This window comes from Grampus griseus (assembly GCF_964374135.1).
Source record: "Grampus griseus genome assembly, chromosome: 7".
Taxonomy (NCBI): domain Eukaryota; kingdom Metazoa; phylum Chordata; class Mammalia; order Artiodactyla; family Delphinidae; genus Grampus; species Grampus griseus.
In genome coordinates this window covers 47,829,756-47,973,934 of record NC_139001.1, presented here as the reverse complement: position 1 = coordinate 47,973,934, position 144,179 = coordinate 47,829,756, and the positions used below count along the sequence as shown (strand labels likewise).

At 33.9% G+C, this 144,179-nt stretch overlaps 1 protein-coding gene across 1 annotated transcript; it reads right to left on the bottom strand.

Moving 5' to 3' along the window:
- Nucleotides 1-87,579: 87,579 nt before the first annotated feature.
- LOC309824671 (cysteine-rich protein 1-like) lies at nt 87,580-87,969 on the bottom strand. Its single transcript, XM_082657718.1, has one exon. The coding sequence runs from the start codon at nt 87,930-87,932 to the stop codon at nt 87,699-87,701; it is 234 nt and encodes a 77-aa protein (XP_082513844.1). The 5' UTR covers nt 87,933-87,969; the 3' UTR covers nt 87,580-87,698.
- Between the last annotated feature and the right edge of the window lie 56,210 nt (nt 87,970-144,179).

The window sequence follows — 144,179 nt, the reverse complement described above, 5'->3', positions numbered from 1 at the left end:
CGTCCATTCTAGTTTTGGATCATTTTCAAATATTTTCATATTTTTGTTTTCAATATTATTAAATATCTTCAAGATTTCCTTTAAATGAAGTTTTCTGCCAGAGTTTCTTCCTGTGGGAACTCTTTATCTTTTTGGTTGCAATCACTTTCTTCCTTATGTCTCTAAATGTGCCTTTACTGAGATCTTCTGGCTGTATATATAGTCTCAAGAATGGTGGCGGTATCAACATTCTTATGGTCAGTTATTTTTTCAAAATATGCATTTAAATTTGATTCAGATTTCACTTTTTTTCAGCATTATCTCTTTTCATTTCTTGCTGAACTTTCATCTTTGTTGGCCAGTGGCTTCATTTTAATATCCAACTTTGCAAATGCCACCTGGCCTGTCTCTGTGAGACAAGGAGTCAGCACAGCTACAGGCCTTGCTGTCTGTGCATGAACTGAATGACAGTGGCACAATGACCAATCACTGACAGACTTTGAAAGAAGTAACATAATTGTCACTGATCATGATGTGCATCTGTTATTTACATAATGATTTGTGGACTGAAGAGCTACCAGTGAAGTTATACTTTATGCAACTACTCAGACTTAATGTAGTGTGGTAACTAAACTTTGAATTGCATTGTTGGGACACTGGTATTTTACTAGAATATGGTAACTGAAATTTGTGTGTATTAGAAACATACAAAATGAGGACTGCTTGTATTAGAAATCAGTAACTGCAGCAACTGTTTAGAACTTAGGTCATCAATTATTTTTCAGGGGAAAATGGTTTATAATTGCTTTATTTAGAATTGCCAAAGCAGGCATTTTATTTGGATTTTTAAATTGTTTTTAAATTCTTTGCAGAAAATGCGTTCCTTTATTGGCTGCATCAGGAACTGACTGTTCTCATCTCCCCACCATTGGTAAGCCACTTAGGCATATCATCACGACTGGGAGTCCATGGGAAATTCGAGCATTCACTCCTACCATTTGGCCACAGGGGGGAAATAAAAGGCTGGAGGTGAGCTTAAGGAGCAAGTTGTAAGTAAAGCCCCTTGAAGGTTCTCTTAGACCAACTACAGAAAAGAGCACAAAAGAATTACTGGAGTTTTGGGAACAACTGGACAGAAGTAACAGATGTCTCAGTGTTAACCTTGTCTTTTTCACACAGCTGAATATCTCACCAAAAACTCTGGGCAAAATTCTCAGTCTTTTGTTTTCTTTACATTTATTAGAGAGCAATCTCAGCTAAATTAAATTTCTTAATATAGCATATTGCTTACTAAGACACACAGAATTTTAACTATACTTTCTCTGACCAGAGTGAATTCTGTTGTTAAAACCTTATTTAATAGAAATTTATTTAATTTTTTCAAGTATTTTATTAAATCTGTAATTGGTACACTTATTATTGGATTGATTTTGCTCCAATGTCCAAGTATTTTCCTTAATGTATACTTAACAAGTGTTTTCCCCTCACTCTGAGGGTGGAAGTGGGGAGCTCAATTTAAAATCTCCAGTGTTCAAATGTTCTTCCTTTTTTTCCCCCCAGAAAATTCTTTCTTTATACAGTGATTCTTCCTCTGCCGCCAATGTCTTTTCTTTCTTCTCATGCATAAGCTATCCGTTTCCTCTTCTTTCTGCTCATCTCTGAAACATGGTCCATTCTTTCACCCTGTTCATATCTATATTTTAACATTTCCCTCCTTAAATTTCAAACACTTCACAAATCTAAATATCTACTTTCCCTACCCATAATAAAACTGTTGAATGTTTCGGATAAAATCACCCAGAAGTCTGTAGTGACACTACATGAAATTACTGTCAGAAATCTCATCTGGTGACTAAAATATGCCCAGAAATCTTTTACTATTGTCCCACTCAAGCATTTTCCAATTTTCATAGTAATCGTTTTAAAATATTTTCCCTTTCTGAAAACTTCTGCAAAGCCCCAATACTCCCAATCGTTTTTAGCAAAAGACCTTGCCTTTCACTTCACAGAAAAAATGCCATCAGATGTTTACTGAAACAACTTCCTTACATCAAATCTAAAAAGATTATATCTGCACCTAGACACACAAACGCATTACACACACGTTTTATTTATATATGAATACTATATATATATGTTTTATACATGCTGCTTTTTCCCTCATTTTATAAGGAAAATCCTATCATAGTCTACATGCTGATATTCTAACTGTACACTCTATCTCAACCTCTGTTTCTTCCCAAAGGAAATTTCATTATCAATTATTCTCCTACTCATTTATATTTTCACCTCCTCCCTCTCATATTGTTAATTTTATTTCGTATTTCAAGACATTTTGTTCTACTCATCTTCCCCATCATTTACTGCCTTTTTTCCCTCTTCTTCACAGCCAAAGGTCATGCTTGAATTGTTTACACACATTTCCTATATCTCCCTACCTTCTAGTTACCTCTCAACCAACTGTAATGTGGGATTTGCCCAAATCTGCTAACTAATTTAATGACAAAGGGCCAACATATTACATCATCCTATAAGGTCTTTTCCAAACCAAGATTATATTTGAAACTATTGGCAGCTATCTCTTCAAAGCACACACTTGCCTTAAAATCTTTTGTTATCACGGAATATCAAAGCCAACTCCTGAGAAATAATAATATACAGAAAAATAAATACAGAAATTTCATTATATATTTTGGATATAAGTCCTTTATCAGATAAAAGTTCTTTATTAGGTATTATCTCCCAGTCATTCTCTTAGTAGTGTCTTTCAAAGAGAAGTTCTTAAACCAGCCTTCCACCTATTTTCAGAAACAAGGCTTTGCTTTATTAGAATAAAGCCACACTCATGTTACATATTACCCATAACTGTTTTTGTGCTACAATGGAAGGCTTACTTATTGCAACAGAGACCATATGACTAAAATATTTACTATCTGGTCTGTTAGAAATAAAGTTTATAACTCCCTGCCTAAATATACAGTACATTATTATTAATTTTGCTGTAAACAGTTACCTTTTAGAGTTATTAAAAATTTAGAAGTTCATTTATTTTCATTTATTCCATTTTAAATGTTCTTCATTATACTTTAAAGATCCAAGATTTTTATTATCATATCCCTTCTGCCTGAAGAACTTCTTTAACATTGTTTGTAGATTAGTTCTGCAGGCAATGGATTACTCAGTTTTTGTTTGCTTCTTAGAGTCTTTAATTCTCATTTACTGTTGAGGATGATTTCTACTATTATTTATATTTGAGTTGACAATATTTTTCTTTCAGTTGTTTAAAAATATCATCCATTTTGTTCTTACTTGCATTTTTTCTTGAGAAAAATCTACTGTAATTCTTATCCTTTTTCTCTGTAGGTAACACGCAATTTTCTCTGGCTTAAGATTTTCCTTTGTCTTTGGTGTCAGCAATTTGAATATAATATATCTAAGGAGTGTGTGAGTATGTGTCTGTGTGCTGACACACTTTGTTTTGGTATGAATTATGAATGATGTTTTCAGAGGTACTTGGATCTATGGACAATCATTTGATTTATTATCATTCTTTTTTCTTATGTAAATAATTAATGACATTTTTCTTAAATTTTCATTTGTACTACATTCCACATATTTTGATATGGGATATTTTAATACCCAGTTGCATTATTAAAATACCATTATTATTGATTTGACTCAAGTGTGAAAAGTAATAGTTTTCTTAAAATTTCAAAATGAATGAATATCTATTTTTATTATCAGCATTTAAATTAACATTGTATAGGACATATGATATCAATTATTTAAATTTTGTTATAAAATTTGAAAATTTGCAGTGAAAAAATAAATGTGAATATATTTTTGACATACATGGAGGAAATAATTTCTTAAACTAGACCCAGAAGTACCACCTCTAAAAACTTTTGTTAATTTTGGATAAAAAATTTTAAATTAAAATTTCTGTTAATATATTTACAACACACATAACAGACAAAAGGTATAATATGAAGAATAGCATCTATACACACATACACATATGTACACATACACACACACACACGCGCACATTCTGAAATCAATTTACAAAGACAACCCAATAGAAATATGGACAAATTCAAACCAAAATTAAACCATACTTTTCAAGCATTTGATTAAAACACGTTAGAGTTCTGATGATACCAAATGTTGCAGATGTATATCAATAGCTGTTCTCATAATTCACTGGTTGGGATATAAATTAGTACAACCAAATTTGAAAAATACCTTAGTATAATTTTTTATTGATGATAATCTCAATCTCAACCTCTCTTTCTCTCTCTTCCCCTCTTTCTTATTTGTCCTTCTATATGGAGAGGAGCACTGGGATCAGGGGTGCATATAGGTAAATTATTTTCAGTATTCTACTTATATTGGCAGTTGTATTCACAGATATTTATGTATTTTTAAACGTAGTGTGTAATGAATCAAAATTCTATCTAATCCATTTCTACTATTTTTCTGTTCTTTACATTGAACCAAGGAGAAATTTCTAATGTTTTCTAAACTCCGTTTTAACAAAGGAAAAATAGGTCTTAAGTTCAAAGCTTTGGCAGACAGCAATATCTAAGGAGAAGTTAATAACATAATTTTTCCACTATGCTTTTTTAGAATTAGCTTTTATACACTGTAAGTGACATTGTATTTTTAACCATAGTGATAACTGTTACCTTTTAAGCTAAAATGGTACATAGAATAGTGAGTTGATATAAGAAAATAAATTAAAGCAAAGCTGGTATGATGTGTGAACAATTGTGGAAGTGCTAGGCATATGACTCATAGTTGGGAACAAAGAAATCAAGAGTAGGTTTAAAGCAGATTCCCATACCAAAACATAGACAGTACTAAATTGTACCAGATTTCAGGAAAATAAGAGTGCTTTACTAACCACAAAGGTAGGAAAAAAAGAATTTTTAATGAGGATATTTGGGTGGAATATTCATTAATTTTGCTTAGATACTTAGATCAGTAATATAAATTTTTGCAGTATTTAGACCTATAAGCCATATTTATTCTCTTACAGGTATGTATTCATTTCACATCATCATGTTCTTAACTATGTGTGTACTATTTTTAACTAATCTAGAAATTTGTTTTACAATAATTCTGGTGTGGGATTTATACCTATAAATATAGAATTAAAATTTTCAGTATTAATAATACAGCATGCATTTTCAGACTTATAATAGTTGTACTTTTTTTTTTTTGCGGTACGCGGGCCTCTCACTGTTGTGGCCTCTCCCTTTGTGGAGCACAGGCTCCGGACACGCAGGCTCAGCGGCCATGGCTCACGGGTCTAGCCACTCCACGGCATGTGGGATCTTCCTGGACCGGAGCACGAACCCGTGTCCCCTGCATCGGCAGGCGGACTCTCAACCACTGTACCACCAGGGAAGCCCTAGTTGTACTTTTCTTGACACAAGTCTTTAATTTGATAAGGGGATATGTAGTCCAATGCTACAAGCTACATGGTTCACTATCTTGCCCATTAGTGAAATTCAAATTTTCACTCTTTAGGGCAGACTCCTGTTGCATGCTGAGTGCAACTTGAATTAAAGGTTCCTTTGCCACAGCTGGGGTTTATATAACTTAAGTTGTATCTTAATTTTAAAATTCAATCTTTAGAAAATCCCAACCAAGTAAATTTGGATCTCCAGTGACAGAAGACTTTGGCATCTGTGAGTAGCAGAATTAGACTCATTTAGTTGTCTTATCTGTAATCATCAGTTTGAATTAAAAGCTAATACTACTGGTGGGGAGTTCATGAACAGAAGAAATTCATATATTACATAGACTCATCCTGAATAGAATCTGTTTCCTTTTTCTCACCATTTTGATTTTTAGGGACCCCTAAATAGTTAGAGATAAATGATACTGTGAGGAAGAGAATTTATTATTTTTACATGTACTTAATTACTGTGATAATGACCTATGACTTCTATTTAACCTCCTTATTGTATTCACTAAATCACAGATGTTTATAGTACATGAAGTAATATATTTAAGCAGCATAAACAATATTTATTTATCAAACTTTTGTTTGAGATTCATATACAGGATATATCAAATATAGGATATATCAAGTACATTATTTCATTAAGCAACTATAGTAAGAAAATCATTCCAAATTGGTACACATGTATCTTTAAGTTAATCAAAATAAATGTTATACTTGTAATCCAGGCGGACCAGTCAGTACAGTTCTATGTGGCATCTTTGCAAGTCTCCCCATTTCACTGGTGACTAAGCTCCTTACCTGAGTCTCCTGTCAGTCCTTCCAACACAGCAGACCATTTTTCATCTCACAACCTTCATGTTTTCTCTTCTACAATTGAAACAAAGGTTTCTCAAATATTTAATTATCTAAATCATTCTGTAATCTAAATGGTATTTTAACTTTTATTGTTTTACACAGCATTAAGGTATTGAGTTTATTTTTGTTCTCCATAATAACAGCCTCTATTGTTTTTAGTTATTTGTTATATTTTATGTTTATTTATCTTCAATAATAATATATGGTTCATGAAGACAGGAACTTGCCTGTTTTGTTCTCTGTTCTTGCTCTCTTGTTCAGGTCAGAGAGCCAAACCCAGAACAGGGTTAATTTTCAGTGATATTTGTTGAATGAATGACTATATTACTATAACTTTTAATAGTATTTATATTTCTAATCACATTAAACCTCATGAGTTCTCACTGTTTTTTGAGAAAAAGTAATCTGACTTGATCTGATGTTGAACTTTATATCAGTCTACAGACCTTTGAAAATTTCCAAGTTTAACATTCTACTCTTATTTTCTTTTCTCCATTACATTTTGAACATTGTTTCTTAGGTCAAAAATTACTATTTCCCAAATCCTGGGTATTTTTGGAAATTGGTTTTATTTATATCTTCAAATGATAATCAATGGGGTATTGCTTGACCCTAAAATTGTCTGACATATTATTTTAAATATACAAAGGTAAATTATATCCTATTCAAAGACAAATTAAATTTACAACTTTTAAATATCTCACCTTATCCTGGATCTAAATGTCTAAATGTAGTCATGACACAAAGAGTGTATAATTTTCTGCCAGGTCCAATTATTTACCATGCTTTTGAGGTACTTTTTTGTTGTTTATTAGTTTTTCACTATCAGAAAATGTTTTTATAAGCTACTGTTCTCTTCTTGAGGAACTGAGTAATTGAGGTTGAAATTAGAAACATGTGGGTTCTTACTATGACATGTAATATGAAGGTTTTTTAAATCCATTTTAGGCCAAATTTCTGTCACAACTAAAGCAGATGGTGTTTTTCATTTTTGCACTAATAAATTAAATCTAAAGAAATGTTTTTATATGTAATAAAACTTAATACTGAGGAATACCCAAGATACATGCTATTTACATAATTGATTACACATCAAAATCTTAAAAGCCTAAATATTTTAAGAGCTTCAGTATGATTCATTAGGGCATTGGGCTACTTGTTTGGATTATTTTTGAAAAACAATTAGATTGCTCTGTGAGGATTATAATATTAATAAAATACTGTTTAATGAAGAATAATTTTAGGAAAAAGTATTAACTTTAGTAGTAGAAACACTCGCTGTATAGCTATTAGAGAAGCCCAATAATTGTTCTGAGAAATTTCTTCTTACTGAATGATACATCTCAATAGAAATAAGCCCTAAATAAATTTCCATTCAAGTAATAGCTTAATTCAAAACACAGCACTGAATTTTGCCATTTGTGACAATAGGCATGGACACAGAGGGTATTATGTTAAGTAAAATAAGTCAGAAAGAGAAAGACAAATACTGTATCATTTCACTTAGATGTGGAATCTAAAAAACAAAACAAATGAACTAAAACAGCCTCACTGATACAGAGCACAAACAGGTGGTTGCCAGGGGTAATGGGGTGGGTTTGGGAGTGGAATGAATGAAATAGGTGAGAGAAATTACGAGGTACAAACTTCCAGTTAAAAAATAAATGAATCATGGGAATGAAGTGTACATCATGGGGAATATAGTCAACAATACTGTAATACCTTTGTATGGTGACAGATGGTAACTAGACTTATGTTGGTAATCATTTTGTAATGTATAAAAATACTGAATCACTATGTTGTGCACCTGAAACTAACATAGTGGTGTGGGTCAATTATATTTTAAAAAGGAAGAAAATGTGTAGGAAAAAGAAATTACTTTTCATTTCTATTTTTTAATCTGATAAACTTAAATTTTAGCATAATTTTAGTGTATGTTTTAAAATTAAAAATATATTAGTATAAAAGAGATGTAAAATGCAAAAATATTCAAAAAAGCAATAACTACATTGACCACATCAACAGGGTAAAGTGAGAAAGTCATATAATCATATCAATAGACACAGAGAAAGCATTTTACAAAACCCAACACCAATTCATGTTTAAAAAAAAAAACAACTCTCCAAATTGGAAATAAAGAATAACTTCCTCAACTTGATAGGGAACATCTACAAAATCCTACTTACTGGCTAATGTCATACTTAATGGTGAGAAACAAATCATTCCCCCTTAGAATGGGAAGTAGGCAAGGATGTCCCCTCCACCGCTTTTATTGAACATCATACTGGAAGTATAATGTAATAAGAAAATAAAACATATTAATTGAGATGGAATAAATGAAACTGTCTTTGTTTCCAGATTGCATGATTATATATGTAGAAAATTCCAAAGAACAATAAAAAAATTCCTGGAACTAATAAGGAAGTTTAGCAAGATCACAGGATGCAAAGTTAATGTACAAAATTTAATTGATTTCCTATATGCCAGCAATGAACAACTGACATTTTAAATTAAAGCCATATACATTAACACCTCCAAAATTAAATACTTAGGTATAACTCTAACATAAAATGTATTAGAACTGTATGAGGAAACCTAGAAACCTCTGATAAAAGAAATAAAAGATCTAAATGGAAAGATATTCCATATTCGTGGATAGGGACTCTCAATATTAAAAGGTCAATTTTTCTTGTTATAAAGATCCAACGCAATTCCAATCAAAATCCCAACAAGTTACTTTCTGGTCATTGAATAACTGATTTTGAAGTTTAAATGGAAAAGCAAAAATCTCAGAAAAGTCAAAACAAAATTGAAAAAGAACAAAGAGGACTGACAACTTCAAAACTTACTATAAAGCCATAGTAATCAAGACAGCATGGTACCGGCAAAAGAACAGACAGATACATCCTTGTAACAGGATTGAGTGCCTAGAAATAGACACACACAATACAGACCCACATGATAACTGACTTTACCAAAAGAACAAAAGGCATTTTGATATAGAAAGAATATTCTTTTCAACAAATGGTAATAGGACACCTGGTTATCCACATGCCAAAAAAAAAAAAGGGTATCTCAACACATACTTCACATCTTTCACTCAATAGGGATCATATACCTAAAAGTAAAACACAAAACTATAAAATTTCTAGAAGATAACATAAGAGAAAACCTAGGCGGCCTAGGGTTTTGTAATGACTTCTTTTTTCCCAAATAGGCTTATTTTTGGTAAAGTTGTAGATTCACAGTAAAATTGGATGTAAAATATAGAGAGATCCTACATAACCTCTGATTCCACACATGAACAGCCTCCACCACTGTCAACATCCTATATCAAACCGGTACATTTGTTACAATTAATGAACCTATATACACGTCATCACTCAAAGTCCAAAGTTTACATTAAGGTTAACTCTTGGTGTTATACATTCTATGGATTTGGACAAATATATAATAATATGTATCCACTTTATAATAAGTATCATACAGAATAGTTTCATTGCCCTAAACGTCTCTGTGCTCTGTCCATTCAACTCTCCCTTCACCCAACCCCCTGTAACCACTGATCTTTTTACTGGTCTATTTTTTTTTTCAGAATGTCATAGAGTTGGAATCATACACTATGTAGTCTTTTAAGATTGACATCTTTCACTTACTAATATGCATTTAAGGTTCTTCCATGTCTTTTCATGATTTAATAGCTCATTTCCATGTTAGCACTGAATAATATTCTATTTTATAGATGTACTACAGTTTATTTATACATTAACCTACTGAAAGGTATCTTGGTTGCTTCCACATTTTTGCAATTATGAATAAAGCCACTTAAACATTCAAGTGCAGGTTTTAAAAGCTCATTTGGGTAAATACCAAGGGGAGTGACAGCTGGCTCATTATAGTAAGAGTATGTTTAGTTTTGTAAGAAACAGCCAAACAGTCTTCCAAAGTGGCTGTACCATTTTGCACTCCCCCAGCAATGAATGAGAGTTCCTGTTGCTCCACATCTTCACCAGCATTTGCTGTTGTCAGTGTTTTTGATTTTTACCAATCTAATAGTTGTGCAATGATATCTCATTGTTGTTTTAATTTGGATTCCCTAATGATGGTGGTGAATTTTAGATACAACAACAAAAGCATGATCCATTAAAGAAAAAAGTTGATAAGTAGAACCTCCGTAAAAAACAAAACTTCTGCTCTGAGAAAGTCACTATTGAAAGAATGAGAAAACTGGGGAAAATATTTGCAAAATATATATCTCACAAAGAACTTGTATCCAAAATATACAAAGAACTCTTAAAATTCAATAATAATAATATTAAAAATTTAAAAGTGGGCAAAAGATTAGAACAGACACCTCACCATAGAAGATGTATAGATGGTAAATAAGCATATGAAAAAATGCTCAACGTCATATGTATTGGAGAATTGCAAGTTAAAATGAGATAATACCACACTGAATAGTCAGATTCTTATACATACAGTCTTATATGTTACTCAGCAATCACGCTACTAGGTGTTTATACAAATTAGTTGAAAACTCATGCCCACACAAAATGTGCAGGTGATTGTTTATATCACACTAATGCACAACTTTTATTTTATGATAGATATTAAGGCAGAATTCCTTCACCTGTGGGAAAATTCAGTTTTTACTATTAAGGCCATCAACTGATTGGATAAGTCCCACACACATTATAGAGGGTAATCTACTTTACTCAGAGTAAAGTCAACTGACTGTACATGTTAATCACATCTACCTAATGCCTTCATAGCAACATCTAGACTAATGTTTGACCAAACAACTAGACACCATGGACTAGTCAAATTGACACATAAAATTAACCATTACAATAGGTGAGGAATGTACAGAAACTGTCTATAGTGTCTGGAATTTTTTTGTAAGTCTAAATCATTCCAGAATGTAAAGTGTTGTTTTTTCTTTTTTTCAAGGATAAACATAACATGTATCTTAGTATAAAAAAGCAAATTAAAACAGCTTATTATTGAATATCTGAATAACAAAAATTAATACATGGAATAATTATTTTGGGTATATTCGGAGGTAATTCAGTTTGTTTATTAGCCATCTTTCTCTGATACAAAGCTATTTTTTTCTTAGAAGAAGGTACTTTTAAAAATACAGTTTTTTATTTTTATTATTTTCAAAAAATTGGTGCAATTCTTCAAAGGTAAATTTAATAACTAATTAATTTGAAATTGTAGGCATTTTCAGTTGACTCTTCTCTGTTAACCATGTTATCACATTTTAAACCTATAGGACACTACTACATGCAAATTATTTTAAGTTTCTTTTTCTTCCATTTCTTGAGATAGAAATATTCATGGGGATATGATATAAAATTTCTTTTTTTGGTGGCTTTATTTCCACTTTCCGAAGATTTCTCTCATATTCCCTCCTTCATTTCCAGATGTCTTCTTTTATTTTCACCTTAGTTCCCTGCCCTTCACTTTCCACCCACCAAAGAAGCAAAGGATAAAAGGAGATTAAATTCAACAAAAAGATATTCTGTTATTTTATTTTTCTAACCCTCAAACTGTACTTAAAAAATCTTTTACTCGTGTTATATCCTTGTTTCCTCACCTAACAGGTGACACCTGTTAGGTGTCACCTCCAACTGACACCTAACAGATCAAATACAAAAAGGAAAGCTAACTGAATGGCCTATTTTTGGACACAACTTTTTATTGTTAATATTAAGAACAATGAACAAAGATTTGTTTTAATAGCTTAGAATTAAGATTTTCCAAAGACTTTGCAAAAAATAATAAAAATATGAGTTAAATGTAATCTCCGAATTAGAATGTATAGTGAATTCTAGCAGCAGTGTTTTTTGACAAATTCTTTTTACTTGAAAATGAAACAATTAAGAAAAAATGTTCACATAAGTCCATTATATTTCGGTCTTGGTCTATTGATCTACATTGAGCAACCCAGTCTTTATACAAATTACAGTGTCTTAAATAAAATAGAGTACCATCTTACATAAGATTTAAAATCATTATAATGCTAATCTCATAGTTATGGGATTGAAAATGTAAATATTCTTAAAATTCAAATCAATTTATTAGAGAGGTAATATTTTTTCAGAGATTTAAGCAGATTTCCAGTGTTTTTGTCTCTAAAAGTAAGGTGATTTGGATGAGTCTTAGAATAATTACCAGATATTTCAGAACATACAAAACTCATTCTTCATGTTTTAAGATGAAGTGCAATGTGAAAAGGTAAGGAGACTAAAAGATAGGGCAAACCTAGGTGAATAAGTATAAAACTTACAGTTTACACATACATAATAGCACTTATTGCTTTGTTATATGTTACTAATTATTGGAATTTTCATTAAGTACATGTAATGTGAATGATACTACTAGGTGCTGAAATTAATTTATTCTAGAATAAAAAAATTTTAAACTAACACTTATGGCTAATCTCAATAAAGAAAAGGCATTTATATTCACCCCCTTAGGGAAGATGTTAGGAAAGCAACTCCAGAGGTGTATAATATGGAAATTTATGCAGATGTATTGAATATGTGAAGAGCGCACTACTAATTTTAGGCAATGAAAAGACAGGTAAAAGTTACAATTCTCAATGATTTGTGCACTGGGAATTGTACACCTTCCTGATTACATTAATTGAAGACTAGATGAGGTAGCAATTGTGAAGATGTCACTATGAATGCTGCACAGATATGCACAGCTGTCAGCAGCAGGTATGCCACTTTTGTGTTCAATTTTTATATTATATGCATGTGACAGCTTCAGAAATGAGGTACTAGTGTGAGGTGGACAAGTAATAAAAACTACTCTTGTCCTAGAGAACTTAAATGGGTTCCAATACCTAGAAGAAGCCCATAGAAAATAATTTTACTTGTGCAACATGGAATTACAGTAAAGAAGAATTTGCCAGATTAGAAAAGGAAGAGATTAATTCTCATATTTAAAAAGAAATGCTAAACCAGATGGTTGGTATTTAAAAGTCATATCATACTTACACTTCATTAGATTGATAAGAATAATGGGTAATATGGTAGCTTGGGACATTTAAAACAGCTGAGAATTTTGAGAGAAACTTTAATTTAAAAACTAGTAGTACTTACTAGTAGTAAAAATTAGCACCCTTTTGAGGGCTTGAAATCGTTCAATGACACATATTCTCTTTGTGCTTCTGTTATTCCCTAATATCTCTTAGAAGATCAGTAGGGAAAGTTATTTTTAATGTTACAGTTTGATACTATTCTTATCTTTAGATCTAATTCTTGAGTGACTTTTAAATATCAATTTTCAATGATTATAGCAAAACTTGACATTTAAATGTTAGCATTTTGTTACCAAGAAATAACATTAAATGACAAAGAAAACTTGGGAACACAGTTGTGAAATATTTCTGACCTTGTTACAAAATTTTTATTATTTGAACTTATGACTTTTATCAAGTTTTAATGATAACATGAGAATTCTATGACTATATAAGGACTATAAAGTAACTTTCTTGTAAGAAAAAATTATAGCATTTTTATTCACTCAATAAAGTATATACTTTAATATATTTTTTCCAAAGATTACAGTGGACTTCTATTAATTAATTTGTATTATCTTTTCCAGTTTTTATTGTGCAGGCTATTTCACATTTGTAAGATATTGTGGAGTTTTAGTGATGTCATCTGTGGATAAGGATGAAAAGGAAATTCCCTGGCCAATATTACCCTCAAATCTCAAGTTTACTATTTATTGTTTATATCAGTTATTTAAAAAATATCATGAGTTCTAAGCAAGGAAACATACTGAACATAGAACAAATAATTCTATACAAATCCAATATAGGATTTATGACCTGCATTACAGCAGGATTGCATAGAGTATTTAGATAGTCTTATGAAAATTATCCATATGATGACAACAAATACTTTTTGATCTCTACTCTTTTAAACTTTAAAAGACTGAATAGACAGTGAAACAAAAATATTACATCATTGGTTTGTCTGATTCAGCTGTTCATGCTATTTGAATGTGATAGGTAGATAATTATACATAGATATCAACAGATAGATAGACTGACAAACTTTCAATGAATAAATATCAATATGTAAGTTGCAAGAATAAATGGATTTATATATGGTTTCATTCAAGGACATCAAACATATACACTCACATTATAATTTCTTTAGAAAGTATTCATATTTCAGATCTTTTTACATTATTAATATATGATGTTAACTTACACTATTGTAAATATAAGCTAACTGTTAGGTTTGAATACTTATGGAATTTGGGGATTGGTATCTCAATTTAGTGTGTTTTGAAGGGGAAATAGTTGTTAGACAATTTTTTTCCTAAATCACAGACACTTGACAAACTTTTTTTAGGAAACATTTTAAGGTGCTGTCCAAAGACAAGACAAGTTAAAACCACCAGCTCAAGAGAGATAAAAATTGTGAGTTCATAAAAGCACAGAAGAAAATGATGAGTCATCGAATGGTCCTATATCAAGGTTCTCTGTTTACTTTTTCTTTTTTGTATTTTTCATTGATTTGCTTTGTTTTATGGAAACTCTAATATTGCTATCTAGATAAGAATGATAAAAAAAGAGTTCAACATCCCAAAATATAGCATCTAGAGGAAATCCTCATTGGAAAATGAACTTTCAGTGGTTTGTAAAATCTTGAACTAAATATTCCAGTATTTTTCTACAAAATTTAAAGAAAAACTTTTTAAAAATAAAGCTCTCTTAACATGAGGATCACTTAGGGAGGCTGTTTGTCAGGAGATCTCAAAAACTGAAATTCATTGTTTTACTGAATTACCATAACTTTGATTTTTGTTGTTCCAGCTTGCACACTCAGAAGCCTGACATTGTTAAGAACTGTTGGCATAGATTAACATAACTAAAATTCATGAAGTTGCTTAATTACTAGACTTATTATTATAAATGTAACCAAAATCGATCAGTATATTCTTCTCACCATAGGCAGTTCAATCACTTCCCATAGCTGATTACATGAAAAGACAGTTCCTACTCCTAAAGTTTTAAGTGGGCATAGGATAAAAGTAAATAAAACTAAGTAGATCAATATATGTCTGATGGTATCCATACAATGATACTCTTTGGTTTTGGAATATTGGACTAGCATAATTAAAAACTATTGGCAAAGACTTCATATCCCCTGATTAAGGCTTGGATGGATACTGTTTCTGTGGGTGAAGCTACTTTTGAAATTACCATTTATATCTGATTAGAACACTATGTCTCTAGCTATGCAAATACATTCAATCAGCCTATCATCAAATACAGCAAATTGCACCTTTATGGTGGCCTTCCAGTTCTCCTTACTCGAAACTTTTGGAAAGTTTTCATTGCAACATCCAAGTACTGATAATGCTCACATATTTATGCAAATGTATTCATGTATCCCATATAGTTCCTTGAACATAGATATACCACTTTCCTTAATCTAGCTATGCAAAAAACAAAGGTAATAGGGATATTGGAACACTTAATGAAGAATTTCTCCCTCAAATAGAAATTTTCAGGCTGATAAAGTCTTGATAACTGTTTACAAAGTAGAATATTAGGTCTGCACTATAGTTTTGCTACTTTAAAGGCAGAAAAACTGCATTTTCACAAGATAATCTTATTTATTTACAGTTCATCAGTACTAATCTTTTGGTTAGTGATTTCTACTATATATTCATAAGTAATGTGTGTAATCTCAGGATCCTCTGTTTAAATAATATTGGATTTAAACTGACATATTGCAAAAATACATATTTAAAGAATTCTGATATTTCCTCAGTAAATAATAAAGACAATTTAATTTATACCCCCAAACAATACTTCTGCTTCCTCTTCTACAATTCTCTAGCAGTTATTTTCTGCTTCAGGATCTTTTTTAAAATCTTAACCCCCCACAACAGAACACACTTCTTCCTTACCCACTTTTTTCACTGGCATTTATCACCATAAATTAGAACCATCCAACAAGGAAACATTCTATTCCCTTACATCACTTTCTCCAACCTGTTCATTTCTAAGAGATACAGTTAACCAAGAGGTGGCACATCTCCCCACTAGGGCACCTGCTGGACACTGGTGCGGACCCCAACGACCAAGGAGATGGGAAGAACCCCCAAGCAAATCAGTAGGACGTGGGGATACTGAGGGGATGTGGGCCCAGCATTTCCACTGCCCAATTGGCCAAGGAAGTCTACCCGGCTCTCAGACTGGGTCCTACACCTTCAGAGGTCGCCTCCAGGCTGGGTTGGTCCTGGGGACGTAGGAGGGAAGCTGGGAGAGAACAGGAGAGGCAGGTGAGAGGGCACCTCAAGGACTGGAGGAGCAGGAGAGGAGTGGAGGGCATTTGCTCCACCCACTTGAACCCAGGAAGTCTGCTGGGTTCCCAGGTGGGGTCCCCCACCCTCTCAGACCAGAGGCACGCCTGGGCCCCTTCTGTTCTGTTGAGCCTAAGCCCCACCCCCCCACCCCCTCCACAGTATTTTCCAGCCCTGTGGGTCCTAAGCATAGAGCCTAAGCCCCACCCCCCCACCCCCTCCACAGTATTTTCCAGCCCTGTGGGTCCTAAGCATATAAGCATAGGCATAGGGTCCTAAGCATAGGCCCTGCCCACCACCAAACTTCGCCCCTGCTTAGGTCCTGCCCTCCACAGGCAAGGCTTTTTCCACCTTTTTTTTTTCTCCTCTTTTTTTTTTACTATTATGGTCCTGTTTATGTTCCAGTTGTTGTTTCATCTATATTTTATGTTATATTTTTTCTAACATATCTGTTAGTTTGCTAGTCTAATTTTATTTTTTACTTTCTTATTGTTCTCCTTTTTTCTTTTTTTTTTCCTCCTCATCTTTTTTATTATTGTGGTTCTGTTTTACCTTCCGATTGCTGTTTCATCTATATTTTTATTTTTGTATTTTTTCTAACATAGCTGGTAGTTTCCAAGTCTAATTTTATTTTTTACTTTGTTATTGTTCTCCTTTCTTCTTTTTTTTTTCTTGACACTCTACATGGCTTGTGGGATCTTGATTCATGAGCTGGGGGTCAGGCCGAGGCTCCTGTGGTGGGAGCTCCAAGTCCAAATCACTGGACTAACAGAGAACCTCAGACCCCAGGGAATATTCATCAGAATGAGTTCTCATGGAGTTCCTCATCTCACCACCAAGACCCAGCTCAACCCAACAGCCTACAAACTCCAGTGTTGGAAGGCTCAGGCCAAACAACCAGTAAGACAGGAAAACAATCCCACTCATAAAAAAAAAAGAGATGGCAAAAAAATGTCACAGATGAAGGAGCAAGGTAAACACCTACAAGACCAAATAAATGAAGAGGAAATAGGCAATCTACCTAAAAAAGAATTCAGAATAATGATAATAAAGATGATCCAGAATCTCAGAAATAGAATGGACACACAGATTGAGAAAATACAAGAAATGTTTAACAAAGATCTAGAAGAAATAAAGAACAAACAAACAGAAATTAACAACAGAATAACTGAAATGAAAAATACACTGGAAGGAATCAATAACAGAATGACTGAGGCAAAAGAACGAATAAGTGATCTGGAAGACAAAATGGTGGAAATAACTGCTGAGGAGCAGGATAAAGAAAAAAGAATGAAAAGAACTGAAGAGAATCTCAGAGACCTTTTCTGACAACACTAAACATACCAACATTTGAATTATAGGGGTCCCAGAAGAAGAGAAAAAGAAAGGGTCTGAGAAAATATTTGAAGAGATTATAGTGGAAGACTTCCCTAACATGGGAAGGAAATAGTCACCAAAGTCCAGGAAGCACAGAGAGTCCCATACAGAATAAACCCTAGGAAAAACACACCAAGACACGTATTAATCAAACTAACAAAAATTAAACTCAAAGAAAATATATTAAAAGCAGCAAGGGAAAAACAAAAAATAGCATATAAAGGAATCTCCATAAGGTTATCAGCTGATTTTTCAGGGGAAACTCTGCAGGCCAGAAGGGAGTGGCAGGATATACTTAAAGAGATGAAAGAGTAAAACCTACAACCAAGATTACTTTACCCAGCAAGGATCTCATTGAGATTGGATGGAGAAGTCAAAAGTTTTTCAGACAAGCAAAAGCTAAGAGAATTCAGCACCACCAAACCAGCTTTACAACAAATGGTAAAGAAACTTCTCTAGGTGGGAATCACAAGAGAAGAAAAAGACCCACAAAACCAAACCCAGAAGAACTAAGAAAATGGTAATGGAACATACATGTTGATAATAACCTTGAATGTAAATGAATTAAATGCCCCAACCAAGAGACACAGACTGGCTGAATGGATACAGAAACAAGACCCATATGCATGCTGTCTACAAGAGGCCCATTTCACACATAGGGACACATAGAGACTGAAAGTGAAGAGATGGAAAAAGATATTCCATGCAAATGGAAACCAAAAGAAAGCTGGAGTAGCAATACTCAAATCAGATAAAATAGACTTTAAAATAAAGACTGTTACAAGAGATAAGGAAGGACACTACATAATGATCAAGGGATCAATCCAAGAAGAAGATATAACAATTATAAATATTTATGCACCCAACATAGGAGCACCTCAATACATAAGGCAAATTCTAACAAGCATGAAAGGGGAAATCGACAGTAACAAAATACTGTGGGACTTTAACACCCCACATACATAAATGAACAGGTCATCCAAACAGGAAATAAATACAGAAACACAAGCTTTAAATGACGCAATAGACTACAGAGATTTAATTGATATTTATTGAACATTCCACCCGAAAGTGGAGGAATACACTTTCTTCTTAAGTGCACATGGAACATTCTCCAGTACAGATCACATCTTGGGTCATAAATAAAGCCTTGGAAAATTTAAGAATATTGTAATCATATCAAGCATCTTTTCTGACCACAACGCAATGAGATTGGAAATCAATTACAGGAAAAAAATTGTAAGAACCACAAATACATGGAGTCCAAACAGTGTGCTACTAAATAACCAAGAGATCATTGAAGAAATCAAAGAAGAAATTAAAAAATTCATAGAAACAAGTGACAATGAAAACACATTTACCCAAAACCCAAAACACGTTTGCCCAAAACAGCAAAAGCAGTTCTAAGAGGGAAGTTTATAGCTATTTAATCTCGCCTCAAGAAACAAGAAAAATCTCAAATAAACAATCTAATCCTACACCTAAAGCAACTGGAGAAAGAAAAACAAAGAAAACCTAAAGTCAGTTGAAAGAAAGAAACCATAAAGATCAGAGCCGAAATAAGTGAAATAGAAATGAAGAAAATAGCAAAGATCAATAAAACTAAAAGCTGGTTCTTTTAGAAGATAAACAGAAGTGATAAAACCTTAGTCAGACTCTCCAAGAAAAAAAGAGTGGACACAAATCAATAAAATTAGAAATGAAAACAGAGAAATTGCAACTGACACCACAGAAATACAAAGGATTAAGAGAGACTACTACAAACAACTATATGCCAATAAAATGGACTACCACAAAGAAATGGGCAAATTCTTGGAAAGGTCCAATTTTCCAAGACTGAACCAGGAAGAATTAGAATATATAAACAGACCTATCACAAGTAATGAAATTGAAACCGTAATTTAAAATATTCCAACAAACAAAAGTCCAAGAACAGATGGCTTCACAGGCAAATTGTATCAAACATTTAGAGAAGAGCTAACACTGATCCTTCTCAAATTCTTCCAAAAAATTGCAGAGGGAGGAACACTCCCAAATTCATTCTATGAAGCCACCATCACCCTGATACCAAACCAGAAAAAGATACCACAAGAAAAGAAAATTGTAGACCAATATCACTGATGAACATAGATGCAAAAATCCTGAACAAAATACTAGCAAACAGAATCCAAGAGCACATTAGAAGGATCATACACCATGATCAAGTGGGTTTTATCCCAGGGATGTAAGAATTCTTCAATATACACAAATCAATCAATGTTAAACACCATATTAACAAATTAAGGAATAAAAACTATATAATCATCTCAATAGATGCAGAAAAAGCTTTTGACAAAATTCAACACCCATTTATGATAATAACTCTCCAGAAAATGGGCACAGAGGGAACCTACCTCAACATAATAAAGGCTATATATGACAAACCCACAGCAAACATCATACTCAATGGTGCAAAACTGAAAGCATTTCCACTAAGATCAGGAACAAGAAAAGGATGTCCACTCTTGACGCTCTTATTCAACATAGTTGTGGAAGCCCTAGCCACAGCAGTCAGAGAAGAAAAAGAAACAAAAGGAATCCAAATCAGAAAGGAAGAAGTAAAGCTGTCACTGTTTGCAGATGGCATGATACTATACATAGAAAATCCTAAAGATGCCACCAGAAAACTACTAGAACTAATCAATGAATTTGGTAAGTTTGCAGGATACAAAATTAATGCACAGAAATCTCTGGCATTCCTATACATTAAAAACGAAAAATCAGAAAGAAAATTTAAGGAAACAATCCCATTTACCATCACAACAAAAAGAATAAAATACCTTGGGATAAACTTATCTAAGGAGGTGAAGGACTTAGAAAACTATAAAACACAGATGAAAGAAATTAAAGATGATACAAACAGATGGAGAGATATACCATGTTCTTGGATTGGAAGAATCAATATTGTGAAAATGACTATACTACCCAAAGCAATCTACAGATTCAATGCAATCCCTATCAAACTACCAATGGCATTCTTTACAGAATTAGGACAAAAAATTTTACAATTCGTATGGAAATACAAAAGACCCTGAATAGTCAAAGCAATCTTTAGAAAGAAAAACGGAGCTGGAGGCATTAGGCTCCCTGACTTCAAACTATACTACAAAGCTACAGTGATCAATACAGTATGGTACTGGCACAAAAAGAGAAATATAGTTCAATGGTAACGGATAGGAAGCCCAGAGATGTGCTTGAATGAATATATGGGAAACTAATTTATGACAAATGAGGCAAGAACATACAATGGAGAAAAGACAGCTCTTCAATAAGTGGTGCTGGGAAAACTGGTCAGCTACCTGTAAAAGAATGAGGTTAGAACATTACCTAACACCATACACAAAAATAAACTCCAAATGGATTAAAGACCTAAGTGTAAGGCCAGACACTGTAAAATTCTTAGAGGACAACATAGGAAAACCACTCTTTGACATAAACCACTGCAAGATTCTTTTTGACCCACTTCCTACAGTAATGGAAATAAAAACAAAATAAACAAATAGACCTAATTAAATTTAAAAGCTTTTGCACAGCAAAGGAAACCATAATCAAGACGAAAAGACAACCCTCAGAATGGGAGAAAATATTTGCAAATGAAACAACTGACAATGGATTAATCTTCAAAATCTACAAACAGCTCATGGAGCTCAATATCAAAAAAAACAAACAATTCAATTAAAAAATGGGCAGAAGACCTAAATAGATATTTCACCAAAGAAGACATACTGATGGCCAGGAGGCACATGAAAAGATGTTCAACACTACTAATTATTAGAGAAATGCAAATCAAAACTACAATGAGGTATCACCTCACACTGGTCAGAATGGCCATTATCAAAAAATCTAGAAACAATAAATGCTGGAAAGGGTGTGGTGAAAAAGGTACCCTCCTGCACTGTTGGTGGGAATGTAAATTGATACAACCACTATGGAGAACAGTATGCAGTATTTACTCCTAAAAAACTAAAAATAGAACTACCATATGACTCAGCAATCCCACTACTGGGCATATACTCTGAGAAAACCATAATTCAAAAAGAGACATGTACCACAATGTTCATTGCAGCATTATTTACAATAACCAGGATATGGAACCAACCTAAATGCCCATCAACAGATGAATGGCTAAAGAAGACGTGGTACATATATACAATGGAATATTACTCAGCCATAAGAAGAAACGAAATTGAGTTATTTGTAGTGAGGTGGATGGACCTAGAGTCTGCTATACAGAGTCACGTAAGTCAGAAAGAGAAAATCAAATACTGTATTCTAACACACATATATGGAATCTAAAAAAAAAAAAAAAAGGTACTGATTAACCTAGTGGCAGGGCAGGAATGAAGACGTAGACATAGAGAATGGACGTGAGGACACAGGGGGAGGGGAAGGGGAAGCTGGGGCAAAGTGAGAGTAGCATTGACATACATACACTACTGAATGTAAAATAGTTAGCTAGTAGGTAGCAGCAGCACAGCACAGGGAAATTAGCTTGGTACTTTGTGATGACCTAGAGACGAGGGATAGGGAGGTTGGGAGGAAGGCTCAAAAGGGAGGGGATATGGGGACATGTGTATGCATATGGCTGATTTGCTTTGTTGTGCCACAGAAACTAACACAGTATTGTGAAGCAATTATACTCCAATAAGGATCTATTAAAAAATTAATTAATTAATTTATTTACTAAAAAGTTAACCAAGAGGCAGTTGGTTCTCAAGAGTTACTGGAAATTATAAATATTAAAAATTCTTCTGCCAAATTGCTTTGAGTAACCAGAGTAATCTTTTTTTTCTTGTTCTTCCAGAATTGAAAATCCTAATTCTGCCAGGTAAATATTTACCCCTAAGTAAACAAATATGTATTTCCAAATCTAAACACTTCTGTGAAAATATCATAAAATAAAATTTTAATTGCAAAGTAAATTTTTGACTTAGAGGACATACCTGAAAAGTAGACATGACCATAGAGTAAAGCATTGGATTTTGAATATTGCTTCCCAAATTATGCAAAGATTACTGAAAAAAATAGAATAATTTCCAGGATAATCAACTTTATATCTAAGATACTAAATGATGCTATGCTCTTTTGTCACTTGGATTTATCAAAATAAGAGTTTTAATTTAACATTTTAGTCTGTAAACACAGATTAATGCTGTTGGTTTTTTTTTTGTGCACTATAGTGATTCACAATTTTTAAAGGTTATACTCCATTTATAGTTATTATAAAATATTAGCTATATTCTCCATGTTGTACAATATACCCTTTTAGCTTATTTTATACCTGATATTGTGTACCTCTTGATCCCCTACCCTTATCTTGCTCCTCTCCCCTTTCCTCTCCCCACTGGCAACCACAAGTTTTTCTTTTTTAGAATTTCATTTATTTATTTATACAGCAGGTTCTTATTAGTTTTAACTTATACTGCAGGTACTGAAATTCATTTAGTCATCATCTATTATGAAAAGCAGGGTAATGTTTTGGGGTCAAAGTAAAAGATAGGGAAAATTGACACTTTATAGAAAAAAAAATACTAGGACCAAAGAAAGGTATACAAAACAGATCAGTAAATAGTTTTTATTCAGCATTAATTTTATGTGACTGTCAATTAAATTGAATGATTTTTAAAAAACAATAAAACATGGAATTTAAAAAAGGATTTTAAGTCTAGTATTGAGTCAAGCTTGCTATTCTTAAAAGAATTGAGAGCAAAGAACAGTATTTAAGATATAAATGACACTATATAGACCAGTTTTAAAATACATAGCTTTTGTTGTAGCATTTTTTCATATTTGGATTGGGAAGTAAAAATAAAATCACTTTTCACTGAAATATAGAGTATTTTACATGATTTCAAAATTATATACATGGTTACTTTAGGATATATCAGAATTTTAAAATAGCAATTATATGCCATCTAATTCTACTTGCTAGACTGTTTTTATTAATACTTTTATATAAATCCTTCCTAATAGCAACTTTAAAATGCCAAATGTTTATTATCAAGTTTCTTTGGTCAGTTTTGACATTATTATTTCATTCTTTATCTCTTACTATAGCATAATTTTATATATTTTATATTTTGGACATATGGATTGGCAAAACTATATTTTGATGAGGCAGAGGAAGAGCACTACTTCTTTATCATCCATGAGAGCTCACGTTTCCTTTATGTAATTATCTTTCCCCATACTGCACCTCCAAAATGCGCTTTATCTACTCTTCAAGTGACTCCTATGGGTTTTGAAATGGTGAGTGTAAAAGATCCTTATCAGTAGGATCAGTACTAAAGGTCATGGCTTAATAGCTGCTAGGTAGATAGAATAAGAAATCTAGAATATCAAATAACTTTGGTTTCTACTATCCTGGGAGTTATAAGAAGCAAGAGTTATGAGTCATGCAACGTGTAAGATTATATACATATCTGAGATAAGAAAAGCAAATGAAAAAGATTTGGAAAGGAGCATGGAAGATGATTGATTCTTTTTTTTACACTGATTTTGAGCAATTGTTGCAACTTCAAATGTGGATATCTAGTACTAGGTTACTGGATATATAAATTTGGTGATATCACTTTGGGAGTGAGAAGCCCATAGATACCACTTCAAACAAAGGTTTGAATTAAGTTAAATAAAATATCTGTTTAGAATGAAAATAGCATGATGCCAAGGAGATAGGGTGAAAACCAATGTAACTGGATGATTGAAAGAAGATAATTTGAGAAGTGAAAGGTAAAAAGAGAAAAGTAGAAGATAGAGGAGAAAAAATTTCAAAAAAGGAGGATCAATAATAACAAATATCAAAGAAAGGTTAAAGTGAGAAGAAAAATAAAAATTTACATTAATTTTGTTCTTTTTTAATGGCTGACTATTCAGAGTAGTTTTGGTGAAACTGTGAGGGTACAAACTAAATGGCAATGAAATGAGGGATAAGAAATGACTTTCAAGAAGCTCAACTGTTAAGAATGACAGAGATGACAGGACAGTGACTAGTGAATAATTAGAGGTTAACAAGCCCCCCAAAATAATAATAACCAAGAAAATATTAAAACGTATGAAGTTTGCAAAGGGAAATTTGCAGATTAAAAAAAAGCAGAGTTGAGTGACGAAAGCAAGGTCACTGTAAAGATGGCTTTCAGTAAGAGTAGGGATGACTGATCATGTACTAGGAAAAGAGAAAAAAATCATATTTTAGGGAACAGATAGGGTTAAATCATTTATTCCTTTATATTTTCTAATCCTCAGTACCTTGGAATATGACCTTATTTGGAACAGGGTCTTTACAGAGGAAATCAAGTTAAAGTGAGCTCATTAGGGTGGTCTTTAATCCAATACGACTGGTGTCCTTATAAAAGGAGGAAATCTGGACACAGAGACATATGCATAGAGGGAAGATGATGTAAAGAGACAAAGGGAGAAGATGGCCATCTACAGGCCAAGGAGAGAGCCCTGGAATGATGCTGCCCTCAATCCTCAGGAGGAACCAACCCTGTCGATTTTGGACTTCTCTCCTCCAGAACTGTGAGAAAAGGATTTTCTACTGTTGAAGTTTATGGTACTTTGTTAAGGCAGTACTAGCAAACTAATACAGAGAAATAATAATACATAGGTAAAAAACAATAAATTAAAAGATTCTGTTTAAGTAACTTATGAAAATATCCAACGTTTTTCCTTCCCCCCCCCAAAAAAAATGGCTAAATTTTTTCCTAGGTATGTGGACAATTGCTTCAAATATTTCATTTTATTTATTTTTTATCCATTTTATGAACATACAACATAATGAATATGTTTTCACTTGAATTTTTACAATGGCAGGGAGCTTAATATGATGTAATCTGAGCTAGACAGAAAAGATTCTGGGTAATAGTCCTAGTTCTACCACTCAACATCTTAAAAATAATAGTGAACGATAAACAAATAAATAAAATTATTTTTCCTCAATACTTAATTGGATATAATTATACCCACCTATCCACTTCATCTGATTGTCATAACAATAATACAAAAATTTTTCAAAACTGTAAAATACAAAGCTGTAACAAATATTAACAATTAACATTTTTAAAAGCATTTTACTAATATAAAACAGAAAAATATAATTTGGCATATTAACAAAAATATAGACTATTAGTGATGTCTGCAACCATTTAAAGTACAATCTAAAAAGGGATCTTTTAATTGGCAAAGTTTTATTTTCATATTAATTTAATTGAAATGGCTATAAACAGAAAGTAAAAGTTATTTAAATTCTATACACTCTTAAAGCAGGGAGCATCTGTCAGCATAATAGACGCCTTAGCCTCCTGTTGGGCAAACCCAGCTAGTAGACATTTTAAAATTGACTGAGTTTGAGAAGAAGCAATTTTTCATACAAAGACTGGCAGCTAAGGAGGAAAATGTTTTTATCCTAATTGGATTGGATTTGGCCACTGGGATCTTTTCTACTCAGCACAATGAATTTAGAAACCTTTTGTAAATTTATACCACTCAGGATTTTCCTAGTTACCTGATAAGTTGCCTAACTCAGCTATTGGTGCTGAGTCTGCTCTTTGCTTCTTTAATCGTTTTCTGCACTCTTTCCTTTGTGGGTTCCTGAAGAATACAAGGAAGAATCTGGGTTTTAGCTGGTTGTCTCCTGCTAATGGCTGATGAATGGGCTGCCCTAGAAGATACTTTTTGCTTTGCTTCTCTCTTAATTCATCCTGCTTATTTGAGGGTGTGTTTTGAACCTGCCAGGAAAATAGCACATGTTTCAAGAGTTACAATTATAATGTTATGCAAATTGTTTATTCTTGGTTTACATTTTTTAAAGCAACTGGAATAATGTGTTGCAAACATTGATTGTGTTTTAGTAATCAAATATTATAGTTGATTAAATTAGTACTAGTCACTAAGCTGCATTCGTTTTTAGGCATGCAATGAAAATGATGATACTTGGATATATAGGTTTAATAGTTATTATTATATTGATTTAATAGTTATTATTAATGATTTTCCCTTAAAGGCTGAAGTTTGGGCAGTGGTTGGGGCCAATGCTCAGGACGCACAGGGCTGGAAAAGGCCCTTGGGGCTGTGAGGTGTGGCACTTAGGCTCAAGGAACAGAAGGGGCCCAGGTGTGCCCCCCACCCCTGGTCTTAGAGGGCAGGGGACCTCACCTGGGAGCTCAGCAAGTTTCCTGGGCTTGAATGAGCGGGGTTAACACCCTGCTCTCCTCTCCTGCTCCTCCAGTCTGGGAGGGCCCCTCTTGCCTGCCTCTCCTGATCTCCTTGGCTTCCCTCCTATGCCCCCTGGACCCACACGGCCTGGATGGGTCTTTGGAGGAGGGTAGAGGCCTGGGAGCTCAGTGGGCTCCCCAGCCCGAGTGGGCCAGGTGATCGCTCTCCTCTCCTCTCCCACTCTTCTCAGAGAGTCTCCCCCGCCTGCCTCTCCTGATCTCCCTGGCCTCAGAGGTGCCAATCCTGTCTGGCCATCTCCTTGGGCATCAGAGTCCCCCACCAGTGGCCAGCAGGTACCCTAGTTGTTGGGAGATGCAAACTCCATGTCTCCCACACCACCATCTTGACTCTACCTCCACATACATTCTTATTTAACTGTTAATTTTCTATAGTACTTGTTAATTCCACATATACCTCCTGGTGAGAAGAAAGGAAGAAACTGTTTAAAAGTAACATTTTTATAATGAAGTTTTGTTCCTCTGGAACCTACTATTCAATTCTACTGAAATTTTGGTATTATTAGAGAGAGAAAAAAACAACTCAAACTGAATAAAAGGAGGTGCATAAAATATGATTTTATATAAACTTTTTCACTTTTACAAGTTGTAAATTCTATTTTGCAATCTTCCAGCACAAACGACCTAAAGGACAGATAAACAAACTGTAGTCAAAATCACTCTGTTTAAATACTTATCAGTATAGTCTTTCCCTTAAATCCTCTAAGGCTTATTGTCTTTACAGTCAGTGAAAATTTGCCTGCTCATCTGTTTCATCTGCCTGCAGTACTAACCTCATGTCAAAATTGTTATTGTTGCATAAATTAATGAGTGTAGGTTATTGTACAAAGTTCTCAAAACCCTATAATTGCACACACTGGGGAAAATTATCACAAAATATGTTTTAGATTGGTTGCTTTTCAAACGTAACCTGAACACCGCTGAATATATTTCTGAAAAAAGCTAAATCTCATACTAAACTTTATTTTGTTACTTTTTTTTATCATGAACAAAATAGCTGTCTCAGTATGGTTAGAAGAATTATTAATCAACTAAATATATCTGTACTACTGATACATAGATTAATATATAAAATATCAACTATTGGTCTCTGCATTTTAACAATATGAGAAAGGAAAGAAAACAAACATCATGTACATTATCATAATATATATTAATATATTAGATAAATTTGATATAAATCTAACTTCTAAAACCAAGGAGGATATTTTCAGGATACAAACTGAGATTAATATTAAAAATTACAAAATGATGATAAATTCATTAGCATGAACATACCCTCAGAAGAAATCAAGAGCTACCCATACCTTCAGTACTCTGACTCCTCCCCACCCCCCAATTAATTATATTGAGATATAATTAATACATAGCACTGTGTAAGTTTAAGGTGTACTGTGTGTTAATTTGATACATTTATAAATTACAAAATGATTATAACATTTAAGATGTACTCTCTTAGCAACATTCAATTATATGATATAGTATTATTAGCTATAATCACCTTGTTAATCATCATGTATACCATGCTGTACATTAGATCCCCAAACTTGTTACTATTTTAGGTGGAAGTTTGTACCTTTGAACCAGTATCTCCCCATTTTCCCCCACACCCTGAACCCCTAGTAATCACCACTCTACTCTCTGTTTCTCTGAGTTTGATATTTTTAGATTCCACATATACGTGATAGAGTGTCTTTCTCTGACTTATTTCATTTAGCATAATGCCCTCAAGGCAGGACCCACTGACTTCCTTTCCATTAACTTTCCTATTCAAGATCATACAATAACTATTCAGTCAGCTCAAGTTAAAAGTATTTTACCTCTCTCATTTACCATATTAAATAAATGTATTCCTTAAAAAAATTATCTCTTTCCATTCCAGGCCATGTTAGATATTCTTAACTTTAAAACTGGGCAATTAAAATTATTTTACAAGTAGTCTCTTGAGTATACTTTGCTATCACTGTAAGTGCTGCCAACTCAGGAGTGAGCATTGTCTTGTCTCTTTCTCTTTCTCCTTTCTCTTTACAGAATTTTGATTAGTTTGAAGATAGAATTTTTCACTCTGTGCTTTCTCTTTACATTTTTCTATACTCTATCAATCACTTTGTGCTGCATTTGGTGAAGTTTCTTAACATCTACTCTCAGTTCACCAATTCCCAATTTAATGTGCTCTTAAATCCATAATTTTTAATATCTATTCTTATGTTTTCCTATTGTGGAGTCTGTTTAGTTATTATACACATATATTATATATATATATTTTATATTATATAGAAATATGATATTTAAATAGATTATATAGTTATAAATATAGCTATTTTTCAGGATCCTGGTTAATTCATTATATCATCTTATTTCTTATTAACTGTACAACCATTTCTTTCATGTTTATTTATTTTTTAAAATATTGAATGCATTAGTTTCTATATCTTAAAATTCTAGCATATAAAATATTTGTAGAGCTATAGTTAAGAATGTTTTTGATGGTTCTTATTCATGTGCCTTATTATTTTTTTGTGTTGTCTTTAATTTATACACTTGTACTGCTCACATACCTTGTAGAATTATTTGAAGAAATTCTTTTAGTCTATCATTATGCTTATTACAATCTTCCTCCAGAAAACATTTGGTTTACTTCTGCCAGAGACTTGAGGAATCTACCACTTCCTACCACCTTTAAACAAAATTCATAGTTTGAGATTTTGGGTGAAAGAGGGGGGTCACTCATGGAATTTGAATTTAGGGTGCATCTCTGTGTTAAGGCTGGCTTCTGATTAAAAATTATCAGGGGTGAGTTAATTTCCCCCTTCCTCTGCTCAGTGAGAAGGTAACTTTCACTGCTTTCTTCTGGGTGGAAAAGGGGCTATTTCTGTTTAACTTTTTCCCTGACTGTTCATTGTGTTCTCAGCTTTATGAATCGTGGGCTTCTATATTACTTTTCCAAGTTGGCCTTAGGCTTGCTTGCAGTTAAAATAAACAAACATCCTTAGGGCAAAATAACTTTATATTTATTACATATATATATTTATATATTTTAAATGTTTTATTTAATCAGTAGTGTAGAATTATAAATGGCAAAGATGTCATTGCTTAAACTGTTTAAATTAACTCCAGGGGTGTCAGTGTTGCCTGAAATTCACCCAGGAAGCTCACTCTGGGTACCTGGACAATAAGCTAACTGGTACAAGAGGCTTCTGACTTCTCCTTGTGAAGGAATTTCATTTGAACTCAGCTTTTCACAAACATCAAATCCTCCACATGGTTAGAGGATGGACAAAATATCAATAGTTGTCTGATATTTTTCAGACAACTACTATAAACAGTTGCTATCTAACCCACATTGTCTGATACCTATGAGGGCACTTCTCTCTCCACTGGTAATATGGTTCTTATGAATGACCTATAGAAATATATGAATGCCCTATAAGAAAGAGAGGAAGAGAGCACAGAATCTGCCACTGGAACACGTCCTCTCACTGCACACCCTCAGCACACTTCTCTGTGAGATGCTGGGAGGACTGAGGGACCTCTACCTTTGTACAAAGTATGAGTGCTTAGACCATTATATCTGATTCATGACTAATATTTATCTATTATGTGTATCTATCATTTTGTGTCACATTCTAGGTATCTGCTCTGACCATATTGTATGATTGATTAAAATAGCAAGAGTAAAGAAAGATCAATTAAAGTACTATTAAATACTTATATCAGAGAGAGGCTAATTTTTTCTCCCTAAACTTTGTCTCTCACGTCTTAGATAATGTCTACTTAATGGTAGACAACTATTTGTAAAAAGATGAATTCTATCTAGGTACCCAGTTATCTTGTCTACAAAGATGCCAAGAATTCTATTCTGTCTTATTTTAGTTTTCCCGTTTCTATTCATCAGCAAGTTCTTTTGACATTGTATAGATATAATTTCAGTTATCATATATACAGAGGTAGTGTGTCTATGTTATAGATGGTAAATATGATAGAAAATATGAAAAAAGGTTTAAATTGCTCCAAAACACACATCTATTTTCTATATTCTAGTCCTTTTTCCCCCAGAAATATACATATACAATCACTCTTATTTCCCAAAATGTTAACCATGGTTTTATTCTGGCATTGTAACAGCAACACACACATTCCACTATTTTCAAGAACTATTATTTATCAAGAATGGAAGTACTACAGTTAAAAATGGAAAACCAGAGAGAGGAAGTCTACTTAAAGATGTAATATATGTATAAAAGCTACAGATTTTTTTTCGCTTGTGACATTCTACTGTAGTCTATTTTTTTTTTTAAGCAGCTGACACAACTTTCAGGTGAATTCACAGTGGTTAAGAATCTGAGAGTACATATTAATTAGTTGGGCTCATACTATTTATAGCTATTTGAGGTGTGCATTATCCTTTTGCCTCCACAGGAATCATTATTGCTTTAAGGGCTGGAGCCTACACGAGGCAGCCAAGAGTGTGACAGAGACAGCAGGGGCCCACTCTATAGCTGCTGAGTCCATCTGTCATAGCAAGGGTTTTAGCATTTACTTTAAAATCAAATTTCCATTCCAAAATGTAATTTTTCCAACCACTAATTCTTGCAACATTATATATATTTACTCGGTTGCTATTTCTGGAGCAACTAGTCATGACTAGCTCCACATTAAATTCGACTAAAGAAGTGTGTAGTAGGTATGCATTTAATCTGTGGGCACATTAAACTTTGTTATTTAAATAGATTGGAGAATACTGTGTTTCAGGGAATTAAGTTAAATATGTAATTGTTACACACATTCCATATAGTGTGAGTGACACATTTCTCCCAAGAAATTTATAAATTTATACAGGTAATTTTCAATGTTCAGAAAGAATATCAGTTATGGACTTAAAAATGTTTAAAATCATCCTTAATAACAATAACATTGTTTATATTTAAATGACAGTTAATAGCAATTTTTAATTGATTAAAAAATAAAAATCTAGTTATTAGTATTTCTGAAAGTGTGTGTGTATAATGTGTGTATAGAGTATGTATGTACATATACACACGTTAATATGAACCATATCTATAAACACACTGATATGCACTATGTATATATACACACATGTATATGGTGCACATATATATATTGTGTACACTATACGTATGTGTGTGTAAATACAGTGATGTGGACTACAGATGTGGATTATACCCATATCTATATGTACATACATGTTCCTATATAAAAATGCATTTGTATATGCATAAATTCCTATATGCATTCGTATTTTTGGATATATTTTAAAACCTGTAATGCTTACTATGTGTCAGTCACTGTGCTGTTAGCTATGCAAATGATTTCAACCGATTATTTTCCTCTCTCAAATATTCATTATTCTTTAACTCATTCCAAAAACAGGACATGGGATAAAGAACTTAAAGTGCTGGTTTGAATGAAATTGTAGTTTTATATATGATTGAGAGGATAAAGCAGGTAATGGAGTTATATATTCAATCACTCTTAGTTGAAGACAGTTCTTTAGAATATTTTCCCACCTTATCGCTCAACAATGTATTATTTCTACTAAGAGTGAAATGAAAAGTGATGCAATCATTTGATGGAATGTTTGTTCACTCTGACAGGTAAATAGTCTATGAAGAGAAAAGTAGTGTTGATTTCATCAAAGAAAACCAGTGTTGAAAATCAATCAGCTCTCATACACAGCTAAGAAAAGTCACTGCTTTTCAAGTCATCAAATGCTTTCAGTAAATGTCTAAAACTACAAGATAATTAAAATTTCTTTTATTGAGCATTTTTTGTGGATTTAAAAAGAGAAATAAGTCACAGCATATTTTCCCTTTTAGATTTATGTACTTGTATTCAAAATTAGGCGTGAGCAAGACATCTCAGAGCTGCATTTCTGCATAGCCAGAAATACCTATATGAGAGCTGACTCAGGTCCTTGCTTCCCTGACACCTCTCAGACCAGTGCTCAATATTAACAAGTGGCTTTGCTAAACCAGCAACAAAATGGTCAGAACCAGAATCTGATATATTCTATCAAAGCATAGGCAAAATTACAATTCTCAAACTGCAAAGGATGTGATTCCAAACTTTAGTTTTACATAACAGAACTAAAAAATGTTGACAGGTCTGTGTAAAGTCACATCTTTCTTCATGCAGTCCAGAGTTCCTCACATCCAACACATGTTGCATATTGTATTTTAGGGTACAAAAATCTGGCCTAGACATAGCGATCTGTTCTTAATTATTTTTATATTGAGGCATAGTTAACATAAAGTAAAATTCACCAGGGTTCTTTTCAATTAAATCTGACAATTCATTATACCTGTGTACCCACCGCTCGTGTCTGCTTAAAAATTTAAATGGTTCTGTCAGGTGGCCCTATAGAAAATGCCGAACTGAGCAAAATTCCTGAAAAAGCTTATATAAGTTGTAATTCGTATTATTTGTAATTGTTTTGTCTGATAGCATCAATTAATTCATGCTACCTGTATTTTTTGGAACTCCAAACATTAAAAGAAACATAGCTAAATGAGAAATAGGTATCTTGAGGATTTAAGTAAAGGTGGCAGATGTGCCCACACTTGTCTTTTTTATTTGCTACAAAAATACTAAGAAGGAAGACCTGAGATATGATAGCTAGCCAGAGGTTATTTCTATTCATTCTCAAGGGTTAATCAGCCTTTTACTTGGTGAAGTTTCTTGAAAGTCCCACGTTTTCACAGGCTTCTATGAGTCTGCATGTATTCCCCCCCACCCCCACTCCACCTTGATTTGGTCCAGTGATTTGATATTGGTTACGGTTTTCTATATTCAATATCATGTCATCTGCAAATAGTGACAATTTATTTCTTCCTTTCCTGAACACGAGATAGTTTGTTTTTAAACACTACTGGGTTCAACTGGCTAATTTTTATATTTATATTCACAAGGTGTGTCTACAATATCCTTTGTGCTTTCCTTGTGAAGAAAATCTTATAATCAACTTTATAATAATTCTATAATATAATGATATTTTATCTTGTCTACTTTCTGAGACAGTTTTAAATGGAGTGATCATCTATTCTGTGAAAGTCTGGTAAAACTTAGCTTGGGTCTAGTGACTTTAATTATCCATTTATTGCAAATTCATCTGCATGAATTTGCTGTAAATCTTTACAAAGAAATTTTGAAAATCTCTACTGTTTTCCAGTATTTTGTTTATAATATTAATTACATTTTTTTCTATTCTTTTAAAATTATCAAACTCTAATGTTTATTACTTTCTATTAGCTTTTCAATGAGTCAATTCTTGGTTTTCTGGATTGCTTATACTGCTTTATTGTGTCTTTGCTCCTTTTAATTAGTGTCTTTACTTACCTTTATTTATTTCCTTCAATATATTCAGATTTACCTGGTTGTTTTTCCTAGATTCTGATGCTGAAAATGTAACTCACTTATTTATTTTTTGGACCTCAAGCACACTGAATTGCAACAATCATATTTTTTTGATGCATGGCACATTCTTGTCAATGGTCCCTACATGGACTATGTAAAATAAAGCCTTGAGCTTCCACTTTAAACCCATCAAATTGCTAAAGGTAGGAAAAGACCCTCATGTTACAGATTGCTGTTAAAATGTAGGAAAAAATCTCACTCTCTATGGTGATGTAAATTTGGTGTGTACATATTAAAGAGCAGTTTAGAAGCATACTATAAATTTTGGAAAAAGTATATATTACAACACACTGATTTTATTTCTAAATATAAATCCTTGAGAAATTCTCACACAATTAAACAGCAAGATATGCATACGAATGTTCACATCAGCATTGTTGTTACTGCAAAAGAATGAAAACAACACAAAGCATTGGAGTCTCAAAAAAATTCTATTAACTGCTCATTCATTATTTCTTTACCCCATAACTACAAGGAATTATAAGTGAAAGTTTCAGTTCTAATTCTTTCCAAGCTATACTTCGTTCCATATATTGCATTTTTAATTTCAGGAACCACTGTTTTCTAAGTCTTACAATTAGCTTCTTTTAATGCTTCAAATATTTTCCACATTTAATTTTTAAAATCTTTTGATCCAGCAATCCCACTTCTGAACATATATCCAAAGGAAATGAAATCAGGACCTCAAAGAGACATCTGCACTCCCATGTTTATTGCAGCATTATTCAGGATAGCCAAGATATGGAAACACCTAAGTATCGGTCGATGGATAAATGGATAAAGACCATCTATTTATACTAAATGGATATAAATAAAGAATATGTGGTATATTATTCAGCCTTGAGACTGAAGGAAATTCTTCAATTTGTGACAACATGGATGAAACCTGAGGGCATTATGGTAAGTGAAATAAGTCAGATAAAGAAAGACAAACACTGCATATTATCACTTACATGTAGAAACTAAAAAAGCCTAACTCATAGACACAGAGAGTTAAATGCTGGTTACCAGGGGCTGTGGGGTAGGGGAAATGGGGAGACGTTGGTCAAAACGTACAAACTTTCAGTTGTAAGATGAATATGTTTTGGGGATCTAGTGTTCAAAATGGTGATTATAGTCACCAATAGTGTATTATATACTCGAAAATTGCTAAGAGTAGATCTTAAATGTTCTTACCACAAAAAAGAAATGGTAATTATGTGAAATGATGGAGGTGTTAACTAACACTGTAGCGGTAATAATTTTGCAATATATAAGTGCATCAAATCGACACAAGGTATACTTAAACTTACACAATGTTATATATCAATTACACCATAAAAATAAAATAAAATCTTTTCAAATGTTATGCAAAGTGTAGTCTCTCTAAGAGAAGTTACTGTTCTAATTGTTGATTTTACTGGCTCAGTATTTATTAGATACATTCCTATATTTTGTATATTTGATTTGCTTATTCGAGTCAAAAGTTCTCTCAACTTTTCGCTCTCACTCCATCTTCCTTTCCCTCATTCTTCATTTTTTACTCATTTTGCCATTGCTACCACCTGTCCTTCTGGACTCTGGATCCAAAATTATGCCTTTATAACAGTTAAGAATTATTCTCCCCTTGTTAAGGGCATGGAGAAACATTCAGGGAGGCAGTGATAATAAGTGGTTTTATTTAATTTATAGTAATGAAGCTGATTATTCCCTCTGCCTTCTGAAGGAAACAATTTTGAATTAAAATGAAATCTCAGTTAGAAAATAACAATAATACTAAAAGGTAATAAATAAACACTTTAATGAGTGGGAGAACCTCAACTATATCCCTAGAATCATCAATGAAGCTTGCTCAGGTTTGCTGTCTAAAAAAATGTTTGTAGTTCTCTTTATCCAGAAGCCTTACTTCTGGCCATGAATAACAGTTTCCTATACAACATCTAGCTAGTTTATTGCATCAATTCTGGTTTAACATTTTATAATTCTTTCATGCTTCAAATCTACAGGTAAATAGTTATGCTTTTCAAACCCAGACATATATATTTAGTTACCTATCACTTTTTATATGTAAACTGACATGGTGTGTACCATTTCTGGTCACACAACAAAAAATGTTCAAAAAATGATTCTTCATGCTCTTTCTACTTCCATGATGTAGATGAGAACAATCACCATGAAAGCCAGATGCAAATTGTGGAGAGAAAAAAATGTAAGGAACTTGGAAGTTCAAATTAGAACCTGGAGAAAAAATGTGTTAATCCAAAACAACTATTTTAATTTTTTTATCTAGGAAAGAAGTTTTATTATATTTCACATTATTATACATTTTGGACTTTTTCTTAATAAAACACAGTTAAAGGACAAATAAAGTGGTAGTTACTACAGTAAAACTAATGACATTAAAGCAATATAAAAGCTTAAAACATGGACTTCCTTGGAGGTCCAGTGGTTAAGCCTTCCCCTTCCAATGCAGGGGGTGTGGCTTCAATCGCTGGTGCAGGAGCTAAGATCCCACCTGCCTTGTGGCCAAAGAACCAAAACATAAAACAGAAGCAATATTGTAACAAATTCAGTAAGGACTTTAAAAATGGTCCACATCAAAAAAAAATTATTTTTAAGCTAAAAACAGAAAATTTTGATTGAATAAAGTGACATATGTCAGTAGAGTCTAGAACAGCAGTTGACACTTGAACAACACGGGTTTGAAGTGTACAGGCCTACTTATACAAAGACAATTTTCGATAGTAAATACTTCAGTACTACAGGGTCTGTGGTTGGTTGAAACTGAGGATTTGGAAGAACTGCAGATATGGATGGCCAACTATAAATTCATGTGGATTAACCCATTAACATTGTTCAAGGGTCAACTGTATTCTGAAATCTGATTTGAGCAATTAGTATTAAAGGACAAAGTACAGTATTAGGGGCATGTAGACCATCAGAACTCTTGTAGGATTAAATGATGAGATAATTTTTTAATAAATAAGTTTTGAATACCCAGTTATATAATTAGATATATTAACAAGAAACTCAAGGCTAGAGAAATAAAATTTGGATCCATCCATACAATACAGATTTTTAAAAATTACCATAAGTCTGGGATGATCAAATAGTCGGTGGAGAGAATTCTTAACTATTAAACATTACAAAAATTAAAAGTGCAATAGAAAAACAAAGTATGAGAATTAGAGTGAATAAAGACCAAACTAGAAACAACTAAGGTAGGTGTCTCAACAAATGGTACAAACAATAAGTAAGAGTAGAATGGGAGACAATTGTGTACCAGAGCCCAGTGTTCTAAACACAGATATACAGTGAAAATTATATAGGTTAGATATCTAAGTAAGATTTCCCATTTTATTCCTAGTTTCAATTTCAGGATCTTTTATATTTCTGATACTCTAAGTGAGCAAACAAATATATATATACACACACACACACATTCCGTGAGCTTCCATAAGTAAATACGAAGGATATGACTTTGTTAAATAAATAGTAAAATACAAAGACACACGCCAGAAGGTAAAGGACTAGGGAAATTATAATGTAAGCATTCTGGGACTATTCCAAGATTTTGCACACAAGCCAATTGAGCAACTTGACTGTCTTATATTTTACATCTTTTTTCTGATTATATGTCTTTGACAAGCCAAGTCAACTTCTGGGTCATTTTCATTGGAGAATTTGATGGTCCCAGTGACTGCTGTTGAAAGCTGTCCAGCACTCTGATATTTGTCCAGAGCTGAATAAATGAGTACCAGAAAATAAAATTCCAGCAAATCCACTCTTGCATCAAAAAAACCCTACAAGCTTCTGGATTCCCATTCATAAGAAAACTCTGTTCATAAAAGGAATAAAACAAAATTGACACTGATCCTAATAAATGGACTTCTGAATGTGAACTTCAATTTCAAGAAGGCTTAATTTGGCCAGAATTATGCACATTACATGTAGACCTCAGTATAGACTCTGAAATTTTTTTTTTTCTTTTTTTTTTTTTGCGGTACGCGGACCTCTCACTACTGTGGCCTCTCCCGCCGCGGAGCACAGGCTCCGGACGCGCAGGCCCAGAGGCCACGGCCCACGGGCCCAGCCACTCCGCGGCACGCAGGATCCTCCCAGACCGGGGCATGAACCCGCGGCCCCTGCATCGGCAGGCAGACTCCCAACCACTGCGCCACCAGGGAAGCCCAAACTCTGAAATTTTAACCAAGTTTTATCATCAGCTTTACCCCGTCTTTCACCATAGCCTTTCCAATGTGTTATATGATCAATGAAGTCTCTCGCCAATGTCTCTCCAAACACTGCCTATCCCATTTTCTCTCCACACCCATCCAGACATATTTCCCTGCCCTTGAAGAGAGTTTACCTAAATTACGCCACAGTATTGTTGCCTCAGCATTCATTTTGTTTGGTCAACTGGCCTGCAGTGACTTTAAACTGACACTAGCTGCTTATGAATGCCCTAGATAGCAACACAGTCACAAGGAAATTTAAGTTCCTGATATGACTTCCCCAACAGTCTTGTGATGAGTAGTCTCCCTGGCCATCAATGCCTTCCCCTCCCCTCATGAGCTCCTTTGATTAAGACACCCATGGGGCTTACCAAAACCTTTGGTAAGTTGACCAAACTGTCCTTAGCCCAGGAACCCCCAAGTACTCCACCCATGGAACCTAATAAAGGCATATACCTGAGGTCCTGTCTGTCTCTCTGTCTGCACTCTGCCTTGACCTCCCTGTGTGAGCCCTCAAGGCATGCCAGGTACTTCCTCCAGGATCTGTAATAAACTTCTCTATTTCAGCTTCTCTTGTGGTCTGTTGTTTAACCGCTGCTCACCATCCAGCGCCTTGTGCTCCACTTAATGAGTGTTAATTTGACAAATTCATAACCTTCTCTTTATCACCTTTTCCTTAGTTCAGACTATTACCATCTCACCCTGAACAGCAACAACAGATTTCAAATCTCTCCCTACTTCTAATCTCTCCTTTCATTTTATCCTTTATACTACAATGAGAGGAAAGTGTTTTTTTTTTAAATTTTGAATACTTTATCCTGCCCTTCCTTTTCTCAAAAACATACAGTAGCTCCCATCATGTGCAGATTCAAACACAACCCCTTAAGCCCTTTTAATTACTCATTTGACCTATTCAGCTATTACAACCCCTAATTCTGTACATTTCAGCAGCACACTGTGTGTGAGGAAATCAGCTTTGAGTCTGTTAGAGAGTGGAGGCTGAGGTATGGTTCAGGAGTCCTGGTCACTGACTATGTCCATATGTCTTCCTATCCTCTCAATCATGAAGATGTTGCTTTGATAAGCCAGCAGAGGTTCATATTGGTAGAGCAAGTCCAAGGAGGAATTTTGTGAAGTATTCCAATAGTGTATAAATTACCCAGAGTCTAAAAGGTCAGGGCAAGGCAAAAAATTAGCTTCCTTCTTAACTCTAGCAGGAAGTGTAATCTGCAGCACAGTAACTTAGATGGAAACGGGTCAAGGGAGTCTCACAAATATAATCTGCAGCAGCCTCTGCTCTGTATAACAACCCAGAGTCTGTACATTCTGTATCTTTGCCATAATTAACCTGAAACTTTATAGCTGGTGTGTGTTGTGAGGGTGGGGGGAGGGTTGTAGAGTAAGGTCTACAATGCCTTAACACATTTTTGTAATTTTACGTATTATTTATCATAGTTATAATTCCTCTCTGAGGAATTATTACTGTATAACATCAAGTCCAAGTGATCTTTCCCCTCTATAAAATCCCTGACCAATTTCTCCACATAAATACCTATGCATACACATATATATCATACACATGTACACATATATATACTTATTGCACTCCTCCCCACTTCTGCAGATTCGTGTGTTCCTTACCCTAACCTCCCACTGCACCTCATAAAGTGCCTATTTTATAGTACTGATGATAGTAGTAATGAGATAATATTTATTGGTACTAAACACTAAGAAGTACTGTCATATAAGGAAAAAGTGAACAGTAAATGACTTATAATATTTATACCATTATTTTGGTATAATTTCTGAACAGGTTTGAAAAGTTTGGAGATACTGACCTGTCACAAAAGTAAATAAGAATATAAATGACAGAAATCTAAAAATATTGTTTTATGACATTGGAAATATTTGCTGTATGAAGTAGACAACCAGTTTTTTTTTTCATGAAAAGTAATTCATCATCTGGGTGTACAGATTTACATTTAATTTCCCAATTTATTTTAGACTCTTCAAAATTTCCCATTCCCTTCACTTTTATTGTCCGTAGCCAATTTTTATAGATGCTTACATATTATCACTTACAATCATAATGATATTTTACTAATGTTTAAATTGCCTTAACACAAATTTAAAATAGTGAGTATTGTGTGCTTTTCGATCTCCTTAAGATGATAGTAATCAGTCTAACTGAAAAATTTTCTTCCCTTTGTATGAAATATTTTACTCTATGATATTTAAAAAATAACTATATAAGGCAAGTATTTTAATTATCCTACTGCCTTTTATAAATTTTGTGATGATTCATGAATTGTAAAATAAGATTAGATAATTATTAAAATGTGGGTTATTCCATAAAACACTCTATTGAATATAATATACATTTACATATGTGTATATCTACATATGTATGCATATTTATGTATGTCCAAATATATGTACGCACATATATCTTTATTTTCAAGCAGGATTCCTCAGATAAAATACACTTGTTTATACTCAAAAGGCTAACTCTAATTTAGAGCAAGACACAACATACCTTGAAGAGTAATTTCTGCGCTACACCTGAGATATTACTCTCTGGATAGAATTATTTTAATTGTTGTCATTAATAACTTTCCTACATATGCAGAGTCTCAAATCCCCTTGCCATATTTTATTTAGTAATCTCTGAAGCCAAACTTACTCAAGTCCATATTTAGAAGGTAAATTTTGCAGGAAGAACTAAAATATCTCACTTCAGAATATGTTCTTTTCTAGAAACATGTATGCTTTTAACTAGCTACAGTGCTCTTGGCTGACACCCCTGTTGATTCCGCTAACAGCAAAGAAGCTAGTGTTGCTCTGAAGTCATCCTAGTTATCTTTTATACTTGGAAAATATGGCACTTTGTACTAATTTTATTCTTGGTATGGAAAATGGTGTCTGTTAATGCCCAGAATAGAACAGTGGTATTTTGGTATTTTGTTAGTGAAGGGCATTTCTTTCCTATCACTTTCTTATTTAGACTAAAATCTTGCAGGCAACTATATTTCAATACTTTACTACAATATGCAATCTAGCTCAGCCCATATGTATGTGTGTATACATACACATATATATATATATACATATAAATATTTCTGCTCATCATCAATTTTGAATATTTCTTGTAATAAGGAGCTTAACAACTCAAGAAAAGGTATATTTGTTAATTTGAGATAATTTTTTGTACAAAAACCCAGTTTCCTTGGACATCTTACCCTAATAAACAAGTCATATTTATTAAATGTTCAAGAATGCAACGAAGCAATTACAGTAAAAGGATTGAATAATTTTAGTCTTCGTGCAGGTATGTTTCATTCCTTGTTTTATTTGAGATAATAAAAAATCAACATCTGACTATTTTGAACATTAAAAAAAGCTGGAACAATTATAAGACATAAAGTTTTTTCAAAAAAATAAGATATAATTCATTAAATAAAGTAGTCCTGGAGGCAAATGTCTGACTATTCCAAGGAGCACATATATTGAAGGATTTTCTATCTTGTTTGTAAAACATCCTAACTCCCTTTTATTCCATATTTAACTTCCTTGTATCTTTCATGATGTGTAGTAAACTCTCCTTTCTATTTTCCTGTATCTTTCAACTTTTCACTTTTAATTCTTTTCTATAATGCATTGTTATTATGCCTATGTTTTTTCTCTCATATATGACCTGGGTTTTTTTCCCCCCTCATACTATTCTCTGTCTCTCTGTCTCTCTCTCTCTGAATCTGTTTGTTTCTCTCTCTGTAGATAAATAGATAGACAGATAGATAGACTGACAGATGATAGGTATTGTACATATATGGATATATATATATTTCTTCTCGGAAAGTCAGAATAAATGGGAATGCATTTAATAGTAGAAACCTAATCAAATATATTAAAACACTGAAAGAAAGACATTAACTGCTATGAAAATTATACATAAGACTGATCTTGACAATTTTTTTAAACATCTTTATTAGAGTATTATTGTTTTACAATGGTGTGTCAGTTTCTGCTTTATAACAAAGTGAATCAGCTATACATATATATATGTCCCAATAACTCTTCCCTCTTGCATCTCCCTCCCTCCCACCCTCCCTATCCCACCCCTCTAGGTGGTCACAAAGCACCAAGCTGATCTCTCTGTGTTATGCGGATGCTTCCCACTAGCTAACTACTTTACGTTTGGTAGTGTATATATGTCCATGCCACTCTATCACTTTGTCCCAGCTAACCCTTCCCCCTCCCCGAATCCTCAAGTCCATTCTCTAGTGGGTCTGCATCTTTATTCCCGTCTGGCCCCTAGGTTCTTCTGACCATTTTCTTTTTTTGTTGTTGTTTTGTTGTTTTTTAGATTCCATATATATGTGTTAACATATGGTATTTGTTTTTCTCTTTCTGACTTACTTCACTCTGTATGACAGTCTCTAGGTCCATCCACCTAACTACAAATAACTCAGTTTCGTTCCTTTTTATGGCTGAGCAATATTCCATTGTATATATGTGCCACATACTCTTTATCCATTCATCTGTTGATGGACACTTAGGTTGCTTCCATGTCCTGGCTATTGTAATTAGAGCTGCAATGAACACTGTGGTACATGACTCTTTTTGAATTATGATTTTCTCAGGGTATATACCCAGTAGTGGGATTAATGGGTCGTATGGTAGTTCTATATTTAGTTTTTTAAGGAACCTCTGTACTATTCTTCATAGTGGCTGTATCAATTTACATTCCCACCAGCAGTGCAAGAGGGTTCCCTTTCCTCCACACCCTCTCCAGCATTTAATGTTTCTAGAATTTTTGATGATGGCCATTCTGACCCGTGTGAGATGATATCTCATTGTACTTTTGATTTGCATTTCTCTAATGATTAATGATGCTGAGTATCCTTTCATGTGTTTGTTGGCAATCTGTATATCTTCTTTGGAGAAATGTCTATTTAGGTCTTCTGCCCATTTTAGGATTGGGTTGCTTGCTTTTTTGATATTGAGCTGCATGAGTTGCTTGTATGTTTTGGAGATTAATCCTTTGTCAGTTGCTTCATTTGCAAATATTTTCTTCCATTCTGAGGGTTGTCTTTTCGTTTTTTTTATGGTTTCCTTTGCTGTGCAAAAGCTTTGAAGTTTCATTAGGTCCAATTTGTTTATTTTTGCTTTTATTTCCATTTCTCTCGGAGGTGGGTCAAAAAGGCTTTTGCTGTGATTTATGTCATAGAGTGTTCTGCCTATGTTTTCCTCTATGAATTTGATGGTGTCTGGCCTTACATTTAGGTCTTTAATCCATTTTGATTTTATTTTTGTGTATGGTGTTAGGAAGTGTTCTAATTTCATACTTTTACGTGTAGCTGGCCAGTTTTCCCAGCACCACTTATTGAAGAGGCTGTCTTTTCTCCACTGTATATTCTTGCCTCCTTTATCAAAGATAAGGTGACCATACATGCATGGGTTTTTCTCTGGGCTTTCTATCCTGTTCCATTGATCTGTATTTCTGTTTTTGTGCCAGTACGATACTGTCTTGATTACTGTAGCTTTGTAGTATAGTCTGAAGTCAGGGAGCCTGATTCCTCCAGCTCTGTTTTTCTTTCTTAAGATTGCTTTGGCTATTCGGGGTCTTTTGTGTTTCCATACAAATTGTGAAATTTTTTGTTCTAGTTCTGTGAAAAATGCCACTGGTAGCTTGATAGGGATTGCATTGAATTTGTAGATTACTTTGGGTAGTAGTCATTTTCACAATGTTGATTATTCCAATCCAAGAACATCGTATATCTCTCCATCTATTTGTATCATCCTTAATTTCTTTCATCAGTGTTATAATTTTTTGCATACAGGTCTTTTGTTTCCTTAGGGAGGTTTATTCCTCTTTTATTCTTTTTGTTACAATGGTAAATGGAAGTGTTTTCTTAATTTCACTTTCAGATTTTTCATCATTAGTGTATACGAATGCAAGGGATTTCTGTGCATTAATTTTGTATTCTGCTACTTTACCAAATTCATTGATTAGCTCTAGTAGTTTTCTGGTAGCATCTTTAGTATTCTCTATGTATAGTATCATGTCATCTGCAAACAGTGACAGCTTTATTTCTTCTTTTCCAATTTGGATTACTTTTATTTCTTTTTCTTCTCTGATTGCTGTGGCTAAAACTTCCAAAACTATGTTGAATAATAGTGGTGAGAGTGGGCAACCTTGTCTTGTTCCTGTTCTTAGTGGAAATGTTTTCAGTTTTTCACCATTGAGGACAATGTTGGCTGTGGGTTTGTCATATATGGCCTTTATTATGTTGAGGAAAGTTCCCTCTATGCCTACTTTCTGGAGGATTTTTATCATAAATCGGTGTTGAATTTTGTCAAAAGCTCTCTCTGCATCCATTGAGATGATCATATGGTTTTGCTCCTTCAATGTGTTAATATGGTGTATCACGTTGATTGATTTGCGTATATTGAAGAAACCTTGCATTCCTGGGATATACCCCACTTGATCATGGTGTATGATCCTTTTAATGTGCTGTTGGATTCTGTTTGCTAGTATTTTGCTGAGGATTTTTGCATCTATATTCATCAGTGATATTGGCCTGTAGGTTTCTTTCTTTGTGACATCTTTGTCTGCTTTTGGTATCAGGGTGATGGTGGCCTCATAGAATGAGTTTGGGAGTGTTCCTCCCTCTGCTATATTTTGGAAGAGTTTGAGAAGGATAGGTGTTAGCTCTTCTTTCAGTGTTTGATATCATTCCCCTGTGAAGCCATCTGTCCTGGCTTTTGTTTGTTGGAAGATTTTTAATCACATTTTCAATTTCAGTGCTTGTGATTGGTCTGTTCATATTTTCTCTTTCTTCATGGTTCAGTCTTGGAAGGTTGTGAATTCCTAAGAATTTGTCCATTTCTTCCAGGTTGTCCATTTTATTGGCATATAGTTGCTTGTAGTAATTTCTCATGATCCTTTGTATTTCTGCAGTGTCAGTTGTTACTTCTTTTTCATTTCTAATTCTATTGATTTGAGTCTTCTCCCTTTTTTTCTAAATAAGTCTGGCTAATGGTTTATCAATTTTGTTTATCTTCTCAGAGAACAAGCTTTTAGTTTTATTTATCTTTGCTATCGTTTCCTTCATTTCTTTTTCATTTATTTCTGATCTGATCTTTATGATTTCTTTCTTTGTGATAACTGGGGTTTTTTTGTTCTTTGTCTAACTGCTTTAGGTGTAAGGTTAGGTTGTTTATTTGAGATGTTTCTTGTTTCTTAAGGTAGGCTTGTATAGCTATAAACTTCTCTCTTAGAACTGCTTTTGCTACATCCCATAGGTTTTGGGTCATTGTGTTTTCATTGTCATTTATTTCTAGGTATGTTTTGATTTCCTCTTTGATTTCTTCAGTGATCTCTTGGTTATTAAGTACTGTGTTGTTTAGCCACCATGTGTTTGTATTTCTTACAGGTTTTTTTCCTGTAATTGATATCTAGTCTCATAGTGTTGTGGTCGGAAAAGATACTTGATACGATTTCAATTTTTTAAAATTTACCAAGGCTTGATTTGTGACCCAAGATATGATCTATCCTGGAGAATGTTCCATGAGCACTTGAGAAGAATGTGTATTCTGTTGTTTTTGTATGGAGTATCCTATAAAATCAATTAAGTCCATCTTGTTTAATGTATCATTTAAAGCTTGTGTTTCCTTATTTATTTTCATTTCGGATGATCTGTCCATTGGTGAAAGTGGGGTGTTGAAGTCCCCTACTATGATTGTGTTTCTGTTGATTTCCCTTTTTATGGCTGTTAGTATTTGCCTTATGTATTGAGGTGCTCTTATGCTGGGTACATAAATATTTACAATTGTTATATCTTCTTCTTGGATTTATCCCTTGATCATTATGTAGTGTCCTTCTTTGTCTCTTGTAATAGTCTTTGTTTTAAAGTCTATTTTGTCTGATATGAGAATTGCTACTCCAGCTTTCTTTTGATTTCCATTTGCATGGAATATCTTTTTCCATCCCCTCACTTTCTGTCTGTATGTGTCCCTAGGTCTGAAGTGGGTCTCTTGTAGACAGCATATATATGGGTCTTGTTTTTGTATTCATTCAGCCAGTCTATGTCTTTTGGTGGGAGCGTTTAATTCATTTACATTTAAGGTAATTATCGATATGTATGTTCCTATTATCATTTTCTCTTTTTTTTTGGTTTATTATTGTAGGTCTTTTCCTGATCTTGATAATTTTGAGACAGTTGTTAAAAGTTTTTAGAGAGAAAGAATTTCTATCTCTGCTCTGCTTTCTATGATTTTTTTTTTTTTTTTTTTTTTTTGCGGTACGTGGGCCTCTCACTGTTGTGGCCTCTCCCGTTGTGGAGCACAGGCTCCGGACGCGCAGGCTCAGCGGCCATGGCTCACGGGCCCAGCCGCTCCGTGGCATGTGGGATCTTCCCGGACTGGGGTACGAACCCGTGCCCCCTGCATCGGCTGGCTGACTCTCAACCACTGCACTACCAGGGAAGCCCTGCTTTCTATGATTTTTGACTTTATCTTAATGTTGCCTCAGTCAAGAGGCATATTCTTCTTTCTTATCTGAAAGATAAGTGGTAATATTTCTGGTGTCTTCTGTGCAAATAGTGGGATTCCATTCCTCTCATTGACCTGACTTAGGTCACTTTCCCATAACTGAAATGATTTTTATGGCCAGAGAGTTGAATAATTGATTTTCTTCTCTCAGTTGGGGCTAACCAGTGTAGCTCTGAGTGAGCTCAGCACCAATCCTCACCCCCAACACACTCTCTGAATTTGACACAGTGTAAAAGGATTGACTTTCTCAAAGGGAAGTCAATGGTAATAAATGCTAGGGAAGAACTCAACAAATGCCCATGTTTTATGGCGTTTCTCTTAATTCAAACTTTTTTATGCTACTCTACTATTTCTTTCCATTTCCAAACTGCCAACTTAAATTCTTCCATTTCAATGAGAAACCTGGTTTGTTTTGCTCTGTAACATATGTTTCCTTGTTTGTTCTACCATAGTCTCAGTTATTCTAAAACTTAACAATGTTATCCATGTTTTCTATGAAATCATGGGGCTACACATTCCAAGGTACTACACTTAGTATCAGGTTGGTCTTCCCCAGTTATATAAACTTAAATACACCTAATTATAAGGAAATAAGCCACACATCTCTAAGTTAATTTGTCTTTACCGGGGAGCTCTTCGAAGACTGCTTCTTTTAATGAATACAGGAAAATATGGGAGGAATTTTTCTTATGTAAAAACAAATTCAAAAGAGTAACATATTCTATCACAATAATAAAGTCTAAACTTCAGGCATGCAATTTGTTGACATAAGCAAAGAGAATAATTTAAGGGATTTCTGGAGGAAAAATAAAAGAATGGAGAAATTAAATTTATACTACTGCAACCTGTCTCTACTTATTACTTCCAGGGAATATGTTTTCTGAGAACTCACCCAGGGAAATAAACTTTTAAACTCTAAAACAGCTATTTCTAACATCTATACAATACATATGGAATTACAAGACCCTGTAAATACATAAACATTTTTACATGGATATGCTAGCTTCCATATTCTTATTTAATATGTAAGATCTTACTGTTTTATGTTCATATTATTAATAGTGTTTAGATTTATATATGAATTTTATGGCTCAAAAATTTGAAATACATATATAAAATACTGTTAAGATAAATTTCTCATTGTTTTTCATTTATACGCAGTTTACTACATAAATGTTATGTTCAACTATTTCTTCAAGTAAAAATACATGTTAATTTGTTCAGTTATTTTGGCATTTAGTTTTAATTTTTCCATTTTTAATTCTCATACATAAGTTATGGAATAAACTACTTTTAGATATGAGTCTTCCAGTTTAAAGGGTTAATCTAGTTTCAGACAGGACTGTTGTGAAAAGTTTTAGAACTAACCATATCCTGATAAAATTCATGAACTTCGAAAAAAAGCTAAAATCTCAGGAGCTTTCATCCAAGAGAACAAATTATCTCTAAAACTAAAATACAATAGTCTCTCAGTTCCAGTATCTTCAACTCTGGAATTCAGAAGACAATGGAATAATGGTGACAGACTACTAAAATGAAAGAACTACAAGAGTCCTGTATTCTTTTAAGTAAATGGCATCATGATCCACAACCACATAGTTTTTCAAGTCCCAAACGTAGGAATTAGTGTTGAATTTTCTTTTTCCTCATTACCTGTATCTAAACTACTTGTTCATTTAATATTTATAAACGAGGTATTTTCACTTTTATGGAGTTTATATATTTTGTGTATGGGTAGATTTCAGTGACTCTATGACGAAAATTACAACTCATTCCCTCATGGAGCTATCATTCCACTTAAGTTACAATTTTCTTTTGTTCAGATAACTACAAGAGACTACTAAATGCTTTTCCTTTCCCATTCTTATTCTTCTATAAAAATGTCATCATACCACTTCTGGATTATGACACTCAACTGTTCAAAGTACTTTAATAACTTTCCATTTTACTTAAAATCCAAGCTTCTTACCTTGCTCCTCAATGCCCTTTGTGGTCTCACCCTTCCAAATAAATTTCCCATCTACCACCCTCAACTTTAGTCAGTGACCTGAAACGTTATAGGTTTTACTGTTTCTAGAACATTGTGAGTTATTTTTTCTTTCTGCCTTGGGGCCTTTGCACTTGCACTTCCCTTTGCAAACAAAGCTTTGCTATGGCCTGGTTCCTTCCTGTGTTTCAGGTCTAAGCTCAAACATTGTTAATTCAGTGAAAACTTCCTTGACCAATTATTAGGCCTTCCAGACTCTCATATTTACTTTTTTTTTTTTTGCATAAACTTACTTTTTAATTGAATTATAGTTAACTTACAATGTTTTGTTAATTTCTGCTGTACAGCAAAATGATTTAGTTTTATACACACACACACACACACACACACACACACACATTCTTTTCCAGATTCTTTTCCATTCTAGATTATTACAAGATACTGAATATAGCTCCCTGTGCTACGTAGAATAATTTACATCTGCCTTAACCCCAACCTCCCACTCTATCCCTCACCCAACCCTCTCCCCACTGGCAACCACCAGTCTGTTCTCTATGTCCATGAGACTGTTTGTTTCATAGTTAGGTTCATTTGTTTCATATTTTAGATTCCACATGTAAGTGATATCATATAGTATTTGTCTTTCTCTTTCTGACTTACTTCTAAACTTAATTTTTTAAATTATATTTTTATTTGTTAAATGTCTCTCCATCTCCATCTCCTATGATGTACACTAAATTATAAGTCTCACGAGATCAGAAACCTTTTTTTCTTGTTCCCTGATGTGTAGCTGAAACCTAGAAAAGTGTCTGACAGAATTATTGGAAGAGGAAACATGATTTAAATTTTTGGAATGTATATTAAATTGACCCCATTTAGAAGTTATGAGTTACAAGAATAATTTCAAGAGTACCTGAACAGTACTATTCTCTTTTCAATCTGAGCTGAAGCAGAGAAGGATTCTAAAAAGAATCTAACTTCATAAATTTCATAGTAGTGGGTATTTTTTAAACACATGAGACTCATTAGCTGATGTCCTTTTTCACCTGATTCTTCGTCTCTGAGCTTTCTTGTAATTTCATCTCCCTTAAGGTCACTAGAAGGCTTCAAGCTAGGATATTAAGCTAATCCCAACCAAAACCCCACAATTTCAAGTGGAAGTATCCAACCCAGTAATAAAATATAGAGGTAGAAAAAGACAAGGTTGAATTTACTGTTAGATGATCTTATTTATTCTGGTCTGGGGAAGCAGTTGTTTTTTTTGTTTGTTTTTAATGAGTTAAAGTTACCACTTACATATCAAAGTCAATGATTTTTCTTCTCAACCCAAATTATTGGTCATTCATTCGAGTTGATTTAAAGAAAGATACCTAGTAAATCATGTATGATTCTAAGATGGTAAAATCTGTGATAGTGTCCCTAATGTATAAAACATTACAACTGTATGTTTGTTTCACAAATGCTAGAGAGAAAGTGAACAAATTTAAATAAGTGAATAGGTGAAATGAGTAAAGAGACCTAACATCAGAGAGGTTAAAAAAAAAAAGTGGGCATACAGTAAGAATAAAATATTTCGTGAGGCTTTATTGCTAAATGAATAGACAATTGAGAGATTTGATCACTTTTTTGTTTAGATCATATTAAATAATGATCTAATAATTAAATATGAAATCACTTTTTTTTCCTCACTGACCATGATGGGTAAATTTACATCCTTTTAATTTCCACTAAAACCATTTATTTTAGAATAAAGTATAGCAGGATAGAATCTGATTTACATTAAAATACTGAACCCCACTGTGAAATTAAATTCAGAAATAATATAACACACATAATTACATCTGTGTGTGTAAGCGTGGGTGTGAAAATCTATGATTCCTTGTCTATAATATAAAAAAATAAAACAAGAACCATTTAAAACAATACTACATTAGAAGTAACAATGAAATAGATTTCTGCTCCTATAAAAAATAATGAATGTGATAGTTATAAATGCAGACTGATAAAAGTACACTGTATTTGTAATTCAATTTCTATATGCAGGGTTTCTGATTAACAATTTTTAGTAATGACCCCCAATAACAGCACCAAAAATGTATTATCCTCCTTTTTTTAATATACTAGTTTTATTCTTAAAATTTTTAGTAACTATTAAAATCTTACAAATACAGTTTGTGTTCATTTGTAAGATGAAGCTAGGTTTTAGACCCAGGTCACTGTGATCAAGTATTTCACCTATATGACTGATAGGATATTTAGAAATCTTATTGGACACACAGAACTAATTTTCACTTTTTCAGACTGTTCTGCTATATGTCTGACATATTTGACGTTTTGTCAAAAAGTGCCCCAGTCCTTATTATGACAACCAAACAACCTCTAAGGATACCACCGACCTGGAACAGGGGTTGGGAAAGTATGGCCTGCTGTGCCAAATATGACCTACTGGCCCCTTCTGCATGGCCCATGAGCTAAGAATGGTTTTACATTTGTAAAGAGATTAAAGAAGACAAACAAAACAAAGAAGATTGTTCAGCAGGGATACTTACTAACTGGCCCTAATAGAAAATGCTTATCGATCCCTGCACTTGTTCCACAATGACACATACTCTGTCTCGTTCACCACTATAATAGGACTACAAATGTTTCCAAAACATTGAAGGGACATAAGTAATATGTGTGTAAAGGCAGGAAAAGAGAAACTATGATTAGAGTTAGAAGAGTATAAAAATATAACTCTGAAAGGAATATAGAGATCAAAGCAAAGATGGCAAAGAGGATCAGAATGGTTAAATTAATTCATCAAAGAACTCAGCTAGGAGTGAAAAGCCATTACTTATTTTATCTATGACTTCCAGCACATTATGTATGCTGCATAGGTTTGTATATACGTGTATACAAAATAACACAATTTTATATGCTACTGTACACAAAATGTTATGTGCTGTTTGTTTTTTTTTTCTCCTAGCATTTTTGGTAAAGATTTTCCTTTATCATTAAATTACTTTTAGGAATATATATATATATATATAATATTTACTTCTACAAAATACAATGGCTTGTAACATGATTTTTCTTCTATTTCTATTTTCTTACTATAAAAATATTACAATATTAATTAGAATACAATTCTACCAGTATTTGTATATCTCTATATCTACATATAGTCAACAAACCAAGATACAAGACACATTGAAGTGAACTGAGGAAGAAATGTAAGGAAAAATAAAATCTGGACTTAAATGATAAAACTTATGGTATTGAAAAACATGAAATTAAAAACACTATAGAAGGAACCACTGCCAGACAAAAATTTATTAATTCATTTCCCCTTGGTGAAGCTCTGCCAGAATTGCATTATATTGATTAATGGATGGTTAAAGCTAGTTGAGTCTGGTTCACTGAATTACATACAAATATAACATATTTTACAGATTGGTTTTAATAGTCATAACACTATACTTAATGAGTATTGGTCTTGGCATAACACTTTTAAGAATAGAAATCTCCACGACACTGTGAGTGTAATGTCTGTTAGAACTAGTGATAAAAGTTTGAAATTAAAAAAACAAGATATACTGAAGTTTATCCAGATTCTAATTAATTCTATCTGTTATAAGAACCAGTCAGTTGGTGAAGTTTGCCGTATCTTACATCTTATTAAGGCTGTTTAGCTACACAGAAACTGCACAAAAGACGTTATTACTTCTAAATTGCTTTGGTGCCCTGAGCTAAAACACAAATTTCCCAGACTAGGTATTACACTATTATTTACTCAATATACTTTCTCTCTTACTTAATTTTATTGCATATGTAACACTGCCTATGTAATTAGGCACATCTCCATTTCGTTTTGCATTTCCTATTTGTCCAAGTGAAACCCTGAGATGCAATCTAAGTAAAAAATTATGTGAGCAAATGGAAAGTGAATTCACATTGAAATATTCATGCATTTAAAATTGGTAAACTCTTTACCGATGGCAATACAACTAACATATCCTTACTAATCTTGCCTTTAGTGAACTAATTGCATCCCCTTATGATTAGTGTTTGTCTACAAGATGAACATTAGTCAATAAATATTCAAAAACATGTTTAAAGGTAATGTGCAGGAAGGGTGCATTGTGTGTGCATGGACGTGTGTATTTGTATTTGTCTATCTATGTATTTAGCATCTTTGGATTTGGTGTGCCTTTGATTAAGACAAATGTGTTTTAAATAAACTTTCAACTATAACTTGCTTGTTTTGATTTTACTGCGCTCCATCATGACTGCATATACAACTCAGCATAGTAATTCTGTATGCAACTTTTAGTAACTCCCACATATTACGTGTACTGCAAAGTGTATAGTGAGTTTATTAGGTGGATTTATAATATTTCCATTCTCTGGAAGAGGGGAATGCTTGACCCTCTAGAATTATGAATTTATTTAGACACAATTGAGTATCAAAGCAAAGGTATTCTTGAAATCATTTTTTTTCTCAGTGAATGCCAAAGCATCCATTTAATTCTTTCAAAAATGTAGTAAAATCTTTGGTGCCTAGCTGCAGCATAAGAAAAGCCATATGAAAAAAAAATTGCGGTGGCTATTTGTCATTTAATATTTTTAAAAGAGGACATTGATAACTAAAATAGGTAAAATATATATAGAATAAAAAGCAAAAGATTCTACAAATGTAAGTCTGATAATTATATAAATATATATTTAACTATTTAAATGTTCTTTATGTTCAGATATATTTAAGTATATATAACTTAGTATATTATATTATTTTTAATTCTCTCTAGTATCTTTGTTAAAATGAATTACTATTTCCCATGGAGCAATTTTAACTTAAAATTAGTTTATAAATAAATAATAAATGGAATCATGGGAGAAGGGGATAATAGAGCCAGCTGTTTTGTTTAATGATTCTTCCAAAGGATATGGTTTTGTGCTTCCTTGACCTTCTGCAGAGCAATTTTTTCAAGCATTTCAAATATTGAAATAATTAATTAACGTGTCTTACGGTTAGCAACTGAAATACTTAAACTATGAGGACATATTATTTAGATGGTAAAAGAATTCATTTGACAACGATTTGACTTCCAAAGGGTATTATTTTAAGAAGCATGTCATTCATTCGATAACTGGGAGTCACACTTAAAGGAATAGGCCCCTACCATGAAGAACTGTCAAATTGTTTAAAACAAAATGCACCTAAAGAAAAGGTGCAATCTTACTAAACAGAATATAAAACAAATAACTTAAGCAAATCATTGAATGTTTCTAATGAAAATTTAGCAACCAAACCGATATAACAGATCACCTTCCGCACATTCTCACCTGACCCATATACAAACCAATGTACAGACCTAATTATCAAGTTAAAATATCCACTACTGGGAATACTGGATGGTATATTGGGGTTTTGGAAAGGACTTATGTACAGTTATTAAAAAATATTTTTGTATGTATGATGTATGGCATATTATATCATAGTCATTACATATGTCATTTCAAAATGAAGCCTTCCTGTTTCTCTTCTTAGTCAAGTTAATTGATTTTTCTGCTTCACTATAGCACTCTGTTCACAGCTGTTATACAGCATTAACCAAAGACTTCCATACATTAGAGTCATTTATGTATATATCACTCTCCTTTTACACTGGTAATTTCCCAGGTGTACCGAAAATACCTCCCCAAATATGGATCTCAGTTCGTAACAGAGAACTCAGTATCTAGCAGATCCACCATAAATGTGAATTTGCTTGGACTCAATCTAACTGGACTGAACTGAAATCACAAAGGGGTCCTAAGTGCAGTGAATAGCAAATATCTTTGAGAAGATTGTGTTGGAACTCATATTTCAGTAAAAAGCATAAAAGACATTTATAATATCAGGTGGAAATAAGAAGTTATCACAAAAGAGATACTGAAGCACAGAGAAAAAAATATTGAACTATAAATGAGAATAATTGCTTCCTGGCTCTACTTGTGAAAACAACAGCTTCAGGATTATGAACAAATGAAACTTTTTTTACTCTTTTAAAATGGTAATATTTATCTTGTAAACTTAATAGAATTCTGATGTAAAAGTTAATATATATGGACATATTTTCTATTATATAAACAACATTACAATGTAAAGTGTTACTATTGTTGCATTTATTATTATAATGTATAATTATGAATAGTTATAATGATATTATATTGGAAAAGACAGTCAATAAATAAAAATTATATGCAAAGGACTGTTTTAGGTGATGAACATTCAGGAGGAGAAGAAATAAAATATCATTTCCCTCATGAATTTTGATTTAGTAAATTATGTTATACAGTATTTTTGCCAATTTTCGAATAGATAAAAAATTTCAACTTTAGCTCTACAACAGTTTAATTTTATGCAGCTATTGAGAGAGATTCCTTAGAGATATTGCTGTAATAATGAACAGAAAGGAGGTTCACATTAATTATTTTTAAAGATCTACTTGAAAAGACTTCTCTGTAGGCTAACTCACCTTGAGGTTTCTCATTTCTGAGTTATTAAACATTCTATTTGATCTTTCTCTAAATGACTCTTCATATTCTTTGTTTAAAAAGGAACCAATCCTAACCAAGGCAAACATGGTCTTCACAGTGCTATTTGATCATGCATATGTGGCATACAGAAGAACATGTATACTGAATATACAAAAGCATTCATATTTGTAGAAAAATTAAAAGTGGTGAAATGAAGTCATACTTAAAAAAACAATTAAGAAGTAAAGTACTGAATGAATGCTGAAGTAAAATACAACTGAAAGACAATTTAAGATAGCCAAATATTGCAAGACAATTCAACATCTAAAGTAAATTACTTATTGAATGAGCACTGTAAAATAATTTTAAACACTTATGTTAAATAGATTTTGATAATATAAAAAATATGTTCATAGGACATGCCTAAAAGATGTCTACATATATCTACTCGCAATTTTAATTTGCTTCTAAAAAATCATTTGAAAAGTGCAAAGTTTATGTAAATAATAGACAATTTGACATTTTATATATATATATATATATATATATATGTTTAAACATAAAATTTACTGTAACAAAGATTTATCATATTCTCCAAAAGAAGAAAAGAGGGCAGTTGCTGGTAGGGGAGGTTTGCCAGGATGTGAGACTTTGGAAGGACATTCTTATTCTATCACATTTTCTTTAGTAACATTTCAAAACTTTGGTTACTCACCATTATCTTTTTTTTTTTTTACATCTTTATTGGAGTATAATTGTTTTACGATGGTGTGGTTAGTTTCTGCTTTATAACAAAGTGAATCAGTTATACATATACATATGTTCCCATATCTCCTCCCTCTTGCGTCTCCCTCCCTCCCACCCTCCCTATCCCACCCATGCAGGTGGTCACAAAGCACCAAGCTGATTTCCCTGTGCTATGCAGCTGCTTCCCAATAGCTATCTATTTTACGTTTGGTAGTGTATATATGTCCATGCCACTCTCTCACTTTGTCACAGCTTACCCTTCCCCCTCCCCATATCCTCAAGTCCATTCTCTAGTAGGTCTGTGTCTTTATTCCCGTCTTACCCCTAGGTTCTTCATGATATTTTTCTTAGATTCCATATATATGTGTTAGCATACGGTATTTGTCTTTCTCTTTCTGACTTACTTCACTCTGTATGACAGACTATTGTAATTTTAAAAGTTATGGCACAGAAAATTACCCTTTGAATAAAACAAAATCTAAAGATAAATGTGCTTCAAGCCACGTGGAATTAGCATATGTATTAAAAATAGACTTTGGGGTCATAAAAGATGGATATGCACAGCTTGTAGGTGTCCACAAAGCAACAAGTTGCACAATTCAAATTTATTTCCTATGACATATTACGACTAAAAAACACTGTTGAGTGAAGTGGTGAGGGTATCTTGCCCAAAAACATAATGTCAAAATACTGCATACTTATTTAATGTTTTCTATTAAAATACATTATACAAAAAATAGCAGTCATTAATGGAAGGTGGCAGAACTTTTCATGAGCTGTCATGGTGCAAAGTCATAATGGAGCAGTCTGTGTGAGGTAAATCTGCAGGATACTACCTTTAAGAAGAGCAGCTTGTTTGGCCAGCAGACCAGCAAGAAGTTAGAAAAAAAGTCAAATTTTCAGGATATTTCTTAGAATCACTTTCACCTTGGAGTTCTGAGACCATGGACACTCATTAACTTTAGGAATTTGATTATACCATGCATAAGGTAACTTCTAGGCACATTAAGAGGTAATTTTCTATTAAATAATTCATATCTTCTACAAAAGGGAACAGCCCTTCATTAGGTAGCTATAGCACTAATACACTTCCCACGGGCTGCTTACTGGCTCAGCTGACCAAATCCACAGATAGAGAAAAAGGATAAAGTAAATTTTAGAAATAAGTTTTTGAATTTTTATTTACTTTAATAAAAAATAGAATGTTAAAGTGCTTTATAAGAATATATTAAGCAGCCATGAATGAGAAAAAAACTATCATAAAAATGATTCAGAATTCTTCCTAAAAAAGGAATTCTCTCTAAATACAATACTTAACACCAAAATTTTTTCTTAACATCTTTATTGGAGTATAATTGCTTTACATTGTTGTGTTAGTTGCTGCCGTATAACAAACTGAATCAGCAATCAGGATATATATAACACCATATCCCCTCTCACTTGCATCTCCCTCCAACCCTCCTTATTCCACCCTTCTAGGTGGTCACAAAGCACCGAGCTGATCTCCCTGTGCTATGCGGCTGCTTCCCACTAACTATCTACCTTACGTTTGGTAGTGTATATATGCCCATGCCACTCTCTCACTTCGTTTCGGCTTACCCTTCCCCCTCCCTGTGTCCTCAAGTCCATTCTCTACGTCTGCGTCTTTATTCCTGTCCTGCCATTAGGTTCTTAAGAACTATTTTTTTCTTTTTTTTTTTTAGATTCCATATATATGTGTTAGAATACGGTATTTGTTTTTCTCTTTCTGACTTACTTCACTCTGTATGGCCTACTCTAGATCCATCTACCTCACTACAAATAACTCAATTTCGTTTCTTTTTATGGCTGAGCAATATTCCATTGTATATATGTGCCATATCTTCTTTAACCATTTATCTGTCGATGGACACTTAGGTTGCTTCTGTGTCCTGGTGATTGTAAATACTGCTGCAATGAACATTGTGGTACATATTCTTTCTGACTTATGGTTTTCTCAGGGTATACGCCCAGTAGTGCGAATGGTGGGTCATATGGTAGTTCTATTTTTAGTTTTTTAAGGAACCTCCATACTGTTCTCCATAGTGGCTGTATCAGTTTACCTTCCTAATAATAGTGCAAGAGGGTTCCCTTTTCTCCACACCCTCTCCAGAATTTATTGTTTGTAGATTTTTTCATGATTGCCATTCCGACCGGTGTGAGGTGATACCTCATTGTAGTTTTGATTTGCATTTCTCTAATGATTAGTAATGTTGAGCATCCTTTCATGTGTTTGTTGGCAATTTGTATATCTTCTCTGGAGAAATGTCGGTTTAAGTCTTCTGCCCATTTTTGGATTGGGTTGTTTGTATTTTTTGATATTGAGTTCCATAAGCTGCTTGTATAGTTTGGAGATTAATCCTTTGTCAGTTGCTTCGTTTGCAAATATTTTCTCCCATTCTGAGGGTATTCTTTTTGCCTTGTTTATGGCTTCCTTTGCTGTGCAAAAGCATTTAAGTCTCATTAGGTCCCAACTGTTTATTTTTGTTTTTACTTCCATTTCTGTAGGAGGTGGGTCAAAAAGGATCTTGCTGTGACTAATGTCATAGAGTGTTCTGCCTATGTTTTTCTCTAAGAGTTTTATAGTGTCTGGCCTTACATTCAGGTCTTTAATCCATTTTGAGTTTATTTTTGTGTATGGTGTTAGGGAGTATTCTAATTTCATTCTTTTACATGTAGCTGGCCAGTTTTCCTAGCACCACTTATTGAAGAGGCTGCCTTTTCTCCATGGTATATTCTTGCCTCCTTTATCAAAAGTAAGGTGACCATAGGTGTATGGGCTTATCTCTGGGCTTTCTATCCTGTTCCATTGATCTATGTTTCTGATTTTTTTGTGTGTGTGTGCCAGTACCATACTGTCTTGATTGCCGTAGCTTTGTAGTCTAGTTGGAAATCCGGGAGCCTGATTCCTCCAGCTCTGTTTTTCTTTCTTATGACTGCTTTCGCTATTCGGGGTCTTTCATGTTTCCATACAAATTGTGAAATTTTTTGTTCTACTTCTGTGAAAAATGCGATTGGTAGTTTGATAGGGATTGCATTGAATCTGTAGATTGCTTTGGATAGTAGAATCATTTTCACAATGTTGATTCTTCCAATCCAGGAACATGGTATATCTCTCCATCTGTTGGTATCACCTTTAATTTCTTTCATCAGTGTCTTATAGTTTTCTGCATACAGGTCTTTTGTCTCCTTAGGTAGGGTTATTCCTAGGTGTTTTATTCTTTTTGTTGCAATGGTAAACGGGAGTGTTTCCTTAACTTCTCTTTCAGATTTTTCATCATTAGTGTATAGGAATGCAAGAGATTTCTGTGCATTAATTTTGTATCCTGCTACTCTACCAAATTCATTGATTAGCTCCAGCAGTTTTCTGGTAGTATCTTTAGGATTTCCTCTATATACTATCATGTCATCTGCAAACAGTGACAGTTTTACTTCATCTTTTCTGATGTGGATTCCTGTTATTTCTTTTTCTTCTGATTGCTGTGGCTGAAACTTCCAAAACTATGTGGAATAATAGTGGTGAGAGTGGGCAACCTTGTTTTGTTCGTGATGTTAGTGGAAATGGTTTTCACCACTGAGAACAATGTTGGCTGTGGGTTTCTCATATATGGCCTTTATTATGTTGAGGAAAGTTTCCTCTATGCCTACTTTCCAGAGGGTTTTTATCATAAAAGGGTGCTAAATTTCGTCAAAAGCTTTTTCTGCATCTATTGAGATGATCATATGGTTTTTGTTTTTGTTTTCTTTTCCTGTACATGGGCCTCTCACTGTTGTGGCCTCTCCCGTTGTGGAGCACAGGCTCTGGACATGCAGGCTCAGCGGCCATGGCTCACGGGCCAAGCCACTCCACGGCATGTGGGATCTTCCTGGACCAGGGCACGAACCCGTGTTCCCTGCATCGGCAGGCATATTCTCAACCACTGCGCCACCAGGGAAGCCCCGATCATATGGTTTTTATCCTTCAATTTTTTAATATGGTTTATAACATTGATTGATTTGCATATACTGAAGAATCATTGCATTCCTGGGATAAACCTCACTTGATTATAATGTATGATCCTTTTAATGTGCTGTTGGATTCTGTTTGCTAGTATTTTGTTGAGGACTTTTGCATCTATGTTCATCAGTGATACTGGCCTGTAGTTTTCTTTCTTTGTGACATCTTTGTCTGGTTTTGGTATCCACGTGATGGTGACCTCATAGAATGAGGTTGGCAGTGTTACTCCCTCTGCTATATTTTGGAAGAGTTTGAGAAGGATAGGTGTTAGCTCTTCTCTAAGTGTTTGATAGAATTTGCTTGTGAAGCCATCTGGTCCTGGTCTTTTCTTTGTTGGAAGATTTTTAATCACAGTCTCCATTTCAGTGCTTGTGATGGGTCTGTTTATAATTCTCCCTTGTTCAGTCTCAGAAGATTGTGCTTTTCTAACAATTTGTCCATTTCTTCCAGGTTGTCCATTTTATTAGCATATAGTTGCTTGTAGTAATCTCTCATGATCCTTTGTATTTTTGCAGTGTCAGTTGTTACTTTTCCTTTTTCATTTCTAATTCTATTGATTTGAGCCTTCTCCCTTTTTTTCTTGATGAGTCCGGCTAATGGTTTATAAATTTTGTTTATCTTCTCAAAGAACCATCTTTTCATTTTATTGATCTTTACTATTGTTTCCTTTTCTTTTTCATTTATTTCTGATCTGATCTTTATGATTTCTTTCCTTCTATTAACTTTGGGTTCTTTTTTTTTCTTTCTCTAATTGTTCTAGGTGTAAGGTTAGATTGTTTATTTGAGATGTTTCTTGTTTATTGAGGAAGGATTGTATTGCTATAAACTTCCCTCTTAGAACTGCTTTTGCTGCTTCCCAAATGTTTTGGGCCTTCGTGTTTTCATTGTCACTTGTTTTCGTGTATTTTTGATTTCGTCTTTGACTTCTTCAGTTATCTCTTGGTTAATTACTAGTGTATTGTTTAGGCTGTATGTGTTTGTATTTTTTACAGTTTTTTTTTTCCTGTAATTGATATCTAGTCTAATAACATTGTGGTCGGAAAAGATACTTGATATGATTTCGATTTTCTTAAATTTACCAAGGTTTGATTTGTGACCCAAGATATGGGTCACAAAACCCAGGTGAATGTTCCATGATCACTTGAGAAGAAAGTGTGTTCTGTTGCTTTCGCATGGAACGTCCTATAAATATCAATTAAATACATCTTGTTTAATGTTTCATTTAAAGCATGTGTTTCCTAATTTATTTTCACTTTTGTTTATCTGTCCATTGGTGAAATATCAGTGAGTCCCCTACTATGATTGTTACTGTTGATTTCCCTCTTTATGTCTGTTACCATTTGCCTTATGTATTGAGGTGCTCCTAGGATGGGTGCATAAATATTTATAATTGTTATATCTTCTTCTTGGATTGATCTGTTGATCATTATGTAGTGTCCTTCTTTGTCTCTTGTAATAGTCTTTATTTTAAAGTCTATTTTTTTCTGATATGAGTACTGCTACTCCAGCTTTCTTTTGATTTCTATTTGCATGGAATATCTTTTTCCATCCCCTCACTTTCAGTCTGTGTGTGTCCATAGATCTGAAGTGGGCCTCTTGTAGACAGCATATATATAGGTCTTGTTTTTGCATCCATTCAGCCAGTCTATGTCTTTTTGTTGGAGCATTTAATCCACTTACATTAAGGTAATTATCAACATGTATGTTCATATTACCATTTAATTGTTTTGGGTTTGTTACTGTAGCTCTTTTCCTTCTCTTGTGTGTCCTGCCTAGAGAAGTTCCTTTAGCATTTGTTGTAAAGTTGAATTGTTGGTGCTGAATTCTCTTAACTTTTGCTCCTCTGTAAAGGTTTTAATTTCTCTATTGACTCGGAATGAGATCCTTGTGGGGTAGAGTAATCTTGGTTGTAAGTTTTTCGCTTTCATCACTTTAAATATGTCCTGCCACTCCCTTCTGGCTTGCAGAATTTTTGTTGAAAGATCAGCTGTTAACCCTGTGGTGATCCCCTTGTATGTTATTTGTTGCATTTCCTTTGCTGCTTTTAATATTTTTTCTTTGTGTTTAATTTTTGATAGTTTTATAATATTTGTCTTGGCGTGTTTCTCCTTGGATTTATCCTGTATGGGACTCTCTGCACTTCCTGGACTTGATTGACTATTTCCTTTCCCATGTTAGGGAAGTTTTCAACGATAATCCCTTGAAATATTTTCTCAGTCCCTTTCTTTCTCTCTTCTTCTTCTGGGGCCCCCTATAATTCGAATGTTAGTGTGTTTAATGTTGTCCCAGAGGTCTCTGAGACTCTCCTCCATTCTCTTCATTCTTTTTTCTTTATTCTGCTCTCTTGGTAGTTATTCCACTGTTTTATCTTCCAGGTCACTTATCCGTTCTTCTGCCTCAGTTATTCTGCTATTGATTCCTTCTAGAGAATTTTTAGTTTCATTTATTGTGTTGTTCATCATTGTTTGTTTGCTCTTTAGTTCTTCTAGGTCCTTGTTAAACATTTCTTGTATTTTCTCCATTCTATTTCCAAGATTTTGGGTCGTCCTTACTTTCATTACTCCAAATTCTTCTTCAGGTAGACTGCCTATTTCCTCTTTGTTTGGCCTGGTGGGTTTTTACCTTGCTCCTTCATCCTCTGTGTGTTCCTCTGTCTTCTCATTTTGTTTAACTTACTGTGTTTGGGGTCTCCTCTTCTCAGGCTGCAGGTTTGTAGTTCCCATTGTTTTTGGTGTCTACCCCCAGTGGCTAAGGTTGGCTCAGTGGGTTGTGTAGGTTTCCTGGTGGAGGGAACTGGTGACTGGGTTCTGGTGGATGAGGCTTGATCTTGTATTTCTGGTGGGCAGGACCACATCCAGTGGTGTGTTTTGGGGTGTCTGTGAACTTACTATGATTTTAGGCAGCCTCTCTGCTAATGGGTGAGGTTGTGTTCCTGTCTTGCTCATTGTTTGGCATGGGGTGTCCAGCATTGGAGCTTGCTGGTCGTTGAGTGAAGTTGGGTCTTAGCGTTGAGATGGAGATCTCTGGGAGAGCTCTTGCTGTTTGATATTACATGGGAGGTTTCTGGTGGCCCAACGTCCTGAACTCGGCTCTCCCACCTCAGAGGCTCAGGCCTGACACCCGGTCTGGGCACCAAGACCCTGTCAGCCACACGGCTCAAGTCTACAGTTGCTCCCAAAGTCCACTGCCTCAATTTTGTGATGATTCGCTGTCAATTCAAGTATTCCAGAGAGGCAGGGTATATCAAGTTGATTGTGGAGATTTAATCCACTGCTCTTGAGGCTGCTGGGAGAAATTTCCCTTTCTCTTCTTTGTTCACACAGTTCCTGGGGTTCAGCTTTGGATTTGTCCTGATCTCTGCATGCAGGTCACCTGAGGGCGTCTGGTCTTCACTCAGACAGGACAGGGTTAAAGTAGCAGCTGATTAGGGGGCTCTGGTTCACTCAGGCCTTGGGGAGGGAGTGGTAAGGAATGGGGGGTGAGCCTGTGGTGGCAGAGTCCAGCATGACGTAACAACAGCCTGAAGTGTGCTGTGTGTTCTACCTGGGGAGTTGTACCTGGATCATAGGGCCCTGGCAGTGGCAGGCTGCACAGGCTCCTGGGAGGGGAGGTGTGGATAGTGACCTGTGCTTGCACACAAGCTTCTTGGTGGTTACAGCAGCAGCGTTAGCGTTTCATGCAAGTCTCTGGTGTCTGCCTGATAGCCGTGGCTCACGCCCATCTCTGGACCTCAGTTGCTGGTGCTCTGAATCTCCTCTCCTCACCCCGAAACAATGGTCTCTTGCCCTTAGGCAGTTCCAGACTTATTCCCAGACTCCCTCCCGGCTAGCTGTGGTGCACTAGCCCCCTTCAAGCTGTGTTCATGCAGCCAATCCCTGTCCTCTCCCTGTGATCTGACCTCCGAAGCCAGAGCCTCAGCTCCCAGCCCCCACCTGCCCCTGCGGATGAGCAGACAAGCCTCTCATGCTGGTGAGTGCTGGTCGGCACTGATCCTCTGTGCGGGAATCTCTCCAGTCTGCTCTCTGCACCCTTGCTGCGCTCTCTTCTGTGGCTGCAAAGCTTCCTCCCCCACCCCCCATCTCTGCCAGTGAAGAGGTTTCCTAGTGTGTGGAAACTTTTCCTCCTTCACAGCTCCCTCCCAGAGGTGGAGGTCCCATTGCTATTCTTTTGTCTCCGTTTTTTCTTTTTTCTTTTGCCCTGCCCATGTACGTGGGGAGTTTCTTGCCTTTGGGAAGTCTGAGGTCTTCTGCCAGTGTTCAGTAGGTGTTCTGTAGGAATTGTTCCACATGTATTTGATGTATTTGTGGGGAGGAAGGTGATCTCCACGTCCCACTCCTCCTCCATCTTGAATGTCTCTCCCCATAAAGTGCCTAATTGGCCGTTTAGATATAATCTTTTGTGAAGTGCCTTTTCAACTATTTTGTTCATTTTTTAGTTAGTTTGGTTCTTCTGATTTGCAGAATAGTTTTACAGTTTTTTAGAAATAGGTACTGTTAAAGTAGGTTATATGTCTTTTGTTAGATATGGTTAAAAAAACCATGTACACTTGAAAATAATGTATTTCATAGGTTAGGTATAGGTCGTTGATAAATACTGTTGTTCAATTTCCTATATTTTTACTAAGTTTATGTTTGCTGCTTATGTCACTTAATGAGACTATCATATTATCTTCAAATATGATAAGCATTTTTCTATTCTTCCTTCCAGTTTTGTCTGCTTTGCTTTATATATTTTGAAACACTATTGTGCATTTCTGTTTAACTAGTTCATCACCGTGAAATGTCCTCCTTAATGTCCAGTAATATTTCTTGCATTAAATTCTACTTTTTGTGATGTTACTATAACTGCCTTTATTATCCTTACTTTTACTTTTAATGACATATTTTTCTTTTCTTCCATTTATTTACTTTCTGCCTATCTGTGACTTTATTTTTATAATATATTCTCTTTTTAATAGCATACAGTTGGGTTTTGTTATTTTCTGTATTTTTCCCATTCCGGCAGGCAATCTTTATCTTTCGATTAATGAGATCATCACATCTTTATTTACTGTAATGACTGACATAGTTCCCTTTAAATCTACAATCTCACTGTTTTCTATTGTTCCAACTGTTTGTTGTTTTTCCTTTATTCTTCCCTTCTTTCCTTCTTATATAGGACTAATATTTTTAAAAATTCAATTAGTACTTTAATCCATTTTGAGTTTATTTTTGTGTATGGTATTAGGGTCTATTCTAATTTCATTCTTTACATGCAGCTGTCCAGTTTTCCAGCATCACCCATTGAAGAGACTGTCTTTCTCCATTGTATATTCTTGCTTCCTTTGTCATAGATTAGGTGACTATAAGTACGTAGGTTTATTTCTGGCCTTTCTATCATGTTCCATTGATCTATATTTCTGTTTTTGTGCCAGTACCATACTGTTTTGATGACAGTAGCTTTGTATAATAGTATAGTCTGAAGTCAGGGAGCCTGATTCCTCCAGTTCCGTTTTTCTTTCTCAAGATTGCTTTGGCTATTCGTGATCTTTTGTGTGTCCATAAAAAATTGTAAAATGGATTAAAGACCTATATGTAAGGCTGGAGACTATAAAACTCATACAGGAAAATCTAGGCAGAACACTCTCTGACATAAATCACAGCAAGATCTTTTTCGATCTACCTCCTCTCTAGAGTAATGAAAATAAAAACAGAAATAAACAAGTGGGACCTAATTAAATTTAAAACCTTTTGTACAGCAAAGGAAGCCATAAACAAAACATAAAGACAACCCTCAGAATGGGAGAAAATATTTGCAAACGAAGCAACAGACAAGGGATTAATCTCTAAAGTATACAACCAGCCCATGCAGCTCTATGTGAAAAAAACAAACAACCCAATTAAAAAATGGGTGGAAGATAGAAATAGACATTTCTCCAAAGAAGACATACAGATGGTTAAAAAGCACATGAAAATATGCTCAACATCACTAATTATTAGAGAAATGCAAATCAAAACTATAATTAGGTATTACCTAGCACCAGTCAGAATGGCCATCATCAAAAAATCTACAAACAGTAAATGCTGGAGAAGGTGTAGAGAAAAGGCAACCCTCCTACACTGTTGGTGGCAATGTAAACTGGTACAGTCACTATGGAGAAAGTATGGAGGTTCCTTAAAAAGGTAAACATAGAGGTACCATATAATCCAGCAATCCCACTCCTGGGCATATATTTGGAGAAAACCATAACTTGAAAAGATACATGCACTCCAATATTCACTGCAGCACTATTTACAATAGCCAGGACATGGAAGCAACTTAAATGCCCATCAACAGACGAATGGATAAAGAAGATGTGGTACATATATGCAGTGGAATATTACTCAGCCATAAAATGAATGAAACAATGTCATTTGCAGCAACATGGATGGACCTAGAGACTGTCATAGTGAGTGAAGCAAGTAAGACAGAGAAAGACAAATGTCATGTGATTTTGCTTGTATGTGGAATCTAAAAAAAGGGTACAAATGAACTTATCTACAAAACAGAAATAGAGTTACAGATGTAGAAAATAAACTTACAGTTACCAGGGGGTAAGCGGGGGGAGGGATAAATTGGAAGATTGGGATTGACATATATGTACTACTATATATAAAATAGATAACTAATAAGAACCTTTGTATAGACCAGGGAACTCTACTCAATATTTTGTGTTGGTATATATGGGAAAAGAACCTGGGGAGGAGTGGATATATGTATATGTATATGTATAACAGGTTCACTTTGCTGTACACCTGAAACTAGTATAACATTGTAAATCAACTATACCCCAATAAATTTTTTTAAAAAAATAAAATTAAAAAAATTCAATTTGGAGACCTCTGATATCCAGTTCCACATGTAAAGAGCATGGAAGTCACCACTCTGTCCGAACAAAAAGTAAAAAGCTGAACAGAACAAAAAATCAACAACTCTTCTTGGATCCATAAGAGGGGAGAAGACACAGAGCAAAACTGGAGAGACCGTGGAAAAAAGTGAGTAATGGCTCACTGAAGCAGAGACTCAACAGTTAAAGCTGCCGTGGGAACCAGTTCCAGGGTAGGAAATTCTGAACTGTGATTGAGGAATTGCTGAAAGCTCAGTGTGGACAACCATGAGAATTAAGAACTCCAGGGGGACCTGGTCACAGGGAGTCCCCCACAGTAATGTGAGATTTACCTCCAGGAGCTTAACCAGATTCCTACAGTAAATATTAATGAAAATTCCCCTCAAGGCTTTCAGCAAGCGGAGGAGAAAATAAACCATTTTGAAATACACCAGAGCACTCTGTTTATCTTAACAAGGCCGGCCCTCAGGGGAAACTAGTTAAGCAGAGTCTAACCTACTGGAGTATTAGTATAGCCTAACTGATACGGGGATAGGAAATACCCAACTCCAGCTGGTTCTAGCCTTCCACATGGGAGATGGGAACTACTTAGTCCAGCCCTCTCCAGTTATCCTGTCTCACCGAAGTGGGGAGAAAAACTGAGACACACTTGTGAAGTTCATAGTCCAGAGGCATAGGTTCACTAAAAGACTGAGACCTGAGATTTAATCAGAGGACTATAGAACATTTCCCTCCCTCCATACCTCACCAACACATTACTAAAGCCCTATTTACAGCAACTCCTTTTACCTGGTACATCATGTCTGGCTATCAAGAAAGATATTACAAAAGGTAAAAGCACCATTTAAGGAGACACACATGGCAGAGATGTTAGAAGTATCAAATTAGGAATTTAAAATAACTATGATTAATATATTAAAGGTTCTACAGATAAAGTAGACAACATGCAAAATCAGGTGAGCGACATAAACAGAGAGACTGAAATCTTAAGAAAGGATCAAACAGAAATGTTAGACATAAAAGAAAAAAAAAGCTGTAACAGAAATGAAGAATACCTTTGATGGACCTATTAGTGGACTGGACATGACTGAGGAAAGAATCTCTGAGCTAGAACATGTATCAATAGAATTCTAAAAAACAAAAAAGCGAAAAGAAGAAAGACGGAAACAAACAAATAAAACATCCAAGAATTGTAGGGCAACTACAAAAGGTGCAACATATGCAAAATAGGAATACCAGAAGGAAAATAAAAACAAGAACAAAAGAAATATCTGCATCAATAATTACTGAGAATTTGCCCCAATTAATGTCAGACATCAAAGCACACATCCAGAAAGCTTAAAGAACACCAAACAGGATAAATGTCAAACAAACAAATAAAACAAAAAACAACCCTACATATAGGTATATTATCTTCAAACTACAGAAAATCAAAGATAAATTAAAAAGCTTAAAAAAAAAAGAGGAACAAAGGTAAGAATTACATCTGGCTTCTCAGAAACCACATAAACAAAAAGAGTGTGAACTGTTGAGAAAAAACAAAACAATTATAAAAGTTAATATATAAAGGAGCCTAGGGGACCTTCCTGGCAGTCCAGTGGTTAAGACTTTGCCTTCCAATGCAGGGGGTAGAGGTTTGATCCCTGGTCAGAGAGCTAAGATCCCACATGCCTTGTGGCCAAAAAACCAAAAACATAAAACAGAAGCAATATTGTAACAAATTCAATAAAGACTTTAAAAACGGACCATATCAAAAAAAATCTTTAAAAAAATATATGAAGGAGCCTATAAATATATATAGGCTTTGAATATTTGAATATTCAAATAGCTCATAATCTCACTATTGCTTTAGTGAGGGCCTTCCAATTGTTTCTGTTGTTTCCAAAGTACCATTTTTTCTCTTTGTTCTCCCACTGGAACTCTGGAAAGTTTTCCTATTAAGTTAAGAGTCACCAAAACACAACTTCTAAGAGTTGTCTAATATTCCCTTCTCTAGATGCAACCATCTTACTTAATTGATGCCATATTTTAAGACACCTAGGCTGTTTTTATTTTCATTATTTTAGATGCTTCTCTGAATATTCTTTTACAAAAATTTGAATCTGAATTTGTAATTATTCTCTTAGAGATAATTCCTAGATCACAAGTTATGGATTTTTGAGCCTCTGTAAAAGGGCAAATTGCTAATCCAACAGACTATGCAAAATTAAAAGCCACAAATGCACAGAACTTATATTACACTCTAACACTATTAATTATTCTATTAAACTTTGTCAAAATAACACATGAAAATTGTTTCAATTTGTATTTCAGTTATTTCTAGTGTGCTTAAATATGTTAAAAGACATTCTTATTTCTTTTCATATAAATTAACTCTCTGTTCTTCCCCTCCTCTTTTCTCTCTATTGAGGTATCTACTTTTCTCCTAATGTTCTGTAAAGTTTCTTTATATAATAAAGATATCAATGATTTGCCACAAAAAAAACAAAACTAAACAAAACACTAACCTATAATTCTGTACCCTGAAAAATTATCTTACTGAAGTGAGGGAGAAATAGACTTTCTCAACAAACAAAAATTGAGAAAATTTGTTGCCAGCAGACATAACTTGCCAAAAATATTAAAATAATTTCTTAAGAGAGAAGTAAAATAATTTTGGCCAGGTACTCAGATCTACATAAAGAAACAGCATCAAAAAAGGAATAAGTAAAGGTAAAATAAAAACTTTTATTTTTCTCATCCTTAGTTTCATTAACAAACATTTTCAAAATAATGGCAACGATATATTCAATCAAGCTCACAAACTAAAACGTTTTTTAAGAAGTATAACTGATATGCTAAGAGAAAAAATGGAATCATATAAAATGCTCAGTTAAAACCACAAAAGCCAGAAAATGAATGGAAGACAAAAATAGGAACAAAGCAAAATACAACAAATAGAAAACTGTAAGGAATATAGTAGATACTAATCCAAGTATATCAGTAATCGCTTTGAAGGTCAATGGTCTAAATGCACCAAGTAAAGCCTGAGATTTTCAGAGTTGATCAAAAAACATGATCCTAATATACGTTGCCTACAAGAAACCCACTTTCAATATAAAGACACGTATGGATTAAAAGTAAATGAATGGAGGAAAATATATCACCCTAACACTAATCCAAAGAAAGCAGAAGCAGGTAGACTAACTTCTAAAAGAACACACTTCAAATTCAGTAAAATGATCAAAGATTTTTTTAAAAAGCCATCAAATAGGGCTTCCCTGGTGGCACAGTGGTTGAGAGTCTGCCTGCCGATGCAGGGGACATGGGTTCGTGCCCCGGTCCGGGAAGATCCCACGTGCCGCGGAGCGGCTAGGCCTGTAAGCCATGGCCGCAGAGCCTGCACATCCGAAGTCTGTGCTCCGCAACGGGAGAGGCCACAACAGTGAGAGGCCCGCTTACCACACACACACACACAAAGGCATTAAATAATGATAAAGGGGCTGATTTTCCAAGAAAACATAACAATTCCTAATGTGTATGCACCTAGCAACAGAGCATCACACTATGTAAGGCAAAAACTGATAGAACTGCAAGGAGAAACAGATGAATCCACTATCATAACTGGTGACTTCAGCACCCTTCTTTCTGAAATGGAGAGGTTCAGTAGGCAGAAATTCAGTAAGAAAACAGTTAAACCCAACAGCACCACCAATCAACTCTGTGTAACTAAAGTCTATAGAATTCTTCATTCAACATCAGAAAACACATTTTTCTCAAGCTCACATGGAATATTCACAAAGATATACAACACTGTGGGTCAAAAAACACAATTGAGCAAATTTGAAGAAAAGAAATTACATAATATCTGCTCTCAGACCACAATGGTATTAAATCTAGAAATCAATGACATAATGATAACTAGCTAATCCTAAATACATGGAGATTAAACAACACAGTTCTTAATAACACATAAATCAAAGAAAAAATTTCAAGATAAATTAAAAATATTTTAAACTAAATGAAAATGAAAACTCTATTTTGAACTAAATGAAAATGAAAGCTCTATCAGAATTTTTGAGATGAGGAGAAAGCAGGACATAGAAAGATATTTATAGCATTGAATGCCTACCACAGGAAAGAGAAATATTTAAAATCAGTAATCTAAGTTTCTACCTTGAGAAACTACAAAAAGAACAAATGAAATCAAAAGTAACCAGAGGAAGAGAAATAATAAGAATTAGAGCAGAAATCAATAAAACTGAAAATAGAAAATCAATGAGAAAATCAAGAAAAACAAGTTAGTCCTTTGAAATGATAAAAAATCGATAATGCAATAGCGAGGCTAAGAAAAAAAGAGAGGGAATGTATTACTAATACAGTTATAAAAAAATGAAAGAGAGGACATAACTACAAATCCTATGGTCATTACAAGAATAGTAAAGAAATATCATGAACAACTCCATGCCCACAAATTTGATATCCTCTAAGCATTTTAATAAACTTTAAATAATAATAATATTTTAATGATTTTAATATTGCTTATACAAGGAAGTAGTGCAACCTGTTTTTAAATATCACATAAGATTGATGGAAAATGAAAATAACAAGCTTGGAAAAGCAGAGTATCTATAGATTGTTTTGATATTTTCTATGGTTTAATAACAATTATCAATGAAATTATATATTGCATATGTGTGATTTTATTAGAAAATATCTTATTAATTTGATTGACAGTATGTATTGATATTTATCTTCCATCAATATATCAGACCTGGAATCCATTTCTTTTATCAAAAGTTAAATTTAAATATTTATTCACAGGATAACCTGTTAGACTGGCTACTCACATAGCATTGAACATAACTGTTGAAAATACACTCAATGATTCATTTTGGGAAAAAAATGTGAGTATTATTGCTTGATGAAATTGTTATAAATATCTTTGGCATTCCCATCAATATACTTCCATGAGACCAGTTTCTCTATGCTGAATTACTATTGTATACTAAGGAAAAAATTAATAAGTTTCACAGTGATTCTCCATATTAATCATCAATGTGCTGACAAATGCTAATGATGATTTAAATAAAAAGAAATCTGACAATTAAACATTAGATTTAGCAAGAGTAAGCTCATTGGTGACTTTGGCAAGAGCAGTTTAAATGAAGCAGTGGAAGTAAAACCAAACGTTTTAAATTAGTTTTAGGGGAAAAGGGATGAGAAAAATTGGAGACTGCCTAATTGCTCTTTCAAGTATCTTAGCTGTAAAGGGAAGAATAGAAGTTATGTTATTTATAAAGTGAACAAAGTTGCAGGGAAGGAATAACATACTTATACATGGTCAATTGTTATTTTGCTTATAAAACATTCCAAATTCCACAAAACAAACATTAAAATACATCTTAATAAGTAATTAACATTTTCAACATATGCATTTTTTTAGCCTAATATATATTTTTTCCTAGTTGGTGCCGATAACATAGTCACAGAATAAAAGTAGAATAATTTGAAATAACTACAATAAGAGAACACTAGTACTGCCCACATTTAATGAGATGACACTTCTTTTTAACAGAAACTAGAAGTATAGCATATGTCTAATTAGAGAAAAACTGCTGATTCCATTAGAACAAGAATTTCTGCCTCCTAATGAAAATTCATTGTTGCATACAATAATCACTATTTCTATTACGTAGCTATAGATTTTTACCCTCTAGTCAAATATGCTTTCTCAAAAAATATTTCAATTAAAATATATGTATATATAGCATATGTATGTAAATAAAGAGATTTATAATATTCAACTAAATAATACATAGCATCTCACACAAATCAATAAAATATTATAACTCTCACAATTATATCTATGTATAGAAACTATTTTTCTGGACCAAATATATTTTCCTCAAGGTAGGTATATATTGATTAAGCATTTACCATGGTCTTACACAAAAATCACAGCATTGGATATTGGAAGGTCATGTCTGTACTAAGTAAGATGGTGGCATCTACAAACTCCCCTTTCCACTTCCTTTTACACATAGGAGTTCTTGGCTGGTTGCCAAAATGATAAATGAAAACCATTTAAGTAACTATTCTTTTGAAAAGTTTTTTTTTCAGCTGAAAAAATTTAAATAATTATGTACTACATAATAATTTTGGAAATTCAAAAAATTTGTCAGACAGTATAAAAACTTTATTGAAGGCCTCAAGAACATTTATTAATACTATTTATGAAACCCTTAAGAGTACTGTACGAGTACCTCTTACTACAGTGACTAGGGATGAAAGTCTATGTATCTATAGCTGTAATATATATAGATATTCTATCTAGATGCATTAGTCTCTGCATTGGACTAATATAAAACATTAAAGAGAGAAAAAACACCTTTAGAAAATGTATCTAAAGCCATGATTTCAGAATTATATTTCTAAATATGATTTGAATTTGTAATAAATTTTTCTGAAATTTTATTTCTTAGGGTTTTATAGAATTGAAAAATCATACATGTGGTTGCTTTCCTTCTAGAATCTACTTTTCATCCTTTTCCTCTTGCAATCTTCCTAAATTAGTAAATGGTACCAATATTCACCAAATTACTCAGGTCAAAAACATAGAAGACATTCTTGATTCATTCTATTGCCCACTTCTTTGGCAAGCTACATAATTCCTCCTCACCTGGATTATGAAGGGAAAATTATCTTGACTGGGATCTGTTCTTCCATTCTTGACACCTGCAATCTATTTTCCACACACTTAACCAAAGCAATATCTTAAAACTACAAATCTCACTCTATTTAAAACTGCTTTTCATCTACAAAATTCCAATCTGCATATTATGACCTATATTGCTTGCGTCTGATGACTCTTCTTCCACATCTTTAGCCACTCATCCAACTGCTTGTTGTGCTGTAATCATATCAGTCTTCCTTCTGTTACTCTGTGAGGTAAACTAGTTCCACCTTGAGAGTCTTCCTATTTTTGTTCCCTCTGCCTGAAACACACTGTCCTCGTGTTTTCCTTTTGTGACTCAGGTCATAATACAATGTCAGCACTCCAGAGGATTGTTCCCGGCCAAAAGTCATTCCTTGACCACACTCAAACCTGACTGAAAAATCAGAGATCCCTTGTAGAGTTCACCCTTGAATAACATGGGGGATAGGGGGCACCAACCCCCACACAGCTGAAAATCCAAATATAACTTTTGACTCCCCCAGAACTTAACCACTAATAGCCTACTGTCGACTGAAAGCCTTACCAATAACATAAATAGTCAACACATATTTTGTATGTTATATGTATTATATACTGTATTCTTACAATAAAGTAAGCTAGAAAAAAGAAAATGTTATTAAGAAAATTTTAAGGAAATGAATTATAAGGAAAAGCATTTACAGTACTGTACTGTATTTATTGATACTATAAGTTTATGTCATCTGTTTACAAAATGAATTGTCTGTCAGTACCTACATCAATATTGTCTTATATGAATCAAAACATTGTAGATGTTACACGTATTAATAACATTGACATCAGAAATGAAAAGATAATGTGAAAAAGAAATTCATGTTTATTTGCAGGTATAATGATTCATGCATTGATAACAAAGCAGCAGCAATATGATTGCTTTGGGGTAGCTTAGTGTAATCAATACGATTGCCTCATGGTAGCCTAGCCTATACACTAATGAATGAATTGTTATAAAATTTTTATTACATATGGTATTGCAGTCATATTCATTATAAAGTATTAGAAAATTTAATTTCTTAAAAAAAATTACTTACCTGTGATGATAGGTTGATACACAGTTTCTCCAATTATAAGAAAGAGGGGCATACTGTACAATAATCTAATTCTTTAAAAGCAAAGTTACTAAACAGTAAGAAAACTAACACATTGGTCATTTAATATTAAATACCACTCATGCATATATAAGGACAGACTAGTATGTACATCTATTTTATTCATTCATGACATATCAAATTTTTCTTAATTTTTTCAATATTTCTAGACTATGTGGTTAATTTGCAAGATTTTTCAAATTGTTACAAATCTCCAAAAATTTGTCTCATATATTTATTTTAAATAATCTGCATATAAGTAGACCCACACACTTCAAACATTTATGTTCAAGGGTCAACTGTATACTTTTTCATTTCCTCTCAAGCAGGGTTTGCCACAACATAGACACAGAATATCTATCTTATAGATGAATAAATATGATTCACTAATGTATGTAATTCTTAATTTATGGATTTTCTAATTAGTATAAAATTGTGGAAAGGAAAGGAGAATGCTGTAGAGGAAAAGGCATAGACTCTCCTATCAAATACTGGAACTCAAATCACATCTTTTCCATTTATTCACTGTATGGGAAAATATATATAACACTACTAGACTTTTTCTACAAAAAAAGCTTTCTAAAATGAAATAAAATTGCACTTTATATGTATGGCACTACTTAGAGCTGAATAAATATTAACTTAATCTCTTCTGTGTGTGTATGATTGCTTAAAAATGTCTTCTTCAGATCTCTACGTTGTCTCATGCAAGGGAAATTATTAGGTAGTGACTATATTCAGAAGGAATAAATATATATTTAACTGCACTGAAGAAGAATAAAGAATTGAAAAGTTTTGCCTAAAATTGGGGTTGTCACTAGATAGTCATGGATATTAATCATACAATACAAATAGGCACAATTTAGAAGCCTTCAAAACACTTGTCACTTGTATTTTTTTCTACATAAAGTCATAAAAACCATTTGTTACTATATGTGTGTTTACAGGTTAACAGCAATTTAATGTATATCACGTTTAATAAGAGATATGAAAATGAATAACTTATTATCTAAATATAGAACAATTTGCTAATTTCCTTCTGAACAATCCAAATTGTTTCCAAAGATACATATATCACAATAGTTCTAATTTTTTAACTTACAGAAAGAAATCTGATTTCTAACAGCAGACTTAGAATCTTCTTTCTGAGGGCATATCCTTCATGTTCTGTATTGAACAATTAATGTCATTAGAGGATAGAGAATTAATTGCTCTCATTAGAAACATCTGGAGAATTTCAGCACCACCATAACTGCTGCTAACTTATTCTGCCCAAGTGGAAATCAAGGTTATATCCTTTATTATTGCTTTTAAATTGCCTTCAACAAGTTTACGATTATCCAAATGAAAACTATTTTGGAGATTCAAATTTGGTTGCTATCAGGAGTAGCAGAAACACTAGATTATTAATTCAGTTTAATACAAATTATTTTGACATAATATCAGTTAGTATAGGAAAACCAATACTGTTTTTATTTTCTGCAGTTAGAATGACAGAATGTTATATCCTTGTTATTGCCATTATTCCTAAGGCCATCAAGAGAAAGTAAGTGATTTTTCACTATCTCTACAGTTGATACAGAACCATGTAGCCTTGGAATTGTTTCCTCATATACAAAATCACATAGTGGTAATCTAATTCATTAAGACAAAAGAGGTAGTATTTAAATATGTCATTTCAATTGATGTTCAGTTCTTAAATTATTAAAAAAGCTATTATAGAAAACAGATAATATTTAAGCAATATATTTAAATTCATACCAACTAATTTGTTAACTTTATTATATATGCTGCCTTAATTCTAAAGGTGCAGAAAAATAGAGTTCATCTAGATTAAAATATTTGATATATTTTAATAAGTCATAGGATAAACTGGAAAACTAAAGGAGGCAAATAAAAAAGTATGTGATATGAAAGTAGTGGAGGTGTAGTTCTGCCAACCTGGTAGTCTGAGAGTTACGAAACTATTAGTAATGTAATAGGATCTTCCATACATTGTGGTGGCCCAAATTGCTTTTATTCTTTAATTATTAATTTGCATTTTCTACTAAAAATCTACATGTTTGATCATCAGTTCTCTTTGGAATTATAATTATTTTTCAACCATTTCACGCAGTTTACCTTCAACTTAGAATTTCGAGTATTTTGGATAATTTTTTCAGAAAATATCACTAATTATATAATTTGTGCCTGATACAAATCTTTTGTTGTTCCAAGGATAAACAAAATTTTTGTAAATTACTACAGTTTAAAAACTATTTTCAGGGCTTCCATAGTGGCACAGTGGTTGAGAATCTGCCTGCCAATGCAGGGGACATGGGTTCGAGCCCTGGTCTGGGAAGATACCACATGCCGCAGAGCAACTAGGCCCGTGAGCCACAACTACTGAGACTGCGCGTCTGGAGCCTGTGCTCAGCAACAAGAGAGGCCGCGATAGTGAGAGGCCCGCACACCGCCATGAAGAGTGGCCCCCGCTTGCTGCAACTAGAGAGGGCCCTCGCACAGAAACGAAGACCCAACACAGCCAAAAATAAATAAATAATTTTTTAAAAAAACAGCTATTTTAAAACACTAACATCCATTGAACCATTTTTATGTGCCATTTTTATGTGTGTGTATATATATGTATATATATATACATATATATACACACACACATATATATACACACACAAATATATATGTATATATATATATACATACATATATATATCAACTTTTGCCTCTGGCCCTGATTCCATTCATTAATTGTGCAAAGAAGTGTTTATTAACACCTACATATTTGGTATTTCATTAAACATATTGGTTGACAACAAAATAAGCATAAGAAAGATTAAAATGCCCTAAAACAGTTTACTATCCATTGAAGGAGATAGAATTTACATATGTGAAATCATTAGACAATTACCAACAGGCAACATCATGGGTTCTGTTCATCAGTTTACCACAGAAGACTTCAGTGTAACCTGATATTTTGAAGAAACTCTTTTTATAAATAACATGCATTCTATCAATGTGATTATTTTCCCAAGGTCATACATTTCTTTTAAAACAGATGTTTATTTTCATAAGTAATATTCAAGCCACAAACTTACAGTATCGGTTTTAATGAGTTGGCACAGTTGCCTCTTTCACAGATTTATAATTAAGATATCCTCTGATTATTTAGCTTCTTTCCTTAAGTAATTTAGTCATGAAGGTTGAGATTGTATACAAGTATTATTTTTGCCATCAGTGTTTGTATGATATTTTATTTCTGAATTAAAAAGTATAATATGCTGAATGTCAAATGGCAGTTTAAAATAGGTAAACCAAAGGGATTTTGGTGGGGTGGGGGCTTGGGATGTCAAACCACTTGAATTGATTCCCAGCTTTGTAAAGTATTAACTGTATGATTCTAATCATAATGTCTTCATTGTCCTTTAGTTTTCTCTTCTATAAATTAGGGGCATTACCTTTCTCACGATATTGTGAAATTAAGTAACTGAATATAAGTAAAAAATAAGGAATCCGTGGGTATATGGAATGCTAGTCATTAATAAAATTATAAATTTAGTGGCATTGACACCAAGCAATAGAAAGCGTTTTCTTAGATTACACACATCCAAATGCATTATATTATTCCAAGGTAAAGAAATGTTACTTTAATCTATGAATCAGGATATTACATGATTGATACAGAAATGTAATCCATCACCTCAGCTATGTTAACCCCATCCTCTTAAGAGAATGTTTCCCAAAATACGCACTGCTAAATGCTAGTTTTAAAAGATGTTCTGGAAAAAGGGTTCTGTACCCAAATAAATTTTGAAAATATTGCATATACATCATTCACTTGGAGAATAACAAGTTATTTACTATATAATAAATTCTGAGTGAAAACTAAATAAATGAAAAGATGTATCATATTTATGAAACAGAAGACAATATTTCTTAAGACATTAATTCTCCCTAAATTTACCCTATAGTATTAATGTACTCTCAAAGTCCTAGCAAGATATTTTTGGAGGATATTGGTAAGATAATTAAAAATGTATTTGGCAATACAAAGACAAAAATAGCAAGTCACTCTTGAGGGAGAATTACAAAATGTGAGTGTGTTAGATATCAAGATTTATTATGAAAACACTATAGCGATTTGGTAGTAAACACAACAAATACAGCAATGGAGCACAATAAAGAGTACAGAAGCAGACACAAAATCACATGTATCCTGAATTATGACAAAATTACCACCAAAATGCAGTGGAGAAAAGATTCTTCAATTAATGGTGTTTGTTTAGTTAGATATCCATATTGGAAAAAAAATTAGCACTTATATACTAAATAAATCTTAGATGGAGCATACAATTAAACAATAAAACTTTTAGAAGATAAATAGTAAAATATCTCTATAGCCTTGAGGAAGCCAATAATTTCTTAAATGAGACACAAAAAGTACTAACAGTAAAATAAATTTGATAAAGTCTTCATTAAAAACGTGTTCATCAAAATTAAATATTAAAAAAGTTTAGTCAAGCCAGGAACCTGAACACATATACATATATGTCAAACAGAGGATTCTTATCCAGAAATCAGTAAAACAAAAACAAAAACAAAAAAAAAACTAATAGGAAAAAAATGGGCTAAAGGGTTAAATGGGAATTTCATAAAATGAGTATATTAATAGTCTATAAGCAAACAGTCATCAGAGAAATGCAAAACAAAATCACAATGAGATAAAACATTATCTACCCACCATAATATTAGGCCAACATTAAAATAAAAAAATAACAAAATATATATACAGATGTGTACTAAGTAGCATTCTCACACACTGCCTGTGGAGGTGTAAATTAATATCATCACTTTTCTTAAAGACATTTAAATACATTTTAATTGCAAATATATAGAAAAAGATCAGAAGACAGATAACATTAAAAATATGTTCTTACATGTAGAATATTTTATTTCAAAAAGCATACTAAATGGATGTTATCCAATGTATGATTTTTATGTGATTAGTAACAGCATTGCTAAATATTTTATTCTTAGGAGTCTCATAAGTGCCATTTTAAAATCGAGAGATAACTGACATATAACATTATATTAGCTTCAGGTGTACAACATGCTGATTCAGTATTTGTATATATTGTAAAATGATGAGCACACTAAGTCTAGTTAACATCCATCACCATTCATAGTTCAAAATTTTCATTGTATGACTTTTTAAAAAGACTACGAACACTAGCTAACATCAATAAAAATTTACTTCTTGTACAAACTTCCAAATGCAGGAAATGTCAAGGTTTATCTATAATTATTTTAATGATGAACTGTTCAAGTTTGTGCAATAAAATTGCTCTGATTTGGATTTTATGTCCCTACATTTTTACTAAAATATTAATACACGAACGAAAATGAAAAAGAAAATCTTGTAAAAACCTGATTTTGTCTTCTATTTTTCCTTTTGCTGTTATACATTAGGTAGTTTCAACACAATGGGGAAAAGTATCTAGTGTTCAGAACTGCCAATAAAAAGATAAAACCTTTTTCAAAAGAAAAGTCCTGTTTCCCATCGAACTGAACCATCAGCACTTACATGGCATGCTACTTAATGTTTCTTGGCATAATATTTTGCATGGATAGAAGCCAGGTAGATATTTTCAAATGGGTTAGACAGTTGGGCTTCACTTATGCCTGCACATATCTAATAGCTTTATTCAGGAAGAACAGCTGTCTTTTGAAGACCTTATAATTTTCCATATCAAATGGTGGAAAAGGAGTTTACAAATAAGGAGTTTGGGGAAATTCTGATAATGTCTGATATCATTGTGTTTGATTGTGCTTTACTATGTATGACAAACTAAGATTTCACCTTTCTGGTAGTGGACAAACTCTTGCAAAGAGCTTTCCTAGCTAACTGTTTTGCAGGCAATTGGCTTGGTCCATGGTAAAGAAGTCCTTTTTAGGCCCCTCCTCATTTGCCATTAGCTCACAGAGGCAGAGGCATTGCTGGTGCTAGAGAGTGTCTACCATCACAGAGGCAACAGCCACAAATTCAGGTACAATCACTTTTAAAACTGATTTGGCATTACAGTCTTAGGTTTATAAACAAACATGGTCTAACAAAACACATGTACAAAATGTCATCTACTTAACAAGAGAATTGACAAATTGCAGTATATTTCTATAAAATATTACACAGTAATGTAAAAGAAGCACACTATTGGTATATGCATCAATGTGGATAAACCTCACAAGTATCAAGTTGGGTGAAAGAAGTCAAACACAAAAGAGCACATCTGTATCATTACATTTAACTACAGGTCAGAAACTGATTGAATTAGTCTCTAATTACTTTTTTTAAAATTTTAAAAACACTCCTTTTTCATTGTCTAATCTAGCATTTTATCTAATTGGTACTAAAATGTTAAGACAACTATTTTGTATGTATGTATAAAACAAAACTGGTCATGTGATCTAAAAGTGTGTTAGGATTTGACGAATTAACTTATCCTGCACCTGTGTCGCCATTAGAACTGCTACACTGTTATCTTTGTAATTTTCCTTTTTTTAAAGTATTACGTAAATAAATCTGAAAATATTAACTCTACAATTTTGTGAAATTAGTGAATAAAAAACATTGTTAAATCTTTTTTAACACTTTAAAACATATATATCAAATAAAAAAATATTAAGGAGTGTATGACTGCCTTAGGAATCAAAATGAGTGGTCTTTTATAATTGTTCTCCAAGCACAAAGCTATTATTTTTCTACAAATTTAAAATGTGCATATTGAAACTTTTGGAAATTTTATTTTGATTTTTTAAAGGATAAGATCCACCCTTAATTTCAAATGACAGCAATCATAAGCACATAAAGTAAAACATCTGTACACAAAATGATGATGAAAAAATGGGTTATCTATACTCATAAGGAGTACCTTAAATCTTGACTATAATTCATTGCTATTGATCTTTCTAAAAGTTTTTCTTAAAAATATCTCTCCAAATTATTTAGAATCTCTTAAAATTTGCCTTATATTATTTTGCCAGATAACTGTGCTTTTTTCATTGCTGAAAGGAGATGGGAGGCAGCAGATAATGTAATTTACATTCTGTTTCATAATAAATCTTCTAAGAAAGCTATCAGGGTATGGAATGTGATTGGTTACTTCTGAAATCTTTCACATTTGCAATACTACCATAGCATAAGAAAGCATATTATATTTTAGAGAAACTGCCTAACACTACTGAGCTTACATAGCACTAATTTTGCAAAATTATTTTTCATTCTTGCTATAACAAATTATTGAGAGATTACAATTTGTAAGGCACTGTGCTAAAGAATGAAAATACAAAGCTGAGACATACTTCCTGATGTTGAAGAATTCTCACTCTAACGACAGGTATAGATGTACTAATAAGCTATCATAATGTAGTCTTGTAAATTTAATCTTACAGAATGTTAATGAAAGTGATAGCACATGATATAATATGGAATTGGAAAGTCTTTCGGGGAAAGAGAGTACACAAGCAGAGATTTAAAAGGTAAACAGGAGCTAGCTAGGTAAATCAGCTGGAAAATAGTAAATTATTCCTGGCATGTGTCACAGAATAAGAAATGCTCTATAAAATATATTATTTGAATAATTTTTGGAGTTTAAAGAAAATTAGGAAGTGACAAGAGATTATGCTAGAAAAATATGTAAAGATCAGATCATGGGGGACTTTATACTTCATACTTACCATTTTGACTTTCATCTTGTAGCTATTTCAGAGGTTGGGCATTTAACCAAGCAAAAGGAAAGACACAGTCAGATTTAAAACTTAAATAGGCTACTTTGCTAATAAAGGACTGATTTCAGGAGAGTATTCCAGAATTGACACCTCTTCTAAAGCAGATTAATTTGTTAATGAGACATATTGTGGAGACCTGGTCTAGAGAAGTAATTTGGGGAAAAGGTGTGCAAAGAATGCAACTAAGAAGTGATTATAAACAATAAATGCTGGAGAGGGTGTGGAGAAAAGGGAATCTTCCTACACTTTTGGTGGGAATGTAAATTGGTACAACCATTATGGAGAACACTATGGAGGGTCCTTAAAAAACGAAATATAGAACTACCATATGATCCAGCAATCCCACTCCTGGGCATATATCCAGAGAAAACCATAATTGAAAAGACACATGCACCCCGATATTCATTGCAGCACTATTTACAATAGCCAAGACATGGTAGCAACCTAAATGTCCATCAACAGAGAAATGGATAAAGAAGATGTAGTACATATATACAATGGAATTTTACTCAGACATAAAAAAGAATGAAATAATGCCATTTGCAGCAACATGGACGGACCTAGAGATTACCATATTAAATGAAGTAAATCAGACAGAGACAAATACCGTATGATATTACTTATATGTGTAATTAATTAAAAATGATATAAATGAACTTACTTACAAAACAGAAACCGACTCACAGATCTCAAAATCAAACTTACGGTTACCAAAGGGGAAACGTGGGGGGAAGTGATAAATTAGGAGACTGGAATTAACACATACACACTACTATATAGAAACTAGATAACTAATAACGACCCATTGTATGCACAGGGAACTCTACTCAATATTCTGTAATAACCTATATGGGAAAAGAATCTGAAAAAGAATGGAAATATACATATGTATAATTGATTCACTTTGCTGTACACCTGAAACTAATACAACATTGTAAGTCAACTATACAATAAAAATTTTTTTAAAAAAGTGGTTACAGAATGAGCTTATAGTGTTTTTGCTTACTTAATTGTGAAAAGGTATTAACAAGTTTTCTAACTTGATAACTAAATGGTTTTGCAATGTTTTATTTCAGTAAAGAACTTTAAGATGGATTAAATTGTAGAGATAGGATATAATCACTAATTCATTTGACAAGATCTAAAGTAATCCAAGTTCTCCTAAAGACACTTTAGATTCTTTCTGAAACTCTTTTCCATTACATATTCTTGAAATCTTCTGCAGGGAGGTGGTGGTCATGATTCAACAATGTGAATGAAATAACTGCAATAAGGCACATCAATAAATTTGTTTCTGTTAAACATGGCAAAAATAAGTACCTATGTTATTATGTAGCCATAAACCAATGATATTCATTTGTTCACTTATTAATAATGATTAATTAATCACCTAATCTAGGCAAGGCATTATAAGTATTGTGTGGAAAACTATGTTCTCACCTATGCTAAAATCTTTAAAAATCTATAAGAATATAAGAATATAAAATCTCTAAGATTATAAAAAGTAAATTGATCAATTAGGCATATAAGATTAGTTTCCATAAAGATGATGCAAAAAACATTGACAAATTTTCACCTTTTCCACATTTTGTAACTGTGCTATGTAAACACAGTCAACTTTTTGAAGAATTTGAGATATTTAATTATATGGTTTTGGTAGAATTTGTACCATATTCCATTTAGTTATTTTATCAGTTTTATTAAAATTGATGATAGATTAAAGAATTTATCATAAACAAAAACTCTCTATATGTTGTACATATTTTAAAGCTCTATTACAAATTGGATATAAATTTTAAATTATTCAATATCCCAAGCTTATTGATACTTTCCTGATTATAAAACATCTTTCTTTAGAAATTTTTTTAAACTTACATTTAATTTTTCTACAATTTTTTGGTTAGGTAATATGACATGAAACTTGTTTTTTTAAATTTTTCTTTGTTCTTATATTTAATGTGCTTTTTTTTTTATATGTGACCTGTAGACATTTCTCCCCTAAATTCAATGTGAGAATCATAATCTTTTAATTGTAGTGTTTAGTTGGTTTACATTTCATATAATTACTGATAATATTTGAGATGTTAGCTAAAATTTTAATTTTTTACTTTGGGTGACACCTAGAGTGGAAAAAGATTATGGGAAACCAATCAAGGATTAAAAGGAGTAAATGATAGCTCTTTGTTAGTCTACTTCTGTTTCTTTGAGTTTTCCCTGAAGCAGAGCCTGAGACAAAGTTTTGAATGCAAGTATTACTTTTGTTTAAGGAGGTGATTCGAAAAAACATCAGTAGGGGAGTGGCATTTTAAGGCTGGGAAGGAAAAGATATGGAATATGATTTTACCAAAACCTTAATAACTCTGCTAGTCTCAGAATTTCTGGCTTGAACTGGTTTGATTTCTCTCTTAATTTTTCTCCTGAATGTATTCTGTCATTTTCATGCTCTGGATCCACACAACACACATTCTATGTACAGAAAATGAGCCAGCAGCTTAGTTGCTTCCTCCACAATATTTTCTTGGCATGCTTAAATAAGAAACTCTTAAATAAGGAGCTTCTATCCCTGCCCCATTGTGGACCACATCTATTATCATTAGTGTCAACAACTCTAAATTAGGCTCTCTCTTTCGTCATCAATAAACTAGTCTAAGGTCTTGTACTTATAGCAGTCCAACCAACCAATTTCAAAGAAGTATCCCATTTGTAGGTGGGGAAGGGTGTGGGAAAGTAACTCTTCTCAAAATAGGTTTGTTACAGCTTGTCCTTAACTCCAAGGAACAAACTAACTCATATTATTGAGAAGCATCTGCTCACAGAAGTTTGTAGCCTCTTAGGCATTTATGGTCCTATTATTTCATTTTCTCAGGTGTACCTGAAATTAGCAATGTACCTTCCTGACAACTGAGCACATATCCATGTCTATACAGACCAGAGTTCTGCTAGCATTTCTCACTGAAAGATTCAAGTTCTTTTACGGAGTATTCTTAGGATTCAGTGGTCACTTGATCTTGTTCTCCAACTGTAAGACTTCCTATAATCGTAGGACTTACTTTAATTTGTGAATGAACAGGAAATAGCTCCAGGTAGCATAAAAGAAAAAGTAGGCCTTCCAATAATAAGAAAAACCAAGTTTGACAGTATTTCTCCTTCTCTTTTAAAGGTGTCATTATCACCACTGCTGCTAGCAACTGCCAGGGTAGAATTTTAGCCTATTAACCTAATCCGCAGGATTGGATAGTCAAATCAGACTCATCAGTACCAAGTTTTACTAAATATTATGAAAGATAAAATCTACCATAAAGCTTAGATTTTCCTCAGGTCCTTCTCACACAAACTCTGCCCCTCCAGGCCAGAAAAGATGAGTTCTCTAACTGGGTTTCAAGGGATCATCTCGTACAGCAGCAGTAGTTAAATTTTGAAAGATGTTTATTTTATACTCCAGAAACTTGTATAGCTCTGACATTATCCAGGGAACCGTGTCATATAGACCCTGAGTTCTATTAGATAATCCTTGGCCAGGGACATTCTCTAGGGCATTTTAGAGATAAACTACCTTCTTCATAGCAAGCATCAGCAGTCTCTTTACCTAGGTCATCTTCTTTTTTTTCTTTTCCTGGGGTGTCCTACAGAAAAGAAGAATGAGTGGACCTTGCAGGTCAGATTTTTTAACTCCTTTCTTCCATTGTTTTTTCCTTCTGGTCATTTCTCCCTATCATTCCACTTAGCAAGTTTCCTCTTGGGTCTAAAAATATTTTCTCCAAATTTCATTGGTGACATTTGTCCTTTATAATTTCCCTTCTTTTTTCTTGCTAAATGTGCCATAGTCAGTGGTTTGTTGGTCCAGTAGACAATATCATTATTACACCAGTATGAGCTAATAAATTAGAGATCTTACCCAGTACCAAGTCTTCCTAATAATTTCAAAGATACAATTGATCAAAAGGTATGGGTAAAGCAGGAAGAGGCCTGGGACATTCCACATGTTTCCTAGGCCTCTGGTTCCTGCATTGGACACTACTGGACACATACGTGCTTAATAGTCTGTATTAAAAGATCAGGACTCTGTTAACTCAGTAGGTCATTATCTCACAAAGCTGGGAGCACTTAAGTTATGAACTATTTTCATTTTATACATCAGAGACATAGCTTAGGTGAAATTCTCCTGGAAGTCATGCTTCATACTCCATAGGTTCTAGGTATGTTTACCACAGGAAATTCTAATCTAAGTGTTCTGGACTATATGTTTGTGTCCTCCCAAAATTTGTATGTTGAGAACCTACCCCTTAGGGTATTAGGAGGTAGGGGATCTGGGAGATAATTTTTTTTTTGTAGGTCTTCCAAGTGGCCGGGTTTCTTGAGGGCTTGAGGGTCTACAGGGGAGCCCCAGATGCCTGTGGGGAGGGCCTGCCATCGCCCTAGAGGGGCAGCGGCCCAGCAAGCAGCCAGGGATGGGGTCTCCAAAACCTGGGTTTACTTGAAAGTGTAGCTCTCTGCCCCACCGTGCCTGAAGCCTTTGGGGCTGAACATGGCCGCGTAGCAGGGGTGGGTGCAATAGGGCTTGCCTTCATGCTCGGCATGACCCCTTGAGGTCAGCGTCTTTCCACGTTTCTCACATTTCAGGCAAGGGTGATGCCAGTCCTTCCCGAGGGAGGTCACCCGCTCAGCAAAGTACACCTCCTTGTTGCACTTGGGGCACTTGGGCATGGTGGCGCCGTGTCCGGGGCGGGTGGCTGAGCGGGAGCAGAGCACAACGCTGGACTCTATGTCAGAGCATTATGAAATAAGGCACTGAATATATTGACCACAGGGTCTCTGGAAACATGCAAGATGCTGAATCATGTTTAATAGGGATGAAGATAGCAAGCCAGGTACAAGGTCCTTAATGAATGTGGAGAGATGAGTGGGAGTAGATAAAATAGGAACTGCTTAAGATTATTAAAAAGAGTTATACATTGCTAAAAAATATTTATGATTTAGAAGAGACAAAAAATACATCCCTTTCTTTCCAATTGAGAGTCAATTTTCAATTAAGGTAAATGACAGAAAATTCAGTAAAATAAAATTGTACTGGGAATTTTTTTTAGGAAATTCCTGAGAAGTATCTTTCTAATTTCTTTTTGTAAAGTTTTGCATACAATTTATTTAGTACAAAGTTTATTTATTTATGTGGATCTACCTGGGATCTAATATCCTGTTATGTAGATGTGTCTACTAATTTTGCGGGTCTGAGAGTATTTCCAGGAAATTCAGCTACGTATATGGTGACAGGTTCGGTAAATCACAAATGTGAATTTATTGCATTATTCTATTCGCTGAGTTTTCTGTTTCCATGTTGTCATACCTGGCCCACTAGCTAAGAAGTGTGATTAATAAGGTGATTCCAAAGGACCATTTAAGGGTTTGAATGACCTTGTAGCTATTTTATGTAAAAACTGCTTAGAATCATCAGGGATGATTAAATTATACCCATAAACTCCCAACATGGATGATTTGTATGTTTACTAGGAGTCATTAACAAACTATATTTCTACTGGAAAAGACAATAACTATATGAAATGTCAGAGAGTGAAGAGCATGATCAAAATAAAATTAGTTTCCCAGCACTATTATTTTTAGTAATCCTGAAAGAACTAATCCAGTATTTGGTTGATGTTTCGTCAGTAACTTAAAAATATTTTTCAGGAAATTTGTGGACCAAGTTATTTCAAAAGCCTATATATAAGACTGGACACTATAAAACTCTTAGAGGAAACATAGGAAGAACACTCTTTGATGTAAATCACAGCAAGATCTTTTCTTGATCCACCTCCTACAGTAATGGGAATAAAAACAAAAATAAACAAATGGGACCTAATGAAACATAAAAGCTTTTGCACAGTAAAGGAAACCATACACAAGAAGGAAAGACAACCTTCAGAATGGGAGAAAATATTTGCAAAGGAAGCAACTGACAAAGGATTAATCTCTAAAATATACAAAGAGCACATGAAGTTCAATATCAAAACAACAAGCAACACAATCAAAAAATGGGCAGAGGACCTAAATAGCCATTTCTTCAAAGAAGACATACAGATGGCCAAAAAACATATGAAAAGATGCTCAACATCACTAATTGTAAGAGAAATGCAAATCAAAACCACAATGAGGTATCACCTCACACCAGTTAGAATGGGCATCATCAAAAAAATCTACAAACAATAAATGCTGGAGAGGGTGTGGAGAAAAGAGAACCCTCTTGCACTTTTGGTGGGAATGTAAATTGATACAGCCACTATGGAGAACAGTATGGAGTTTCCTTAAAAATCTAAAAATAGAAGTACCATATGACCCAGCAATCCCACTACTGGGCATATACCCAGAGAAAACCATAATTCAAAAAGACACATGCACCCCAATGTTTATTGCAGCACTATTTACAATAGCCAGGTCATGGAAGTAACCTAATTGTCCATCGACAGATAAATGAATAAAGAAGATGTGGTACATATATACAATGGAATATTACTCAGCCATATAAAGCAATGAAATTGAGTCATTTGTAGAGACGTGGATGGACCTAGGTACTGTCTTACAGAGTGAAGTAAGTCAGAAAGAGAAAAACAAATATCATATATTAATGCATATATGTGGAATCTGGAAAAAAGGAAGAAATGAACCTGTTTGCAAGGCACAAATAGAAACACAGATACAGAGAACAAATATATGGACACCAAGGGGGCAAAAGGGGAATGGGATGAATTGGGAGATTGGAATAGACATATATACACTAATATGTATAAAATAGATAACAAATGTAAACGGCTGTATGCACAGGGAACTCTACTTCACTTCTCTGTACTGTAGAAACTAACACAACATTGTAAAACAACTATACCCCAATAAAAAAAATCAAAGCCAAAAAAAAAAAATAAAAGCCTATATATATTTGACAACATTTAAAGTTATGATTCATTCAAATCACTTTATATATCTATGGGAACTATATCAGAATTATATCTTAAAGTACCGAGTTGAAACACAATTTTTTAATTTTATTTACCATCTTTATTGGAGTATAACTGCTTTACAATGGTGTGTTAGTTTCTGCTGTATAACATAGTGGATCAGCTACAGATATACATACATCCCCATACCCCCACCCTCTTGCGTCTCCCTCCCACCCTCCCTATCCCACCCCTCTGGGTGGTCACAAAGCACCAAGCTGATTTCACTGTGCTATGTGGCTGCTTCCCACTAGCTATTTTACATTCGGTAGTGTATATAGGTCCAGGCCACTCTCTCATTTCAACCCAGTTTACCCTTCCTCCTCCCCATGTCCTCAAGTCCATTTTCTAAGTCTATATCTTTATTCATGTCCTGCCCTTAGGTTCTTTAGAACCATTTTGTTTTTCTACATTCCATATATATGTGTTACCATACGGTATTTGTTTTACTCTTTCTCACTTACTTCACTCTGTATGACAGACTCTAGGTCCATCCAACTCACTACAAATAATTTAATTTCATTTCTTTTTATGGTGAATAACATTCCATTTTATGTATGTGCCACATCTTCTCTATCCATTCAACTGTCAGTGGACACGTAGGTTGCTTCCATGTCCAGGCTACTGTAAATAGTGCTGCAAAGAACATTGTGGTACATGAATCTTTTTGAATTATGGTTTTCTCAGGGTATATGCCCAGTAGTGGGATTGCTGGGTTGTATGGTAGTTCTATTCTTAGTTTCTTGAGGAACCTCCAAACTGTTTTCCATAGTGGCTGTATCAATTTACATTCCCACCCACAGTGCAAGAGAGCTCCCTTTTCTTCACACCCTCTCCAGCATTTATTATTTTATTTTTTGCGGTACGCGGGCCTCTCACTGTTGTGGCCTCTCCCATTGCAGAGCACAGGCTCCAGACGCGCAGGCTCAGCAGCCATGGCTCACGGGCAAAGCCGCTCCACGGCATGTGGGATCTTCCCTGACCGGGGCACAAACCCGTACTCCCTTTATCGGTAGGTGGACTCTCAACCACTGCACCACCAGGGAAGCCCCTCCAGCATTTATTGTTTGTAGATGATTTGATGATGGCCATTCTGACCAGTGTGAGGTGACAACTCATTGTAGTTTCGATTTGCATTTCTTTAATGATTAGTGATGTTGAGCATCCTTTCATGTGTTTTTGGCAATCAGTATATCTTCTTTGGAGAAATGTCTATTTAGGTCTTCTGCCCATTTTTGGATTGGCTTGTTTGTTTTTTTGATATTGAGCTACAGGAGCTGCTTGTATATTTTGGAGATTAATCCTTTGTCAGTTGCTTCGTTTGCAAATATTTTCTCGCAGTCTGAGGGCTGTCTTTTCATCTTGTTTATGGTTTCCTTTGCTGTGCAAAAGCTTTGAAGTTCATTAGGTCCCATTTGTTTTTGTTTTATTTCCATTTCTCTAGGAGGTGGGTCAAAAAGGATCTTTCTGTGATTTATGTCATGGAGTGTTCTCCCTATGTTTTCCTCTAAAGCTTTATAGTGTCTGGCCTTACATTTAGGTTTTTAATCCATTTTGAGTTTGTGTATGGTGTTAGGGAGTGTTCTAATTTCATTCTTTTACATGTAGCAGTCCAGTTTTCCCAGCACCACTTATTGAAGAGGCTGTTTTTCTCCACTGTATAGTCTTCCTCCTTTATCAAAGATAAGGTGACCATAGGTGTATGGGCTTATCTCTGGGCTTTCTATCCTATTCCATTGATCTATATTTCTGTTTTTGTGCCAGTAGCATACTGCCTTGATTACTGTAGCGCTATAGTATACTCTGAAGTCAGGCAGCCTGATTCTTCCAGTTCCAGTTTTCTTTCTCAAGTTTGCTTTGGCTATTCGGGGTCTTTTGTGTTTCCATATAAATTGCGAAATTTTTTGTTCTACTTCTGTGAAAAATGCGATTGGTAGTTTGATAGGGATTGCATTGAATCTGTAGATTGCTTTGGGTAGTAGAGTCATTCTCACAATGTTGATTCTTCCAATCCAAGAACATGGTATATCTCTCCATCTGTTTGTATCATCTTTAATTTCTTTCATCAGTGTCTTATAGTTTTCTGCATACAGGTCTTCTGTCTCCCTAGGTAGGTTTATTCCTAGGTATTTTATTCTTTCTGTTGCAATGGTATATGGGAGTGTTTCTTTAATTTCTCTTTCAGATGTTTCATCATTAGTGTATAGGAATGCCAGAGATTTCTGTGACTTAACTTTGTGTCCTGCTACTTTACCCAATTCACTGATTAGGTCTACTAGTTTTCTAGTAGCATCTTTAGGATTTTCTATGTATAGTATCATGTCATCTGCAAACAGTGACTTTTTTTCTTAATCTTTTCCGGTTTGGATTCCTTTTATTTCTTTTTCTTCTCTGATGGCTGTGGCTGAAATTTCCAAAACTATGTTGAATAACACTGGTGAGAGTAGGCAACCTTGTCTTGTTCCTAATCTTAGTGGAAATGGTTTCACTTTTTCACCACTGAGAACGATACTGGCTGTGGGTTTGTTATATATGGCCTTTATTATCTTGAGGTAAGTTCCCTCTTTGCCTACTTTCTGGAGACTTTTTATCATAAATGGTATTGAATTTTGTCAAAATCTTTTTCTGCATCTTGAGATGATCATATGGTTTTTCTCCTGCAATTTGTTAGTATGGTTTATCACACTGATTGATTTGCATATATTGAAGAATCCTTGCATTCCTGGGATAAACCCCACTTGATTATAATGTATGATCCTTTTAATGTGCTGTTGGATTCTGTTTGCTAGTATTTTGTTGAGGATTTTTGCATCTATGTTCATCAGTGATATTGGCCTGTAGTTTTCTTTTTCTCTGGCATCTTTGTCTGGTTTTGGTATCAGGGTGATCGTGGCCTCATAGAATGAGTTTGGGAGTGTTCCTGCCTCTGCTAACTCTTTTGGAAGAGTTTGAGAAGGATAGGTGTCAGCACTTCTCTAAATGTTTGATAGAATTTGCCTGTGAAGCCATCTGGTCCTGGGCTTTTGTTTGTTGGAAGATTGTTAGTCACAGTTTGAATTTCAGTGCTTGTGATTGATCTGTTTGTATTTTCTATTTCTTCCTGGTTCAGTCTCAGAAGGTTGTGCTTTTCTAAGAAATTGTCCATTTCTTCCAGGTTGTCTAGTTTATTGGCATATAGTTGCTTGTAGTAATCTCTCATGATCCTTTGTATTTCTACAGTGTCAGTTGTAACTAATCCTTTTTCATTTCTAATTGTATTGATCTGCGTCTTCTTCCTTTTTTTCTTGATGAGTCTGCCTAATGGTTTATCAATTTTGTTTATTTTATCAAAGAACCAGCTTTTAGTTTTATTGATCTTTACTATCATTTCCTTCATTTCTTGTTCATTTATTTCTGATCTGCTCTTTATGAGTTCTTTCTTTCTGCTAACTTTGAGGTTTTTTTTTTCTTTCTTTCTCTAACTGCTTTAGGTGTAAGGTTAGGTTGTTTATTTTAGATATTTCTTGTTTCTTGAGGTAGGATTGTATTATATAAACATCTCTCTTAGAACTGCTTTTGCTGCATCCCATAGGTTTTGGGCTGTTGTGTTTTCATTGTCATATGTTTCTAGGTATTTTTTGATTTCCTCTTTGATTTCTTCAGTGATCTCTTGGTTATTTAGTAGTGTTTTGTTTAGCCTCCATGTATTCGTATTTTTTCAGATATTTCCTGTAATTGACATCAAGTCTCATAGCGTTGTGGTCAGAAAAGATACTTGATATAATTTCAATTTTCTTAAATTTACCAAGATTTGATTTGTGATGCAAGACATGATCTATCCGGGAGAATGTTCCATGAGCACTTGAGAAGAAAGTGTAATCTGCTGTTTTTAGATGGAATGTCCTATAATATCAATTAAGTCCATCTTGTTTAACATAGCATTTAAAGCTTGTGTTTCCTTATTTATTTTAATTTTGGATGATCTGTCCATTGGTGAAAGTGGGGTGCTAAAGTCCCCTATTATGATTGTGTTACTGTTGATTTTCCCTTTCATGGCTGTTAGCATTTGCTTTACGTATTGAGGTGCTCCTATGTTGGGTGCATAAATATATACAATTGTTATAACTTCTTCTTGGATTGATCCCTTGATCATGTAGTGTCCTTCTTTGTCTCTTGTAATAGTGTTTGTTTTAAAGTTGATTTTGTCTGATATGAGAATTGCTACCCCAGCTTTCTTTTGATTTCCGTTTGCATGGAATATCTTTTTCCATCCCCTCACTTTCAATTTGTATGTGTCCCTAGGGCTGAAGTTTGTCTATTGTTGACAGCATATATATGGGTCTTGTTTTTGTATTCATTCAGCCAGTCTATGTCTTTTGGTTGGAGCATTTAATCCATTTACATTTAAGGTAGTTATCGATATGTATGTTCCTATTACCATTTTCTTAATTGTTTTGGGTTTGTTTTCATAGGTCTTTTCCTTCCCTTGTGTTTCCTGCCTAGAGAAGTTCCTTTAGAATTTGTTGTAAAGCTAGTTTGGTGGTGCTGAATTCTCTTAACTTTGGCTTGTCTATAAACGTTTTAATTTCTCCATCGAATCTGAATGAGATCCTTGCTGGGTAGAGTAATCTTGGTTGTAGGTTTTTCCCTTTCATCACTTTAAATATGTCCTGCCACTCCCTTCTGGCTTGCAGAATTTCTGCTGAAAGTGCAGTTGTTAACCTTACGAGGATTCCTTTGTATGTTAATTGTTGCTTTTCCCTTGCTGCTTTTAATATTTTTTCTGGTATTTAATTTTTGGTAGTTTGATTAACATGTGTCTTGGCATGTTTCTCCTTGGATTTATCCTTTATGGGACTCTGAGCTTCCTGGACTTGACTATTTCCTTACCCATATAAGGGAAGTTTTCAACTATAATCTCTTCAAATAGTTTCTCAGCCCCCTTTATTTTTTCTTCTTTTTCTGGGACCCCAATAATTCGAATGTTGATGTATTTATTATTATCCCAGAGGTCTCTGAGCTTTCCTTAATTCTTTTCATTCTTTTTTCTTTATTTTGCTCTCTGGTGGTTATTCCACTGTTTTATCTTCCAGGTCCCTTATCCGTTCTTTTACCTCAGTTATTCTGCTACTAATTCCTTCTAGAGAATTTTTAATTGCATTTATATTGTTGTTCATCCTTGTTTGTTTGCTCTTTATTTCTTGTAGGTCTTTGTTAAACATTTCTTTTATTTTCTCCATTCTATTTCCAAGATTTTGGATCATCTTCACTATCATTACTCTGAATTCTTTTTCAGGTAGACTGCCTATTTCCTCTTCATTTGTTTGGTCTGGTGGGTTTTTACCTTGCTCCTTCATCTGCTGTGTATTTCTCTGTCTTTCACTCTGTTTAACTTACTGCCTTTGGGTGTCCATTTTGCAGGCTGCAGGTTTGTGTTTCCTGTTGTTTTTGGTGTATGCTCCCGGTCAGTAAGGTTGGTTCAGTGGTTTGTGTAGCCTTCCTGGTGGAGGGGACTCGTGCCTGTGTTTTGGTGGTTGAGGCTGCATCTTGTCTTTCTGGAGTACAGGACAACGTCTGGTGGTGTGTTTTGGGGTGTCTGTGAACTTATTATGATTTTAGGCAGCCTCTCTGCTAATGGGTGGATTTGTGTTCCTATCTTGCTAATTGTTTGGCATAGGGTGTCCAGCACTGTATCCTGCTGGTCATTGAGTGGAGCTTGGTCTTAGCGTTGAGATGGAGATCTCTTGGAGATCTTTTACTGTTTGTTATTATGTGGGGCTGGGAGGCCTCTGGTGGTCCAATGTCCTGAACTCGACTCTCCCACCTCAGAGGCTCAGGCCTGACACCTGGCCAGAGCACCAAGACCCTGTCAGCCATGTGGCTGTGTTCATTTGTTGCTGCATGCTGCTTAATTACCAGAGAGTTTCTGTTGAGGATGTTTAGCCCTCTTTGAGTCCAGACCTGTCTGAAGCAAGGTCCTGTAGTAACACCCCACCGTGTGCGGCAGATGGCAGGCAGGACATGGTGGCCACACAATGAATTTTAAATCAGGATTTATGCTAAAAGAATACATGACATTTGAAGAATGATGGTAATTTTTAAATGATGTTTAGAACTTTTACAAAAAGGAACAGAGGAAAATTAGATTATTGTTTTGTGCACAAAACACACTTTTGTTATACTTATTTGAAATATCCTTCAGCACTATACAATAAAATGCATGATATAAATCTTAAATTTACTGAGCAATTTTTTTATATATGATGCTTTTATGTAACCATCACCTGTCAAGATAAAAAATATTTTCAGCATCTCAGAAAGCTGTCACATGCCACTTCCCAGGACTTTCCTCTCCTGCCCAAAGATACCACTATTTTGATATCTATCATGTATCATGAAAGGCACAAGTATTAAATGCTTCTGAACTATGGCTCCTTAGATTAAAATTGATATTAAAAATCTGGGAAAAATTTAAAAGAACATATATAAAATAGAACATTTGCAAATGAAAAATTCCAAGACAACTGAAGTTCAGAAAATGAAGTTTCTAGGCTTCCTTGTTGAGATAGAAGTGAGATTATGAAGGGCATCCACCTTTATTCACTGGTTAAATTCTAGAAGATAATTTTGATCTTTCCCTATTGATGAAGGAAAAGATTTTAGGTCACATTTTAAACTCATTTTAAACACATTTTAAACATTCAAAACAACTGTTTGAATGAGATCAGCAGGATAACATCTTGATGTATGTCTAGTGTGACAGCGTTAAGAGTTATTTAAATGAAGATTTCAAAATTTTTCCTGATCTAGGGTATCCCTAGGTAAGTTTTTTCACGAAAATTCTTATGAAAGCAGCTTATAAAATATAAATGTTGAGTATACATAAATCTGTTAATTAAACAATATAACGTATGCATTTGAAGTTACCCTTATTACATAATATTTTAAAGAGTATTAATCTTAGTATCAAGCAGTGTCTTAGCCCCAAACCTACTTTAACACCTTGGCCAAGTAATTTAATATCACTAAACCTGAGCCTCCTTATCCAGATAAGGGAGATAATAAAAACTACCTTACAGATTAATTGTGTAAATTCAATGAGACCATTCAATAATGCACTTAGCATTTTACCAGAAACTCCATTGCCACTTAGTAATTGCTAACTATCATGAATTCGTCTTAGCTTGCTTTTAACTCTATTAATTAAAATATTATCTCTAATGTAGCAGGTGTGTAATAAACATTTACTTTTAAAGTACATTTAGGAGGGAATTTTACCAGAATTGCATAGTAAGACCTTGAAAAGCCACTCCTCGATAAAAACAATGAACACTCTGCCAAAAATGTCAAAATCAACTTTTTCAGAATGCTGAAAATGAATTACACACTTTAAAAAATCTGAATAGTAGTTACGTAAGAAAAATAGCCAACTCTCAGTACGAAAAACAAGTTTTTAAAATTTATTTACACTATTCTTATTCCCCTTCTCCCTAACTTGATGCATGTGTGGAAACAGTCTTTGCAGACACTGGAGGAGGAAAAACAGATTTGGAGGTCCACAAAAGCCCCATTACCAAGGAACTGTAAACATCTGATGTCCTTGCTCACTAGAAAGCTCCATTCCCAAGGTTTTCATTAGCTGACCTGATTCAGAGCCGCTCTGAACATAACAGACTATCTTCTTGTTATCTGTCAAAATTCATCAAAATAAAAATATTCTGCACAGCAAAGGAAACCAACAAAACAAAAGGTAACCTACTGAATGGGAGAAAATATTTGCAAATCATATATCTCATGAGGGGCTAATATCCAAAATATACAAAGAACTCATACAACTCAACATCAAAAACACAAACAACCTGATTAAAAAAATGTGCAGAGGACCTGAATAAACATTTTTCCAAAGAAGACATACAGATGGACAACACACATATGAAAAGATGTTCAACATCACTAATCATCAGGGAAATGCAAATCAAAACCACATTTGATATCACCTCACACCTGTCAAAATGGTTATTATCAAAAACACAACAAATAGTAAGTGTTGGTGAGGATGTGGGAAAAGGAAACCCTTGTGCCGTGTTGGCAGGAATGTAAATTGATGCAGCCACTATGAAAAACAGTATGGAGATTCCTCAAAAAATTAAAAATAGAACTACCATATAATCCAGCAATCCCATTTCTGGGTGCTTTTCCAAAGAAAACAAAAGCACTAATTTGAAAAGATATATGCACCCCAATGTTCATTGCACCCATAATAGCCAAGTTATGGAAGCAACCTAAGTGTCCATGGTTAGATGAATGGATAAAGAAGATGTGGGGTATGTGTATGTATGTGTACACACACACACACACACACACACACACACAATGGAATATGACTCAGCTATAGAAAAGAATGAAATCTTGCCATCTGTGATAACATGGATCAACCTAGAGTGTATTATGCAAAGTGAAATAAGTCAAACAGAGAAAGACAAATGCCATCTGATTTTACATATATGTGAAATCTAAAAAACAAATGAATAAGAATAACAAAACAAATAGATTCACACATACAGAGAACAAATGGGTGGTTGCAGAGGGGAGCGGGTAGGGGAATGAATGAAATAGGTGACGAAAATTAAGAGGTACAAACATCCAGTTGCAAATGGATGAGTGACAGGGATGAAATGTACAGTGTGGGTAATATAATCAATAACGTTAATAACTTTGTATGGCAAGGGATATTAACTAGATTTTTTTGTGGTGATCATTTTGTAATGTATAGAAATATCAAATCAGCATGTTGTGCACCAAGAACTTGCATAGTGTTGTAGGCAGTAATACTTCAAAAAGCAAGCAAACTCAGAGAAAAAGAGATCAGATTTGTAGTTAGTAGAGGTAAGGGGTAGGGAGGGAGGGGGGAATTGGATAAAGGTGGTCAAACGGTACAAACTTCCAGTTATAAGATAAACAAGTACTAGGGATGTAATGTACAACATGGTTAATATAATTAATACTGTGTACGTTATATAGTAAAGTTGTTAAGATGGTAGATCCTAAGGGCTCTCTACAAAAGGAAAGAGTATTTTTTAATAACTAAATAAAATAAAGTGAGGCCAGCAAAAAAAAAAATAACAAGATGACCAAAAGACAAGCTGGCCAAAAGTAATAATAATAAAGAATGAAGAATGAAAAGTCCATAGGGAATTCTGGCAATTTCTGGCATATTGCTTGGAATCTAGAAGGCAAAAAGATACACTGGGAGATTGACTGGTTCAGGATGGTGGAGTAGAAGGATGTGCGTTCACTCCCTCTTGCGAGAGCACTGGAATAACAACTGCTGAACAATCGTCGACAGGAAGACACTGGAACTCACCAGAAAAGATACTCCACATCCAAAGACAAAGGAGAAGCCACAATGAGATGGTAGGAGGGGTGCAATCACAATAAAGTCAAATCCCATAACTGCTGGGTGGGTGACTCACAAACTGGACAACATTTATATCACAGAAGTCCACCCACTGGAGTGAAGGTTCTGAGCCCCACCTCAGGCTTCCCAACCTGGTGGTCTGGCAACAGGAAGAGGAATTCCTAGAGAATCACACTTTGAAGGCTAGTGGGATTTGAATGTGGGACTTCAACAGGACTGGGGGAAACAGAGACTCCACTCTTGGAGGGCACACACAAAGTAGTGTGCACATTGGGACCCAGGGGAAGGAGCAGTGACACCATAGGAAACTGAACCAGACCTATCTGCTAGTGTTAGAGGATCTCCTGCAGTGGTGGGGGGTGGCTGCAGCTCACCTTGAGGACAAGGACACTGGTAGCAGAAGTTCTAGGAAGTACTCCTTGGCACAGCCCATCCAGAGTCCACCATTAGCCCCACCAAAGAGCCAGGTAGGCTCCAGTGTTGGTCATCTCAGGCCAAACAACAAACAGGGAGGGAAACCAGCCCCATGATCATCAGAGAAGCGGATTAAAATTTTATTGAGCTCTGCTCACCAGAGCAACAACCAGCTCTACCCACCACAAGTCCCTCCCATCAGGAAACTTGCAAAAGCCCCTTAGATAGAATCATCCACCGGAGGGCAGACAACAGAAGCAAGAAGAACTACAATCCTGCAGCCTGTGGAACAAAAACCACATTCATAGAAAGATAGACAAGATGAAAAGGCAGAGGGCTATATACCAGATGAAGGAACAAGATAAAACCCCAGAAAAACAACTAAATCAATGAAGATAGGTAAGCTTCCAGAGAAAGAATTCAGAATAATGATAGTGAAGATGATCCAGGACCTCGGGAAAAGAATGGAGGCAAAGATTGAGAGGATGCAAGAAATGTTTAACAAAGACCTAGAAGAATTAAAGAACAAACAGAGATGAAGAATAAAATAACTGAAATGAAAACACACTAGAAGGAATCAATAGAAGAATAACTAAGGTAGAAGAACGGATAAGTGACCTGGAAGACAGAATGGTGGAATTCACTGTTGTGGAACAGAATAAAGAAAAAAGAATGAAAAGAAATGAAGACAGGCTAAGAAACCTCTGGGATAACATTAAATGCAACAACATTCACATTATATGGGTCCTAGAAGGAGAAGAGAGAGAGAAAGGACCCAAGAAAATATTATAAGAGATTACAGTCGAAAACTTCCCTAACATGGGAAAGGAAATAGCCACCCAAGTCCAGGAAGCACAGAGTCCCATAGAGCATAAACCCAAGGATAAACATGTCGAGGCACATAGTAATCAAACTGGCAAATATTAAAGACAAAAATTATTGAAAGCAACAAGGGAAAAATGACAAATAACATACAAGGGAACTCCCATAAGGTTAACAGCTGATTTCTCAGCAGAAACTCTACAAGCCAGAAGGGAGTGGCATGATATATTTAAAGTGATGAAAGGGAACAACCTACAACCAAGATTACTCTACCTGGCAAGGTTCGCATTCAGATTTGTCAGAGAACTCAAAAGCTTTACAGACAAGCAAAAGCTAAGAGAATTCAGCACTACCAAACCAGCTCTAAAACAAATACTAAAGGAACTTCTCTAAGTGGGAAATACAAGAGAAGAAAAGGACCTACAAATACAAACCCATAACAATTAAGAAAATGGTAAGAGGAACATGCATATTGATATTTACCTTAAACGTGAATGGATTAAATGCTCCAAACAAAAAACACAGGCTCACTGAATGGATACAAAAACAAGACCCATATATATGTTGTCTACAAGAGACCCACTTCAGTCCTAGGGACACATACAGACTGAAAGTGAGGGGATGGAAAAAGATATTCCATGAAAATGGAAACCAAAAGAAAGCTGGAGTAGGAACACTCATATCATATGAAATAGACTTTAAATAAAGAATGTTACAAGAGACAAGGAAGGACACTACATAGTGATCAAGGGATCAATCCAAGAGGAAGATATAACAATTATAAATATATATGCACCCAACATAGGAGCACCTCAATAGATAAGGCAACTGCTAATAGCTATAAAAGAGGAAATCAACAGTAACACAATAATAGTGGGGGACTTTAACACCTCACTAACACCAATGGACAGATTATCCAAACAGAAAATTAATAAGGAAACACAAGCTTTAAATGACACAACAGATCAGAGAGATTTAATTGACATTTATCGAATATTCCATCCAAAAACAGCAAATTACACTTTCTTCTCTAGTGCACACAGAACATTCTCCAGGACAGATCACATCTTGGGTCACAAATCAAGCCTCAGTAAATTTAAGAAAGTTGAAGTCATATCAAACATCTTTTCTGGCCACAATGCTATGAGATTAGAAATCAATTACAGGGTAAAAAACACAAACACATGGAGGCTAAACAATACGTTACTAAATAACCAACAGATCACTGAAGAAATCAAAGAGGAATTCAAAAAATACCTACAGACAAATTATAATGAAAACATGATTATCCAAAACCAATGGGACGCAGCAAAAGCAGTTCTAAAAGGGAAGTTTATAGTAATAGAAGCCTACCTCAAGAAACAAGGAACACCACAAATAAGCAATCTAACCTTACACCTAAAGGAACTAGAGAAAGAAGAATAAACAAAACCCGAAGTTAGTAGAAGGAAAGAAATCATAAAGATCAGAGCAGAAATAAATGAAATAGAAACAAAGAAAACAATAGCAAACATCAATAAAACTAAAACCTGGTTTTTGAGAAGATAAATAAAATTGAAAAACCATTAGTCAGACACATCAAGAAAAAGAGGGAGAGGACTCAAATCAATAAAATTAGAAATGAAAAAGAAGTTACAACAGACAACGCAGACATACAAATCATCCTAAGAGACTACTACAAGCAACTTTATGACAATAAAATGGACAACCTGGAGAAAATGGACGAATTCTTAGAAAGGTATAACCTTTCAATACTGAACCAGGAAGAAATAAAAAATATGAACAGACCAATCACAAGTAATGAAATTGAAACTGTGATTAAAAATCTTCCAACAAACAAAAGTTCAGGACCAGATGGCTTCACAGGTGTATTTTATCAAACATTTAGAGAAGAGTTAACAGCCACCCTACTCAAACTCTTCCAAAAAATTGCACAGGAAGGAACACTCCTAAACTCATTCTATGAGGCCACCATCACCCTGATACCAAAACCAAAGACACTACAAAAAAAAAATTACAGACCTATAAAACTGATGAATATAAATGCAAGAATCCTCAACAAAATACTAGCAATCAGAATCCAACAACATATTAAAAGGATTATACACCATGATCAAGTGGGATTTATCCCGGGGATGCATGATTCTTCAGTATATGCAAATCAATCAATGTGATACAACACATTAACAAATTAAGGAATAAAAACCATATGATCATCTAAATAGGTGCAGAAAAAGCATTTGACAAAATTCAATACCCATTTATGATAAAAACTCTCCATAAAGTGGGCACAGAGGGAACCTATCTCAACATAATAAAGGCCATATATGACAAACCTACAGCAAACTTCCGTCTCAGTGGCGAAAAACTAAAAGAATTTCCTCTAAGATCAGGAACAAGACAAGGATGTCCACTCTCACCACTATTATTCAACATAGTTTTGGAAGTCCTAGCCACGTCAATCAGAGAAGATAAAGAAATAAAAGGAACTTAAAATGGAAAAGAAGAAGTAAAACTGTCACTGTTTACAGGTGACATGATACTATACATAGAGAATCCTAAAGATGCCACCAGAAAATTACTAGAGCTAATCAATGAATTGGTAAAGTTGCAGGATACAAAATTAATGCACAGAAATCTCTTGCATTCCTATACACTAATGATGAAAAATCTGAAAGTGAAATTAAGGAAACACTCCCATTTACCATTGCAACAAAAAGAATAAAATACCTAAGAATAAACCTACCTAGGGAGACAAATACCTGTATGCAGAAAACTATAAGACATTGATGAAAGAAATTAAAGATGATACCAAGAGATGGAGAGATATACCATGTTCTTGGAATGGAAGAATCAATATTGTGACAATGACTCTACTACCCAAAGCAATCTACAGATTCAATGCAATCCATATCAAATTACCAATAGTATTTTTTACAGAACTAGAACAAAAAATCTTAAAATTTTTATGGAGACAAAAAAGACCTGAAATAGCCAAAGCAGTCTTGAGGGAAAAAAATGGAGCTGGAGGAATCAGACTCCCTGGGTTCAGACAATACTACAAAGCTACAGTAATCAAGACACTATGGTACTGGCACAAAAACAGAAATACAGATCAATGAAGCAGGATAGAAAGCCCAGAGATAAACCCACGCACCTATGGTCAACTAATCTATGACAAAGGAGGCAAAGATATAGAATGGAGAAAAGAAAGTCTCTTCAGTAAGTGGTGCTGGGAAAACTGGAGAGCTACATGTGAAAGAATGAAATTAGAACACTCCCTGACACCATACACAAAAGTAAACTCAAAATGGATTACAGAGCTAAATGTAAGACCAGACAGTATAAAACTCTTAGAGGAAAACACAGGAAGAACACTCTTTGACATAAATCACAGCAAGATCTTTTTTGATCCCCCTCCTAGAGTAATAGAAATAAAAACAAAAATAAACAAATGGGACCTAATGAAGCTTAAAGGCTTTTGCACAGCAAAGGAAACTACAAACAAGTCGAAAAGAGAACCCTCAGAATGGGAGAAAATATTTGCAAACAAATCAACGGACAAAGGATTAATCTCCAAAATATATAAACAGCTCATGTAGCTCAATATTAAAAAAACAAACAACCAAATCTAAAAATGGGCAGAAGACCTAAATAGACATTTCTCCAAAGAAGACATACAGATGGCCAAGAAGCACATGAAAAGCTGCTCAACATTACTAATTATTAGAGAAATGCAAATCAAAACTACAATGAGGTATCACCTCACACCAGTTTGAATGGGCATCATCAGAAAATCTTCAAACAACAAATGCTGGAGAGGGTGTGGAGAAAAAGGAACCCTCTTGCACTGTTGGTGGGTATGTAAATTGATACAGCCACTAAGCAGAACAGTATAGAGGTTCTTTGTAAAACTGAAAATAGAATTACCATATGACCCAGCAATCCCACTACTGGGCATATACCCAGAGAAAACCGTAATTCAAAAAGACAGGTGCACCCCATGTTCATTGCAGCACTATTTACAATAGCCAGGTCATGGAAGCAACCTAAATGCCCATCAACAGATGAATAGATAAAGAAGAAGTGGTACATATATACAATGGAATATTACTCAGCCATAAAAAGGAATGAAATTGGGTCATTTGTAGAGATGTGGATGGATTTAGAGACTGTCATACAGAGTAAAGTAAGTCAGAAAGAGAAATATCATATATTAACACATATATGTGGAACCTAGAAAAATGGTACAGATGAACCAGTTTGCAGGGAAGAAATAGAGACACAGATGTAGAAAACAAATGTATGGACACCAAGGGGGGAAAGTGGTGGGAGGGGTGTGTTGTGATGAATTGGGAGATTGGGCTTGACATGTATACACTAATACGTATAAAATGAATAACTAATCAGAACCTACTGTATAAAAAAATAATTGAATTAAAAAAAAGATACACAGGAATATGTATCTGACCATGCAAACCTGAGAAGACTCTAAATTCTAACCTCTGGCTGACTTTGAGCATCTGTGTAAGCAGAAAATGAAGGCTAAAGTCAGCTAAGTAAATGGGTAATAAAAAACATGCCATGTAAATAGTACACAAAAGAGAAAAAGGGTGACTATACTCATATCAGACAAAAAGAGCTTAAGATGAAATTGTTAGAGACAAAGAGGGATATTTTATCATGATAACAGAAGCAAGTATCACGAAAATATAAGAATTATAAACATATATACACCTAAGAACAGAATCCCAAAATACATGGAACAGAAACAGAGAGAATTGAAGGTAGAAAACAGACAATTCTACAATAATAGCTACATAGTTTAATATTTTGCTTTCAATGGTGGACAGAATAATCTGGCAGAAGATCAGTACTATACACCAGTTAAGGTTAACAGAAACTTAAAAAACACTTCATTCAACAACGGCACATACAAACTCCAATCAGATGCACATGAAGCATTCACCAGGGTAGATAGAAGACAGACATCTATAGCACACTCCACTCAATAACAGCAGAATAGACATTCTTCTCAAGTACACATGGAACATTCTCCAGGACTGACCATATTTTAGCCCATAAAACAAACTTCAACACATTTTAAAGGATTTAAATCATACAAAGTATATATTCTTATAACAATGGGATAAAATTAGAGCTCAGTATTTGAAAGTAACAAATATGTGGAAATTAAAAGCACACTCCTAAGTAAACAATGGGTCAAAGAAGAAATCAAAAAAGGCTATTAGGAAATACTTTGAGATAGAAGAAAAGGTAAACTCAGTATACCAAAACTTATAGGCAGGAAAAACAGTGTTTAGAAGAAAAATTATATATATATATATAAATGCTTACATTTAAAAAGTGGAAAATTTCAAATTGGTAACTTAACTTTCCACTTTAAGAGACTAGAAAAAGATCAGATTAAACAGAATGAAAACATAAGGGAGAAAATAATAAAGACTATAGCAGAAATAAATGAAATGGAGATTGGAAAAACAACAGACAAAATCAAAGAAACAAAAGACCTGTTTTTAAATGATCAGTCAAAATTAAAACAAAACTTTAGTAGGACTGATCAAGAAAAAAAGGAATGAAAATCAACATATATATACTGCAATAAAAATTAATTTTTAAAACTCAGGAATGAAAGACATGGCATACTACCAACTTACTGAAATAAAAAAATAATATAAAGGAATATTATGAACAATTGTATGCCAACAAATTAGATAACCTACTGGAATTGGAAAAAGATTTCAAAAGACAGAAAGTACCAAAAATGGTCAAGAGAAAGAGAAAATCTAAATTGGCTAATAATAAATAAAGAGATTAATAATCAAAACACCCTACCAAGAAAAGTTTGGGCCTGCATGGCTTCACAGGTGAATTGTGCCAAAAAGTAAAGAATTAACACCAATTCTCTGAATGCTCTTCAAAAATGTAGAACATTTGAAAACTCATTCTATGTGTATTATGTGTGTTACCCTTATATGAAAATAAGACAAGGCCATCACAAGAAACTTAAACTACAGATCAAGATCCCTTATGAATATAAATACAAAAATCCTCAACAAAATATTAGCAAACATAATCCTCCATGAACTTACGTTTGGTTTAACATATAATAATCAACCAGTGTAATTCAACATATTAATAGCATAAAGGACAAAGACAGCATGATTATCTCAAAAGATGCAGAAAAACTTTTTGATGAAGTCCAATACCCCTTGATGATAAAAAAAAATTCCACACATTAGGAATATATATAAACTTCTGCAACCTGTTAAGGGTCTTCTAAAAAAAACTACAGCTGGTATTAATACTTAATAGTGGAAGACTGAATGTTTAACTGCCAAGATCGGAAATAAGACAAAGATGTACACTCTTGCCAGTTCTATTTAAAATTGTACTGGAGATTCCAGATAGGGCAATTAAGCAAGAAAAAGAAATTCAAGGTATGCAGATGGAAAGGAAGAAGTAAAATAGCCTCTATTTATAGATGTATTGATTTTGTATACAGAAAATTCTAAGCAATCACAAAGAAAAATCCATCAGAAGTAATAAATGAACTCAGCAATGTTCCATGACAAAAAGATCAGTACATAAACATTTGTATCTCTACACACTAGCAATAAACTTTCTGAAAATAAAATCAAGAAAATTCCATTTACAACAGAATCAAAAAGAATATAATACTTAGGAATAAATTTAACAAAAGAAGTACAAGACACATACTGAAAAATACAAAATATTGTTTAAAGAAATTAAGATCTGAAAAAAAAGGAAATATATTTCATGTTTTATGAATGTAGTCTTAATATTTCTAAATTGGCAACACTCATCAAACCCATTTATAGATGCAACACAATCCATATTAAAATCTACTTTTTTGCAGAAATTGGAAAGATGATTCTAAAGTTCATATGGTACCCAAGAAACAGAATAACCAAAATAAGTCTCAAAAAGGAAAACAAACTTGGAAGAGTCACACTTCCCAAATTCAAAACAATGCAAAGGGGCTTCCCTGATGGCACAGTGGTTAAGAATCCGCCTGCTAACACAGAGGACACGGGTTCAAGCCCTGGTCTGGGAAGATCCCACATGCCGTGGAGCAACTAAGCCCGTGTGCCACAACTACTGAGCCTGCTCTCTGGAGCCGACGAGCTACAACTACTGAGCCCACATGCTGCAACTACTGAAGTGCATGCGCCTAGAGCCCGTGCTCCACAACAAGAGAAGCCACTGCAATGAGAAGCTGGCGCACCACAACGAAGAGTAGCCCCCGCTTAACACAACCAGAGAAAGCCCATGTGCAGCAACAAAGAGCCAACACAGCCAAAATAAATAAATAAATAAATTTATTTTAAAAAAAAAACAAAAAAAACAATGCAAAGCTACAGTAATCAAGACAAAGTGGGACTGGCATAAGGATAGAAATATTAATCAATACCATAAAATTGAGAGTTCAGATATAAACCCATACATTGATTACCAACAAGAAAGTGAAAAAACAAACACAATTCAATGAGAAAGAATATTCTTTTTAGCAACTAACACTAGGACAAGTGGGTATCCACATTTTAAAGAATAAAGTTAGACTCATACCTTACACCATATTAAAGTAATTCCAAATGAGTTGTAGATCTATATTTAAGAGCTAAAACTCTGAAATTCTTAGAAGATAGCATAGGAATAAACATTTGTGGCCTTGGATTAAACAATGCTTTCTTAGATACAAAACTAAAAGCACAGCAAAAAATAGCAATAATAATAAATTAGACTATCAAAATTAATGTTTCAAAGGACAGTTATTTTACAGTTGGGTTTCAATTCATTAAACTCTTAGAATAATATTTTCAGATATCAAAAATAAAATTACCTTACTGATCTTAGGGTGAAAGTACTCAGTGTTTCACCATTAAGAATAACATTAGCTTAAGGGAGAGTAAAATTAATAGCATGCCCCGTAGGAATAAGCTAAGGTACTGTTGTAAGAGAAGAGTGCAAGCTATTATAAGGACAGAATGTATTCCTTGTTGTTATTTTTAATTGCATTAAGAGTCTATAGGGGAGTCAAGATGGTGATGGGGGAACACACTGAGTTAGCATCTCCCCACAACTAGGGCAATTGCCGGCCACTGGTGGGGGATCCTGATGCCCAAGGAGATGGGAGGAGCCCCCAAGTGAACCAATAGGATGTGGGGGGACAGAGGGGAGAGGGGGGAGGAGAAGTGGCGGCCAGACAGGGTCAGTGCCCCTGAGGCCAGGGAGATCAGGAGACGCAGGTGGGAGGGGCAATATGGAAGGAGCGGGAAAGGAGCAGAGGGTGTTTGCCCTGACCACTCAGGCCCGGGGAGCCTGCTGAGCTCCCAGATGAGGTCCCACGACCTCTGAGACCTGGGACCCTTCTGCTCCTTAAGCCTAAGCCTCACACCCCAGAGCCCCCAGGGCCTTTTCCAGCCGTGTGGGTCCTAAGCATAGGCCTTGCCCACCGCCCAAATCCTCGCCCATCCTGAGGCTCAGTCCTCCACAGCCAAGGCCTTTCCCCCTCCCCCCTTTTTTAAATCTTTGTTTCTCTTCCCACCTCATCTTTTTTATTAATGTGGTACTGTTGTACCTTCCAGTTGTTGATTCATCTATATTTTTCTTTTTATATTCTTTATAACATAGCTGTTAGTTTCCTAGTATAATTTTATTTTTTACTTTGTTATTGTTCTCTCTTTTATTTTTTTTCCTGGCTAACCCACGTGGCTTGTGGGATCTTGGTTCATGAGCCAGGGGTATGTCTGAAGCTCTTGCAGTGAGAGCTCCATGTCGGAAACACTGGACTAACAGAGAACCTCAGACCCCAGGGAATATGTATCAGAGTGAGGTCTCAGGGAGGTCCTCATATCAGCACCAAGACCCAGCTCTACCCAGAAGCGTACAAACTCCAGTGTTGGAAGCCTCACTCCAGTGTTGGAAGCCAAACAACCACTAAGACAGAAACACAATCCCACTTATTAAAAAAAAAAAAAAATGAGATGGCAAAAATAATATGTCACAGATGAAGGAGCAAGGTAAAAACCTACAAGACCAAATAAACGAAGAGGAAATAGCAAATCAACCTGAAAAAGAATTCAGAGTAATGATAGTATGGATGATCCAGAATTTCGGAGATAGAATGGAACCATGGACTGAGAAAATACAAGAAATGTTTAACAAAGATCTAGAAGAACTAAAGAACAAACAAACAGATGAACAACATACGAATTGAAATGAAAAATACACTAGAAGGAATCAGTAGCAGAATAACAGAGAGAGCAAAACGAATCAGTGAGCTGGAAGACAAAATGGTGGAAATAACTGCCGAGGAGCAGAATAAAGAAAAAACAGTGAAAAGAACTGAAGAGAATCTCAGAGACCTCTGGGACAACACTAAACGCACCAACATTCAAATTATAGGGGTCCCAGAAGAAGAATAGAAAAAGAAAGGGTCTGAGAAAATATTTGAAGAGATTATAGTGGAAAACTTCCCTAACATGGAAAAGGAAATAATCACTATGAATAGTCAACTATGAATAGTCAACTATGAAAGGAGAAATCGAGAGTAACACAATAACAGTAGGGGACTTTAACACCCCACTTACACCAATGGACAGATCATCCAAACAGAAAATAAATAAGGAAACACAAGCTTTAAATGACACAATAAACCAGATAGATTTAATTGATATTTATAGAACATTCCACCCGAAAGTGGCAGAATACACTTTCTTCTCAAGTGCACATGCAACATTCTCTAGGACAGATCACATCTTGCAGCAAAAATCAAGCCTCGGAAAATTTAATAATATTGAAATTATATCAAGCATCTTTTCTAACCACAACGCTATGAGATTGGAAATCAATTTCAGAAAAAAAAAAGACTGTAAAAAACACAAATACATGGAGGCTAAACAGTGCACTACTAAATAACTAAGAGATCACTGAAGACATCAAAAAAGAAATTAAAAATATACATAGAAACAAATGACAATGAAAACACGACGACCCAAAAGCTATGGGACGCAGCAAAAGCAGTTCTAAGAGGGAAGTTTAGAGCAATTCAATCTCACCTCAAGAAACAAGAAAAATCTCAAATGAACAACCTAACCCTACACTTAAAACAACTAGAGAAAGAAGAACAAAGAAAACCCAAAGTCAGTAGAAAGAAAGAAATCATAAAGATCAGAGCAGAAATAAATGAAATAGAAATGAAGAAAACAGTAGCAAAGATCTGTAAAACTTAAAGTTGGTTCTTTGAGAAGATAAACAAAATTGATAAACCCTTAGCCAGACACATCAAGAAAAAAAGGAAGAGGACACAGATCAATATAATTAGAAATGAAAAAGGAGAAATCACAACTGACACCACAGAAATACAAAGGATTATAAGAGACTATTACAAACAACTATATGCCGATAAAATGGACAACCACAAAGAAATGGACACTTTCTTGGAAAGGTACAATTTCCAAGACTGAACCGGGAAGAATTAGAAAATATGAACAGACCTATCACAAGTAATGAAATTGAAACTGTAATTAAAAATCTTCCAACAAACAAAAGTCCAGAACTACATGGCTTCACAGGCGAATTCTATCAAACATTTAGAGAAGACCTAACACTGATCATTCTCAAACTCTTCCAAAAAATTGCAGAGGGAGAAACACTGTCAAATACATTCTATGAAGCCACCAACAACTTGATACCAAAACCAGGAAAAGATACCGCTAAAAAAGATTATAGACGAACATCACTGATGAACATAGATGCAAAAATCCTGAACAAAAGCTAGTAAACAGAATTCAACAACACATGAAAAGGATCATACACCATGATCAAGTGGGATTTATCCTGGGAATGCAAGTATTCTTCAGCATATGCAAATCAATCAATGTGATACACCACATTAACAAATTAAGGAATAAAAACCATACAATCATCTCAATAGATGCGGAAAAAGCTTTTGACAAAATTCAACACTACTTATGATAAAAACTCTCCAGAAAACGGGTATACAGGGAACCTACCTCAAAATAATAAAGGCCGTATATGACAAACCCACAGCAAACATCATACTCAATGGTGAAAAAATGAAAGCATTTCCACTAAGATTGGGAACAAGACATGGATGTCCACTCTCACCACTATTATTCAACATAGTTTTGGAAGTCCTAGCCATGGCAATCAGAGAAGAAAAAGAAATAAAAGGAACACAAATTAAAAAAGAAGAAGTAAAACTGTCACTGTTTGTGGATGACATGATACTATATATAGAAAATCCTAAAGATGCCACCAGACAACTACTAGAACTAATCAATGAATTTGGTAAGGTTGCAGGATACAAAATTGATACACAGAAATCTCTGGCATTCCGATATACCAACAATGAAAAATCAGAAAGAGAAATTAAGGAAACGATCCCATTTACCATCGCAACAAAAAGAATAAAATACCTAGGAATAAACCTGCCTAAGGAGGCAAAAGACTAATACTCAGAAAACTATAAAATACTGATGAAAAAATCAAAGATGACATAAACAGATGGAGAAATATACCATGTTCTTGGATTGGAACAATCAATATTGTGAAAATGACTATACTACCCAAAGCAATCTACAGATTCAAGGTAATCCCTATCAAACTACCAACGGCATTCTTCACAGAATTAGAACCAAAAATTTTACAATTCGTATGGAAACACAAAAGACCCCAAATAGCTGAAGCAATCTTGAGAAATAAAAACGGTGCTGGAGGAATCAGGCTCCCTGTCTTCACACTATACCACAAAGCTACAGTAATCAAGACAGTATGGTACTGGCACAAAAGAGAAATATAGATCAATGGTACAGGATAGAATGCCCAGAGATAAGCCCACACACATATGGTCACCTAATTTATGACAAAGGAGGCAAGAACATACAATGCAGAAAAGACAGCCTCTTCAATAAATGGTGCTGGGAAAACTGGACAACTACATGTGAAAGAATGAAATTAGAATACTACCTAACACCATACACAAAAATAAACTCCAAATGGATTAAAGACTTGAATGTAATACCAGACACTATAAAACTCTTAGAGGAAAACACAGGGAAAACACTCTTTGACATAAACCACAGCAAGTTCTTTTTTGACCCACCTCCTAGAGTAACGGAAATAAAAACAAAAATAAACAAATGGTGCCTAATGAAACTTAAAAGCTTTTGCACAGCAAAGGAAACCATAAAAAAGACAAAAAGACAACCCTCAGAGTGGGAGAGAATATTTGCAAATGAAACACAAAGGATTAATATCCAAAATATACAATCAACTCATGGAGCTCAATACCATAAAAACAAACAATCCAATTAAAAATGGGCAGAAGATCTAAATAGACATTTCACCAAGGAAGACATACAGATGGCCAAGAGGCACATGGAAAGCTGCTCAACATCACTAATTATTAGAGAAATGTAAATCAAAACTACAATGAGGTATCACCTCATACCAGGTAGAATGGGTATTATCAAAAAATCTAGCAACAATAAAATCAGGAAAGGGTGTGGTGAAAACAGAACCCTCCTGCACTGTTGGTGGGAATGTAAATTGATACAGCCACTATGGAAAACAGTATGGAGGTTCCTTAAAAAACTAAAAATAGAACTGCCATATGACCTAGCAATCCAACTACTGGGCATATACCCTGAGAAAACCATAATTCAAAAAGAGACATGTACCACAATGTTCATTTCAGCACTATTTACAATGGCCAGGACATGGAACCAACCTAAATGTCCATCCACAGATGAATGGATGAAGAAGATGTGACACATATATATAATGGAGTATTACTTAGCCATAAAAAGAAACGAAATTGAGTTATTTGTAGTGAGGCAGATGGACCTAGAGTCTGTCATACAGAGTAAAGTAAGTCAGAAAGAGAAAAACAAATACCATATGCTAATGCATATATATGGAATCTAAAAAAAAAAATGGTACTGATGAACCTAGTTGTAGGGCAGTAATAAAGATGTAGACATAGAGAATGGGCTTGAGGACACGGGGTGGGATGGGGAAGCTGGGGTGAAGTGTTAGTAACATCGACATATATACACTACCGAATGTAAAATAGGTAGTGTGAAGCAGCACCATAGCACAGGGAGATCAGCTCGGTGCTTTGCAATGACCTAGAGGGGTGGGATAGGGAGGATGGGAAGGAGGCTCAAGAGGGAGGGGATATGGGGACATATGTATGCATACAGCTGATTCATTTTGGTGTACAACAGAAACTAACACAGTATTGTGAAGTAATTATACTCCAATAAAGATTTTTTTTTAAAAAAGAGTCAATAGGTATGCATATCTTAAACACCTGGCATATCTTGGGCTGAGTGTTAGGGGGAAAGAATGAAAACCCTAATGGAAAGGAAATATGTGTGTTATATATATTTGACCAGAAAGCTTCCTTCTCTAATTTTCTCAAAATTTTCCTAGGCTCAGCATTATTTAATATTTAAAGAGCATCCAAGATTTTGAGTTCAATTTATTGGCAGTTATAGAACGTGAAAATAAATCACAATCCTGAGCAATCAGATTAATACACTGTATTTACAAACTATTGAGAATCTGTACATTTGGTACTCATCTTGTAAAGAATAAAATAAATAACCTATTTCCTTAAATTCTCTATCAACGTACAAATGCCTAAACAAATTAATACAAGACACAATAAAAATTGTCACTCAGGATATTGCTGTTGTGCAATGTCAAGTATAGTATATTACTAATGTTAACTTAAAGTCACTCAATTTTTTGATATATTATTCTATTCCTTAATATACAATAAGAAATTTGCAGAGAGTACACAGTGGTAGAAAGGGTATATTGATTCTCTGTGATTTACAGCCAGATAAGCAAGGCTTCTAGTTGTTCTCAACCATAAATACAACAGCTGCAATGGCTTTGATAAACTACCCTGACTTGTGTTTGAAAATGAACATCAGTCAACTTGATGTCACTTTGGCTGGTTCATTAGCTGACAATGAATTTCTGTAGGGAAAATTTTTATGTATAGTTTACTATTAGTTAACTTGACAAAGCTATGTTTGTCAAGCAGAAAGTCACAACGATTCAAAACAACTAAAGAAAATTTAACTAGAAAAATATTGGGAAGAGACCAGAGATTCAATGCACTTTAGGATAACACTCAAAGTGATATTAAAACAAAATTAATAATTTGATTCATAACAATTCCTTTTTTTCATCTGAGGTGGTTGTAAACCAGGAACAAATGGAGCCTTCTTGTGGAGAATTATGTACTCTACATGTAGTATATTCTTATTCTTCTTGGAACTTAATTTTTTGAAAAATAATTATAAAATGTTTTATTTTGAAATAATTTTAAACTTGGATAAAGGTTGCAGAGAGAACACAGAGTTCCCTTTCATCCTGCACACAGCATCTGCTAATTTTTAGGGATACTATAAGTAAGATGATTCTTCTTTTATACAATATTTGAGGATGAATAGACCATGGTTTTTCAAGGCTCAGTACAAAGAGTTTTGACAACTGTGGTGACTAGAGGAAATGTTGAATCAACAGCAGGGTTACTTTAATTTTGGTGGAGATTGTGGTTGATTCTATGTCTGATTTCTTTAGGGCAGGGCTACACAAAGTGTGGTGCAGGTTTATTACTTCAGGTCTGTGAACTGTTACCAGGGCATCCCAGCACACAATTACTGGAACCATCTTGGTGAACAGGATATAGACCAATTCAGGTGTAGAAAAACTCACAAGGTATACTGCATATGATGCAAGCTGCATCCCAGTCACAGGTAGAAAAACTGTTATAATGTATGATATTTTAAGGTTTATCAATTTGACTCCAAAATTGCATTAAAAAATAACATAAAATGCATAAACATTTATTTTAATAAATTATAATCTTAACCATCCAAGTTAGGAAAATCCACAGACCACTCAAAACACAGTATCATAACATGTAACAAAACAGTCACCTCTGATATCACCTATTTCATCAAAGATCAGCCAAGTTGCTTCATATCTTAAAAGGTCTTCAGTGTTGCTCTTATGCTGTCTACAGTCAGGAAAAGATATATTTGTTCCTTCAATAACAAATTACAATTGAGCAGTTCCTTTTGAAAGAAAAATCCCCTTTTCCCGCTGTTCTGTAGAATGGCATTATTGTCAAGTAATGATATAAACCATGAAACTGGAAAGGACAGAAATGGACTTCTTTTCACAGGGGAATTTAAACAATCTTATATAAATCCTTTGTATAGGTACTGATTTAAAATTATTTCGTAAGATCAATACTTCTTTAGAAGTCTATAGAAATACTCCATAAATCTATTTTTAAAGAGGTATTTTCTTATCAATGTAGTCATTAAAAAATATTCTGTGTGCTCAATATATACTCAACATCACAATAGCCACTTGTCTTATAAAGATAAATAAAGCATACTTATTTTAAAGTATATTAAAAATTGTAGGAGAAAGTCTAGTCTCAATTTTCATGCATGTGGTTTATTGGAGATAGTTCTCAGGAACCAGACCATAGAGAAGTGAGTAATGCAGGGTTATGTTTGGAACTCCTGTACTTGCCCATTTCATATCAAAACTGTTTACAAGGGAGTGACACAATATGTGATTAAACACATTTGCGTTTCACCTCTCCCCCCCCACACATATATTTTTCCTGCACACTCAAAGATCCTGATAAATATATATATATATTTGCTATGCACACACACACACGTGTGTGTGCGTGTGTGTGTGTGTGTGTGTGTGTGTATATATATATATTCACTTCCAAGAAAAAAATATTTATATATACATTTGAACCTTGAACAGCATGGGGGTTGGGGTGCTGACCCTCTGCACAGTTGAAAATACATGTACAAGTTTACAGTTATGTATCAATACTCTCCGCAGTTCTATATCAGCTGATTCAACCAAGGATTGTGCAGTTAGTACTACAGCATCTATTTACTGAAGAAAAAAAAATCCATGTATAAGTGAAACTGCCTAGTTCAAACCCATGTTGTTAAAGGTTCAACTGTATATATAATATTTTTTCTTGGAAATGAATATAGTTCCAACTCAGCTCCTTCGACCTATAATCTCTTCTCTTAGCAGTTCCAGAACTTGTCTGGCTGGGTTGTGTTATAACTTAACAACACTTATTGATCTAGTGGCCAGTAGGGGACTAGGACTTAGATTCTGAGCAGGCAATGTTCTCTTGCAAGACAGATATCTGAATCAATTTCAAGCAAGGAAGAAAGCACAAGTCTTTAGAAGTGGGTCACTTCAGAGGATTCATAGGATTGAGGAAAAATATGGGATTCAAGGTATTTGAGTGTATAATTCCCAGATGTCCACATGCCAAGTCTTAGGGTCTTATTCCTTCCCAATCAGAAATGGCATACTTGGCATAGCAGACTTGCTGGGAATGATAACTCAGCCTTCAACAGAGCACTGCTATTATTATAATATGCTCCAGGCCTTATCCTCAGCTCTTTCTGTTCTCTGTCTAAAGGAGATGAGTGTCTTTATATATTGGTTTTCACACCTTAATTTACTTAGGTAATTAGTCACCTTCAGTGATTCTTGTCTTTCAAAAATAGTCCTCATATTCCTTTTTCCATAATTACTATTTCTTCTGGACCTCTCAGAAGTCTGAAATCTTGTACTTGCCAATGCATTTCCTTTAACCAGTACACCACACTATCCCAGTTCATCACTGGTGAAAGTTTTAACAATTGCACTGTCACCTTTTGCCACCGTCTGTCTGTGTTCTATTATACTTTTAACCAGCAAGTGATTGGGTCCTCATTGCAGCTGCTGAGGCAGACGGCAATGCTGAATTACGGCAAGTTCCAAGAACAGAAGGCATACTTGGAAATATAAAGTACGTACTCTAAAGTGTGGTGACCCCTGAGATGCAGGGACCGTAGCAGGGGTACTGTCTGCACAGGTCTAAGGGTGGTACTACATGCAGCTTTAGCAAACACAAATGGTTTTCCTTTATGTTTCACCAATTTATATTCCTACCAGCAATGTATAAAAATCCAAATTGTTTAAAATCCTTACCAGCCTTTTCTTCATTTTAACCTTTATGTTAGGTTTATAATATTAAATTTTAGTTTTACTCAATATTTCTGATGACTATTAAAAATTTAGCATTTTCTTTCAAAAATTTTAAACCATTTAGATATCCATTTTTTTGAGGCACTTACTCTTCCATTGGATTTTGTGTCTTTTTATTACTAATTTTAGGAATTTTATATTTTAGATTTGAATCTTTAGTCCTTTGAGTAGAATTTAATTTCAATTTTATATTTTATCTTTAATATTTTAAAATGTTAAATTCAATTATATATTTTATCTTTAACATTTTAAATTCTTATTTCTGATTAAAGTATCATTGTTTGTCCTAAATCATGAAGCTATATTCAATTTTTTCCCTAAAAGTTTTATTATTTTATCTTTCACATTTGGGCCAACTTTATATCATTTCATTGTCTTTTGGCTCCCATTGCTTTTTTTAAAGAGGGAACATTTTTTTTTTTTAAAGAGGGAACATTCTTACTGTAATTCCTCTGAAGTTAAACTGTAATATGATTCTTGTTACTCTGGTTGTTAACAGTGTTATTATATGCTTAGTGCACTTGTTCTTGTATTTATCTCTCTTAAAATTTGTAAGGATCCTAGAATCTTTGTAGTGGGTATGATATCTTTTCTCAGCTTGGGTGTAGCGTAAGCCCTATTCTCTTCAAATATTGCCTCTGAAATCTTAGAGATTTTTAAGAATATTTTGTGCAGCTCTCCTACTTGTTTCCTCAGGAGGTAAATTTTATGAAAAAAAAACAATCCTCACTTCTCTCTCAAAGAATCTGTTGAATTGTTCTTTTGGCAACTCTTCTTTCTTCTGAATATTTTGTTACAATAACTCATCACTGGTACAAGTTTAATCACTGAAGTCAGTGAAAACACTTAAAATGTTTCTCACTAGTCAGGTAAGTAATGATACAGGTCTAAATTTAAGGGGAAAGTAGAAGAGGAATCAGGGAAAAAATACGAACTTATATGTTGATCTGAATTTAAAACAATCTTTTATTCCTTGTGATGAGGATACAGTCTCTTTATTCCATACTATGATTAAAATTTGTCTTGGGTAAATTCTTAAAATCAAAATTATTCTCAATGAAATTCTTACTATAAGAATATAGACTAGAAAAGTATTCTTGGAGGAGTGGATCAAGATGGTGTCAGAGTATAGGACATGAAGCTCAACTCTTCCCAAAAATACGTCAAAAATGTATCTACATGTATAACGATTCTCACAGAATACCTACTGAACCCAGGAAGAAGACCTCAGACTTTTGGGAGGGCAAGAAAATCTCCATTTAACCAGGTAGGACAAAAGAATAAAGAAAAAAAGAAAGTGAGAACGGAATCGGGAACAGGACCTGCCCCCCTGGGAGGAAGTTGTGAAAGAGGAAATGTTCCTGCACCCTGGGAAACCCCCTCACCCCCAGGGAAATCAGCCAGGACAGAGGGGAAGCTTCAGAAAATTATTCTTATAAACATAAATATTCCTTGCAGCAGCACAAACACATTGATTTGCCTGTGCTATGGTTTTACACATTTAAATAGTGTAGAAATATTATATGTTGCCCTTTAGTGTAATCACTGAGTAGTGCTAAAATTGGTATCATTTCTGTCAATATGTTGCAAAACATAACCAAAAATAAATAAACAAAATAAAATAACACATTCCCCAGGCACTAAAGAGTAAGTTGAAAGAGTAAAGTGTGTTTCAGTGTATCATGACAGACCACAGAAGGGTTCTTCACAGGAAATGCTACAAAGCGTATTTCAGTTGAAGCAATGAACTTTAAGTGGAATTCTATTTTACACATGAACGTATACTGTGTGATAATCTCAAGTCTATTTATTCAACAGCTGGATCTCAAGATTAGAATGAAGGTGACAAGAGTATAGAGAATTATATTCCTACAGAGTAAGAAAAATCCTATTAACTTTTAATGACCCATTTTTTCTTGGGCTTTTAGTTTAAAATTCTGATATAACCTACTGGTAATTTTGTTTTATTTTAAGGGTTAGACTCATAGTGTACAAAAGCAAATGTATATATTTTATTAATAATAGTCATTTTAATTTAGAGAGTGAGTCCAAAGCCAGGGTGGGTGTTTAGAGACTAATTTTGAAGTGGCACAGGGAAACCTAAGGAATAACGTATGCAAGACATGAAAGTATTGGATGCAATCATAATGTACAGAAGTATATATCTAGAAGTTAAATCTCAGTGCTATATTACTTCCTGTACCACTCAATACTGCCTCGGTTCATCTATCTGCACAACTGTCATATTATAGCAACAACAAAGCCTTTCATGACTGACTAATGAGCTATGTTATTAGTTTAATTATTGCCTGGCCTCTTAGAGACTCAACTTATTGGAAAGGAAATGGTGATTACTACAACTGGCAACTCCCCTTGGCTTACACTTTATTCAGGACACTACCTCACGGACTTACTGCTTTGCTATTTTACGCACAAGTAGGACCTAAACATTTCATTAGTGAATATTCTGTTATATACAATAACACATAAATATTTATTTTGTGACTGTTTAAATGATAAGTCTTATAAATCTTTCTCCACTTGACTATTTATTTATCTACATTTGATCATGTTAAAATTTTAAAAATAATAATACTCATTATATTCCAGACACTGTGTTAAATATTTGATATGTGTAAGTTCATATAAGGCATGGCTCATGCCTTTAAAAATATCTTAATAGGAAAAGTAGAGCATGAGCTAGAATAGTTAGAATTTAAATAAGTGTTGAGTAATTACCATAACAGCAGAACAAGCTTGACATACAAAAGATACAAATTTAGAAAAATATTTATTCTGAGTATAGTGGCCAGGATAGGCTTACGAAGGTGAACTGGACCAAAAGAACAGACATGTTTTTAAGAGGTAGTGAGGAAAGATGAGAGCTAGTTTGGGTTTTATACAGATTGAGTTATATGTACTTCCAGAATATTCAGAAAATTATGTGAATTAGGAAGCTGACATCTAAGCCTGGATCTTAGAGATTGAGAGGTATCAGTATGAGATGCTAACAAAAGAGGTGAGAAGAAAGTATACTAGAAACAAGAAAATGTAGAGATAAAATTTAGTCTTTGGGAAGACCTTTCAATGAACATGGGGAGAAAGTTGACTGTGGAAGGAAACCCAATCAATCAGAAAAAGAAGGGGAAAATCTGGAGACTGAAGTGTCATTGGATGGATACAAGCAGTTCAAGGTAGATTGCACAGTCAAACGCTGAAGCAAGCTTGAGTAATATGTATCCGGGTTTTGATAATTAGGAGAGCATGGTTGATTTATCAAAGTGTGAAGTCAGAGAATAAATGATTAAGAGGTGACAATATAATGACCAACTCCTGTTTAACCTGCTTAACATCTTATTGTTTCATAACCTCCTAAGCCTAACAATGGTGATGATTCTTGAAACTAATTCAAATCCAAGAAGATACAAGAGACTTTTAAAAAATTGGTAATGCTGAATCTTAACAATAATTTGTACATACTGACATCAGTTTTCCAAGTGTTGCTCATAGCACTTTATGCATGTTAACTTATTCATTCCTCCCATAGAGTTATTATTAACACTATCAGATAAGTGAACTGAGGAACAGAGGCATTAGGTAACTTGCCTAATATCAGAAAGATAGTAAGCAGACAAGCCAGGAATGTCATACCATCTGATTCCAGAATATTGTGAATTTAAGCACTAAACTGCTGCTCTTTTTGTTGCTATTGTTGTTTTTGTTTATTTGTTTTCCTGATTTTATTATTGACTAGTTCACAAAATTATTTCCAACAAAATAAATGATGAAAAATTGAGTGCAAAAGTACCTAACTTCAAGTGACTCTTGAATGGAATCTGTTGTTTCATAAATCAACATATTGTAGCTCTTTCTCTTTTTTAGGAAAATTATTTTCCTTTCTTAATAATTTTACCCTCCTCACATGTATTTTTCATTATTTCTTGTAATTTTTAGTTTCAGTTTCTAAATAACCAGTTAATATACTGATAGAGTCAAAATATCTGTCCCATTCACTCACTCTTTCAGTCAACAAATAGTTAATTGAGTATGCCTCTGTGAAATACTTTATATTAAGTATGTAGAATATGTGTGTATAACATATATGTATATATAAAACTATGACACTTTTTAAACCTATTTTGCATTCCTACTTAACTGTTTAAGACCTAATTTGATAGTGGTTATTTATACAGTTAACAAGTAGATTTTTGGAAAAAAAAGAATCAAATCAATGATCAATTTTTGTCTGAGCTCTTAACAAAGCTACTTAAAGCAGATAAAAAGGATAGTTTCTTTCTTTTTTGTTTGTATGTTTAGAAGGAGCAGGTAACATAGGAACTAACAATATAATGTGGTGAGAGAAGAAAAGTATTCCTGTATTCTAGAGTAATTTTCTTTAAAAACTAATACTAAAGTACATTTATTTCTTAGATTGCTTAGACTAAACCTCCATTTTACTACTAAGATTGTCTTTGATCAATTGGAAGTTGAAAATTACATATAGAAAAATGAAATTATAGTTTCAAAATTATCAATGTGTCATTCTCATAAATTGATACTAAGAACATATGAAGACAATTTAATTGAATACAACTGACCTTGCTTATGAAACATTATTCTGGTAAAATCTATCATATTTTACAATGAAACATCTGGCAGGCTACATGACATTTATTAAATTTGGCTTTATCTAATACAAGGCATGCCAAAGCTTCAACTTAATGAACATTGATGGCTGATGCCCATCATTTGTTCCCTGACAGCTGAGATATACATATTTATTTGAACGATCTGGGGCTATGTGGCATCCAAAATAAAACAAGCAATGTCACTGAAGTCAAAATTGAATTAAATTACAAATGTGTGTGTGTATATATATACATATATGTATATATATATATATGTTTATATATATATATATGCATATTCTAATTTACAGGTAAAGGAGTGTATAGTCATTTGGAACTGATTTATTGATATAACCTCATTCTATATGTAATGAAAAATACCAGAATAGGAAAATAGGAAGCACAAAATTAATGGAGGAAGTCCCTAGAAAATTATAAACTGTGGAAACCTATCCCTGGCAGTGCTTGGCATCCTTCTGACATTCTAGCACAGAACAAGAATGTACAGAGTGACAATTCATTCTGTTTGTGCCTTTCATCTTTGTCCAAAATATAGGCAACAGTCTCAGAATGTTATCTCCTTGTCCTAATTATCATACACATCTTCTTCACCACAATATCTTTCTGCCCTTTTAATGACATTGGAATATTCTTTCTTGTATAAACAAATTTGGCCTCCACTTTATATTTTCTCCATAACCTTTCCTTCATTGAGCACAGGTTATTCTCCTTGAGATCAATATTGTTACAATCCCAAGGAGCAAAGTCTGCATTTTCCCTCATACATCTTTTAATTTAGCAGAGAAAGATTAGGGATGACTAATGAGAATTCTTGAGAACTCTCAAGGTTCAAAACATTCTTTCTTTTAGAGATTTCATCTTGCTTCATACCAAGCATGAAGATTCTTATGGATCCCATATTAAATTAAATGTTTTTTGTAAGCTTAAACAGGATTATAATATTGCTTTTGAAATTATTTGCTATAATTTACTCATTTAATTTAAAATCAGATAGGGCTTCCTTTTAGCAATTAATAGGCATGTTCAGAAATTCTTACAAAATTTGAAAATCTAACCTTAAAATTTTTTTTTCAAAAATGGTATTCAGCCTCCCAGCTACTATTTTCTGCTGTGTTTCTTGGTGCCTCCCCCATGCATGGGCAGCTTAGGAGTTGGCCAAAAAGTTGAGGGAAATATTTTGGAAATTGTGTGACTCACTTTTCTGAGTTCCTACCACGTTTCAGCCCAAACTCTGACCTGGGCACCCTCAGTCTAAAAACATTGCATCCCTGGTCTCTTTCAGTTAACTTGGAACTGTAAAAAATTGCCCTCAGCAAAAAATCCAAAATGACTGTTGTCTTTACTGATGTTTCCCTTTTTCAAGTATTGTAATCCCTCAAAACTGCTTTAAATTGATGCTCTTTCAATGTATTTAAACAACATTTTGTTAAAATTCTGTCCAACACTTATAATTGCTTCAGAAGAAGGGTTAACCCAATGTAAGCTACTTCATCATAGGCAAAACTGTAAGTCATATTTAAGTGTGGTGGGTGTGTGTCTTTCTGCTTAGGAAACTTTAATCTTTCCTTTACATATACAATACATTAATACAGTCAAGGTCCATCCTACATATCATGTTATGTATAAATTTCTTGGTAACCTATACGGGCAGATTTGAATACTGTCTTATTTTTACCATCATCATACAGCCTTCCACCCCATGTTGTTTCTCTTTCACATGTATGTTTATTTGATTTTAGAGAATATATTAATCCTTGTATCATTAGCAACTCACTCAGTTCCCAGCACAAGGTAGATGATCAAAAATGATCTTGAATAAATGAATAAGAGAATAAACCTGAAAATTCATATTCATTACAATCATCAAAATCTTGGACTATTTAAGAGAAATTTCTTTATCCATTCTACAATTAACTGAGTAGTTTTGATCTTATTGTAACATCAGGCAGAAAAGACATAAAGAAAAGCTGTACTGTTTGAAAATCTAGTTGAAATCAATTTAGTAACTAAAATATCTCATTTTAAGAGATTTTAAACTGTAAATTAGGTTTATGTCATAAACTCCAAAATATTTCTTAAATGCAGTTTTTAAAAATTAAGATATGATTTACTAAACATTTTAAGAATATAATAATATATCAAATAATCAGGATATAAGAAAAATGATTGGATGTTTTTAGAATCCTAGAGGAAATATAATTTCTATGCTACATTTAGCACCAATAGCAATATCTGACAGATGTTTTTGACAACATTTTAAACTTGACAGATAAGTATGACAAAGTTATTTGATATTTAAATGAGTAGCATCATTCTGTTTTGGTAATCAACAACTCAAGTGTATTTTGTTAGACAAACTAAACTGATCCTAATAGAAAAAAAAATACATTTAAACATATATAACTGACTGGCCCTAAAGAGAAAGTAGATTATGAATTAAACTGCTTAGTTAAAGTATCATGGTAAAAAATGATATTTAAGAAAACAAGAAGAACGAATATAATTTTCACAGTAGGGGAGGGAGTAAATAATATTACATAAAGAGAAAAGCATATAAAAAGGCAGAGTCATGTTACATATAAGGAGAGGAAAAAAAGGCTGAAAGTGGGCATAAATTATATTTGTCATTCTAAAGAATTTTGATTTTTGAATTGTATAATGTTTTGTAAGAGAAGTTACAAAAGTATTTTAAACCTGATGGCTGACATGATCTGATACAACTTGAGAATTATTATTCTGACAACTATGCAGAAGAAGGGATGGCATTAAGAGCAAAAGAGGAAAGACCAATTCAGATCTTATTTCAATGATCCAGTAAGCAGTAGCAGTAGGGATGGAAAGAAGTAGATGGAAGCAATATGGCTTCATTCACTGCCAATATATGGGTGGAGGAAGAGAAAGATTCAATAATGACTCAATTTTTCTGACAGGCAATTGAATGCATAATGGTACCATGCACTAAAAGAGTAAAGCACCTGTAGCTATAGTTTTAAAATATAACCCTCAGAGTTTCATTTATTAATTAATTATCACAAGAAACTGACCATGCTAGCACCTTGACTCTGAAGTTCCCAGCTTCCAGAACTGTGAGAAATAAATTTCAGTTGCTTAAGCCACCCAGTCTATTTTATTTTTGTTGTGGCAGCTTGACCTAAGATAGATCTTGACTGACACTGGAATTGATAATTCATTAGACTTTGATTGACAATTCTACTATAATAAAACAAATATTACATTAAGAATGAAACAAATATCTTTCTATCACACCTTAAAAATTAAGAAGTATATGATTATCTGACCAAATACTCATAACATTAGCCAATAAAATCATGTAGCCTAGGGATACATATATATATATATATATATATATATATATATATCTGAGATAATGGTATGTATCTTGCCCACATTTTAAAGTAATGTTATATAAAATTTCAATTAAAAAATGGTTGATTACTCATAGAAAATATTTCCACTTAAGAGTAATTTTAAAAAAACACGATTTCAGTTACCTGTGGTCAACCATGCCGAAAATATTAAATGGAAAATTCTGGAAATAAACAATCCATAAGTTTTAAAATTGTGCACTGTTCTGAGTAGCTTGATGAAATATGTCCCAACTGGGAAGTGAATCAACCCTTTGTCCAGCATATCCCCACTGTATACATTACCTGCCTATTATTCACCTAGTAGCCCTCTCGGTTATCAGACAATCAACTGTCCCAGTATCACAGTGCTTGTGTTCAAGTGACCCTTATTTTACTTAATAATGGCCCCAAAGTACAAGAACAGTGATGCTGGCAATTCAGATATTCTCTTACTGTGCCTAATTAAACTTTATTATAGGTTGTACGTACAGAAAAAACAGTACATATAGCATCTGGTACTATTCGAGATTTCAGGCATCCACTGGGGCTCTTGGAAACATACCCCATGGATAAAAGGGGGCTACTGTAGAATCAAATGCTCTAACTTACTCTGGCTAAACATATCTGTAACATTCTATTTATATAAAAACAAGCACACAAACTGAAACTAAAAAAAAACTGTTAAACTTTACGGAACATATCATTCTCTTTATCATAAAATCGTATTCCAAAATACCATAAATGAGCACTTTTTTGTATACTTGGTTGAATGAAACCAATAAAGATGCTATCTTAAAACCAATCATCATCCTACAATGAGCAAAACATGCGTTCTTAGATATGTTTGTAAAATTAAATGAAATTCTTAATTATACAAGTTTAATCAGAGTTAGTTATAATATTTCAATACATTTCATTGTCCATTTCTTGTGCTAAGGTGTGAATTTAATTAAATACATTTTTTCTGCATGTATTGAGGGATATGTGTAAGGTTTTTTCTTTTCTTATATTATTTGTTAAGGTAAGGAATTGCATTGATAAAGTTACTATGATAATCCTTATTTTTAATTCCTTGGTCAAGCTGTACTTATTTGTGATACTTATTATTCCAATTGCTAATAATTTATTTGGGACTTCTGCACTTATTGGATTGGTCTATAATTTTATTTTCCAATAAAGACATCTTCATATTGTAGTTTGTATGTCACAGTAGCCTTATGAAATACTTTAGATTTTCCTTTAAGTTAGTTATTAACTATATCTTGCTATATTATTAGGTGGTTACAAATTCAGAATTGGTGCACATTTTAATAGGGTAGCCACATTTTTATTATTCAGTGAATAATATTACCTTTATACAAGTTTTTGTTCTATATTCAAATTTAGTTGATAGAAATACTAGCATCTAAGCTACATTTCAGTTATATTTCCCTGATTTATCTCTCTTCAACCTTTTTGTGTCATTTAGTGTCTCATGTAAATAGCATATAACTGGACTTCATTATGTTTGTTGCTGCTGCTGCTCCTCTTGTTCTTTTTTAAAATTTTCATTTATACAAAGTTATAGTTATCTTTTAATATGATAACTCATTCAGTTTGCATATATTATGATTACATATATATTTAAACTTATTTACATAACTTATTTACTCATTCAGTTTGCATATATTATGATTATAGATATATTTGGACTTATTTACATAATTACATAATTTTGTTTTCTATGTATTGATATCATACTATTTATTTGTTTTTTAAATCTTCTTTCCTTACTTCTTTAGGATTTATCTATTTTCTTTATTTCTTCTGCTCTGGGAGTTTTACCCCTTATTTTTATGATTTAGTAATCCTCCCTTAATTTTTACTTGAAGACTTAGATTACCAAAGCCCATAATTAATACCCCTATCATCCTCCTCAGCTGATTAAGTCCACCTGAACCCATTTTCTTCCTGATCCCCACCAATTTTCTGTTACTGTGATCTGCAATTTGAGTCTAATCTTCTTTTTTTAAATAAACTTTCATTAGTCCTAATTATTAATAATACTGTTTAGAGCCAATATGCATTTAGATTTAATGACAGTTTCACTAATATCTTTAATCAACTCCTTCCTGCCAGTGTCCACATTTTGTTTTCAAATTCATCATTTCATACTTCTTTCAGGTTATATTTTTAGTATTTATACGTCAGAATACATTTTATTTCACTTTATTTATTTTTTATACATCTTTATTGGAGTATAATTGCTTCACAATGCTATGTTAGTTTCTGTTGTACAACAAAGTGAATCAGCCATATGCATACATATAGCACTTTCAATCTTAAATAATTTGAGTTTATCTGGGTACAGAAGGTTAAATTTACTTATTTCATCTGTCACATATTGTGACTGATGGGAAGCTTACTGTAATTGTGTCATATCTTTGTAAAGAATATATTTTTCCCTCACAACTGTCCACATTTTCTATTTGTTTTTATGTTCTGCATTTGCACTACAATGTAAGTATAGAAATATTTCTATCTATGCTGCTCAAGACTGTATAAGTTCTTTCTATCTGAAGAGGCATACCTTCTTCAATTTTGTCATTTTTATAAATATTAATTCTCTGAATATTGAACTCGGCCTCACTCCCTTCCCTTAATCTACTATTTTTTCTTCTTGCAATTTCTATTAAATACTGGATCTTATTTTTTTATACTTCATGGCTTTTAAACTATGTTTCTTTCCTTTTTCTTTCTTCTTTCCTTCCTGCCTTCTTGTTGTCCTACCTTCATTCCTTTTATTCCATGCCCTCCATTAAGGGATAAATCTTCACACTTAAATTCCTACATATTAATTCTCTCTTTGGCAGTGTTGCTCAACCACCAGCTGTACAATAAATTGTATATACCTTTCATTCCCAGAATTCTTTACTAAATATATGTGGCCTTCTTTCATATTGTTCTTTCTTTACTATTTTTGAACTTTTAATCCTATTTATTTTAAACATTCCTTCAGAGAATACATTATGTATTTCTTCTAGGAGAACATATTTCCTCATGTACTTCTTTACAGCAAGCTACTTTTCAGTTGAGGGAAGCTTCCTTTAACTTAGAGGACTCTACATTTTGGGTATACTTCCACAGGCAACAGTACATTTGCCTCTGACTGGATCCAGTGGATTTCACTGGTTCTAAACCAGCGTTTATGATGCTTTTTCAGAGTAGCATCCAAACACCAAACAGTTAGTGTGAACCTCTGACTCATTTCTATGTACAATGAAAGACCAGGATTCCAATTTTTGTAGGTGACCCCTTTTTACTGTACCCCTAAGTCAAATAGTCCATGTTTTAAGAGATTTTATGACTGTTTGCTTTGTGTAGTAGTAGACTTACTTCCAACTACCTAAATACATAGAACCTCCATGCTAAAGTTCCCTCCTCACATGGGCTTTAAACACAAGCCCCAGATGTTTACACTTTCATTTGTTTATAATAATCCCCTGAGTCTTTTATCTCTAGTTCTGATTCACTGCTCTGAATTTTTATATTCTTTCCTTTTATTCTTTGGCATTAATGATTTTGCTTCCTTGGCAATGCATTTTAAACTAGTTTATTTTTTGGAAAATATAAAACTGTTTAGTCTGTGGTAGCATAGCAAGGGTGGGGAAAGAGGAGGTGAGTAGTTTTCATGTCGGCTAAGTCTGCCATATTGTCTTAACAGTTGTTTTTATGCAGCATACTATTTTTATTTGTTCATCAAATATATATAGATCTTTTACTTTGTTCCTGATAGTATTTTAGGTCCTGGAAATACAGCAGTGAATATAACAGACACAAATCCTTGACCTCATGGACTCCACATTTAATGTAGAATCTGAAAATCAACAAAAAATAAAAACAAGCAGATACGTGAAAGAAGAGATTAGTTCCATACCAGTAAGCAAGACTATGAATTTACTTTTGGTTTCCAGCAGCATATGACTGGCTTCAACTAAATGAATTTCCAATGTTTCTGGTCCACACAAAGTTCTATACCATATACTAAAGTCTTTGTTGCTGACACCATTTGTCATTAGGAACGTCTTTATTCAGAAGCCACAGCTATATTGCCTTTCAGATGGGAATGTGGGGCTTTCTGACCCACTGTCATGATAAAATATCTTCCTCCTCCTATACAGAGCAGACTGAAAACAACCAAAGCACTATTCTGACAGCTTGATTCAATTCTACCTCTTGCTTGTTCAGTCTCATTATGAGGTAGGAAAGTGGTTACTTATCCTACCCACTTTCCACACTACGTTGAGTAGAAGTATTCACTACTGGATCCTAGAGAGTCTTCTCATATTCCCCACATCTGCCCTGTGGGGTTCTTTGTATTTTCTCATCCATAAAGCCCTCTCTCTGTCAGCATCCTATTCTCATCACCACAACTGTTAAGGTCAGAGATTTTACTCTACTTAAAAGCTAATGTTAACCTGTTATTGTTTTGTGGATACTTGCAGAAGACACAAGACTTGGGCAAACGGCTTTTTATTACTCTTTGCACAATAAGCAGCATGAACATCAGCATTTTCCCATGAGTTCTACTTGTCTCCCAAGCCAGCAAGACAATATAGAGGGGCCCTAATGCATGCTATGCTTCCAGTGGTTTGTGTCATAGCTGATGAACCTTGAACTTGTAGAATACAAGAAAAACTTACTACCTTGAGTGAATTCTAACTAATAAGGGAATCGATCTTCTCTGAAAACCTGACTCAGGATAAGGATACTCAAGGATGCTCAAAGAAGGGAGTTAGATATAGGATCAGAGAGAGTTAGCTTGATCTCTAATTTGTAAAACATTGCTTCCCACTATCTTTGTCCTTTATAAACTAAGCATAGAAAACATAGCAATGAGGCATTTTTTCCTTTAGACAAGGAGTAGCAGAAATAAAAGACGAAATAATAAATATTTTAGGCTTTGTGAGCCATACACACAGTCCGCAACTACTTAACTTTGCCATGGTAGCATGAAAGCAGTAACAGACAAAAACAGGTGTTTGGCCAGATTTTGCCTGTGTTTCACAGTGTGCTGAACCTTGCCCTAGACTCAAAGTTTGAGGGTTACTATCAAAATATTGGAATGATTTGCTCTATGAAACCTAAGACTGAAAGTGATCAGGAAAGGAATCTGCATAGAAGCATGCAGGAATCCCACAATTTAAAGGTCAGAGCCTTCAGCCCCCACAGTTTAAAGAAGTCAAGTTCTTTGGTCAACAGTCCCCATACACACACAGAACTCTAAACTTCTTATGGTATCATTTTATTTTTATAGGAAAATAGAGAAAGATCACCAGAAATCTGAGAAAACCTAAAACATAAAAGATAAGGAATGTGGTTTTAAAAAAAGAAAGAACAAAAACATCAAGGAAAGAGATATTTGGGCAACAGAAGGCAATTTAAAATAAATTATCTGACATCTTAAAGAAAATATTGCAACCACCAAAAAACCCCCAAATTTTATAAAAATTAACTTGAAATAAATAAATTTAGATATTTACTAATTGTTACTTACATTAAAAAGTCAAAGACTGATATAAAATCCAAAAATGATCTCACAGAATAGACAAAAAAGCCCAGAAACTATTTAAGAGAATTAAAAGATAGAGCACCTATCTCAAAAAGGGAATAGAGAAAATAGAGCAAAGAAAAATTTTAAATGGAGAATATGCAAGTTTCTTATAGCCAGAGGAAACACATATTCACATAGAGAGGGCTCTCTGAATAACATGTAAATCGAAAAAATTATTTTCACTTTTGAATCCTATTCGCAAATAAATTATCAAGTATGACAACAGAATAAAGTTTCTAAGATGCAAAATCTTACAGTCCAAATGACCTTTACTAGGCTTACAGGGAAGTAAACCTGATATTGGAAACAGGATTGAACCTAGGAGACAGATGACATCTAGTTCCAGAGGTTCAACAAAGCAGCAAGCTGAGATAGTTATAACTGTATGTTCGAGAAGAATTAAGGGACTGTGATCCTTAAGAAGTATGATGATTTAATAGAATAGTTAAAAATATATAGACTGAAAAATTTTTTAAATAGAGTAAAAATAATTGATGGGGTCTTAAAAAACATCCTTTTAAGTGTTACTTAGAATTTATTTTTTAAGAGTTTAGGAACACTACACCCATAGATAATTAAATGCAACACAAACTCATTGTAAAGTAATATCTTTGGTAATAAATAAAAGCTACATACTGGTTTTCAATGTTTAGTTTCATATTATACTCAAATTATGGAAGGCTTAACTATTCCAATACAAAGCTGATACCACAGGTAACCTCATCCTATTTCATTTTATCATGAGAAAAAATACCATGCAAATTCCATAACATCTCTAGAATATGACTACTGCTTGCATTACATATGTGTACTATATGTCTGTTAAGGCTTCCTTGATAGATTAACATAATGTCTCTTCAACATATTCTGCTATATGGCAAAATGCTTCTGGCATTCATAATCGAAGATCCAACTATGTACGTATTTCCTTTGATTAAAAACAAACAAAATCTACCTGTCAAAGCATTCCAGCAGTATACTGATTGAAGTCTAAAATACTTGTAAATCTCTTCAAATATTTTTATAGTTATCCTATTAAGAAAACATAGCTTTTCACTTCCAGAAAAGTATATAGTTGTATTCAAACTACAGTCTAGAATAATTCCTCAGTACATTTATCTCATTACCTTAGTTTTTCAGTCCACATTTTGTTATCTATTTACCAATAATTGATTTGTTATAAACAGAAGAGTAATTGCAACAGTAGTTTTTCTTGGCAATTCTTCATCCAAGTATATCAAGATAAGCATACATGTTTTTCATTAGCTCACAGCACACATGGTTGACAGTTTGGGTATCTGTACAGCACTTCTTCCTAAATTTCATTATTTGATCTGCTTTGACATAGGAAAGGTTGTTATACTAGTGTGCTGACAAATTGACAAGCCCTGCTTCTTCTGTTACTACTTTCTAATCAACATCATAGTTAATATTCATCTGGTGTTCCTCAACTGTGTACCACACAGGAGGGCATACATTCATTAGTTAATTGAGAAATCAGTACGATGATTTGGACAAATATTAGAAGTGATGTTGCTTACGGTGGCAATTTATGATTTGATCCACATTAAGAGTAATCTGAGTCATTTTTCACTTATGCAATATGTGTGCATGGCAAAAAGTATTTGGTTATTTGTCATAGTATTTCTCACTGTCTACTTGTTTTTCTGTTGTATTTAATTTTGTTCTCCTATTTTATCACTTTAAATGCATTATTATTGCAATTTTATACTGAAACACCAAAACAATGAAACTAATTAAAGAAAATCCAGATAAAAATGTCTAGGTAATAGGAATGAAAATTGAATAGCCCTTTAAGGTGTTTCACCTATTCTACCTATGCACATAAACACGATGAGGCAGTGAACGTTTCTACATTTAGTCCTCAGAAAGACAACATCTATCTGAGAAGACACTGTCCTAGTCACTAGGAGTTAGTACAAATGTAAATGTGAAAAATGCATTATTTTCATGTTTGGGTTACTTGAAATCCAACCATGCCTCCATAATTGATTATTTACTTTACTACTGATTCTTGGCACTTGTTAGGTTCTCCCAGTCTCAGTTTTTCTTTAAAACCAGAGAATTCTAGACACAGTTTGATATATCGATAGTCTTTATATTAAATGCTTAACAATGTAATGAATGAACAGTATAACTATTTACAACGGACATTTTGTCTTGTCAGAGGTAATGAAATCATGTGAGCAGCAGTTTTTGAACTGTCCACCAAGGGTAAGGTCAGTCTGCCATAACTGCTTAAAATTCAACATAAATAGTTAAAGTGAAATAAATGAAGCTAATGTTTAAGTAGGGATTAGGCTTATTTTAATACATTTTCAACATATTTTTATTATATATAATTAACACACCCATCACTTTCACTTCAAGTTCAGGAGAAATAGATATCTTCTTAGTAAGGATCAACTTTTTTATACATAATTATTCCAAATGTAACCCTTTAGGAAAGCAAAATATTCTCAACCGAATTTCACAATAGCTATAAACATTATAAAAACATTTCACTTTATATAGTTGTAGAAAGGACCAACATGTCATTCTCAAGTCTGCTTGATATTTTATTTCCCATGAGGTTTTCTTACATCTTTGTGTGAGCACACAGTCTCTGTTGGCCAAAAACATGTTGGTAGCTTGGGCCCACTATAGTCTATGTTGTATATATACACAATTTTTCATCAACTCAGGATATGGGAATAACGTCAATTTTGGCTAAGATATGGCTATCTCACACCTAGAGCTCCCTTTTGAATTCCCCAACAAATCCACGTGTCCACTGCTTTCGCCAAACAAAACCACAACCTCAGGCTAGTGGAGCCTACAGTTCTCCTGTTTGCTTGTCACTAAGATCACACTTTAACTGACAGTGGTCTACATCAATTGAGCCTCTCCTAGCAGCAAAAGCAAAGCAGCTGAAATGGTTTCACAGCCTAACCCACTCTTGTCCAAAAATTAGGCTGACAGAGACAGGTGAGGGTGGGAGCCGCTGTGCTTACTGGACTTTCCAAAGATAACCTTGATTTCATTAGAGACTTGATGGCCAGCAAAACGGTTCAGAATCATGGAAAATATAGCTTCCATTTGAAGTCAGATGTCAATATAAACGTATTTCTATTATATTCAAAGGCATAATGGATATAAAAATTATAAAAGAATGAGAATATCCTTCATGAAGCTGACAGAAACTAATAGGCGATTCGTTTACTATATGACTTTAGCACAAGACTCCTCCAATCTACAATCTTTTCATCTGTGAAATAGGCTCAGTATAAGCACATGGATAAAATAGACAGCTGTGATGTTGATGAAAGGCACTATTTATTTAAAGCATTCCATCATGTCAAACTACAAACTATAATGTCTCCTCAGAGAGCTATTTCCCCTAACTTTTAATCAATTGTTTTCACTCTTAGGTTTCTAAGTTGTCCATCATGACAATAAAATTTCAATAAAGACCTGATCAATAGTAATTATAGTAGATTACTCTGTAAGTCCTATAATCTATAGACTTACATTACCTTTCTATGTTGCTATTTAAATAAACATATGACATCACAGACAAAAATGTCAAAGATAAAGACTTTCCATTACATTCTGTTTCATTTTGTCCATTTTCCCATATATATTCAATGTAAAATAATATTCTCTGACTATGTACAGAATAAATTCTCATAATAGAAAATTTAGAAACTCCATAAAAGAAAAAAATTGAAAATAACAAGCATCCAAAAACATACATCCACAATAGAAATTATGAACATCATTTTCCTTTTAAAAGCTTGAGTTTTAAACTGTATTATATTTAAAAGTATTGTAATTTATTCTGATACTTTAATTGTTATCTAGTAAAATTATTTTTTTCCATTTGCCTAAAATCTATTTTCTATTATTTTTTTTTAAAAAATTACTTTTAGGATTCTCTATCAGTTGTTTGTCAAATATCACATTTTTTGTTTGTTTAGTATAAAGCTCCATCAAAAAGTTTGCTTAACTAGTGTATAAAGGAACCAGCAGAATAGTAAACCCCCTTCAAAGGGAATTAGATAAATGGAAGTATTTACAGGCATACCTCATTTTATTGTGCTTTGCTTTACTGCACTTTGAAAATACTGCACTTTTTACATATTGAAGGTTTGCAGCAACCCTGCTTAGAGCAAATTTATTGGAGCCATTTTTTTCAACAGCATTTGCTCACTTTTAATGTCTGTATCACATAGTGGTAATTCTAACAATATTTCAAACTTTTTTATTATTATTACATTTGTACGGTAACCTGTGATCAGTGATCTTTGATGCTACTACTATGACTTACTAAAGGCTCAGATGATGGTTAGCAATTTTTAGCAGTATTTTTCAATTAAGGTAGGTACTTGTTTTAGACATAGCTATTACATACTTAATAGACTATAGTGTAAACATAACTTTTATATACACTGGAAAACAAAAAAAATTGTGTGACTCACTTTATTGTGAATTTGCTTTATCATGGTGGTCTGCAACTGAGCCCGAAATATCTCCAAGTTATGCCTATAAAAAGGTTGAGGAAAAGAATATTCAAGTAAGATTTCTAATTTACACACAAAATAAAACCATAGGTTTGAGGTTGTAATCTTCTAAACTGGACAAAACCCAGAAACTCCTAACATCTCTACCAGACAAAATTAATTTTCTTTGCTTTCACACAAAAACTATTTGTAAATATCAGTTTTCTACAGGATAATATCTATCCTTACAGCATCGTAAAATGCACTAATCAGTAGCAAAGAGTAAGTCAAAGATACTCACACATGTACAGAATCAGATAATCCCAGATGAGCCTGCTAGACACACCCAATAGACCCCGAAGGAACACCCCGTAATTCTTCTTGTCTATCACCAATTCTTGGGCAACTTTTCCCTAACAGTAATTCTTGTGATCATAAATAATCTGCAAAGGTTATTCTTGATCACACAAAGACAGGCTACTTTCATTATGGTTAGCCTGTTCTTGTTTTTAATAAGTGCAACAAGAGGTTTTACTACATATATATGCCTCCTCATCTTCATTCCATTAACTTCACTTTGGAGCTTTTATAAATATATTGTGAATGTCCAGGGATCTTCCCATTATTATGCTGTTATTATTGTTTTCTTTGTTTTTTGGGAAATTGAAAAGTAACTAAGAAATTTACCTCCAGTGGATTTCACCTGCTCTACTTATAAATGAGGCTGAATTCCTCTCTTTGATGTCTCACAAAACATGTAAGATTCCTGGCCTGGCAGAAACTGACCTTCCTGACTACTTGAAACATTTGAGCCTTCTAAACCATTAGACATCACATAGGTTTGCTGGGCAGACTTGGTGGGAATTGGCTTTTCATATGAAATATAATGCATGTTTCTTAACGGTAGGTTTGCCAGACTTAACAAGTAACATTTATTCTCAAATTTCTTATAAAATTGACATAAAATGAAACAAAATTTATTTTAGAAGATTGAAATATCATAGATATGTTCTTTGATTAGCATGTAATTAAATTAGAAATAAACATCAATAAAGCACCTATAAAGGCAATGAGTATCTGCAAATTAAACAATTTAATTCTAAACCACCAATTGTTAAGGAAGAAGTTGCAAAGGATATTAGAAAATTGTAGAAATTCAATGACAATGAAAGCACAACTTACTAAAAATTTTGGGACATATCTTAAGCTGCATTTAGAAGAAAATTTATAGCTTTAGTGTACATTAAGAAAGTTTTGAAATAAAATAAATAGGCTTCCACTGTGGGAATCTAGAAGAATGGTAAAAATTTAACCCAAAGATATGAATATATGCTGTCTACAAAATAAACAAACAAATAAACAAAAAACCTCACTTTATATTTAAGGACACACACAAGCTGAAAGTGAAAGAGTAGAAAAATATATTCTATGCAATGGCAGCCAAAAGAGAGCAGAAGCAGCTATACTTATACGAGATATGAGACAAAATACATTTTAAGCCAAAAATCATCACAAGAGAAAAAAGAATAGTATATAATGATAAAGAAATCAATTTAACAGTAATATATAATAATTATAAATATATGTGCATCCAACAATAGAACACTTAAATATATAAAGCAAACACTGACAGAACTGAAGAAAAAAACAGACAGAAGTACATTAATAATAGGGGATTTCAATATCCCATTTTCAATAATGGACAGATCAATCAGACAGAAAATCAGCAAACAGGGAACTTGAACAACACTACAGACCACATGAATCTAACAGACATATACAGAACATTCTACCCAACAGGAACAGAATATATGTTCTTCTCAGTTGCACATTGAACCTTATCCAGTATAGCTCACATGTTAAGACACAAAACAAGCCTTAACAAACAAGAAGACTTAAGTCATACCAAGTATCTTTTCTGACTGCTATGGAATGAAAGTAGAGATCAACAACAGAAGGAAAACTAGAAAATTAATAAATATTTGGAGATTAAATAGTACAGTTTGAACGAATAATAGGTCAAAGAAGAAATTAAAAGACAAATTAGAGAATATCTTCAGATGAATGAAAATACAACACACCAAAACTTATGAGATGCAGCAAAAGCAGTTCTAAGAGGGAAGTGTATGGCAATAAACACTTACATTAAAAAAGAAAAAAAACTCTAATAAACAATCTAACTTTACACCACAAGGAGCTACAAAAAGAAAAGCTAAGTCAAGTATTATCAGAGGAAAGGAAACAATAAAAATTAGAGCAGAAATAAACAAAATAAATAGAAAAATCACTAAAACTAGGAGTTTTTTTTAAAACCTATTCTGGTTTTTTTAATTAATTTATTTATTTTATTTATTTATTTTTGGCTGCGTTGGGTCTTCATTGCTGCACACGGACTTTCTCTAGTTGCCATGAGTGGGGGCTACTCTTCATTGTGGTGCACAGGCTTCTCATTGTGGTGGCTTCTCTTGTTGTGGAGCATGGGCTCTAGGCATGTGGGCTTCAGTAGTTGCAGCATGCAGGCTCAGTAGTTGTGGCACATGGGCTTAGTTGCTCCATGGCATGTGGGATCTTCCCGGACCAGGGCACGAACCCATGTCCCCTGCATCAGCAGGCAGACTCTCAACCACTGTGCCACCAGGGAAGCCCCGACAGGCAGATTCTTAACCACTGCACCACCAGGGAAGCACAGGAGTTGGTTTTTTGAAGAAAATAAACAAAATTGACAAACCTTTAGCTAGATTAACAAAGGAAGAAAAGAGACAGGACACAAATAAATAAAATCAGAAATGAAAAAGGAGACAGTATAGTTGATGCCACAGAAGTAAAAGGAATCATAAGATATTGCTATGAACAATTATTTGCCAAGAAACTGGATAAACTAGAAAAAAATGCATAAATTTCTAGAAAACTACAACTTACCAAGACTGAATCATGAAGAAAGAGAAAGTCTGAACAGACTTATAACTAACAAGAAGATTGAAACAATAATTAAAAACCTCCCAACAAAGAAAAGCCCAGGACCAGATGTCTTCACTAATGAGTTACACCAAACATTTAAAAAAGAAATGATGCCAATCCTTATCAGACTTTTCCAAAAAATTGATAAGCGGGCAACAACTGCAAACTCATTTTATGAGGTCAGTGTTACCCTCATCTGATATCCAAACCAGATAAGAAAACTAAAAATCAATATTACAGATAAATATAGAGGCAAAATTCCTCAACAATATATTACGAACAAATTCAATAAGACATTAAAAGGATCATACACCATGATCAAGTGAACATTATCTGTGGGATGAAAGGAAGGTTCAGCATACCTAAATCACTCAGTATGGTACACCACATTAACAGAACAAGTTTAAAATCAAAATATTATCATAATAAATGCAAAAAAAGCATTTGACAATATTCAACACGTTTTCATTCCAAAACACTAGGAATAAAAATAAATTAACATAACCTTAACATAATAAAGATCATATATGAAAATGCCACAGCTAACATCATACTCAGCAGTGAAAAACTAAAAGCTTTTCTTCTAAGATAAGGCAAAAGGCAAGGGTTCCTACTCTTGCACTTCTATTCAACATAGTACTGCAAGTCCTAGCTAGAGCAATTAGGCAAGAAATAGAAATAAAGAGCATCCAAATCAGAAAGAAAGAAGTAAAATTACTTCTGTTTGTAGATGACCTCATCTTATACTTAGAAAACCCTAAAGGTTACACACACACACACACACACACACACACACACACACAGAGACATATACAAACTGTTAGACTAATAAATGAATTCAGTGAAGTGGCAGGACAAAAAAATCAACATACACAACTTATTTGCATTTCTATACACCAACTATGTACTGTGTGAAAAGAAAATTAAGGGAAAAATTCCCTTACAATAGCATCAAAAAGAACAGAATACTTAGTAATAAACTTAACTAAGGAGGTGAATGACTTATAAACTGAAAAATTAAAAATTGATGAAAGAAATAAAAGAAGACACAAATGGAAAGACATCCCATGTTCATGGATTAGAACACATTACTACTGGGCTTCCCTGGTGGCACAGTGGTTAAGAATCCGCCTGCCAATGCAGGGGACACAGGTATGAGCCCTGGTTCAGGAATATCCCACATGCCACGGAGCAACTAAGCCCATGCGCCACAACTACTGAGCCTGCACTCTAAAGCTCGTGTGCCACACTACTGAGCCAGTGTGCCACAACTACTGAAGCCTGCACACCTAGAGCCCGTGCTCTGCAACAAGAGAAGCCACTGCAATGAGCCACCAGTGCACTGCAACAAAGAGTAGCCCCTGCTCGATGCAACTAAAGCCTGCATGCAGCAATGAAGACCTAATGCAGCCAAAATAAGTTTTTTTAAAAAAAGAAGACATTACTACTGAAGTGTCCATTCTACTCAAAGTGATCTATAGATTCAATGCAATTTCTATCAAAAACCAAATGGCATATTTTTACAGAAATAGAAAAAACTCTAAAATTCTTGTGGAAGCACACAATAACCCAAATAGCCAAAATAATCTTTAGAAGGAACAAAGTTGGAGACCTCACACTTCCTGACCAAATATACTGCAAAGCAATAGTAAATAAAACATTATAGTTTTGGCATAAAGGCAGACACATAGAGCAATGGAATAGAATAGAGAAGCCAGAAATAAATCCTTACCATAAGGTCAAATGATCTTCTACAAGGGTGCCAAGAATGCACAATGGGGAAGACAGTCTTTTCAACAAATGTTGTTGGGAAAACTGGATAGCCACATGCGAAAGAATGAATTTGGACCCATATTTTACACCATAGAGAAAAATCAGCTGAAAATAGATTAAAGACTTAAAAATAAGACCTGAAGCTGTAAACTCCTAGAAGAAAACATAGAGGAAAAGCGTCATGACATTGGACTTGGATAATTTCATTGAGATGACACCAAAAACACAGCCAACAAAAGTGAAAATAGACAAATGGGACTAGATCAAACTAAAAAGTTCTGCACAGAAAAGGAAATAATAAACAGAGTGAAAAGGGAACCTATGAAATGACAGAAAATATTTGCCACATATCTGACAAGGGGTTAATATCCAAAATACATAAGGAACTCCTATAAATCAACAGCAAAATAATTAATAACCCAGCTAAAAAATAGACTAAAACATGAATAGGAATGTCTTATTCTAAGAAGATATTCCAATAGGTATTTTCAAAGATGTTAAATGTCACTAATCAGTAGGGATATGCAAATCAAAACCTCAATGAGATACCACCTCAAACTTGTTAGGAAAGCCATTATCAAAATAACAAAAACAGAAAGAAAAACAACATCAACAACAAAAATAACAAGTGTTTGAGAGAATGTGGAGAAATTGGGACCCTTTCACCCTGTTAGTAGCAATGTAAAATGATGCAGCCACTGTGAAAGACAGTATGGAGGCTCACCGAAAATAAAAATATAAGTATCACATGATTGAGCAATCTCATTTCTGAGTATTTATTCAGGAAGAACTGAAATTAGCACCTTGAAGAAATACCAGTACTTCAGTGTTCATTACAACACTATTCACAACAGTCAAGAAATGGAAACAACCTTACTGTCCATGAACACACAAACAGGTAAAGAAAATGAGATATATACATACGCTGGAATATTATTCCATGCTAAAAAAGAAGGAAATCCTGCAATACGCAATAACATGGATGAACCTGGAACACATTAGGCTAAATAGAATAAGTCTGTCACAGAACAAATACTGCATGGTTCTACTTATATGAAGTATCTAAAATAGTCAAACTCATAGAATTAGAGTAAAACAGTGGATATCAGGAATTGGGTATGTGGAAGGAGAAACTGCCAATCAGTGGACATAAAGTTTCAATCATGCAAGATCAATAAATTCTAGACATCTGCTCTACAAATTGTGTTTATAATTAACAATGCTATATTATACACTTAGAACATTTGCTTTGATAGATCTCATTTTTTTGTTTGCAGTACGCAGGCCTCTCACTGTTGTGGCTTCTCCTGTTGCGGAGCACAGGCTCTGGACGCGCAGGCTCAGCGGCCATGGCTCATGGGCCCAGCCGCTCCGCGGCATGTGGGATCTTCCTGGACCGGGGTACGAACCCGTGTCCCGTGCATCGGCAGGCGGACTCTCAACCACTGAGCCACCAGGGAAGCCCGATAGATCTCATTTTAAGTGTTCTTACCACAGTGAAGTTTTTTTTTTTTTTTAAATCTGTAGGTAGATTGATCCCAAAGAGAGGGAGAGAGAACACAAATTACCCAAATTAGAAATGAAAAAGGGGTCACTACTATGCATTATATGGATAAGAAAAGGAAAAGAAATGCTATATTAGTACAGACTGTACAGATATTATAAAGAAAAAGGTGTGTGTGTATAAACTTTATTGTAACATATTTGACAACTTAGATAAAATGGCAAATGACTTAAAAGACAAATGTTATGAAATATGCCACAAGAAAAAATAGATCTTAATAGCCTATTATCTAGTAGAGAAATTAGATTTGTAAATGAAAATCTCCCAAAAAGTAAATTCCAAGACTTGAGGAATTCACCTGTGAATATTTTATAACACCTAATGAAAAACAAATACCAAATCAATAAAAATTATTTTATAAAGTAGAATAAGAAAGAACAATTCTCAAATTATTTATAAGGACAGTCTCACTCTGTCCAAATCTAATTAAAGACATTACTAGAAGAGAAAATTATGGACCAAGTATTCCCCATGAACAGTGATGCAAAAATCACTAACCAAATATTAGCAAGTGAATAGAAAAATATATAAAACATAGCATACATCATGAACCAAAAGTTTATACAAGAATGCAAGGATATTTGGTGCTCAGCTATAAATCAATGTATTATAATTAACCATATTACCAAAATAAAGGAAAAATAATTTGATCATTGCAATTGAAAAAGAAAATGTATTTGGCAAAATTATACACCATTCATGGTAAAAACTTATAGTAAACTAGGAACAGAGGGGAATTTTCTCAATTTGAAAAAGATCACCTACAAAAATCTACATCTGATAGCATAAGTAACAGTGAAATATTGAAAATGCTTTCCCTACTCTACATGCAAGTACTTCTATTCCTAGGTGAGCAGTCCATCTTCTGGTTAAAAACCTATTTGCAATTTTTCAGGCCTGTCTATAGACAATTACAAAGGCTTTACCAGGGCTCAGGGAAAAGCTGCCCTCCACACACCAGACTAAGCGCACAGTCAGCGCACTGCAGTATCTGAAGAGAGTTATAGTCAAGGTCTCAGGCATCTCTGGCCAGTTATGCTTTTCACATATTTGCATTCCTAGCCTTGGCAGCTTCATTCTTAAGTCTCTTTATCTGAGGCCTTGTCTTCTTTCAGGTACCTCTGCCAAGATCTCCTTATCAAGAAGAAGAGAGAGAAGACTTGGACACTTTTCCCCATTCTGACTCAGTACTTTACTCCTAGTCCTATCTCTCAGCCTCCCATTTATCCCAGGATCCATAAATCTGCCAGAGCCTTTTGTAATTGCTAAGTATTTTTTGAGATATTATGGGACAAAATAAGTATCCTGTTCCTCATGATACTTCCACACACTACTTTCCTCATCTACTGATGATTTATTTTTTCTGAAGCCATTACTATTCCAATATATGCCATAGTGGTTTTTCTATTTCCTTCATTCTTTATGCATTTGTTTCTCTTTTCCATGTATTAAGTGTAATTCTAGTTTTAGGAAAAGTTTGTCTATCTTCCCCATTTATTTATTCAATTATTTACACTATTTAGCTCATTACATAGATATTTATATGATTCTATGGGTTAGATTATAATCCATTATTTATCATTATTTATTTATTACAGAGTGCAAATTGTTCCAGATTTGGCCATTGGGAGCCACTTCAGGATGGTATGTGCGTACATTTCAAATGTCTACATCATAATCCTGACATCCTGATATTAAAAGTCCAAGAGTTGTTATTTTCTTAGTTCATTTGTTACAAAAATTTGAA

Bases quoted from the DNA above. Each gene is read 5' to 3' on its own strand.
- LOC309824671 (XM_082657718.1), bottom strand. From the start codon at position 87,932: ATGCCCAAGTGCCCCAAGTGCAACAAGGAGGTGTACTTTGCTGAGCGG.